General features: G+C 34.2%; 3 protein-coding genes across 4 annotated transcripts; all 3 read right to left on the bottom strand.

The window, feature by feature from the left end:
• Positions 1 to 44,724: 44,724 nt before the first annotated feature.
• Positions 44,725 to 64,661, bottom strand: LOC137388434 (uncharacterized). The gene is made up of 10 exons (XM_068074920.1): positions 64,554 to 64,661; positions 60,253 to 60,309; positions 59,736 to 59,792; positions 57,561 to 57,619; positions 52,158 to 52,352; positions 51,500 to 51,629; positions 49,596 to 49,652; positions 48,147 to 48,281; positions 47,085 to 47,346; positions 44,725 to 45,020 (listed from the first exon to the last, which is right to left on the bottom strand). The coding sequence occupies exons 1-10, from the start codon at positions 64,659 to 64,661 to the stop codon at positions 44,884 to 44,886; spliced, it is 1,197 nt and encodes a 398-aa protein (XP_067931021.1). The 3' UTR covers positions 44,725 to 44,883.
• A 10,926-nt stretch (positions 64,662 to 75,587) lies between these two features.
• Positions 75,588 to 91,470, bottom strand: LOC137387119 (membrane-spanning 4-domains subfamily A member 12-like). Of its 2 annotated transcripts, none has more exons than XM_068073426.1 (7): positions 91,451 to 91,470; positions 82,908 to 83,102; positions 82,240 to 82,369; positions 80,334 to 80,390; positions 79,725 to 79,859; positions 78,662 to 78,923; positions 75,588 to 75,990 (listed from the first exon to the last, which is right to left on the bottom strand). In XM_068073426.1, the coding sequence occupies exons 2-7, from the start codon at positions 83,072 to 83,074 to the stop codon at positions 75,854 to 75,856; spliced, it is 888 nt and encodes a 295-aa protein (XP_067929527.1). In that variant the 5' UTR covers positions 83,075 to 83,102; positions 91,451 to 91,470; the 3' UTR covers positions 75,588 to 75,853. The 2 variants fall into 2 exon arrangements, with proteins under 2 accessions (XP_067929527.1, XP_067929526.1); XM_068073425.1 differs by lacking the exon at positions 91,451 to 91,470 and adding an exon at positions 91,133 to 91,262.
• A 5,440-nt stretch (positions 91,471 to 96,910) lies between these two features.
• Positions 96,911 to 121,279, bottom strand: LOC137387120 (membrane-spanning 4-domains subfamily A member 8-like). The gene is made up of 7 exons (XM_068073427.1): positions 121,199 to 121,279; positions 102,878 to 103,072; positions 101,428 to 101,557; positions 99,724 to 99,780; positions 99,117 to 99,257; positions 98,033 to 98,294; positions 96,911 to 97,429 (listed from the first exon to the last, which is right to left on the bottom strand). The coding sequence occupies exons 2-7, from the start codon at positions 103,042 to 103,044 to the stop codon at positions 97,323 to 97,325; spliced, it is 864 nt and encodes a 287-aa protein (XP_067929528.1). The 5' UTR covers positions 103,045 to 103,072; positions 121,199 to 121,279; the 3' UTR covers positions 96,911 to 97,322.
• Between the last annotated feature and the right edge of the window lie 9,025 nt (positions 121,280 to 130,304).

The following is a 130,304-nucleotide window of genomic DNA, read 5'->3' as shown; positions in this document are numbered from 1 at the left end:
TTGAATAAAATGAATTACCATTGATCCTTGCCAAAGGCCAGTGTCTTAAGGCTTTTAATGAGCTGAATTATTTTAAACATAACAAAGAGCTTCATCATGATCAACCCTTGACCCCAACTCATTAACAGCTTGAATTACAAGCTGAGATGACGATTACTAAAGACTGGTTGACACTAAATTGCCATATGTAGGCATTGACATCTCTACAATTCTTTGTTGACAGGGCCTTATCCTCCTATACTGCAGCTACTGCCATGGCAGTACCATTTTTTGAGGCTCAAAATCCCGGAATTCACGTCATTTTGCTTGATTTTAACACTTTGGCTGGGGAAATGGCAAACTGTCGTGTATCGGTTATGTGGGGAAATTTACGTCATTTACGTCGCTTTTAGTATAAAGTTGCCGTCTCGTAACGTTAAACAAAGGATATGAATGCTAGTAAGTTTTAAATATCATCAATAAGATATTAGTCGATAAATCGAGATATGAAACGATTATCCGAAAAGCGTTGCTTTGTGCTAAGGAAATCGCGCCTCCTTGGAAAAGAATAAAAGTTGGAAATACCAGTCAACATCGGCGCGACTTTCAAAACGGTAAAATAAAAAAATATTATTTTTCTGATTCTCCGATTGTAAGTGATTTTTGCTGTGATAAGAATGACAATAATTCAGATGATGGAAGTGATGTAAACTTTTTAGACTTTTATAATACTTGGAATTTACAGAGAAAAGCAATCATTGTGGTAGCTCGCACGGCAATGTTATAGCGTTGGACTCTACCGAATGGAATGCTTCCAAGCATTTCATACAGAGACCATTGTACATGGTTGTATCTTTTGTAGTAGTAGATATGTAAATGAATGCTTATGTACAAAAGATTTTGTTCATAGAAATAAATTAAGTTTGAGCTATGCATGTAACATGCATAGCTCAAACTTAAATCTACTACTTCTCGCTCAGTATTATAGACTATAGTATAAGTACATTATTTTTAACATGGTGCTCTATTAGTTTTACTTTTTAACTCTACAATATTAATTAATTAAATTATTTCATAGGAGACCATTCATCTTCTACACCATTCAGCATTGTACCCGCTGATAATTCTACCTCATGCTAGCTGTGGCCAACCCCTTTAGCAGCTCCCATTCACATTATATTTTTTAATAAGCGTTGTTAAAAACAATCTCAATAAACAGTTTTATATTTAGAAAACTGAATTATAATGTCAAATTTTCTGTTTGAACATGTGCGGCATCAGGAGCCAAGTGTGCTAGATTTGCACCATTTTGACTAGTTATACTAAAAATTTTCCCGGGGGAGGACCCCCGGACCACCCTCCCCCCTAAAAGGGCGCTCGGTACCCCTCTTGGACTCTCCCTGCAGTACCATTTTCAAACAGGCGGATACTGCCCTGTTTGTTGACTATAGGTGCATCGTAAACTGATGGCGTCGTCAAAGCATTGTGTATACATTGGAGAAGATAACAGCTGCCAAGTTTTCTTGATAGTTCTCTGAGCGTCCATGACAGCCTACACAATGTGCACCACTTTGACGATAGTTGTTGATTGTAATGGATTGCTAGATCTATGTATTTTTCATGACCATTACTGTGGGTCTAGTATATCACTGCTTCTGTGACTACACCGTGTAATGATTACGCTAAACTTTAGACTAATCACTGACGTCAACAGAGATAGGTTTGTGATAGGGCTACCATTGTTATTGCAGACGATCAGCAACGTATTGAGTGATTAAAACAAACATACAGTTATAAAGTCTTAAACTAGCCTTAGGGCTGGTTCGGGACTACAAACATATTTTATTAAGCATGTTTGGAGTTGTGCAATCAACTCTTTGAAAGTAAAATATTACTTAGGCCTACTTTATTTATTATTAATGTTTGCATTAGAGTGCATGGTAATAAACAATTAATAACTTTGGATTATCAGGTAAAGTGGTTGTCTTGGATTGAACCTGTATGCTAAATATATTGTGTGTTACCAAAAATCATGGCATAAAACTTTAAATTATATTTAATAAATAATTATTATTGTCTTTTAAAGTGAACTAGTAGTGTGTTTTTTCATAAATGTGTTTATTAAAAAGAAGAGCACAGAACAAAGAACTGCAAACTACAAAGCAAAAAACAACAAGGGAAAGAATTACATTTGACATTACCGTAAAGATCAGCGTAGTAAGATTACTTTGTCTCTATGAAGTTTTGTGCATATATATATATATATATATATATATATATATATATATATATATGTATATATATATATATATATATATATGTATATATATATTTATATATATATGAAAAATGTATTATTTTAATATATTATAAAGTAAATATATTATGAAAGTGTAAACATCTGTGACTCATGAGCATTTTTAAATGTTTATCATGTAGAATTTTTTTATGAGTAAACAATAAAATGACTGTTTTAAGCGATTGAAAGTTAGCTAAAAATTACAAAATTTTGTTGAAAATATAAAAATATACGATACCAAACTACTTATTATTAAAATAAAAGTTCGAAAGACACTTTTTGATTTTAATTATTACATAATTGACATTAATGTATGAAGTTTGTTTATATGTGAGACAAACGTCTTTGTTTCATGCTCGCCTCTTTACATATTTCACATATTTCTTCAAGTTATATTGTGTGCACTCTTTTATTTTACTGTTGAAGGGCAGCAGGATTAAAGATTTAATTTATAGTGTCTGCAATTTGATCCCCTTCTTATGTAAAACTATATATAATACTTTGTAAATGTTTTGTTGAGCTTATATTATTTACCTCTAATTTATTGATTTGATAGTTTAAGTTAAAAGCTTTCAATTTCTAAAGCTGAAAAAAATAAATTAACAAATAAAGCCAAATTATTTATATTTGATAAGTGAAATTATTTTATTAAAATTGGCCCAATAGCTACTTTTAAAGAACAAATAATTTTTGTTATAATGGTGTTATATTTGAACTTTTTACTGATCATCTACCAAGTTATAACTTCGTAATAAATTAGGTAACCAAACCAGTTACCCACTTTTTGATCTAGGTCAGAGCTTTTGCCTTCAGCCTATGACCTTTTTTGGATGACTCAGCGTGACAATTGTAACACCAGGCTGTGCAGTATACTGTTGCTGTTGTGGTTGTTGTAGTGGTTGTTGCGGTAACTGTTGTGGTGGTTGTTGTATCGATTGCTGTGGTGGTTGCTGTATTCGTTGCTGTAGTGGTTGCTGTATAAGTTGTTGTAGTCATTGCTGTAGGGTTGTGGTGCTAGCTGTAGAGGTAATTGCTGTGGAAGTTGCTGTAGTAGTTGTTGTAGTGGTGCTGTAGTGGTTGCTGTGACAGCTGCATTTGTAGTTGCTGTTCCATTGTGGTTGTTACAGATTCAGAAGGTAAACTATATCCATAAAACCAATAAACTTTACACTGCATTGTGTTTTTCTTCCAAATATTATTCTTACAATTTTAATACTGTAACAGTATGCCATAAAACTTGAATTTTTGTTTTAGCATTGCAGTAGGATGAATTGCTAGTCAGTTGAATGCTATGCTAAAAAGAATAAATGTATTTGAATTAAATTTTCAGATAAGAAGAAATCCTATATGAGGTTCAGAAAAAACTGGCTAGTCATTTGGTAGTTAAAGTTCTGATCAAGCCATTGATAAAATTTTAGTAGAACAACTATTTATTTCCATGATTGTGATTGAATTTTTGATGCGATTTTTTGTGAACGCCAAATAGCTAAATTTTTATTACACAAATATATAAATACACATTATAAAATGGATGGTCACGTCTACTGAATCTCGAGTCTCCTATCTAAAACATAGAAGCTTGAGTATTTTCCTTATGATAGTACTGGTTTCAAATGGTGTGCTTTTTCACAACTCAATTATGTTTGCTTCAGTGTGTATTTTAGGCAATCCACATTGGATGTGTAGGTATTATTGCGCCAAATGCTCTGATGACTACCAAAATTGTTGTAATATGCCAGCATTTTTCCAATGTTTCTAGATTTGAGAGATATTGGTTTTGGGGCGAAGACTTCAGATTGAAAAGACAATGCCACTTGGCTTAAAAATGGAGATAAACAGCTTTATTATCTACTGTATATACTAAGAAATCAATAATAAATTTTGGTCCCCCTGACTGAGACATAGCAATTATATTTAACAAGAAGAGCTAGATTAGTCATTTTTACCAACACTCAGTTTAATCAGTGTAAGTAACTGATTCTGATTTTAGCTCATTTTGTACTTATATACCCTGTCTGAGTTTTTATCTCCTTTTGTATTTGGATGCACTATCTTGTCTTGTTACATTTACTTGTGGTGCAAAACGCTATGTTATCCTGTTTACTTGTCTAATATTAGAATACACTGTCTTAATTTTTTACCTTATCTTGTATTTAAATACACTATCTTGTCTGTTTCTGTTTTTTGCATTTGGATACACTATCTTGTCATATTACTTTAACTTGTAATTTTATACACTATCTTGTATTGCTGCATTTGTTTGCCATGTAAAACACTACCTTGTCTTGTTACCGCATCTTGAATTTGAATAAATTCTCTTTTCTTGCTCTTTTGTCTTGTATTAAGAAACTCAAACCATTTACAACCTAACTTTATGTGTATGTAACTTGATGTGCTCAAAATGGCACTGTTTTTTCCTTTTGTGCAAAGAAATGGCTATGCCTTTTCAATTAACCAATCAAAGCAGCTTAAATATTTAAATCTGCTGTTCTTAGCTTTATAATTTGGACCATTTAAACATCGGCAAGCTAGTAAGCATGAAACGGTTTTAAATAATTCAGAATTTTTTACCTTGCCTGAATATATGATTTTTTGACTATCTTTTAGATTTAGTGTGGTACCAAAACATAGGTGATAAATGAGAAACTTTCTTGCAAAAGTCGTTTATATGTCAAAAAAATTTACAGATTTTTTTTAAGTGCAGTAATTGCTAGCTAAATTATGACTCTAAAGGTATAGCTTAAAAATATTTACTGATCTATTGATTTATTAATAAAATGCAAAAACCTGCTGCATACATTATTAATGGTTGTGTCAGCTTATCAACTTTGATGAGCTTGTGTCAAAAACATTGTTAACAAAGATATACTAAGTTGCCAAATATGGGTTTAGTGTTCATACGTCCATGGACAACCGAAGTCATGTAGAAGTTGAACAGATGCACTAAACTATACTTTGGATGCATTAACAAAACATTAACAAAGGCAACTCACAGCCTTTTAAATCCAGATTGAGTCAAGTTTTACCAGTACAGTTCAGGTATTTCATCAAACTGCCTATACATAGTGCAAGTTTCCTTGAGAGCAAGACCCAAGTGAACCTGGTAACCAAAATAACCAGCACTTAAAATTACTGGGCCTACATGTACATGTAGTTAAGATAGCTTGAGAATCATTGATTATCTACTTTGAAAACTCGCGTAGTATTTCAAGTTTTAGCTTCCATCAATAGGCTTTCAATTTCTGTTACTCGTTAAAAATTGTACAACAATTTATGATAGCTCAAGCATCGTTGACTGAATACTTCTTTTAAAAATACCCATAGGGCTAGAATATTTTACAACAATTTTTGACCTTAAATCTAGGTCATAGAGCCACATAACTAAATCTAAATGAGTTAACACTAACTATTTTGTGCTACTAAAAACTAAAAAAAGATATCATTTTCATGCCCTTTCCTTGCTATTAATAACAGGTTTTTAGTAAACAGAAAAGAATGATAGTGTTTTCTATTGATAAATGTGGCACAATCTTAAAGCTGACAGTGTTTTTTCAGCACATGATATTTCAGTAATAGAGTTAATTATGTATGAGTAGAGGTTACCAGCAGAAAATAACTCTATGTTTATGGTATCTTATAGGCCTTATATGCTCTGTGTGCTCAATTCTTTTGAAAAATACGCTCAAGCCTACTATAAAAAGATGGAAGGAATTCAAAGCCCTGTGTGCTCACATAAGAAACCGCTCAAAAAACTACTTTATCGACTTGTCTATTGCGAATGTGCAGCGCTCCTTATGTGTACAGCATAATAAACCTTTTCAAAGTTGTTGACAATAGGTTGGTCAGCGATAAATTACATAAATTCAAACAATCTTCGGCAGTGAGTCACAAAACAGACACTCATGTTGGCTATTAAATATCGCATGCTAATAGAAATACATATTTACTCTGAGTTTGTAGTGTTGACTTTCAATCAGCTTTTACTCTGTAATAAAATAGACTAAAGTGTGGCTATCTAATTAGGTCTTTAGAGAACTACCAAAGACAAGCTATGCCGGTGTTATGCAAATAAACTTACTCTAAGCTTTGTAAGTATTGCTTGTCATGCCTGATAACGTTAATATTGTATGTTGTATTACCGCATTTGTACTACCATATGTTGTAATACCGAAGTTTTATGTGACATTGCTATTTAGAACTCCCAATGAAATTTTTTAAAAATCTATAAGTGTGCATCATGCCCAGGGTTATCAAAAAAATTACATCACAATTTTGTTTAAACTAGATTATGCCACTTATATATGTATTTATTACTTTATTGGTTGTAACTTCATTATAAATAAAAATGTTTTTCAAATTATGCCATGCAACAACAGTAAAGAGAAAAGGGCGACAGTTACCCACTAAAATCGAATAAGTAGTTTGACAAATATTGTTTAAAATGCTTTTTATATTAAAAGAATGATTGTTAGATAGAAAGTTGTTAACACAGCTGGCAAAGATATTTTCGAAATAATTACTTATATGCATTAGTATCTTCTCAAGGGTATATTTTTAAACTTTTTAGTTAGGTAAAGAATCTTTTTGCTATACTACAAAAAATGTACAGATACCAGCTACTATTCATGTGTAAATATCTGTTCCAAGGAAAAATCTCAAAACCTTTTGCTGGTTGAAATTGGCTCAAGCTATTTTATAAATAATATTCAAATACGAACTATTATTCATGTGTAAACTATTAATGCCTTTATCTAATGTAATAAGCTACATGTGGTAGGTTAATTTCTGCTCAATTTTATCAATCACACAAGACATTTGAGCTAACGCCTCTGAGCTATTTGACCGATTAGGAGGCTTTTTGAATGATACATGGTTTAGCCTGAGTGTAGACTCAGTTATAAAGTTGAGGAAAGTTTCATGTAGGTGATGGCATCTGAATAGAGCCCAATCTAAAGTATGGAACTTCTTCAAAGCATGTGTTGTATTTTAATAGACCAAGCAGCTGCACTGATAATTTAATATTGGCAATAGCTCAAACTAGTCATGGTTAACGGTGATTAAAGAAACTTAACATAAGGACAGGAAGTCAGTCTTTGTGACTAATACAGTAGCCAGATCAATTTACGTTTTTGATTTAGAAGAAGGAAACCTCTAGTAAAAAGCACACCACCATTTTCCTAAGTTACTTTCAACCGCCTAAAAGCTATGTTTAAAGCAGCTTTCACTTTGAAAATTTGTAAGAGACCTCCCACACCCTCTCCAGTTTTTTATTTCTTTAAAATTTAAATATCAATAGACTTATAACAAACTAACTAGTATATAGGCTACAGTTCTATTAGTTGATTGGAAGCAGATTGGCCAATCGCTCACCTCTCTTGGCTTTTTCTGTTTCCCACTATAACTTAGTAGAAACAGCATTATTAATCTAATCTAATATAATCAATAATCAACACTGGATATGAACAGAATGCATTCATTTTACTGTGAACTTGGTGCTCTACTTGCAAGCTGTAAAGCGTTATAAAAACACTCGTTTTAACTGGTTCTAGGTTCAGTTTGATGCTTTGAAAAGCGTTATTACTTGTGCTGATATGCATTAGTGGTGACTTTTGTAAAATAGAGACCCCCATTACTTGTGTGACAATGTTTTAGAGAACCCAAAAATGTTTTAGTAAAAACATCGACAAATCAAATAAACATACCAAGTTCTTTAGCTACTTATCACAGGAATTTACTGCAATGCTCAACATTTTCATCTGTAAGATGACGGTGTTGAACATTACGTAAATGATTTTTCAGTTATTAAACACAAGTTTTAGTCAAATTTACATTGATTAAGCTAAAATTTATTTATAATTACAACAAAAATAAAGTTTTTATCTGTTGTCATGACATTTTGTTGCAAAAGTAGATCTAGCTCAAAGCATTTGTTTCTTAATCAAGAAAATTATCAGTATACATACAGAAGGATAGTATTTTATGGTAATATATAATAATTATACAGTGATTGAAGGATAATAAAATTTAGTAAGTGTAAATATTTGCTGAGCTTAATGTTAGCTTTTACAAACATACAAAATTAAAAGAAACTGTTGTATTATGAGATTTGTTAGGCTCAGGCTATATTGGCGTCTGAGCTCAAAGCAGTATGGGTAGTCTTGGCAATTACGGTGAGTGAATAAAGCTGAATAAAGCTGAATAAAGCTGAATAAAGCTGAATAAAGCTGAATAAAGCTGAATAAAGCTGAATAAAGCTAGTGGACAAAGCTAGTAGATTAGGTAGTATAAGGCAGTATTGGGAGTATATAAGGAAATGCCAAAAAACCGGATTCGCTTTTTCTCCTTTTTTGCTTCAGTTCATGTAAGTTTATTTATTTAAAGAGAGACAGCCCAAGGTACCACAGAGGGGAAAGTGTCTATGGGACATAATAAGGACCACAGGCACACTGAGGTAAGTGTCGGTGCTAAGAAAGTACTTGAACAAGTATCTATAATTAAGAAGGTTTGCTCTTTATTCTGAGGTGTCCAGCAATGGAATAAGAGAAGCGTATCAGATAATCAGAGGGAGGAAATAGAGGTACAGAGGATGGCAAAGTACAAAATTGCTAGTCTAAGAGAAAAAGGTGAGGCAGCAGTCATAGAGTTAGAGTGTCAAATAATTTGAGGTAGCTGTGCATAAGTTAGCCGAAATTCAGAGGATTGCTGGTAGCAGACCTGCACTGGCGGAGGGTCAGGCCGAGCTGAATAAATCTGAGCCCATGTCAACTCCCAGCTCTGTGGTGCCATCCCATTGGCGGCCAGTTCGAGCCCAGGTAGAGACCTCCCACAAAATGCCTGTTGAGGCTGCCTCTTATTGGGGAGAGCGAGATAAAGAAAGAAAAGATAGATGAGGTGGAAGAGTCATTGCTGACCCAACCAAAAGTCTCCAGGGTAGTCGGGGTTGGTGGAAGTAGTTTTGCTAGTGACAGTAGCCATGGTAAAGGTATTGGTACTGAGGGAAGTCAGGGTGATAGAAAAGCGAGTACACACTGACAATGAAACTAGCAGTAATGAGGAGTGTGTTTTGACATTTGCACAGGGTCAGACAAACCCGAGGCATAGCCTATGGCGACTACCCTATTGAAGTCGGGTAACGAGCGACATAAGTAGTTGTTGGTAGTTATGGTGTGGCCCAACAAAAAAAGAAACAAAAGAATGTTGTATTATAGAATATGTTAGGCTCAGGCTATATTGGCGTCTAAACTCACAGCAGTACATTTAGTCTTGGCAATTACGGTTAGTGAATAAAGCTGAATAAATCTAGATAAAACTAGTAAATAAAGCAAGTAGACTAGGTAGTATGAGGCAGTATTGGAGTATATAAGGAAGTGAAACGAACGATAAATTTTCTTCTCCTTCTTTGCATGAGTTCATGTGATTCATTTATTTATATATTCATTTATACAACAGAAACAACCTATTCATATTTTATCATGCTTTATATAAATGCCTGTTATATTTAGGAATAAACTTTCATAAGAGCAAAATCTTTGATAAGTATTGACTTGCAACAAAATTTACTTGATGGTTATTGGGTATCAAAAGGTTTACCATGTTTTACTCTGCTGTGGTGTAGGTTTGAAATATGTGGAAATGTGATTAAAAGCGCCTAAAAGCTCAAAATGAACAGGTAATCGCAGCCATCACCAAAACGGCTGTAGGTTGGAATACCTATCAAAAAGGCGCAATTAGGATGTAATTGAACATGATGTGCTTTTGTTTGCAGTTTCAACCAACCTTATTTGTCGAAGTATTCTCACAAATTTACTTCACGTATTCAATACGACCTATTGTCCTTACGCGCCTATTTCATTATCATTGTAATGCCATCACTATGAGCACTAATATCTCAAAACCTCGCCTAAAAATAAGTTTAATTTTATAACCTCAGCTCGAGGGGGTGCATATCATCCTCTGATAAACATGAAGAGCTTGTTGGTCACTGTGATATTCAAAAAATGCTGCAGAAATTGTTTGCGCCATTTGGCGGGTAATATGGGTCACATGATGAAACTATGACGATATGATTAGACCAAGCTGAAACGAAACTGTAAATTAGCAAGCATTTATATTTGATAGGAGTTTTTTGATGGAACCCTTGGTGTTTGTCATAAACTAGTGCCACAAGATGTTTTATATTGAGTTTTTTGTTGGCCTTTCCTTTTATATGATAAAATCCCGTGTCAAAACAATAACCCTGTCCAGGTGATTACGCCATCAAAATAAGGGACTCCAACCTAAGACTGTTTTTCAAACTGTTTGTTTTTTAGCTTTTAAGAGCTTGTAATCACATTTCTACATATTCTGAACCCACAACACAACAGAGTAAAACATGGTGAACCTTTTCATACCAAGTACCTGCAATTTGAATTTTGTTGCAAGTCAACATTTGAGCTGCATGAAATAGAAAGAACATGTGACAGTTGAGATTAAAATTCTTGTGACTCAAAGACTCGACTGAAGTTTGATTAAAAAATTGCATTATCAAGTTGATATTCCTCCTAAAGGTAGTTTGTTGTCTACAAAATCATTGAGAAATTCACTGTTATTAATGGCGGTTATAAGTTCACCTCTTCAACTACCTTATGATTTTACATAGTTCTTGGTGTTACTCAGACTTATGTTCATTATTTCTAACTTCATAATGTTCAGTAATAAATATAATAATGAGCATAATTATAAAATATTTCGGATATCTTCAACTACCATAATTATTATTTTAGTTAGTTATTTTTTTTAAATTCATGCATAGGCTCCTTATTTCTATCATTCTAGTGTTCAGTAACATACTATTATTTCTAACAAAAAATCAATTTTGAAGAGAGCCACCTGCAGCACCTTAGGATTGTGAACGGTATTGGACAGTGGTGAAATAAAAATCGGTATATGAATTATTATCATGTCATGCATGAACTTTGACCTCTTTGCAGTTAAATTGCAAACTGAGGATATGTAAGCGTGGTGTTAATCATGTCTTGCATAAAAATAAATATACATATTTGCCAAACCCTTGCAACACAAGTTGAAAAGCTCAGAGCTGATGTTCTTTTACTATCATCTACATTGTTTAGCTATAAGCGTAATTCTCCAAAAATTTAGACCTTAATTTGGATTGGCTGCTGCCTCTAATTCATATTATGTGTGTACGAGTGTGCATTATACAGTTTAGTTGAAATCAATAATTCTTTCACATTATTTTTGTTGTCATAATTATATCATAAATTTTTGATAATTTTTTTTTACCCATGGTTGCACTAAAAGTACATTATGACCGATGGTTGACCACTGCTTTTTTGTGTTGTAGTTACCAGCACCGTTTGTTTTCTCCTATGATTCATCTACATATCATACCATCATATTTTCATCTGTATGTGGCAAAAATCATGGAACTCTTCATACCTTGATTTTGTTTTGAGCTGCTTTCTTTTGCCCTTCACAAAACCTTTTAAAATCTATTTTTATATTATATCAATGTTGGATAAGTACTTACTTAATAGCGCAATAAAGTATTAGTTTTAGATACGGCTTATTTAATCTTGAAGTAAGCGCGTATGTTAATTCACATGTATCTTGAAAAAAATTATTTTATTTCAAATAAACAAAAAAAGCGGTATTTTTCCATTCTCTGAAAAAACATACACTCAACAACAGGATATTAAAATAGAAATATTTCATTTCAATTGTTATAATTCACCAACTTTGTTTATACATTCATAGTTATAAAATCTGAAAGAAAATATTATTATACATACAATATACATGTATGTAAATTATTATGTGAAGTACTGGTGAAGTCCTTGCCTTCGTGACAATTGGTAATGGCTAACGGTGTTGTGAGTGAGTCTTGACAGCGCGTTTAGTGCACTACACTTGTGTGACAAAACGTGACTTTAAATTTTAAACTAAAATAATTTGGCATACTATACACATACTAGAAAACTTTTTTTAATCTTACGCTGCGCTAAACCTTTTCTAATTTCGTTTTCCATTTTTTCAGTTGTATTTTTTTGGCCTTGCTCCTTTTCTGTATTCAATAAACTAAAGTGTTACCTTGGTAACTTAGTTTGGAACAGCTTCAAAATGAGTTACAGCGCAGCACTATTCTCACATGCTACTTTTAATTTAACTCACTGTATCAGAGCTACTTCTGAACTACTTTGGTTTTTCAAAATGGCTAAAAGTTACCATCTCTTTTCTGGCTTTTCATTCATCAAAGCTTTAGGTACCTGTTGATTGATAACTAGCTAGTACATGTATATGCAGCCCTATTAGTCGACTGATATCAAAGTGACAGACCCCCACCCCTTTTGGCTATACTTGTATTCTGCTATGAAAGAGTAGCAAATGAAAGCAAAGATTTGCTGTGGAATAATTAATACTTTACACGTAACATAATCAAGAGCTAAAATGACTTTTTATGAAATGTATATCTTTCCTAGTTGTAGTTTATGAAAACGTTTTAGTGTGCCCTAAATTTGGTTTTAGTTAAAATATAAACAATATTGGTAAAATAACTTACCCAACTACTTGGCACAGCAATTTACTGCAATTCTCAGCATTTTCATCTGTAGCTTTACCTATGTGAATAATATTTCAGTTATAAAATTCATAAATGATAACTATTTTTGCAATGGTTAAATTAAATGATAATTTACGCAAAGCTATATTAGGTTTCATGTTTTAACACTTCAACAGAGTGTCCTTTGTCTTTTGTATTTGCTCTTCAAAAATGTCATCTTGTTTAACACTTCAACAAAGTGTTAAAACAAAAGGACATCTTCAATCAAAATGGCATTATACTCATATGGCTCATCCCAAAGACCTATTTATTTTTTCAAATTTTTGAGCTGTGCTGGATTATCTTGTAAAATGGTTAGCAAGTCTCATCTGACAGCAGGCGGCAGCTATTGCTTTCTTCAATTTGATCTCGTTGGCACTTTGGAAACTTTTCTTGGCGCCCATCCTTGCTCAATGAATTGGTCTGGTTGGCCTGTACACCTGCTACGAGAAAGTAGGGTCTTTGTGCAACCAGTTATCAGTACTAATGTTGCAGCCACTCATTGTTTCTTTCATTCAGACATTTCTTGTTGAGGCAGTCAAATCAGACTTGTTTCTGTTCCCCACAGTTTCAGCACCAAAAGAGTTTAATCGAGATTGCCCCTTTACGTTGTGTCGTTTGTTCTGCAGCTGTCGGACCTACTTTGTTAGTGACTGCACAACAAGTGCAAGATGGCTTGTAGATCAGCTGTAAATCGTCAACATCTGTCCGACGTTTCTTCCAGGTATCTGATGGGTAGTTTTTGACAATCTTCATTTTTAATGCTGAAAAACTTTGATAGCACGCATTGTGTCAGTCAACGTAGAAGTGGATGCAGTCAGTTGGCACCATTACAGACCGGGGTTGTTCACAGTGCTGCAAAATATCTTCTTGACCATTTTAATTGGGGAAGGGGGGTCCACCAGAGTGATGTAGGCATCTTAGAACAATTGTTTCATTCTGGCTGATCCTCTTAGTTCTGGCCATGCAGTTGCAAGCCAGCCATGCACATGGTTGGACTGGTCAATCTTTCAGCATTGTAGGATACTGTCGTCTCCTTTCTCGACCTGGCTTGTCGAGCAGTTTTCCTAATGGCCTAAAGGTACTGTAGCCAGCTGGTTGACTAAAGCTTTGACCAGGTTCAGTTTGAATGGCATCCTCTACATTTTTTCAAAATTGTACTATGTAAGATTCTTAGTATCATGATATCATATCTTAAATTCATAGTATCATTGTCAGCATATTTAGAAGTAGGAATAGCCCTATAAATAGCAATTACGCATCAAATCCAAACAACGTAAACACATGTTGAAACACAGCATTCAGCTAATTCATGATATCACCAGTTACCTTGTGTGTAAATCAACAATTAATTGCATATCACATCCGGATAGTCACAATCTGTCAGCAACATGTGACATTTTTCCTTTATATAGCAATTTCGTTGCCTTTATGAAACAATTATGATTCACGATGTTTTTCTGATATTTTCCTTTTGGATCCACAAAAGAGCACCCTCCTTCATTCTTACTCTGAGGCTCATCCAGAAAACAAGCAAATTCTGCGATGAGCATTGTAAACCTTTTACTTCAACACATATTATTTTAAAGAAGATACTTGGAAAATTATACGAACTTCATCTCTTTGCCTTTACTGTGTAGCCTGTCTGGAGCCAACAAGGTATTTTCTATCTTAATGCATAATTTTGAAACATTTCTTATAATTGGATTCATTGAATTGATGGCTGCTATGTTTAAATATGAAACAAAAATAATTCTTGTATTTTATCATGTAACATGCATTGTTTTATCTGAATTATATAATCAAAGACAATTTTATTTGAATATTTACTATGCTTATTTTATCCAAAGTTTTCACGGTGAAACTGTGGTGATAGAAATAAAACACTAGCATCACAACTCATCAGTTGAATTCCTTCTCACAAGACGCGATACGCAGTACATACTATATAAACTAATCATTCAAGTACTTCAAAGTCTGTTTAAAAACGATTTTGTGAAAAACAGAGAAATTATGTCTTTATTGATGTCAGGAATAGATTGAGCTGTAGCTAGGAGCAGACCCTGTGAGTATTTTATTGAAATAAACTGTATTGTAAAACTGTTACTTTATTAGATTTACAGAACATCACATAAGCATGAGCTAACATTGATTATAGCACAAATGAAAACAAGGATGTAAACAGGAATGTTTGTGTTTGCATGAACGACTGCAGGTCTAGTGCGAGAGTCATCTACTTTTTTTGTTTTATTGTATATATTTTGGTCTACAGCTTATTATTTGTTCTGAATAGAAAATATTTAGAACATTGAGACCACTTTGCTTCAATACCAAACAGAGCAAAATTTATTTTGGAAAAATGAATAATGTATTGGTTGGAAGTTGCCTAATCATGTGGAGTGAATAAGCAACTCCCATACTTTTTTAAACTTCTTGAGTTAGTATATATGTAATAACAGTAAGAATTTACATTTATCTGCTCATAGAAACTTAACAAAAGTATCAAGGTAACCTTTCATATATTATTGATTGTTTACCATTGTTAGTGAAGAGATGATAAAAACACATTGCACTTAGCAGAAAACAGTGAAATAAGGCGAAGGTAAAAAATATGTATAAAAGTATGAAATTCTTACCAGCCGACACATTGATGTACACATTGGTTAAGATTCAGTAACAATATTTTTTACTGTTGCTAATATTTGAATATAATATTTCTGATAGCCTTAAATATACATGTAGCTGTATCTTGCCAGACCAATTATTTAGGATTGTTTGGGTATTTGGAAGGTTAGAATTTCTGGTTAGGAGTAGTTGTCTGTCCAAGATCATAGTATGCAGAAGGCTGCTGTGGCTGGGCACTATAACTAACCGGTGGCTGCTGATGTACCAGTGTCGGAGCTAAAACAGAATAATGGTCTATTATACTGTCAAGTCAATGATGATATTGGTAGTTGTCTTTCCTTATCAAAGACGAGTTTCATGATGTGTCAATGTTTATAAAACAGCTACACGAAAATCGTTAAAACATTTTAAACGATTTATTGTACTTGTATTTATTGTAGATGTTTATGTTCTAATTAGCTATGTTAATTCTCGAACAGAATAAAAGTAGTGTCAAAATCAACCCCTCACTTTTTATGTTAAGTAATCATCTATTTAAAAGAACTACAATTTTTGAATGCGATTATCTTCTCTTAAATAATGTGCATAACATATAGATATAACTCCTTTCATAGTAAACTCATTACTTTTGTGATTTGAGCACTTTCGCATCATGCATTGACCTTTTATAGTCTTTGAGACCACACAATTGTGTCATGGCAAAAAGTCAACTCTCATTGGCAATGGGAATTCACTTTTTGAGCTCCCATCCAAGATCTGTGCCATAATGATGAGGATTAACTAGCCAAAACAGCTCTGTGAGTAGCATGAATATATACATACTAGTTGTGCTATCCGGTGTTGCTCGGGTATTAAGAATCAGCTTGTAAACAATGAGAAGTAATGAGAGTTGTCTGCCACTTGCTATTAGCCTGACACAATGCTAATGGAATATTTGAGTAAGCTTACTAATAATAGCTGCGGTTTTTACTGAGCTATGCCATGACTTTAGTTCATGACCAAAAATGATAGCCTATTAGCTTTTATATATCAAAATATATTGCCTCCCTAATTGAATTACCTCTGTGGCTTAGTTAATAAGGCGCCGGACTGGCAAATTGGAAGGTTCAAGATCAGTAGATTCAAATCTCCTGATTTACAGATTCTTCATTCCTTAAATATTAAATTAGCTATAGCTGGACAGACCAACTTAGATAAAACATTTAAATATATTGATTTATATCCTATATATACTAATAATGAGAGTTGTATATATACTACATATATCCTATATGTGTATACACTATTTATTTATACTATGTATATATAGGAATATTATATATCAGTATACATATACTGGTTTGAGACGTATGTATATTTCATTCTAATTACTCCTTATACTCCATACTACTCACATTTCATGCTGTTGGAACGTACCTGCTGGAACTTGACCAGCTGTTGAGACTTGGTAGCTACCCATGTTGACTTGATAAGCTGGAACTGTTCTAGGGTAAACCACATACTGCTGTTCAGTTTGGAAAGCAGGGGCAGTGTACTGCGCATGATGGTTTGAGCGAGTTGGGAGGCAGCAACTACAGACAGCTCCACAGCAGAGTACAGCACTCCATATCGTGATCACCAATTCCGCAAGAGAAATCGGAACCAAAAAGACGTTCAAGGCTAAAGCAGTGTTTGTTGCCTGCAAAAAAGTTGAGGGTGTTCTACTTTTAAAAAGGGATTGTTAAATAGATTTTTACCAACTTAGTTTAAAAGCCAGCCAATTTTTAATAATCTGTTCAAAGACCATTAACTGTTCTTATTAACTGTGAAAGTAAATTAAGTCACAGTTTATTTTAGAAGTGTTTTGACAGCAACAATTTGGAAAACTTTGCTTTTAAGCCTTCTATACAAATTATTGGTGCCTGTGAAATTAAAAAAATTAAAGTAAACATGCTAGCTTCAGCTATTCTGTGCAGCTTTTCAAATTTTATGGTTTAGTTGTAAAACTCTGTAAGTGACGAAATGTACCAGTAACACACACCACAGTTTATATATTTATGACTGTTGTCATGGTTACTGTGAAGAATATAAAAATTGGATCAGTCCTAAGCAGTCTTTGCCCACCTCAAGTATTTTATGTCTAAAACAATTGATGATTGCAACTTTGTTCTTCCTTGCTTAATAGTCATAGATTTGTGGCTACTGCATTTTATTGCACAGAAGAGTTTGTATATATATAGCTTTTATCTTTCACTTAATTGATTTTAAAAAAGCAATTAGATAATAAGTTTTCGTTGATTACTTAACCCTTCTGCTGCCATAAATGCACTTATGCGTTTTTAGGGACCACTGCCATAGACGCATTATTGTGATTTTTCCAGAATTTGTGTAGTTACCTAATTTTATTATTCATTGACAACATAACCCACGGTCTTTAATACTTTTATGAAATTGAATGTTGTTCAAATATTTGTCTTAAAATTTAGTCTAAAATAACGAAGCAATTTTAAACTTTGGTTTGAGAATTTTTAATCTAACAACGAAAATTTTTTGTGCGAGTTCAACGACTACCACGCGAGAGTCAAAAACAGGTAATTAGTTATATTGATGACATTATAGCCAATTCAGATTCTAATTTTTGTAATTGTACAGATAATTAAAGCAGCAGAACTTTCTCTGATAGTGGTGAAAGTAATAGTTTTGCAAGAGTACGGAACATTGTAGAGGATCGTTTTAGTTTCGCATTGATCGCAGCTTCACATAGCTTTATCATCGCACGAAGTATAGATCTATTGAATTTTTGCATAGCAATGTTGGTTATAATGTTGGCAAAATAAAGTATGTAACAAAAATGTTCTAGATAGAGATCGAAGTTAAAAAAATACTGCTTACGTATCATGAAACAATATCGGCAATTTTCAGTAAAATGGCTGGCACTAGACAGATACCTGAATTTGTACATGGTTAGCAGTGAAAGGGTTAATAAACTAAATACTTCTACAGACACCTAACAATGTTGGTTCCTGGTGTATAAAATTTACTAATACTGGTTAGCCTTAGCTCTATCACTAGCGAGAAACACATCTAATTATTACTTGCAACATTTACACTTACTGAGCAAGAACGGTGGTAGTAGTAACCTCCACAACGAGAAGAAGCACTAAGACCCACACCAGCGGAAGCCATCGAAATCAGTGTTAAAAAGAATAAAGCTGAGCTGATGATATTAAGAACCATAGTGGAAGTGATCTACAATAGAACAAAGTTATATGTGCAAATAAAATATTTTTTCTCTGTCCAATTACTACTATTGCAGCACATAAAACATGTCTAAAATAGTAAATATTTCGAACCAAGTAGACTAACTTGACAACTTATATCTGCTGTTGCTGTCTGACCTACTGGAGAAATAAAGAGGGAGCTAGTATATTTTGATGCAATAAACCTCATGTAGTTTGATTTAGTTTGCACTGAAATCATAACACACCTTCACTTTAATGTATGATATTGTTATGTTTCTTTGGTTAAACAAATGTTTGATTTTATATTAGGATAATGTATCTGTATCAACTACCACAGTCTGATTTTTTTACCTGACTGATATTTGATGAAAATTTGATGAAAAGAGGTTTATTTAGCTCAGTTCCATTGAAAGTAATGGTAGTTATAATATAGAACCATATCTATGTAGGCCTACATGACTATTGCTACACCACCACTTACCCAACCACCAGTATTATACTTGACAGAACCGAGTCCAATTCCTCCAACAATAACAAACTGTAAATAAAGTCAAAATTTAAAAGAAGTGTTTCTTGTTGTTTCTTTTTTAATTTACAGCTTCAAAGTTCTGCTAGAGCGAATACCATAGTCAAATGTAGGCCTATTTTTAAGCTTATTTGAGATTATTTATATTCAGGGCCTCAGATTTGGCATATAACATTACTCCATGTGTGGCCAAAGGTGCACACACTAGTTCACTGTCCTTAGTAATGAAACCTATAGTAATTGAAGCTTATATGGAATTGTTATTTAAGTAATTGAATTAATTTAAAAACAAAGCAATTATTTATAACTATTTCTGCTTTCTGTCACACCTTATAGCCAGAAATTAACACAGCAGTGGAATAATGAGATCAGAACAGATATTCGGATATATAAACAAATTCGTCATACTGTGTCAGTAGATTGTTTAAAAAGAAAATTTTTTTTAACACATTCAAGTTCATATAGCTAGAACAGTTACAGATATATTTTTGTTAAACCTGTCGTTAAAAAGCAAACTATATGTCTTGGTAGTCTATGTGATACAGTATCCTATGCAATATGGTAGACTATGTGATATGGTAGAGTTTATGACATGGTAAGCTATGTGACATGGTAGAGTATGTGACATACTTATATGTGACACCGCAGACCAAGTGACAAAGTAGACCAGGTCATGAACACCATGTGATATGGTAATTACTTCATATCGGAGGCTGGTACATAGTAGAATATGTGACATGGTATACTTTGTGACATGATAGACCTTGACCAATAGAGGACTATGTGATATGGTAAACCATGTCATATGGTAGACTATGCGATATGGTAGATCATATGATATGGTAGAAGATGTGACATGGTAAACTATGTGACGTGGTAGACTCTGTGAAGCGGTAAACGATGTGACATGGTAGACAATGTAATATGATAGACTATGTGATATGGTGGAGTATGTGATATGGTAAACCATGTGACATGGTAGACTATGTTGCATGGTAAACCATGTGACATGCTAGACTATGTGGCTTGGTGAAATGTGTTACATGATAGACTATGTGATATGGTAGACAATTGATATAGTATAATATGTGACAAGGTAGATGATTTGACATGGTAAACCATGCGACATGTTAGACAATGTAGCATGGTGGAATATGTGATATGGTATACTATGTGACATCGTAGACTATGTGATATGGTAGACTATGTGATATGGTAGACTATGTGATATGGTAGGCTATGTGATATAGTAGACCATGGGACATGGTATACTATGTGACATGGTAGACTATCTGATATAGTAGATAATGTAATATGGTAGAATATGTGACATGGTGGACTATTTGACGTGGTAAACCATGTTACATCGTAGAAAATGTGTCATGGTAGATTATGTGACACTAGCTGCATGTGACACTAGCTGCCTACAGAAGCAGATTCACATGCAGCATAAGATTTATTGAAAGTTGTCTTTCATACTGTTTAACAACTCCAAATATGCAGTCTACTGAAATTGTTGCCCTGATGTATTATTATGTAAATTGTGTACTGAAATTGTTGCCCTAAATATGCATACACATACACATGTCAATAATGTTGGGGAGAACAGTGGAAATCTGCTATGTGCTTTACAGCTAGATGCTTGTAAAATCTAGTAAATATTCTAAATTTGTGTGTCTAGATTCATGCATCCATTCATGCCTGTCTATATTTGCAGTTGATGATTGCGCACTTCTGCCGCCAAGCCCACCGCTTCGGCTGACCAGTCTTTACCCACTGAGAAGTGTACAATTGCACTCTTGCACTCACCTCGCAATCAATCGCTTTGCACTCGCAATCAATTGGCCCGCACTCACCTCACAATCAATCGCCTCACAATCAATCGCCTCGCAATAAATTGCCTCACAATCAATTGCCTCACACTTGCCTTGCAATCAATCGTCTCGCACTTGCAACCAGTCGCCTCGTAGCCATGTGAAATGTGACTATGTGATATGGTAAATCATATGATATGGTAGACAACGTGATATGGTAGACTATGTGACATGGTAGACCATGAGATATGGTAGACTATATGATATGGTAGACTATGTGATATGGTAGACTATGTGATATGGTAGACTTTGTTATATGGTAGACTATGTTACACAGTAGACTATGTGATATGGTAGAATATGTAATATGGGAGACTATGTAATATAGTAGACTATGTGACATGTTCCCTTTTATGTTATAAACTATCAATCTTTATTTGCGTTGCTCAGGCTGACTCAGATTTTTTCTGACTTTCTTTTACTAATAGATTTATAAATAGTATGCCAATATTAACTAATCGAATGGTAGACTAATAGATTTGTTTATTGAAAAGATTAAGCTTGCCTAATGTAATATCAAATAGCAAACTTAGGTTTTCTGGTAACAATAAAAACACTTAAAAATATGTTGCAATGCTGACTCCTACTAACTAACTCACTAACTAAAGTTATAATAAAATTGCCATTGTTTAAATATATGTGCATCCCATTTCTGTTTGTGTTTTTTTTTATTTTTGCAAAGTAATTTATTTTTCGTTCACATACTTGACATAATTATGTCGTTTTTATTGTTGGTGTCATGAGCAAACAAGTCTTGTACATGAAAATATTGTAAAAGTTATCATGTTTCATAATTACTCACGTAGACTCCACTCCAAATTCCATAACCAGTGACAGAGATCCAGCCATCATAGGTGCTAAGCTCAACAGGTATGAGAATGAGTCCAATTAAAATACATAGTGCTCCCATTACTACTTGAAAGATTGACAGCCTGTAAGAGAACCACATGCCCTTACATTGTCAAAATAGAAACATCTGCCATTCATGAGTGTTAAAATATGTCTGATATGTAAACAAAATTTTGCGGTTGAACAATGAATCAACTTTTTACAACTGTTGCAAACTATCAATAATTTGAGACAATTGCAGTTATTTTATTACAAGCTTATTACTCCTTTGAGTTTGGCATAAATTAATTTTCCAAAGTATTTTCTTTATTCTCTTTTATTGTATTTTTTTCAAACAAAAAATGAGAAAAGCTGTGAATCATACTGTCGCCTTTTGATGCTTTTCTTCTGTAAAGCCAGATATGACACTTTACAAATGTTTGGTTGAATTCGTATTATTTACCTTTAAATATTTTTTAGATAGTTTTAAATATTAAAATTGAATTTCTTAAACCACAGAATTGTTTTATAAAAACGCAATAATAGCTACTTAAAAAAAAACTCATTTTTGTTGTATCTTATATATGATGCATTTACTAGTCATCTGCCAATACATAAATTTGTATTAAGTTAGAAAACTAAACAGTTTGCTTACCCCTGCAATTGTTTTAGGGCTGATGCCTTCAGTTTATTCCTTTCTCCTGGAGAATTCTCCATTACAATTGTAACACCAGGTTGTGCAGCATACTGTGGCTGTAGGGGCTGTTGTGGTGGTTGCTGTAGTGTTTGTTGTGGCTGGTGCATTTGAGGTGGATGCTCCATTGCGATTGTTAGAGGCTCAGAAGTAACGCTGGTAAAGTAAAATCCCAGTAGACTTAGTGCTTTATTTGTGCTTTTGTCTATTTCTCTCTTTTCTGTTTATTTATTGTTTTTACCAAATTTTCAATTTTGATCATAATTATAATAGCACATCACGATATTTGAATTTTCATTAAGTATTGCAATGGGATGAAACTTCAGTTGGTTGCGTGCTTTGTTAAAGACCACAGAGGTAGTTGAGTCAAATTAGTAAAGAGGCAGGACTGCCTTCAATTTGTATTAGAGTTCAGAAAAACAGGTTGGCTATTTGGTAAGTAAAGTTCAGGTCAAACCTTTTAATTAAACGTAAAATATACTAATTCATCTCAGTATTTTTGATAAAACTTTGAGAATTCTACATAACGAAAGTTTTACACAACATCTATATATATATATATATACATATACATATATATATATATATATATATATATATATATATATATATATATATATATATATATATATATATATATATATATATATATATATAGATGTTGTGTAAGACTTTTGTTATGTAGAATTCTCAAAGTTTTATCTAAAATACTGAGATGAATTAGTATATTCATATACTAATTATGTATATATATACATGTATATATACATATATATATATTATGTATATATATGTGTATATGTATGTATATATACATGTATATATATGTATATATATACATGTATATATAGGGAAACAGTCGACTTCCTGCCATGAAAAGACTAAGTTGCCTCACAGGCTAAGAAAGTCAATGTGCTGGCACCAGAGTGCTCGAATCACAAAAGTGAGGAGCTTTGTTATATAGATATACATATAGCCTATATATATATATATATTTATATATATATATACAGTCAAACATGGATAACTTGAACTTCACGGACCGAGCGAAAGTGTTCGAACTATCAGAGCGTTCCAGTTATCAGAGCACTGTCAAAAGTCCATGTATTTACTTATGTATTATTAGATACATGTACATATACAAACTATAATCTAACTCAAAAGCACAAATGACTTGTTTCAAAATAAATGCTTCTAATGTAAAGTTTAAAACATTTTTATCAAAAAGTATGGAGATTTTTTTATCACTTGATATTGGTTTGTTGTTTGAGGTGATGTTATTGCCAGGACGTTCTTAGATTGACATTGGCAAAAGTTGATCGTTGTTGAAATGCTAAAAAAAAGACATCTTTTTCTTTTGAGCGTTTTACCCGCGATCAATTTTGCCGATTTTTCTTGAAGTTTATGCAAAGATTACCTCACTTTACCTGGGATTCGTTAGGAGCAACCCTCCGAAGCAGTTCAATTAGAAGTTTTACGAGGTTTTACGGTACATTGTATATCACTCACACTTTTTGAATGAATACTTATTGAATGTACACACGTATTCTGTGTTTAGGTCAATTGATGAATAGTTTTTTTAGCTAAGACAACGTATACGTTTAATTACAACAATTTTTAAGATGTTTTAAATGTTCAACATTCCGACGTTGATTTAACACGGAATCAACGTCGAAAAACTATTCATCGTTTGACCTAAACACAGAATACATGTACGTTCAATCAGTATCATTTCTAAAAGCGTGAGTGGCAGAGTGATATACAATGTACCGTAAAACTTCGTAAAACTTCTAATTGAACTGCCTCGGAGTGTTGCTTTTAACGAATACTACTTTCCTTGCTTCCGAAGGGCGATCGCTAAGCAGATGTTTGGTATAAATCAAATTTCACCAAACCTTTAGAAAGGTCGTTGATAAAAATATTTTGTCGATGGCGGTAATAGCGACGCTTAGCAATTACGAAAAGTTGAGGTTTACCTCTATGGCTTGGAATAAAGGGATTTTTTAAAACGATAAAGACTGTTTCGGTGGCCGTTGGGCAAAAAACAGTTCGAGTTAACAGTGTTGAGTTCGAGTTATCTATAGCAATTTATCATTACGTGGGAGCGGACCAAAGAAACCGTTCGAGTTAACCATGTGTTCGAGCTATCCGTGGGCGAGTTATCCATGTTTGACTGTATATATATATATATATATAATATATATATATATAATGTCTAATACAATTCAATGTAGGTAGTGTTGTACCCAAATTTTATTTGAACTGGCATCACCATTGTTGTTATGTGCAAGCGCACTTCAAATGTTTTTCCAATAGGGAGATATTGGTTTTTTGATATTGGCTCAAACATCTCAAAATTTTGTTTGCATATTTTCAAGTTGGGCTATTTAAGCATTGGAGAACTAATTAGTATAAAAAGGATTGTAAAGTGAAGAACTTTTTCACTTCTGTTACATTGATTGTTCATCGGCCATCTTGTATATTTGCTGTAATACCGACGTCTGGACAATAAATGAGCAGCTTTCTTGCATGCACCATATACTTTTCTGATGAATTTATAGATTGTCTTTAAAAGCTAACCATCGCTAGTTGAATATTTACAATACATGTAAGGGTTCAGTTGTTTTGTCTATTGCTGCACTAGCAAAATATTAATAATATATTATAACAGCGATTTAGTATAGCAAAGACTAACTATATTTAAGGTAAACATGACTAAAGTTTAGTTAGCTGTAAATCACTCTTTATTTTCAGGACGTAATCAAAGCAAATCGTATTGGCACCACAACAAACCATTAATGCAAAAGCACTGTTTGCTGCTAATTAATAACCAAAACTTCTTTACGAATGTTGCTCAATAGCTTACTGTTTATTTCTCCTTTATTCTAATATAATAACGCTGCTATCGCGCAATTTTTAATAGGCTTACATTCTTTAGAGCATACTGAGCTAGGAGTAGGTCTGTACTACAGGCTTTGCTGACTACAGACACTGTAGTCAGCAAACCTGCTAGTTTTTGTATTAGTGAATGGATTTCTTATCACTGCTTATACTTGTAACATATATATTGTAACCTTTGCACTTGCTAATTACCATATCAACTCACCATCTGAATGTTTCGCTTTACATACCATATGCTGTACTCTGGTAGCTATTTTTGTTGCTTTTAATCGCATTGTTGCTTTTAGTAGCATATCAAATTTAGTTTGTAGACCAGGATGAACAGGAAATTGAACATACTTAATGGTTAGACCTTCTCAACCTTCACCCTACACTTTCAACCAACACTACCTCGTCTTTAATTAACCATCATTCACTAGTATAAATTCTGCATATCTACCGCTATAATTAGTTTAGAAAGTTTGTATTTTTATCTCTGCTTGTTAGAAATTACGACAAATTATGTGTGACTGTTATATCATTCCTAATGATCTCATTATTCAAACCAGGGTTTATTTTCTTCTGCATGAATTTTTAACAGTTATGCCCATTTTTCTCTCCTGGTAAAGAAATTGATTACCTGTCAGTCTAGGCTTCGTGTTTGTAGGGAAATAGACAAGAAAATCATTCTAAAGTAGAGCAAATGCAAAAGGCACTCTATTTTGGCTGCCATAAAAAAATTTATCAACTAGAGCTCATGGTGAGTTATGAAGGCAACTTTGGATGAACCCAAAAATCGACTACCATCTTTGGGAGCTCAGGTGAGCTTATGGTTTTTAAAATGAACTTGTGAATTATACAGCAGGATAAACTCTAAGCTATCAGAGCTCAGTGAAACTGAATATTTCCTAACGGATAGAAATTTGTCAACTTAGAATGTTCTTTATTTCTATTAAAACTGTGAGATTGAGACTGATTTTATCAGTACAGTTCATGTATTTTATCAGACTACCTAAATGTAGTGTGAGTTTCTTTGATATCAGGACACAAGTGAGGCTTGTACCAACAATCACGAACACTAAAAGTTTCTTTTACTAGCTATAGTAGATTTAGAATGATTGATTGACTATTTCCTTTATAATTGTTTGTAGTAATTCAATAGAGTTAGCAACGCATAACTAAATGTTATTCACAGATTATAACTTCAAGCTTGTCTTAATGCAGGCCTTAATTGCTCTTTGCTTGCGTACTGCTAATAATAAATATTGTTCATGCCTTCTATAAAGAAGACATCAAAGGAATTCCAAATGTGAGGAACATGATTACCTGTAGGTAATCATGTTTCTTTAAAGTTATGTGTAAGTCTTTTAACATAGAGTTTGCATATATCTCATTGAAAATGCCATTCAGCATACAATGAATTATCAATGTTTACTCAGTGTTTGATTCACAAGCACTAAAATAAACCTACAATACACTTTCTAGTAGCTTTTAATCTTTGTAAACTTGATGCAAATGTAAGTAAATATCAACTAGCTAACTAGTACAGACAGCTGATTTTGTTGGCTAAAATAAAATAGGCATACACTCACCTCTCTTGGCTGTATTTGGATCTAGCTATGGCTGAGTAGCAAATGAATGAAGCGATTCGCTATGAAATAATCAATACTCGATACCTCTTCTTTTCATTATATGTAACCTTATTGCAGGAAGTTTCACGCTTGATTGCACGAGCTGTATTGATTTATGAATAGCCACTTGTTTTGATGAAGCTTGTCTCTATTCGCTCTCTGAAAAGTGCTATTACTGATGCTGAGATAAATTACAGTTGACTTTTTATTGAATGAAGAGCTCTGCTAGTTGTATGGGGATGTTTTAGCGTGGCCTTAAAGTATTATAGTTAAAAAACAACAACACTAAGAAACTGTTTCTCACCTGCTTATTAGCTAACTTAGTCCAATGTTCAACATTTTCATTTGTAGTACAACCTACAGGAAAGACTGCACTCACCAAATTAGGGGAACAACCTAAAATATGGTACCCTACTTTACACAAATGCCTGTCACATTTTAGAACTATTTATTATGAAAAGAAAATAACCACTCAGCAGCGTGAAGTGTAGCGAACTTGTAGCAGCTTATATTAAACTCCGATAGTTTAGAGATTTGGTTGAAATTTTTTGAATAAAGTGCATTACGTTTGATCTTTGCCAAAGGCGAGTGTCTCAAAGCTTTCTATGAGCTGAATTAGCTTGTACTGTGAGTATAACAAAGAGTTACAACATGACCAACTCCTCACACTAACCCATTAACGGCTTGGACAAATGACAATTACTAAAGGCTGGTTGACACTAAATTGCCATACTAAGGTGTTGTTGTCTTCGCGATTGTTTGTCGACTAGGTGCATCATAAACTGATGGCATCATCAGTTGAGGCAAAGATTAAAAAGATAACAGCTGCCAAGATTTCCCGATAGTTCTCTGAGCAACCATGACAGCCTACACAATGTGCACCACTTTGGCGATGGTGGTCGATTGTCACGGATTGCTCGATCTATATATTTTTCATGACAATTACTGCAGTGCTAGTATAGCACGGTTTCTGTGACTACACTGTGGAATGAGAACCCTATACCATAAACTATTTATATTGACGTCAACAGAGATAGGTTTGTGATAGAGCTAGCATTTTTATTGCAGATCATCACCTAAGTATTCAGTGATTAACACAAATATACAGCTATATAGTCCTAAACCAGCCTTAGCACTGGTTTAGGACTACAGACACATTTTATTAAGCATGTTTGTAGTTGTGCAATCAACTCTTTGACAGTAAAATATTACTTACTTTATTAATGATTAATGTTGGCATTAGAGTGCATGGTAATAAAAATTAATAAATTTGAATTAACAAATAAAATGGTTGTCTTAGGTTGAGCCTGTATGCTAAATATCTTGTGTGTTACCAAAACTCATGGCATAAAACTTTAAATTATGTTTAATAACTAATTATTATTGTCTTTTCAAGTGTATTAGCAGTGTGTTTACCATAAATATGTTTATCAGAAAGAAGAGCAAAGAATAAGGAACTGCAAACTACAAAGCAAAAAACAACAAGGAAAGAATTACATTTGATATCACTGTAAGAAACAGCTTGGTGAGATTAATTTATCTCTGTGCAGTTTTGTGCATATATGTATCTTGGACATTGTTGCTTTTATAAGTGTAGCTATTTGAGTACTTATTATTTATATATTCTTTTCAGCACTACGCTTGATTGCAGTAAATTGTGTTTAGCTGTTCTGTCTTTTCATATTTATAGAGATTGAGTAATAAAGAATCACAACTATTCACCAGTCACCTTGCTTTCAAAATTTACAGTTGCGCATGAAAGCTACATGTATTACTCATTCAGTGTGAGACAACCTGTATGCATAACCCATTTGTGAGCGCTAGTCAGCGCTGACATCCACAGCAGTATTTGAACTCGATAGACCTTATATATGTAGTTCAATTCAGCTTTTACTGAAATAAAAACACGCCTTTAGTGTAATATATGATATGCTATGTTGCTTCAGTTTAACGACTGTCAGATTTAATACTACATGTACATGTTAAACAGTGTATTTGTTTCAATTATCAGTCTGAATTCTCTATCTGAATGATTTTGGTTAAAAATATGTAGGTTCATTTAGCTCAGTCTTATTGAGCATAATGATTGTTATAATATGACATCCTAGCTATGTACATGACTATTGCTAGTCATCACTTACCCAACGACCAGTATTATGCTTGACAGCACCAAGTCCAATTCCTCCAACAATAACAAACTATAAATAAATTTTGTAGTTTATCACAAACTATAAATAACTTTTATAGCATGTGAATAAATAATTTTATAAATTTCACACATTTTTATTAATACAAAAATTAATGCAACCAATTTGTGAAGTCTTACTTTGTTGGCATTAACTGTTGACAAAGTAAGAACTCAGTTGCAAATGTTAAGTTTCAAAAAATCCTACACAGAAATATTTGTATGCCATATATATATTTATATATATTTCATATATAAAGCATATGAAAAGACAAAAAGAGCTTGAATAAACAATAATTATACAGTAAAATGTATTTTATCAACTAAAGTACCACAGTCAAAGTCTGGCTTTTCAATCTAAATGATATTGGACACAACAGTATAGGTTCATTTAGCTCAGTCTTATTGAATATAACGTTTGTTATAATATGACATCATATCTATGCACATAACCATTGCTGTACACTACTTACGCAAACAACAGCTTTATGCTTGACAGCACCAAGTCTAATTCCTCCAGCAAGAACAAACTGTCAACAAAAGTCAACATTGGAAAATTTGTTACTTACTGTTTCTTTATAACTTACAAATTTACAGCTCTGCAAGCAAGAATTAGGCAACCGAGTTTAGCTTATTTTTATGTTTATTTGAGGTAGTTTATGTTCCAAGATGCAGGTTATGAGCTCAAACTAACCCCATGTGTTCCTAAAATGGTATGCAGATGTTTAGTGTCTTTAGTAATAAAAAATAATTAAAACTTTTGTAGAATCATTACAAAGCTTTCTTTCTATAACGCTAGGCAGAAAATAACGCAGCAGTAGACTAATGAGACCAGCTCAAATACTTATTGCATCATCAACAGGCTAGTGTGTCATATCACGTCAGTACTTACTGTTTCTAAAGCAAAGTTGTGTATAATAATTATGTCCAGCTTTAACTTACTTTCCATTTGCATGTATATACCTGACATAATTTTATTAGGGTCATGAGTGGACAACTCTAGCGCATCGTAAGATTGCGAACATTATCATTGTTCATAATGACTCACATAGGGTCCACACCAATAACCAAAGCCACCGGAGGAGATTGTTGTATAATATGCCGTTGCTTCAACAGCTATGAGAATGATTTCCGACAGAATACAATTTCCTCTCATCATTACTCGAGTGATTGGCAACTTGTAACAGAACAAACTTTTTTTACATTATAAAAACGTAAACATTAGTGATTCGTGAGCATTTAAAGATGTTTATAATGTTGAATTGTTTACAGTTGAACATTAAATTAGTGTTTAAAACTATTGAAAGTTTACTAGTAATTAAAAAACGTTAATGGAAATTTATAAAAGTATATGATAGCAAACTATTTATTATTGTATTAAAAGTTTGATAAACACTTTCAATGCTAGATATTATATGATTGACTTCAATGTATAAATGGTTATGTGTGTGCAGCAAAAATCTTAATTTCATCCTCGCTTCTAATTTTTTTTGTTTGACGTATTCCTTTATGTTATTTTGTGTGCACTCTTTTATTTAACTGTTGAAGGGCAGCAGGATTAAAGATTTAATTTATAGTGTCTGTAATTTTATCCCCTTCTTATGTAAAACTATATATAATACTTTGTAAATGTTTCGTTGAAGTTATATTATTTACCTCTAATTTATTGATTTGATAGCTTAAGTTAAAAGCTTTCAGTTTATAAAACTGCAAAAGATAAATTAATAAATAATGCGAAAATATTTACATTTGATAGCTGAAATTATTTTATCAAAATTAGCACAATAGGTACAGTAATTTTAAAGTTAAGATACTTTGTTATAATTATGGGATATTTGAGCCATTTACTGACCATCTACCCAGATATAACTTTGTAATCAATTAGGTAACCAAACAAGTTACCCACTTCTTGATCTATGTCAGAGCTGTTGCCTTCAGCCTATAACCTTCTTTTGGATGAATCTGCATGACAATTGTAACACCAGGCAATGAAATGAATAACAATTTTTACTGAAGCTCGAGTCTCCTACTTGAAGCCTAGTAGTTTGAGTACTCTCCTCAAAATTTTAGCGGTTTCCAATGGTGTGCTTTTTTGTAACTCAAATATGCTTGCTTCAGTGTGGGCTTAGGCAAGCCACATCTGATGTGTATGTGCTATTAAGCCGAATTTTCCACTGATTACTGGAATTTTTGTTATATGCCAGCTCTTTTCAAAATTGAGAGGTATTGGTTTGGGGCAGAAACTTTAGCTTGACTAGACATTACTATTTGCTTAGCTTAAAAAATGAGAAAAACATTTTTTATGCTATGAAATCAAAAATAACCTTTGGTCTAACTGACTGAGACTCAGCATTTATATTATATTTAGTAGGAAGAGCTTGATTAGTCATCTTCACCAACACTCAGTTTATTTAGTGTCAGTGACTGATTCTGATGTTACCTCATTTTGTATTTGTATACACTATCTAAATTGTTATCTCGTCTTGTGTTTGGAAGCCCAATCTTGTCTTGTTACTTTTATTTGGAGTAAAAAACACTGTCTTATCCTGATACTTGTCTAGTATTAAAAACGCTATTGTAACTCATTACCTTATCTTGTATTTAAATATGTGATTGCGTCAAATATTAGTTGATTCTAAAAGAAAGTATTTTTTTTGTCCTTCAGTTGAGATGTTGTTTGCTGTGTTGGGGGATCTCACTGTCAAGATATTTGAAGATTAAAATCAACAAAAATTGATTGTGGTGAAAATGCTCAGGAAAAAATAAATGCCAAGACTTGCCTAAAGTGATGTACCTAGTGATACAACCGTTCTCTATCTCTCATATTCACATCGACTATTGTGACAAGTCTAGTCCTACGCAGCTCTATTGGCACTTACATGTATTTTATTTTGTATTTGCTCATGTTGGCTAAAATGAAATTTTAAATCCATCTACAGATAAATTATTATAAAAGTCTCAAACGCCTCAAATAAAGAAAATTAAAAACTCGTCATATCAGTTTCCTCTAAATACTGTGTAAAAATTTAATAACTGACAAAGATTCTGCCGGTCTACGGTAATTAGGTCGTTGAATCAACTTATTTCATAGGGGCCTTTGTATCAGCTAAGTTCTCAATTGCTACACCCACTGGAAGCTACGTGCACATGTAGCTACAAAATAAAATAAACATGCCGCCATGTTTAAAGAGAACATATTCGAATATATGCCGAAACCGACTGCACCCCAAAAAGTCATGTATGGTCAACGTTATCTAGTCATTAGTAGTATCAAGTTGTAGAAAAGATTTACTGGTCACATTCGATTAGTTAATTCAAGTACAAAACAAATTGTTTAATGAGTTGATCAAATTAGTGAAAAGGGTTAATAAAGCCATTCTTGCACCTGGTTGGCAGTTTGTAGACTCAAATGTTTTCACTTAGTAGGGTGGAGCATAACATTATTTTAGCTTATTATTTTGCCCGTTGGACTGGAGTCGAACTATGCAAAAGTACCTGTCAATACAGATCTGATTTCACTTCATAAATCTGTTTATCAAAGAAAACTTCAGCGCAGATTGCAACAGGGCTATGATGTATTCAATATGTTCTGCAAATCATGTTTTGCATTCTCTTCAACAATATCGTCTTATTATATGATGTTAACAAGCGAAAATTTTTTATCGCAGCATAGTCTTTATTAAAAACATCCATCCAAGTCGTAGCCATTCACGTAGTTTCAGTTCATATAATAGGACAAACTAATCTACTGCAGCAAACTCAAAACAAAACATATCATAGTTTGTGCAGCACACATTTATGTCTTTCTTTCCCATTTAGGTCAGTTTCTAGACCAGCATGACTGCTCCGCTAAAGAACCACATAAACATCATGTAACAACAAAACAAATGTAATAAATGTCATTTATATATATGTCGCTCTAATGCGTGTCTACTGAAAGCTTTCAATTTGAGAATTAGATAGATTGCGAGTTTAAATTTTAAAATGAATAAACATTTAACAAAAGCATAAATGTGCAAAGCCAACAATTCAAAGCTTTGTTTCTGAGAGTTAAAGAAGAGCATTGATCAATCGATTTTCCTCACTTTCTACGATTGATAAATGAACACAAATCCTAATCATGCATCTAATTTACTAGCAAAAATTGCCAAAGAAACCTTTAAGCTAATGTTATAATTAGATGAAACGACAAAAAGTTAGGAAACAAATAAAAATTTAAGAAATGATGACTCATGGTAGCAAAAATTTATAACTTTGCTTATTAGTAGATGTATTCATGAGTACTAAAATCATTACCGTTAGTTTAGAATATAAGTATAGGATTCTCAAAGTTGAAGATAAACTTACCTCTATTTTCCTATCTTCTTCTGCAGCATTACGCTGCTGACACCGGTAAGTGTCAGCAGCGTAACCAAGACCTAACCAAGACCTGTCTGTCTCAATCTTTAATCTCCTGATGCTCAGAAAACTTTGAGTCACCTTCGCTGACCTGAACATTAATAAAAAATCTTTATCGTCAATAAAATGTGTCGGTACGGTAATTCAGTAAATTAATGATGCCATTATTTCAGTAAATTAAATATTGATGCCGATGTATGTAGCTACTAGAATCTACTACTAGTCGATGCGTGTAACTAACTAGTAATAGAGTAAAATTTCTAAGAACAAGAATTTTCCAAATCACAGACAACGTGTTTTACGAGCTATAGCATTTAATATGACCTATTTAAAAATTTCGTGCTGATTATTGGCTAAAAAAGATATCTTATATTTATATCTCATGGAATTTTTTTACGTGTATCACTCGTTATGTCATGAGTAAAACACCCGCTTGAATCTGAGCATTTTAAAATATGGCCTCATTCAAACGCTTATATTTCTAGACAGGGTTAGTCTACAAAAACAAAAATGACATCAACTTCCAGCAGATGTTTTAGCCTTTTTTGGTTCTAATTTTATTTGATCGACTTTGTGTACGCAATCACATCTTAAATACACTATCTTGGCTGTTACTGTCATACTAGTAGTACTTGTCATACTACCATAACTTATTATTGTGTACACTATCTTTTATTGTTACATTTATTTGTAATGAAAACCACTATCTTCTCTTACTACTTCATCTTGTATTTGAATAAATTATCTTGTTTTGCTCACGGGTCTTGTATTAGGAAACTTATAGCTTCACAACCTAACCTGAGATGTATGCCACTTTACATTGTATATAATTGCGTGTTCGAGATGACACTACTTTTTTCATTTGGAGCATTGCGATAAAAATTGCAGTTCTTTTTCAAACAATCACTACATCAAAGCAGCTCAAATAACTAAACCTGTAGTTCTCAGCTCCATAGTTTGGGCTGTTTAAGCATTGGAGAACTGATAGGTATAAAACTAATAAGTATGAAAGGATTGTAAATAATAGAAAGTTTTTCACTTTCCCTAAATATATGGTTTTTGACAATCTTTTAAATTTAGTGCGATACCAAATAATGGACAATAAATGATAAAATTTTTTGCAGACTTCGTTTACATGTCAGACAAATTGACAAATCTTCTTTAAACACAGTGACTGCTAGCTAAATTATGACACTAAAGGTGTAGCCCGCAAAAATGTATCTACTGATATATTGACCTACATGTACTAGTAAAATACATATAACTGATGCGTACATTATTAATGGTTGTGTCAGCTTATCAACTCTTGCACACAGCAAAGAAAACTGTAAGTTGACCATGCGGGCTCAGAGTTTTTTTGATCGGCTTATTGACTTGTGATAGACTGACAAACTTAGAAATACAAAGTTACCAAAGTGGGCACAGTGTTCATATGACCATGGACAACCAAGATCAAATAGAAATTGAGCAGATGCAACAAAGAATATACTTTGGATGCCATAACAAAGATTTAAAAAACACAACTCACGGCTTTGGAACTAAATTTTGAGATTAAACAACAGGATATTCTCTGAGCATTTGCAAGAGTGAACATGAATGTTTTCTGGCAAACTAACATAAATATATCACACTTAGCCTTACAGAGGTTGAAGCCCATTAAAACTGTCCGATTGAGTTCATTTTTTCAGTATATTTAATGTATTTCATCAAATTGCCTAAATATAGAGGAAGTTTCCTTGAAAGCAGAACACAAGTTAAACTGGTAACCACACTCATCAGCTTTTAAAATTACTGTTACATTAACTGTTACCTTACCTGTTAACTGTTACTTTAGAATGAAAGTTTTACTAGTAGTTATGACAGCTTGAACATCATTGATTAGATACTTCTTTTAAAAAGGCCCATAGTATTTTAAGTTTCAGTTTCCATCAATAGACTTTTAATTGCTGTTACTTGCTAAAAAATTTATGACAATTTTCGGACCTTAAATCTAAATAATAGAGCTATATAACTAAATCTAAATAGTTTAACAGTAACTTCTTTTGTGCAACGAAAAACTAAAGAAGATAATATAATTTTCATGTTCTTTCTTCGCTATTACTAACAGCTTTTCATTATATAGAAAGACATGATGGTGTTTTCTGCTGCTAAATGTGGCACAATCTTAACATTGTCAATATTTTCTCTAGCACATGATGTTCCTGTAATAGAGTTAATCATGTATGAATAATGGTTGTCAGTAGAAGATAACTCCAAGTTTATAAATTTGTATAGGCCTTAATTGCTTATTGTGTGTCGACTGCTACTGATAAATATGGCTCATGCCTACCATAAAAAACATTAAAAAATTTCAAAGGCCTGTGGGCCCATATAATGTAGGACACCACTAAAAAACTATTCTCTTAAACCATAACTGCCACGAACAACTTTTATCGTGTTTACTAGGTAAATCAGACATGCTGATTCCGATTTTGTAATCAAAATAAAGATTAGGCCACTAACTTTCAGAGTAATAAAGGATTTTTTATAGCGTTTTAATATCGGTCTTGAAAACAACACGATCGGCTTAACAAGCTCCGCCCATAAATACTTGACGTAACCTAGCTTTTTAGGAACAGAAGTTACGTAGAGATGTTTAGACCGATTTAGAATAATAGAGATGGGTGTTTTAAAATCTATTAATATCTAAATCCAGCTTTAAAAATAATATCAGTCTTTTCTGAAAGGTAGATAAGCTATTTAGCATTGCATATTTAAAAAGCGTGATAACAACGCTAGCTCGTGATAAAACCGCGCTTTTTGAGCTCATTTTTCTTGGCGTCCAGCCCATTTAAACGTCATGTAACAAGCTGCGAGCAATTTTAAATAGTTTATATCCTTTTCATAAAAAGCTGAAATTATTTTACAGGCTGGATTTAGATAATAATGGGTTTTAAGACACCCATCTCTATTATTCTAAATCGGACTAAACTTTCCTAACTTCCGTTTCTGAAAAAGCTAGGTTTCGTCACATATTTATGGGCGGAGCTTGTAATGCCGATTGTGTTGTTTTCGAAACGGATATTGAAACGCTTTAAAAAAGCCTAAATTACTTTGAAGGTTAGTGGACTAATCTTTATTTTGAGTACAAAATCGGAATCAGCGTGTCTGATTTACCTAGTAAATACAATAAAAGTTGTTCGTGACAGTTATGGTTTAAATAGTCTAATGCAAATGTGCCAGCAATACTTGTGTGTACAACATGATAAACCTTTTCCAAGTTGCTGTCAATAGGTTGGTCAGTGATAAATTATGTAAATATACAAACAGCCCTTCCGCAGTGGGTCACAAGACAAATACTAATATTGACTATCAAATATCCCATATTAATAGAAATACATATTTACTCTGAGTTTGTAGTGTTTACTATCGATCAGCTTCTACGCTGTAGTAAATTATGCCAAAGTCCTGCTATTTAATCAGGTATTTAGAGAACTACCAAAGGTAAGCAATGCTGTCGTTATTCAAATAAACTTGCAGGAAGCATTGTAAGCATTGTTTTTCACGCCTGATAATGTTGGTACTGTACATTATGTTTTATTACCATATTGTACAACTATGTGTTGCAATACCGAAGTTGTATGTGACATTGCTTTTTTTAGAGCTGCCAAGGAAACTTTTAAAACTCTGTCATGCCCAGGCTTATTAAGAAAAAAATGAAATGACAATTGTGCTTAAATTTGCTTAGATCTTTTTTGGATATTACTATTTGGTCAAGAAAAAATCTTTAATTTGATGTTAATTAAACATTTCTTTGTTTCCTAGCAAAGAATATACAAATACAACCCATTAATCATGCTTAAGCTGTTATTACCTTAATCTAATATCATAAGCTACTTGTGGTAGGTTTATTTCTATTTAGTTTCATCAGTCACACAAAGTGTTTGAGCTAACGTCTGTGAGCTATTTGAGCGATTAGGATGCTTTTGGAATGCTACTGGGTTTATCCTCAGCGTAGTCAGTTGCCTCTTATGTTATCAAGTTAAGTATAAGTTTATGCAAGAGATGCCATTTGTGTAGAGCCCAATCTAAAATATGGGACATCTTCAAACCAAATACTTGTATTGTATTTTAATGCATTAAGCAGCTGCAGTGATAACTTAATATTAAAACTAGCTCAGATTAGTTAGAGTTGCCCGTGAAGAAAGAAACTTGATATTAAGACATAAAGACATCGCTTGTGACTCATACAGTAGCTGGATCATTTTATATTTCAAAATTTAAAAGAAGGAAACTTGTTGTGATAAACCCATGAATATTTTTACCAGCTATGTTTAACTGTTTAATAGCTAATTTTAAAGCAGTTTCAAGTTTGCAAAATTGTTAAGCGATCTCCCACATCCTCTCCAGATTCCTATTTACCTAAAATTTATATATCAGTCGACTTATAACTACTTATATAGCTAGTATATACAGTTCTATAATTAGTTGATAGGAAGCCGATTGGCAGATCACTCACCTCTCTTGGCTTTTTCTGTATCTCACTATGACTGAGAAACAGCTTTAATGATTGGGTATAATATAATCAATACTCGACATCAACACGGGAGATAAACAGTATGCATTCATTTTACTGTTTACATTGAGCTCTACTTGCAAGCTGTAAAGCGTTATAAAAATCCCTTGTTTCAACTGGTTCTAGTTTTATTTTGGCGCTTTGACGAGCGTTATTACTGGTGCTGATAGATGTAAATTAGATGTGACCTACTATAAAATAAAGAACCCCATTGTTTGTATGAAGACGTTTTAGAGCACTCTAAAAAAATGTTAGCATAAGCATCAACAAATTAAATAAACAGTTCTTCAGTTACTTAACACAGTTACTTACTGCAATGTTCAACATTGTCATATGCAGCACTTACTTAGGTGAATGACTTCTCAGTTATACAACACAACTTTTTGTCAACTTTTACATTAAGTTATAATTTATTTATAATCATATTAAAAAGAAATTCTCTATCTGGTGTCACGGCACTTTGTGGCAAAAGCAGTTGTAGCTCAAAGCATATGTTCTTAATCAAAGAAATTATCAGTAAGCATACAGAAGAATCATCTTTTATTATCACATACAAGATTTATTCAGTAATTGAAGGAGAATAGACATTAGTAAGTGTAAATATATGTTGAGCCTAATTTCAGCACCTACAAACTTACAAAATTAAAGGAAACAACCTAAAAATATTTTATCATGCTTTATATAACTACTTGTTATATTTTTGAATAAGTTTTCATTATGACAAAACATTCATTAAAGGTTGACTCGCAACAAAATTTACATTATGGTTATTTGGTATCAAAAGGTCCACCATGTCTTACTCTGCTGTGTTGTAGGTTCGAAATATGTGGAACTGTGATTGCATGCTCTTATAAGCTCAAAAATGAACAGGTAATCACAGCCATCATGAAAACGACTGTAGATTGGAATCCCTCTCAAAAATGGCACAAATGTGACATAGTTGAACACAATTTGCTTCTGTTCACACATTCATGCAACCTCATTCATCAAAATATTCTCACATATATATCTAACGCATTCAATAAAACCATGTCATTGTTCGTACGCGCCTATTTCCTTATCATTGTAATACAATCACTTTGAGCACTATATCTCAAAACCTAGCCTAAAAATCAGTTTAATTCTACAACTTTAGCTCGAGAGGGTGCATATCATCCTCTGATAAACATGAGGAGCTTGTTGTTCACTTGTGATGGTTGAAAAGTGCTGCAGAAATTGTTTGCCTCATTTGGCAAGAAATGTGGGTCATTTGATCAGAATATGACTAGATGATTTGACCAAACTGAAACGAAACTGTGAATTAGCGAGCATCTATATTTGATGACAGGATGTCAGGGTGGCCTAGTGGTAGTGCCTTTGCCTGGCAACTATGGGGTTGGTGGTTTGAGTCCTGCTTAATGCCGATCTGACAAAAAGCTCTCAGCAAGTTTTCAACCTTAAATTGCTGGTCTTTCGAAACTATGTAGACCCAAACTTGGAGGCTCCCTGTACCGCACTGACAGCGTGGGCTCGTTGAAGTGAAGTACTGAACCACTGGCAAGTGAAATGGCTACCTGGTTCTGTCAGACTGGACGTGTTGCAAAATGCACCCTTTCGGGTTAATGTGACAGTTTCAGAAGAAGCCCTTGATAAGTATTAGGACCACCTAAGGTAGCTTATATAAAAACTAGTTCTGACGGTGTGTTTATCTACTAGAGAACAAATATACATTACCAAACTTTGTTGTGTTTTGACAGAAGCACGCCATTACTACATATATGATAAGGGTTTTCCGATAGCACCTGATCTGTTTGTCATAAACTTAAGCTACAGGAAATTTTATATTGAGCCTTTTATTGACCTTTCATTTCACATGATATCATCACGTGTCAAAAAATAACCAAGCCAAGTTGAATACATCGTCAAAATTAAGGGATTCTAACCAATAAGGCTAATTTTCCTAAACTGTTCGTTTTCGAGCTTTTAAGAGCATTTAATCACATTTCCACATATTTGGAACTGACAACACAACAGAGTAAGACATGGTAAACTTTTTGATATCAAATAACAGTAAAGTAAATTTTATTGCAAGGCAATCTTTAAGCCACATGTAATAGAGAGAACATGTGACAATTGAGATTTAACTTCTCATGACTCAGAGACTCGACTAAAGTTTTATTAAATGGATCGCATTATCAAGTTGATATTCTTAATAAAAGTAGTTTGTTTTCAACAAAATCATTGAAATTTTCAGCATTTATTAGTTGTTATAGCTTCATCTTCATTGACCTCATGATTTAAAATATTTATTGGTGCTACTCAGACTTTTGTACATTGCTTCTATCTTAATAATGTTCAGTAATAAATATATAATAAATTATATGTATGTATATACATGTAATATAAGTAATAAATAAATATTAATAATAAATCTAGTAATAAGCATAACTATAAGTGATTGTTGATACATTTTCAACTACCATATCATCTTAGTTAGCTATTTGGTTAATTGATGTTTAGGTTCATTACTTCTATCTTCCTAGCATTCAGTAACATTCTATTATTTCAAACAGAGGACTGGTTTTGAAAAGAGCCACCTGCAGTACACCAGAATTGTGAACAGTCTTTAGCAATGGTACAATAAAAAGCGGTATATAAAGTCTTATCGTTTCATCTGGGTCACCGTTTTCAACAGTTTTGTGATTATTTAGAGAGGACAGACAAAATCCTGGTTCTAACTCGGCAACTTCAGGATACCAAATTATTAGTTAAACAATTTACTTAAACAAAACACTTTACTAAAACAATAAAGTTCTAATTAAACCAATAATCATTCAATTTTATGATTGATCTATCAAGTTTTAATCAATTGAAAATTTCATCAAATCAGATGTGACTGTCTGCACATAATTAAGCTTCGAGTCTGTTCCTAGCCATAATGTCACTTGACGGTTGTACTTGGGCATAAACTGTTCTTATGGCAAGCTAGCATATACTGAATTGTAATAGTTTTTTAATGTCCTCTTACCTATACTTGGGCTTGATAATTTGTACATTTTCACTTTGTTTCCGAAAATATAACAGAATAGAAACCAAGTGCTATGCGTGAGCTTTAAACTCTTGGAAGCTAAATTGTTAACTGAGGGTGTGTAAGCATAGTGTTAATCATGTCTTGTATAAAAAGAAATATACCTATTTTCCTAACCCTTGTAACACAAGTTGGAAAGCTCAGAATTGATGTTGTTTTATTATCATCTAGTTTGTTTAGCTATAACAGGCTTACTTCTTCAAAAGTTTAGACCTTAATTTAGATTGGCTGCTGCCTCCAATTCATATTATGCGTGTACGAATGTGCATTATACAAATGAGTAAGACTCATTAGTTCTCTCACATTATTCATTTTGTCATAATAATATCATTGAAATTTGAAGGTTTTCCTTTTACTGTAGTTATACTTAAAGTGTATTATGACTGATGGCTGACCACTGCTATTCTGTATTTTAGTTACCAATACTCTGTTTCTCTCTTATGACTCGTCTATGTGGAAAAATCATGAAACTGTCCATATATTGATTTTCTTTGAGCCGCTTTGTGTTGCCCTCAACCAAACCTTTCAAAACCTCCCATTTCAATTTGATGTGAATGTTGTATTACTTACTTGATAACACAATACAGTATTATCTTGAGATATGGCTTAATGAAATCCGGGAGTGAGCACATATGCTAATTCATGTGTATCTCGAAGCAAATTATTTTACATAAAATGAATAAAACCAAATCAGTCTGTTCCCATTCTCTGAAGAAAACGCTCAAAAACTGGATACTAAAATGGGAAACTTGATTGCAATTGTAATAATTTAACAGCTATGCTGACTGAGTAACAGATACATTTATAGTGGTTAATCTGAAATAAAATATTATTGTGCATACAATATAATATATATGTATGTAAAAAATTATGAAAAATACTGATGAAGTCCTTACCTTTGAGACAATTGGTAATGGCTAACAGTGTTGTGAGAGAGACTTAACAGCACCTTTAGTACACTACACTTTTGTGACACTAAGTAACACCAGATTTAAATTTAAATTAGCTTGGCATTCTATACACATAATTAAAAAAGTTTTAATCTTACGTAACACTAAACCTTTCCTAATTTCGCTTTCCATTTTTTCAATTGTCGTTTTTTGGCTAGGCTCCTTTTACGTCTTCAATAGACTAAAATGTTACCTTGTTAACTTACATGTAATTGAGAACTAGCTCAGACTAGTTACAGAGCAGCACTATGTTCACATAATATTTTAAAATCACTGTTTAAGAGGTACTTCTGAACTACTTTTGTTTTGCAAAATGGCTTAAAAATACCTCCTCCTTTCTGGCTTTCCATTCATTAAAAATTTATGTGTCAGTTGATCTATAACTAGCTAGTATATACATATCTATTAGTGGACTGATATCAAAGTGACAGATCCCCTACTCCTTTTAGCTATACTTGTATTCTGCTATGAAGGAGCAGCAAATGAATGCAAAGATTTGCTGTGAAATAATCAATACTTTACCCGTAACCTAATCAAGAGCTAAGATGACCTTTTATAAAATAGATAATTTTCCTAGTTGTATTTTATGAGAATGTTTTACTGCACCCTAAAGTTGGTTTTAGTTAAAATATAAACCTTCTAGTTATAAGCAGTTACTCAACTACTTGGCAGGGTAACTTACTGCAATGCTAAGCATTGTCGTCTTTAGCTTTACTTATGTGAATAGCTACAAATTATTAAAACTCATAAATGATAATTATTTTTACATTGGTTAAATTACATGGTTATTTACTAATAATTATATTGCAATTCATGTTTTAACACTTCAACGATGTGTTAAAACAAGATGACCGCTTAAATCAAGATGGCTTCCTCGCTCATCTGGCTCGTCACAAATACCTCTTTGGTCTTTACATTTCTGAGCTGTGCTGGCAGTTGGTTTACCTTGTAAAATGCTAGTAAGTCTCAACTGCCAGCTGACTGTGGCTATTGCTTTCTTCTATTTAATCTCGTGAAACTTTGGAGACTTTTTTCGGAGTCCATCCTTGCTCAGTGGATTTGTCTGGCTGGCTGGTACACCTATTAAAAGTGGTGATGGCCGTTGGGCAACCAGTTGCAACACAACAATGTTTCTTTCATTCAGGAACTTCTGGCTTAGGCAGTCAAGTCAGACTTGTCTCTGTCCTCCGTAGTTCCACCACTAAAAGAAGTTAACCGATATTGTCTCTTTGGCGCTGTGCCATTTGTTTTGCAGCTGTCAGACCTGCTTTGTTAGCTACTGCACCCAGAGTGCAAAATGGCTAATAAATCGGCTGAGAATTGGCAACATCTGGCTAGCTGGCTTTTCTTCCAGGTATCTGACGGGTAGTTATTGCTACTCTTCAATTTTAATGTTGATAAACTTGTGACAGTTCGCATTGTGTCAGTCAACATGGGAGTGGAAACAGTCAATCGGTACCATTACAGACCGGGGTCGATCTCATGGCTGCAAAATATTTCCTTTAAAGTGTTGGCCAGGAGGGGGGCTCCAGCAGATTGCTGTAGGCATCTCAGACCAATTGTTCCACTCTGGCTGATTCTCTTAGTCCTGGCCAGTTGCCAGTTAGCCGTGCTCTCGGCCCGACTCGTCAATCTTTTTCTCCGCCCAGTAGGATACTGTCGTCTCTTTTTTTACCTATCTTGTCTGCTCAGTCTTTTTGCTGGCCTAAAGGTCCTGTAGCCGGCCGGTTAGCTGAATCTTTGGCCAGGTTAGAGTTGGCTAGCATCCTCTACATTGTTTCAAGATTACACTAATTAATTTAATCATTAAATCCTTCAAAGTCTTTTTTACAATTGACTTTTTAATGTCGGGAGTACATGGAGCTGTAGCTAGGAACAGGCAAAGTGAGTATTTTATTAATATTGCCTGTATGTTAGAACTGTCACTTTATTAGATTTACAGAATATCATATGAGCTTGAGGTAACATTAGTTACAGCTCAAATGAAAAAAAGGATGTAAACGGGAATGTTTGTGTTTGCACGAAAGGCTGCCGGTCTAATGCGAGCGTCTTCTGCTTTCTAGATTTTATTGTATATGTTGATCTATATGTTGCTCATTAATTATTCTGAATAAAAAATATTTGAAACATTTAGACCAAGTTGCTTCAAAATGAAACAAAGCAACTAAATATTTTGGATAAGTGAATAATGTATTAGTTGGACGTTGCCTGATCATGTGAAAGGAACAAGCAACTTCCGTACCTTTTTTAAAAACTTCTTGTGTTATTAATGCAGTAAGAAGTTATCTGCTCATAAATAGCGTTAACAAACATATCAAGGTAACGTTTCATATATTTGTGATTGTTCCCATTGTTAGTGAAGAGAGAAAAACACAGTGAACTTAGCGGAAAAGAAGTGAATTTAGCGAAAAAAACAGTGAAATAGTTGAAAATTATGTATAAAAATATGAATTTCTTACCAGACACATTGATGTACACACTGATTAATATTCAGTGACAATGTTTTTACTGTTGCTAATATATGCATATAACATTTCTGATAGCCTTTAAAATAGCTATATCTTACTAAACCAATTATTTAGGATTGTTAGGGTAGTTGGCAGGTTGGAAATTCTGGTGAGGATTGGTCTGTCCAATATCATAGTATGCAGGAGGCTGCTGTGGCTGAGCACTATAACCAACCGGTGGCTGCTGATGTACCAGTGTTGGAGCTAAAACGCAATAATGGTTTATTATACTGGGAAGGCAAGGAAGAAATTAGTAGTTGTCTCTCCTTATCAAAGACGAGTTTCATGATGTGTCAATGATAATAAAACAGTTACACCTTAATAACTACAACTTTTAAACAGTTCACTGTACACCTAAAAGGTTATGTTCTAATTTAGCTATGGTAATTCTCAAACAGGATAGAAGCAGTGTCAAAATCAACCCCTCATTTTCTATGTTTAGAAATCATGTACCAGAAATTAAATTAATTTTTGAATGCAATAATCTTCTCTTAAATAATGTACATAACCTATATATATATATATATATATATATATATATATATATATATATATATATATATATATATATATATATATATATAACTGGTGTCATAGCAACTTCATCATTTTTGTTATATGAGCCCTCTTTTGTAAAGCATTGATCTTTTTATAATCTGGGAGATCGCACAATTGTTTCATGGCAAAAAGTCAACTCTCATTGGCAATGGAAATTTTTTTGACCTCCTTTCCCAAATCTGAGCTGTGTTGATGGGGGTAAATTAGTCAAAATAACGCTGCAAGTAGCATGAATATATACATACAAAACGTGCTATCTGGCTTGATTGGGTATTAAAGCACATAAATTACATAATTTTTTTATTATATATTTCAATACATCAGAGTCTGGGCTTTCGAATGAGCCTATATTCATTACACAAAGAATAATAGAGCTATGAAAAACGGGGTGTCAAAAGTACGTCCTGCAAAAAAACACTTGGTTTAGGTACTCAAAATGTGACGTCATAGTTTTCATTTAGCCTTAGGTCATCAATCCCTTTTGCTGCCATTGAGGCTGCGTTTTTCTGTGACAATCGGTGCTGTTAAACCTGGAGAGCGCTAATAATAACTAAGATTCTAAATAATCAACAATGCCCGCGATCGTGCTAACGCCCCGACCAATACAAACACATGTTCTGGGTTAATTAATTATGCTTCAATAAATGTACTGTCGTTGATAAAGGTATAAAAGGTTTGATCACATCAATTAAACTATGACCTGTGGTTGTGTGGCCCTAGGACTAAATTTCAATCGCATTTTCAAGATCACGCAATGCTTGAAATTAATTAGTCTCAGTTGTCACCCTCAACATCACATTAAAAATAAAGAGCTAGTGCATAATATCATCGGGAAAATATAGCATGGTTCTTGGAGTCTGAGGTACTTATCATAGAAATAATATGTATATGGAGAACTAATGACACTGATTCCTTTGTCATCTTCATTAACTCTCTGAAGTTGTCCTACCTTCGCCTGCCACTAGCGTCATTATCGTCATTATTGTAGTTGATAAATAATCGGTAAGAGCACACAACAACGAATATGATAATTGTGACGTCACAATTTTCGAGACTATGCCAGTAAACTTTTTTGCAGTAGAGCTCTGGGGAAATCCTATAAACACCAACCAATGACTGTCTCACCATGGCAAACAATAGCTATTTGGAAAGCCAAGACTTTGATGTATTGAAATATACAATAAAAAATTATGTAATTTATGTGCTTTAAAAATCTGTTTGAGAGTAGAGGTAATGAAAGTTTCCTGCTACTCTCTATTAGCCTGGCACATTGCTAATGGGATACTTGAGTAAGCTTACTAATAAGAGCTGCGGCCTCTATAGAGCTATACCAATTCTTAAGGTCATGACCAAAAACGCTAGCCTATCTGCTTCCATATACTGACATATATCGTTTGGCCAATTGATCAAGCTCTGTGGCTTAGTTAGTAAGGCATTGGACTGGTGAATGGGAGGGTCCAAGGTCAAATCTCTTGTTTTGCAAGTTTTTTTATTCTACGATAATAAAATAGTTATAGTTGAGCAGACCAACTTTGAGATATATATATACATATATATAGATATAACCTATATATATATAGGTACTATATATCTGTATGTATATATATATATATATATATTTCATGCTAATTACATCTTATATAATTATACTCCATGCTACTTACACTTCATGCTACATAACTATAATGATTTTAGACTCAAAACCGGTACCTGTTGGAACTTGACCAGCTGTTGTGACTTGATAGCCACCCATGTTGACTTGATAAGCTGGAACTGTTCCAGGGTAAACCACATACTGCTGTTGAGTTTGGAGAGCAGGGGCAGCGTACTGCACATGATGGTTTGAGCGAGTTGGAAGGCAGCAACTACAGACAGCTCCACCACAGAGTACGGCACTCCATATCGTGATCACCAACTCCGCAAGAGAGATCAGAACCAAAAGGATGTTCAAGGCCAAAGCAGCCTTTGCTGCCTGCAAACAAGTTTAGCATGTTCTACTTTGAAAATGGGATTGTCAAATATATTTTTAACAACTTAGTGTAAAAGCCAGCCATTTGTTAATGATTCATACAAAGAGCATTAGATCTTCTTATCAACTGTGCAAAGTAAATTTAGTAATGGTTTATTTTGGAAGTGTTTTAACTGCAAAAATTTTGTGAACTTCACTTTCAAGCCTTCCATACCAATTATTGGTGCCTGCGAAAATCCAAAAAGTAGAGTGAACATGCTTGCTGCAGCTAAATTGTGCAGCTTTTGAAGTTTTATGCTTTGGTTGAAAAACTTCGCAAGTCACAAAATATACCGGTAATACACACTAAAGTTGATATATTTATGCCTATTGTTAGGGTTACTGTGAGAAATTAAAATAAAGTAGGTCTTAAGTAATCTTTGACAACCTCGTGTATTCATGTCTGATACAATTGATGATTCCAACTTTGTCCCACTTTGCTTGGTAGTGGTGGATTTGCGGCTACCGCATTAGCCATATTTTGTTTGTCTATTCTCCACGCTAGGTCATCAGCGATAGTACCATCATAAAATACTTCTATGTCAGCTTTTATTGCACAAAAGAATTTGGATAGCTTTTAACTATAACTTGGCTGATTATGAATAATAGATAAAAAGTTTATTAGGTACTTGATAAACTGGCAACTTCCTTGAACACCTAACAATATCGGTTCCTGAGGGGTAGTATTTACTAATACTGGTTAACTTTAGCTCTATCCCTAGTGAGAAACACATTTAATTGTTACTTGAAAGATTGACACTTACTGAGCAAGATATGTAGTAGTAGTAACCTCCACAACCATAAGAAGCATTAAGACCCAAACCAGCGGAAGCCATCGAAATCAGCGGTAAAAAGAATAAAGCGGAGCTGACGATGTTAAGAACCATAGTGGAAGTGATCTAAAATCAAACAAAGTTATATGTGCAAATACAAATATTTTTACTATATCTAATTTCCACCATTGCAACACATAAAACAATTCTAAAATAACAAAATACTTTGAACTAAATAGACTAAATTGACAACTTATATCTGCTGTTTCTGTCTGACCTACTGGAGAGAAAAATAAAAGGGAGCTAGTGTATTTAGACGCAGTAAACCTCATGTATTTTGATTTAGTTTGCACTAAAACCATAACATGTCTTCATTTTAATACATTATAAAGTTTTGCTGTTAATGTCAGAATTCATATTAAGATAATGTATCTGTATCAAATACCGCAGTCTGATTTAGCTCCCTGATTGATATTGTATAAAACCATACAGGTTCATTTAGCTCAGTCATATTGAATATGATCGTTATAATATTGTAAAGGTCTGGCCCCGGTAGCTGAGCCAGCTTTACTTTTCCTAGCAAGGCAGTGCAGTCTGAACACTGGGCCTTCCCCTCATCGGCCTGCCTGACACACCTAGTGGTCGGGTCAGGCCGCGGCTGGGTATCCGCAGTTCAGGCTCACTTGGAAGGCTAGCACGGCCTGCTCTCTGAGACCCTATCTTGGCTAGTTCAGGTCCCGACTACTCACTGGAGGGCCTGATCCCCAATGCTATCGCATTTCTGATCCGGTCCGATCGTAACGTAGCCCACCCCTAGCCTTCCTTAGGTGTCTCCCCCAAGCAGTTCGTGTTTCGAAGCCAGATCAGTTCTGGCGGAAGGATCCTCCTTATGCCAACCAGGCAGGCATCAAACGTAGGCAGTTTATAAGAATAAGTATAGTGTATTTAGCGTATATCAGTACATGTATAACTTCGTCTTGACAGTATAAAATCCGTTAGCAGAATCCCAAAGAGTTGGCTTATGCCTTCTCCTTTTATACTATTTGCTCCGCCCACAATTATATAACATTCATTGTTTCACATCAGGCCTGTGAGGCAGGCCCAGACAATAGGCATAATGGGGTGCTAGCAGGCCTGTGAAGCAGGCCCAAAAATGTAGTATTATATAACAGTTTTACCAGGGTATTATCATACCCGGTAAAGAAATAGGTTAAGAAATATACAACAGGTTACGGTTAACAGTTAACAGGTTAAGAAATATACAACATGTTGCGGTTAACAGTTAACAGGTTAAGAAATATACATAAGTGACTAGGCATAATGTGGTCTCAAGCACAAACATATGGTTTAGTATAGTCCCGTCCTCCACAATATGACATATCTATAGTCTAACCTCACATCACATCCAGGCACAATACCCCTTGTTGGAACATTACTTACCCAGCCTCCAGTGTTATGCTTGACAGCACCGAGCCCGATTCCTCCAACAAGAACAAACTGTAAATAAAGTCAATGTTAGAAAATGTGTTACTAAATGTTCCTTTTTAATTTACAGCTTCACAGTTTTGCAAGCTGGAATAACATCAACCAATGTTAGCATATTTTCATATTTATTTGAAATTGTTTATATTTAGGGCATCAGATCTGTCATGTAACCTAGCTCCATGTGTGGCTGAAGGTGCACACACTAACTCATTATCTTTAGTATTAAACCAACAGTAGTTAAAACTTCCGTGAAATTGTTCTTCAGGTAGTTGAATTCATATAAAAACAAATCTGTTACTTAGAACTATTTTTGCTTTCTGTCACTACCGCTAGTCAGAGATTAACACACCATTGCACTAATGAGACCAGAACTGATACTTATTGCATCACCAACATACCGGTGTGTCATAACATGTCAGTATATTGTTTAAAAAAGAAAACAATGTTTAACACCTGTTCATATTGCTACAAAAGTTACAGCTGTATTTTGTTAAACCTGTTGTGACAAAACAGGCTTTATAACCTGGTAGTCTATGTGATATGATAGACTATGTGATATGGTAGACTATGTGATATGGTAGACTATGTGATTTGATATACTATGATATATGGTAGACTATGTGATATAGTACACTATGTGATATGGTAGACTATGTGACATGGTAGACTATGTGATATGGTAGACTTTGTGACATGGTAGACTATGTGATATGGTAGACTATATGATATGGTAGACTGTGTGACATGGTAAACTATGTGACATGGTAGACTATGTGACATGGTATACTATGTGATATGATAGACTATGTGGTACGGTAGACTATGTGGTATGGTAGACTATGTTATATGGTAGACTATATGATATGGTAGACTGTGTGATATGGGAGACTATGTGACATAGTAGACTATGTGACATGGTATACTATGTGATATGATAGACTATGTGGTATGGTAGACTATGTTATATGGTATACTATGTGATATGGTAGATTGTGTGACACAGTAAGCTGTGTGACACAGTAAGCTATGTGACACAGTAAGCTATTTGACACAGTACGCTATGTTACACAGTACGCTATGTGACACAGCAAGCTATGTGACACAGCAAGCTATGTGACACAGTAGGCTATGCGACACAGTTCTTTCTCATGTATTTAGCTACCAATCTTTATTTCAGCTGCTCAGGCTGACGTTGATTGTTTCTGACTTTTTGACAAATAGACTAGTAAATAATATGCTAATACTAACTAATAACTTGTAGACTCATAGATTGGTTCATTGAATAGATTGAGCTTGCCTAATGTAACCTCAAACCAAAAACCTAGATTTTCTGCTAACAACAGAATCACTTAAAAATCTGTTCCATTACTGACTGCTACGAACTAGCTTACTAACTAAAGCTATAATAAAATTACCATTGTCTACATATGTATACATATATGTGTATTTGTTGTGTTCTCACTGTAATGTTCTTTATTCCAGTCCTGAGTTTACAATGAATTGGTAAAACACATCCCAAGTAAATATGAATAGAGAGCTGTTATAGCAAAAGTATTATCCTTGAATTATACCTTAAGCAAGCAAATTTATTATGTAATTATTCTATAAACAACCAGCTATGTATAATATTATAATGACATAGTAAATTCCATTCACAATGTAATGCATTGATTGTCCATTGTAGTCTCCTAACAGTATCCCAAGTTTGTTTTAATTTTTTGTGTTTGGCAAAATAACTGCTTTTTCATTTTTATACCCGACATGATTGTGTTGTTTTTATGGTTAGCATCATGAAAAAACCATTCTTGTAGATATGAATATTGTAAAAATCATCTTGGTTCATAAATAGGCCTACTCACGTAGACTCCACTCCAAATGCCATAACCAATGACAGAAATCCAGGCATTATTTGTGCTGAGTTCAACAGGTATGAGAATGATTCCGAATAAAATACAAAGTGCTCCCATTACTACTTGAGTGACTGACAACCTGTAAAGAAACATTTGTTCTTAGATCGTCAAAACAGAAACCTCTGCAATCTATGAACATTGAATTATCCTGTAACATATTTTTGCATGTGAACAATAAATTATTTTTTAAACTGTAGCAAACTACCAACTATTTGAGACAATTGTAATCAATTTAATTCAAGCTTTACACTTTTTTGCCTTCGGCAGATTTCTTCAAATTATTTTCTTTATTCTCTTTTATTTTGTGTTGTTCAAGCAGAAATTGAAAAGAGCCGAGACTCATACTGTCTGAATTTTTTTCTGTAAAGCCAGATATAACACTTTATAGATGCTCAGTCAAATTCATATTATTTATTTTTTGTAATTTGTTGGCTAGCATTAGCTATTAACTTTAGGTATCCTAAACCACAAAATTATTTTATCTAAATGGACAGAAATATATTTAAAAAATTACTTATTTTTGTTATATCTTATATCTGATGCTTTTACTAATCACCTACCAAGATACAACTTCGTATTAAATTAAACTACCAAACAGTTTGCTCACCCCTTCAACTGTTTTAGGGCTGCTGCCTTCAGTTTATAACCTTCTCCTGGAGGATTCTGTGTGACAATTGTAACACCAGGTTGTGCAGCATACTGTGGCTGTAGGGACTGTTGTGGTGGTTGCTGTAGTGGTTGTTGTGGCTGCTGCATTTGCGGTGAATGCTCCATTGTGATCGTTAAAGGTCCAGAAGTAACACTGGTAAAGTAAAATAGCATTAAACTCAGTGCTTTATTTGTGTTTTTGTCTATTTCTTTTTTGCTATTACTTGCTGTTTTTATTCTTTTTCCTATTTTGATAACATACATGTAGTAGCACACCATAAAACTCGAATTTTCATTTAAACATTGCACTGAAATACAATTACAGTTAGTGTCATGCTATTTTCAAAAACACAGAGGCATTTTAGTTAAATTAGTAAAGAGACAGAACTACCTTCAACTTGCAAAAAGTTTATAAAGCTGGCTACTTGGTTAGTAAAGTTCAGATCAATTCTTTTTAAAGTAAAATATGCTAATTTATTATAGTATTTTATATAAAGTTTTTGAGAATGTCAAGTAGCAAAAGTCTTACACAACATCTATATATATGTATAGATGTGTAACACAATACAATGTATGTTTTATTGCACCCAGATCATCCTTGGCTGCGGGAATCACAATTGTTGTTATATGCAAGCACATTTCAAATGTTTTTTTCCACAATGGAGATATATGTTTCTAAATGGAGATCCAAACATTAATAAACAGTACTATCCACTTGTGCTTACAGGTGTGAGGAAACGATTATTTACCAATATGTATACACAAAAAATCAATATTAACTTTTGGTCACCCTGACTGAGATTTAACAAATATATTTAGGAAGAAGAGGTTGATTAGTCATTTTCACTAACAATCAGTTTGTTCAGTGTCTGTCACTGATTCTGATGTTATCTAATTTTATATATGGGTAAACTATCATATTATGTTTACTTATCTTGTATTGGGATACACTATCTTCAAAGAATTAACAACTTTTTAATGCATGAAACTGGGTTGTATCTCAATGCATCATCTCAATATGACCCGATTTTCTTTTCATTTGGTGCACGGCGAGTCAACGGCTTTTTTGTCATGAAACAACCAATGAACCAAAACAGCTTAAGTATCTATACTTGATGTTTGCAGTTTTGTAAGATGAGCTATTTAAATATTGAAGAGCTGATTAGTAATACCGAAGCTTAGGCAACAAATGAAAAGCTTTCTAGCATGCGCCGTTTACTTATCTGATGAACATATAGATTTTTTTTAAACCAACCATTGCTAGTTGAATAATCACAATAAGGGTTCAGTTGTGTTGTCTGTTGTGGTACAAGCCAAATATTAATAATATATTATAATAATGATATAGTATAACAAACACTAAATAGATCAAAGGTAAACATGATCAAAGTTTAGTTAGCTGTAAATCACTCTTTACTATCAGAACTTAATCACGGCAAATCGTATTTTCAGTACAACGAAGCAACAATGCAAAAGCACCATTTGCTGTTAATCAATAACCAAAATATCTTTGCCAACGTTCCTCAATAGCTACTGTGAGCATACTGTGCTAAGAGTATGTCTGTAGTCAGCAGGCCTGCTAGTTTTTAGTGAACGGATTTCTTATCACTGCTTACGCTTGTAACATAAATATTGTAACTTCCACACTTGTATTATTTTGTATTATCAACTTGCCATCCCAATATTTAGCTTTACATACCATATACATGTACGTTGTATTCTGGTAGCTAAATTTGTTGCTTTATATCTTTTGCTAGGTGGCATAGTAGCGTATAAAATATAATTTTAAGACCAACAAGTGTCAGAAAATTGAAAATATTTAATAGTATAAGACATTTTCAACCCTCACCTATCACTTTCAACCTAGACAACCTCGTCCTTAAACAACCATTACTTTCAACAATGACAATTTTAATCATCCATCATTTGCTTATATAAATTCTGCATATTTACTTAATTTATTATTTATTTTATATTTATTTAGTTTAAAAAGTTTGTATTGTTGTATCTGCTCATTAGAAATTAAGTCAAAATATGTTTGACTGTTATACTATCACTAAATATCTCATTCAAATTGGGGTTTATTTTTTTCCGCATAAATTTTTAGCCGTTTTGCCCATTTTTCCCTCTTCGCAAATAAATTTCTAACCTGTCAATTTAGGCTCAGTGTTTGTTGGAACATAGACCAAAAAAATCACTATCATTCAAAAGTTAAGCAAATGCAACAGGCACTATATTTTGGCTGCCATAAAAAAACTTGATCAAATAAAGCTCATGACTTATGAAGCCAACTTTAGATGAACCTAAAAATCAACTCTCTTCTTTAAAAGCTAGTATGAACTTTTGGTTTTTAAAATGAACTTTTGAATTATACAACAGGATAAACTCTAAGCTTTGAGAGCTCGGTAAAACTGAATATTTCCTAACTGATAGAAATTTGTCACACTTAGCATCTTCTTTATTTCTATTAAAACTGTGATATTGAGACCAGTTTTATCAGTACAGTTCATGTATTTTATCTGACCACCTGAATGTAGTGTGAGTTTCCTTGAGAGCAAGACACAAGTGAGGCTTGTATCAACAATCACCAACACCGAAGGTTTTTCTTACTAGCAATAGTAGCTTTAAAATCATTGATTGACTATTTCCTTTATAAATATCCGTAGTACTTCAATAGAGTTAATCAAACTTGACTAAATGTTATTTGCAGAAGGTAACTTCAATCTTGTTTTAACGTAGGCCTTAATTGCTCTTTGCTGCTTACTGCTAATATTAAATACTGCTCATGCCTACTATAAAGAAGCCATAAAAAGGAATTCAAAGGCACGAGGGCACACATAGAAAATAGCTCAAAATTCTTTCGCCAACTATTCTATTGTGAATGTGACAACATTACATGCATATGTGACATAATAAGTCTTTTCAAAGTCACTGTCACTGGGTTAGTTAGTAGGAAGTTGTATGAATACAAAAAGGCTTTCCGCAGCAAGTCACAAGACAAACACTCAGGTTGGCTATCAAATATCCCATGTTATGAGAAATACATTAAAATTGAGAGTTTGCAGAGTTTACTCTTATAGCATTTTTAATTGGTCATTTGTAAAGAACTACCAGAGTTTATTTAAATAAATTCATTGTAAATGTTGCAAATATCTTTTTCCATGCCTAATATTGTTAGCACTATTTCAAAATGAGTGCAGCTTTCTCTGCGTTAAAGCAGTCGCTTGTGATGTTGCCTTTCATATTTGGCTACAAACGTATTTAAAAGGTGTTCAGTAAAACCTGCAAAAAGCTTTACCTTAGTAAAAAAGATTTAAAATAATAAACTCACTTAAACTTAATTACATGTACATCATTTTTGTCGGTAGTATCTGCTCGAGGGTTATTCCTAAAACATTTTCGTAGTTTGAAAAACATTGGATTTATTTTAAAGAAAATGTACAAATAAACACTGATGTTCACATGCAAACGAGCATTGCATTTATCTAATACTAGCAGAATGTTCGGAGTTGCGCGGGTGTTAAAAATAATCCTTTAAACAGTGACAGGTAATGTAGTTGCTTGCCACTTGTCATTAGCCTGGCAGATTACCAATGGCTAATTTTAGTAAGCTAATAACCTACTGCCAAAGTTACTAATAAGAGCAAGCATGAAATGACGTTGCACCACACATATAGCGGTATGCGTATTTTCACCCGCATAGCGCCATATATTGTCTAATGAATCCATAAATCTCATGTAATGCAATTAGTAAGATATGTGCCTGGTGAATGGGAGGCTCCAAGATCAAATCCAGCATGAAACGGATATTTCCTTCCTAAACTTTAACAGCACGCAGAAACAAACTTTGAGATTGATATGTATATACCGCTGACTTTTATAGTTTCATTTCTGACCAAATTAATCCGTATGCAAAACATTTAAGCTACTTTCTGTCAGCTAGTTGACCAATTAAAAGGCTTTCACATAGCTAACTGGTTTAGCCTGAACTTAAACAGTTGAGCCTCCCATTATCCAGTTAAAGGAAGTTGCATACAGGTGACAGCATTTAAACTGAAAGCTACTCTATGCAGAGCCTCCAATACCTTAGAACAAGCTCTAAATACAGCCAAAAATAAAATATTAGACTCTCCATAAAAATTGATTGCTGTCTGACGCTCCGAGCTGCTGCCCTGATAACTTAATATTAGGACTAGCTCAAACTAGTTAGAATGTTCTGTGAAGAAAGACACTCCACATTTGGACTAAAAGTTAACCATTTGAAATAATACAACAGGTAAACCACTTCATATTTTTGACTTACATAAAGTATATTTGGAGTAAGTAACTTTTAATGACAAGTCCCTTGCTACTTTAAACTCACAGTTTAAGAACGCTATTTTTAAGTCACTCTGGTGTTTTGCAAAATTGCTAGGAAAACCACCACTCTCTATCTGGCATTCAATCATTTTAACTTTATATAGGTGTCCCTTTAACTGGCTAGCTAATACATAGAGCTTGTTTACTTGTCTGCAATCAAAGTGGCAGATCCTGAATATCTGTTATCTCTGCTTGGACACTTGACTGAGTAGGGAATGAATATAGGCTAACTATTGGCTTTGAAATGAGCAACACTTAATCTGAGATCTAATTATTACTTGTTGATCACATGTTGTTTACGAAAATGTTTTAGTAAAAAGAGTAAGGAAGCATGAGTCATCTGTAGCACTGTCTGTGTAAAAGAATTTTCAGTTTGAACAACCACAATTTGTAATTATCTTTTGCAACAATTGAACTATAATATACATGTAAATATAATCTAAGATGTATCGAAGCCTGAAGGGTGGTACTATCACTTTGGTTTTCATCATCCAAACTAGATTGGAGGATGGAAAAGAAATGAGAGATTGATATTGAACGGTAGTAAGTCTCAAAAGAGCTTGGAACTTACTAACCTCCAATAGCAATCTTTTAGTACCGCCTGACACCTAGTTTGTGTGTATTGTGCTATAATTCCATTTTTGTTGCAAACTGGAAACAGTGTTATCGATACAGAGTCAATGAATCCCATGTCACAGCTTTTGCTGGTGCTGGCCACAGTACGGATGCAGATAAATATGCAAATAAATAGGTTTTTCTGAAGTTGTGTGTAAGTCTTTCAACATTGAGTCCGCATATATCTCATTGAAAATGCCATTCAGCACACACTGAGTTACTAATGTTTATTCAGTAACAAATTTACAAGCACTAAAAGAAACCTACAATACACTTACTAGTAGCTTGTAATCTTTGTAAACTTGATGCAAATGTAAGTAAACATTAACTAGCTAACTAGTACACACGGCTGCTTTAGTTGGCTGAAATAAACTTGGCATACACTAACCTCTCTTGGCTGTATTTGGATCTCGCTATGGCTGAATAGCAAATGATTGTAGCGATTCGCTATGAAATAATCAATACTCAATACATCTTCTTTTCATTATATGTAAACTGATTGCAGGAAGTTTCACGCTTGATTGCGCGAGCTGCATTGAATTATGAATAGCCAATTGTTTTGATGGAGCTTGTCTCTATTCGCTCTCTGAAAAGTGCCCTTACTGATGCTGAGATAAATTACAGTTAACCTTTTATTGAATTAAGAGCTCTGCTAGTTGTATGGGGATGTTTTAGCGTAGCCTAAAAGTATTATAGTTAAAAAACAACAACACTAAGAACCTGTTTCTCACCTGCTTATTAGCTAACTTAGTCCAATGTTCAACATTTTTATTTGTAGCACAACCTACAGGAAAGACTGCACTCACCAAATTAGGGAGACAACCTAAAATATGGTACCCCGCTTTACACAAATGCCTGTCACATTTTAGAACTATTTATTATAAAAAGAAAATAAGCACTCAGCAGCGTGAAGTGTAGCAAACTTGTAGCAGCTTATAGTAAACTCTGAAAGTTTAGAGATTTGGTTGGAATTTTTTGAATAAAGTGCATTACGTTTGATCTTTGCCAAAGGCGAGTGTCTCAAAGCTTTCCATGAGCTGAATTAGCTTGTATTGTAAGTATAACAAAGAGTTACAACATGACCAACTCCTCACACTAACCCATGAACAGCTTGGACAAATGACAATTACTAAAGGCTGGTTGGCACTAAATTTCCATATTAAGGTGTTGTTGTCTCCGCGATTGCTTGTTGACTAGATGCATCGTAAACTGATGGCATCATCAGTTGAGGCAAAGATTAAAAAGATAACAGCTGCCAAGTTTTCCCGATAGTTCTCTGAGCAACCATGACAGCCTACGCAATGCGCACCACTTTGGCGATGGTGGTCGATCGTCACGGATTGCTCGATCTATATTTTTTTCATGACAATTACTGCAGGATTAGTATAGCATGGTTTCTGTGACTACACTGTAGAATGAGAACCCTATACCATAAACTATTCATATTGATGGCAACATGGATAGGTTTGTGATTGAGCTAGCATTTTTATTGCAGATCATCACCTAAGTATTTAGTGATTAACACAAATGTACAGCTATATAGTCCTAAACCAGCCTTAGTGCTGGTTTAGGACTACAGAGACATTTTATTAAGCATGTTTGTTACAGTAGTTGTGCAATCAACTCTTTGACAGTAAAATATTACTTACTTTATTAATGATTAATGTTGGCATTAGAGTGCATGGTAATAAAAATTAATAAATTTAAATTATCAAGTAAAATGGTTGTGTTAGATTGAGCTTGTATGCTAAATATCTTGTGTGTTACCAAAACTCATGGCATAACACTTAAAATTATGTTTAATAAATAATTATTATTGTCTTTTCAAGTGAATTAGCAGTGTTTTTACCATAAATATCTTTATCAGAAAGAAGAGCAAAGCATAAGGAACTGCAAACTACAAAGCAAAAAACAACAAGGAAAGAATTACATTTAATATCACTGAAAGAAACAGGGTGGTGAGATTAATTTATCTCTGTGCAGTTTTGTGCATATATATATCTTGGACATTGTTGCTTTTATAAGTGTAGCTATTCGAGTACTTATTATTTATATATTCTTTTCAGCACTACGCTTGATTGCATTAAATTGTGTTTAGCTGTTCTGTCTTTTCATATTTATAGAGATTGAGTAATAAAGAATCACACCTATTCACCAGTCACCTTGCTTTCAAAATTTACAGTTGCGCATGGAAGCTACATGTATTACTCATTCAGTGTGAGACAACCTGTATGCATAACCCATTTATGCATCTATGCTGACATCTACAGCAGTATTTGAACTCGATAGACCTTATATATGTAGTTCAATTCAGCTTTTACTGAAATAAAAACACGCCTTTAGTGTAATACATGATATGAGTATGTTGCTTCAGTTTAACGACTGTCAGATTTAATACTACATGTTAAACAGTGTATTTGTGTCAATTATCAGTCTGAATTCTCTATCTGAAGGATTTTGGTTAAAAATATGTAGGTTCATTTAGCTCAGTCTTATTGAGTATAATGATTGTTATAATATGACATCCTAGCTATGTACATGACTATTGCTAGTCACCACTTACCCAACGACCAGTAATATGCTTGACAGCACCAAGTCCAATTCCTCCAACAATAACAGACTATAAATAAATTTTATAGTTTATCACAAACTATAAATAAATTTTATAGCATGTGAATAAATAATTTTATAAATTTCACACATTTATATTAATACAAAAATTAATGCAACCAATTTGTGAATTATTACTTTGTCGGCAATTACTGTTGACAAAGTAAGAACTCAGTTGCAAATTTAAGTTTCAAAAAATCCTACACAGAAATATTTGTATGCCATATACATGTATATATTTATATATATTTCATATATAAAGCATATGAAAAGACAAAACGAGCTTGAATAAAGAATAATTATACAGTAAAATGTATTTTATCAACTACCACAGTCAAAGTCTGGCTTTTCAATCTAAATGATATTGGACACAACAGTATAGATTCATTTAGCTCAGTCTTATTGAATACAACGTTTGTTATAATATGACATCATATCTATGCACATAACCATTGCTGTACACTACTTACCCAAACAACAGCTTTATGCTTGACAGCACCAAGTCTAATTCCTCCAGCAAGAACAAACTGTCAACAAAAGTCAACATTGGAAAATTTGTTACTTACTGTTTCTTTATAACTTACAATTTTACAGCCCTGCAAGCAAGAATTAGGCAACCGAGTTTAGCTTATTTTTATGTTTATTGGAGGTAGTTTATGTTCCAAGATGCAGATTATGAGCTCAAACTAACCCCATGTGTTCCTAAAATGGTACGCAGATGTTCAGTGTCTTTAGTAATAAAAACAATTAAAACTTTAGTAGAATCATTACAAAGCTTTCTTTCTATAACGCTAGGCAGAAATTAACACAACAGTAGACTAATGAGACCAGCTCAAATAATTATTGCATCATCAACAGGCTAGTGTGTCATATCACGTCAGTACTTACTGCTTCTAAAGCAAAGTTGTGTATAATAATTATGTCCAGCTTTAACTTACTTTCCATTTGCATGTATATACCTGACATAATTTTATTAGGGTCATGAGCGGACAACTCTAGCGCATAGTAAGATTGCGAACATTCTCATTGTTCATAATGACTCACATAGACTCCGCACCAAATACCATAGCCATAGAATGAAACATTTCAGGCAGAGCCCACACTTCCTTCTACAGCTATGAGAATGATTTCTGACAGAATACAATTTCCTCTCATCATTACTCGAGTGATTGACAACTTGTAACAGAACAAACCTTTTTTACATTATAAAAACGTAAACATTAGTGATTCGTGAGCATTTAAAGATGTTTATCATGTTGAATTGTTTACAGTTGAACATTAAATTAGTGTTTAAAACTATTGAAAGTTTACTAGTAATTAAAAAACGTTAATGGAAATATAAAAGTATATGATAGCAAACTATTTATTATTGTATTAAAAGTTTGATAAACACTTTCAATGCTAGATATTATATGATTGACTTCAATGTATAAATGGTTATGTGTGAAGCAAAAATCTTCATTTCATCCTCGCTTCTAACTTTTTTTTTTGACGTATTCCTTTATGTTATTTTGTGTGCACTCTTTTATTTAACTGTTGAAGGGCAGCAGGATTAAAGATTTAATTTATAGTGTCTGTAATTTTATCCCCTTCTTATGTAAAACTATATATAATACTTTGTAAATGTTTTGTTGAGGTTATATTATTTACCTCTAATTTTTTGATTTGATAGCTTAAGTTAAAGCTTTTAGTTTCTAAAACTGCAAAAGATAAATTAATAAATAATGCGAAAATATTTACATTTGATAGCTGAAATTATTTTATCAAAATTAGCACAATAGGTAATTTTAAAGTTAAGATACTTTGTTATAATTATGTGATATTTGAACCATTTACTGACGATCTACCCAGATATAACTTTGTAATCAATTAGGTAACCAAACAAGTTACCCACTTCTTGATCTATGTCAGAGCTGTTGCCTCCAGCCTATAACCTTCTTTTGGATGAATCTGCATGACAATTGTAACATCAGGCAGTGCAGTATTCTGTTGCTGTTGTGGTTGTTGTAGTGGTTGTTGTAGCTGCTGCTGTGGTTGTTGCTGTTAAATTGTAGTTGTTAGAGACTCAGACGTGGAACTAATATCCAAAAAACCAAAAAACTTAATACTTCATTTTATTTTTCTTCCAAATATCATTCTTTCAATTTAAACATAACAGTATGTCATAAAATTTAAACTTTTCTTTTAGTGGTGCAGTGGGATGAAATGTTAGTTATTTGAACGCTATGCTAAAGAGTATAAATTTTTTCAAAATTTTAGATAAAAATAAATTTTACCTGAAGTTCAAAAGAAACTGGCTAGTCATTTGGTAGTTAAAGTTCAGATAATCCATTAGAAAAGCTTTAGTAGAATGACTTCTCATTTCAAGTTTTTGATTGAATTTTTGATGCGTTTTTTGTGATTTGTTTAAATATATACACACTTTATAAAATGAATAGTAATGTTTACTGAAGCTCGAGTCTCCTACTTGAAACCTAGTAGTTCGAGTACTCTCCTCAAAATTTTTCCAATGGTGTGCTTTTTTGTAACTCAATTATGCTTGCTTCAGTGTGAGCTTAGGCAAGCCACATCTGATGTGTATTTTCCATTGATTACTGGAATTTTTGTTATATGCCAGCACTTTTCATTCACTTCTAGAATTGAGAGGTATTGGTTTCGGGGCAGAAACCTTAGCTTGACTAGACATTACCATTTGCTTGGCTTAAAAAATAAGATTAACCTTTTGTATGCTAAGAAATCAAAAATAAACTTTGGTCTAGCTGACTGAGACTCAGCAATTATATTATATTTAGTAGGAAGAGCTTGATTAGTCATCTTCACCAACACTCAGTTTATTTAGTGTCAGTGACTGATTCTGATGTTACCTCATTTTGTATTTGTATACACTATCTAAATTGTTATCTCGTCTTGTGTTTGGAAGCCCAATCTTGTCTTGTTACTTTTATTTGGAGTAAAAAACACTGTCTTATCTTGATTACTTGTCTAGTATTAAAAACGCTATTGTAACTCATTACCTTATCTTGTATTTAAATATGTGATTGCGTCAAATATTAGTTGATTCTAAGAGAAAGTATTTTTTTTGTCCTTCAGTTGAGATGTTGTTTGCTGTGTTGGGGATCTCACTGTCAAGATATTCAAAGATTAAATCGACAAAAACTGATCGAGGTGAAAACGCTCAGGAAAAAATAAATGCCAAGACTTGCCTAAAGCGATGTACCTAGTGATACAACTGTTCTCTATCTCTCATATTCACATCGACTATTGTGACAAGTCTAGTCCTACGCAGCTCTATTGGCACTTACATGTATTTTATTTTGTATTTGCTCATGTTGGCTAAAATGAAATTTTAAATCCATCTACAGATAAATTATTATAAAAGTCTCAAACGCCTCAAATAAAGAAAATTAAAAACTCGTCATATCAGTTTCCTCTAAGTACTGTGTAAAAATTTAATAACTGACTAAGATTCTGCCGGTCTACGGTAATTAGGTCGTTGAGTCAACTTATTTCATCGGGGCCTTTGTATCAGCCAAGTTCTCAATTGCTACACCCACTGGAAGCTACGCGCACATGTAGCTACAAAATAAAATAAAAATGCCGCCATGTTTAAAGAGAACATGTTCGAATATATGCCGAAACCGACTGCACCCCAAAAAGTCATGTATAGTCAACGTTATCTAGTCATTAGTAGTATCAAGTTGTAGAAAAATCTTACTGGTCACATTTGATTAGTTAATTCAAGTACAAAACAAATTGTTTAATGAGTTGATCAAATTAGTGAAAAGGGTTAATAAAGCCATTCTTGCACCTGGTTGGCAGTTTGTAGACTCAAATGTTTTTACTTAGTAGGATGGAGCATAACATTATTTTAGCTTATTATTTTGCCTGTTGGACTGGAGTCGAACTATGCAAAAGTACCTGTCAATACAGATCTGATTCCACTTCATAAATCTGTTTATCAAAGAAAACTTCAGCACAGATTGCAACAGGGCTATGATGTATTCAATATGTTCTGCAAATCATGTTTTGCATTCTCTTCAACAATATCGTCTTATTATATGATGTTAACAAGCGAAAAACTTTTTATCGCAGCATAGTCTTTATTAAAAACATCCATCCAAGTCGTAGCCATTCACATAGTTTCAGTTCATATAATAGGACAAACTAATCTACTGCAGCAAACTCAAAACAAAACATATCATGGTTTGTGCAGCACACACTTATGTCTTTCTTTCCCATTTAGGTCAGTTTCTAGACCAGCATGACTGCTCCGCTAAAGAACCACATAAACATCATGTAACAACAAAACAAATGTAATAAATGTCATTTATATATATGTCGCTCTAATGCGTGTCTACTGAAAGCTTTCAATTTGAGAATTAGATAGATTGCGAGTTTAAATTTTAAAATGAATAAACATTTAACAAAAGCATAAATGTGCAAAGCCAACAATTCAAAGCTTTGTTTCTGAGAGTTAAAGAAGAGCATTGATCAATCGATTTTCCTCACTTTCTACGATTGATAAATGAACACAAATCCTAATCATGCATCTAATTTACTAGCAAAAATTGCCAAAGAAACCTTTAAGCTAATGTTATAATTAGATGAAACGACAAAAAGTTAGGAAACAAATAAAAATTTAAGAAATGATGACTCATGGTAGCAAAAATTTATAACTTTGCTTATTAGTAGATGTATTCATGAGTACTAAAATCATTACCGTTAGTTTAGAATATAAGTATAGGATTCTCAAAGTTGAAGATAAACTTACCTCTATTTTCCTATCTTCTTCTGCAGCATTACGCTGCTGACACCGGTAAGTGTCAGCAGCGTAACCAAGACCTAACCAAGACCTGTCTGTCTCAATCTTTAACCTCATGATGCTCAGAAAACTTTCAGTCACCTTCGCTGACCTGAACATTAATAAAAAATCTTTATCGTCAATAAAATGTGTCGGTGCGGTAATTCAGTAAATTAATGATGCCATTATTTCAGTAAATTAAATATTGATGCCGATGTATGTAGCTACGAGAATCTACTACTAGTCGATGCGTGTAACTAACTAACAATAGAGTAAAATTTCTAAGAACAAGAATTTTCCAAATCACAGACAACGTGTTTTACGAGCTATAGCATTTAATATGACCTATTTAAAAATTTCGTGCTGATTATTGGCTAAAAAAGATATCTTATATTTATATCTCATGGAATTTTTTCATGTGTATCACTCGTTATGTCATGAGTAAAACACCCGCTTGAATCTGAGCATTTTAAAATATGGCCTCATTCAAACGCTTATATTTCTAGACAGGGTTAGTCTACAAAAACAAAAATGACATCAACTTCCAGCAGATGTTTTAGCCTTTTTTGGTTCTAATTTTATTTGATTGACTTTGTTTACGCAATCACATCTTAAATACACTATCTTGTCTGTTACTGCCATACTAGTAGTACTTGTCATACTACCATAACTTATTATTGTGTACACTATCTTTTATTGTTGCATTTATTTGTAATGAAAACCACTATCTTCTTTTACTACCTCATCTTGTATTTGAATAAATTCTCTTGTTTTGCTCACAGGTCTTGTATTAGGAAACTTATAGCTTCACAACCTAACCTGAGATGTATGTCATTTTACATTGTATATAATTGCGTGCTCGAGATGACACTACTTTTTTCATTTGGAGCATTGCGATAAAAATTGCAGTTCTTTTTCAAACAACCACTACATCAAAGCAGCTCAAATAACTAAACCTCTAGTTCTCAGCTCCATAGTTTGGGCTGTTTAAGCATTGGAGAACTGATAGGTATAAAACTAATAAGTATGAAAGGATTGTAAAGAATAGAAAGTATTTCACTTTCCCTAAATATATGGTTTTTGACAATCTTTTAAATTTAGTGCGATACCAAATAATGGACAATAAATGATAAAATTTTTTGCAGAATTCGTTTACATGTCAGACAAATTGACAAATCTTCTTTAAACACAGTGACTGCTAGCTAAATTATGACACTAAAGGTGTAGCCCGCAAAAATGTATCTACTGATATATTGACCTACATGTACTAGTAAAATACATATAGCTGATGCGTACATTATTAATGGTTGTGTCAGCTTATCAACTCTTGCACACAGCAAAGAAAACTGTAAGTTGACCATGCGGGCTCAGAGTTTTTTTGATTGGCTTATTGACTTGTGATAGACTGACAAACTTAGAAATACAAAGTTACCAAAGTGGGCACAGTGTTCATATGACCATGGACAACCAAGATCAAATAGAAATTGAGCAGATGCAACAAAGAATATACTTTGGATGCCATAACAAAGATTTAAAAAACACAACTCACGGCTTTGGAACTGAACTTTGAGATTAAACAACAGGGTATTCTCTGAGCATTTGCAAGAGTGAACATGAATGCTTTCTGGCAAACTAACATAAATATATCACACTTAGCCTTACATAGGTTGAAGCCCATTAAAACTGTCCGATTGAGTCCATTTTTTCAGTATATTTAATGTATTTCATCAAATTGCCTAAATATAGAGGAACTTTCCTTGAAAGCAGAACACAAGTTAAACTGGTAACCACACTCATCAGCTTTTAAAATTACTGTTACCTTAACTGTTACCTTACCTGTTAACTGTTACTTTAGAATGACAGTTTTACTAGTAGTTATGACAGCTTGAACATCATTGATTATATGCTTCTTTTAAAAAGACCCATAGTATTTTAAGTTTCAGTTTCCATCAATAGACTTTTAATTGCTTTTACTTGCTAAAAAATTTACGACAATTTTCGGACCTTAAATCCAGATAATAGAGCTATATAACTAAATCTAAATAGTTTAACAGTAACTTCTTTTGGGCAACAAAAAACTAAAGAAGATAATATAATTTTCATGTTCTTTCTTCGCTATTACTAACAGCTTTTCATTATATAGAAAGACATGATGGTGTTTTCTGCTGCTAAATGTGGCACAATCTTAACATTGCCAAAATTTTTTCTAGCACATGATGTTCCAGTAATAGAGTTAATCATGTATGAATAATTGTTGTCAGTAGAAGATAACTCCAAGTTTATAAATTTGTATAGGCTTTAATTGCTTATTGTGTGTCGACTGCTACTGATAAATATGGCTCATGCCTACCATAAAAAAAACATTAAAAAAATTCACAGGCCTGTGGGCCCATATAATGTAGGACACCACTAAAAAACTATCCTTTTTAATAGTCTAATGCAAATGTGCCAGCATTACTTGTGTGTACAACATGATAAACCTTTTCCAAGTTGCTGTCAATAGGTTGGTCAGTGATAAATTATGTAAATATACAAACAGCCCTTCCGCAGTGGGTCACAAGACAAATACTAATATTGACTATCAAATATCCCATATTAATAGAAATACATATTTACTCTGAGTTTGTAGTGTTTACTATCGATCAGCTTCTACGCTGTAGTAAAATATGCCAAAGACCTGCTATTTAATCAGGTATTTAAAGAACTACCAAAGGTAAGCAATGCTGGTGTTATTCAAATAAACTTGCAGTAAGCATTGTAAGCATTGTTTGTCACACCTGATAATGTTAATACTGTACATTATGTTTTATTACCATATTGTACAACTATGTTGCAATACCGAAGTTGTATGTGACATTGCTTTTTAGAGCTGCCAATGAAATTTTTAAAACTTTGTCATGCCCAGGCTTATTAAGAAAAAAATGAAATGACAACTGTGCTTAAATTCGCTTAGATCTTTTTTGGATATTACTATCTGGTCAAGGGAAAATCTTTAATTTAATGTTAATTAAACATTTTTTTGTTTCCTAGCAAAGAATATACAAGTACAACCCATTAATCATGCTTAAACTGTTATTACCTTAATCTAATATCATAAGCTACTTGTGGTAGGTTTATTTCTATTTAGTTTCATCAGTCACACAAAGTGTTTGAGCTAACGTCTGTGAGCTATTTGACCGATTAGGATGCTTTTGGAATGCTACTGGGTTTAGCCTTAGCGTAGTCAGTTGCCTCTTATGTTATCAAGTTAACCCTTTTACAGGTGGTGCGACATTAATGTCGTTTTGCGATATCGATCCTAGTGGGTGGTGCTACATTAATGTCGATATCGTACGCACTACGTATTAAGACTTAATACTGGTCTGTCTTCATTTTTCTAATCATTTAAATACATTATAAAGTAAAAGAACACATGTGGCGACTTGAATAACTACATTTTAGCCATGTATCTTTTCATTTCAATTTGTTTTGGGGCGATCGTTATCAAACGTCGTTCAATGTTTTTTTATTCAGTAAGATACTAAGCCTTTTCCACCGAATCGAATTTTATGCTTTTAAATGAACAAAAGAACTTGCGTGTCTTGGTCTGTGTTTGTTATTCTATCAAATTAAATACTTTCAAAGTAAAAAACACATGTGAGGACTTGAATAACTGCATTTTAGACATTTATCTTTTCATTTCAACTTGTTTTGGGCGATCGTTATCAATATTGATGTGTTTTTTTATTCGGTAAGATACTAAGCCTTTGAAAGTGTGGTTCTTCTTGTAAGATGCTTTATTTGTAATATAAATACAGAATATGTTTTATTCAACAATATAACATTATCACAAAAACAATCAAATTTTTCAATTTTCCTAAAAATTTACATGTGTAAGGGTAGTTTAGATAGCTCATATAGGCACAAAGGGCATAAAACTGTTTGTACAGTGCCTTGTTATATGATACAAACCTATCATACAACCATAGTGTAGCAAAAAATATCATTTCAATAAAGTTTCAGAATTTTCATTTTTTTGAAAAATTAATTCACCCATGGCGAGCTGATATAGGTTCAAAAACTCACCTGCGAAAGGGTTAAGTATAATTTCATGCAAGAGATGCCATTTGTGTAGAGCCCAATCTAAAATATGGGACATCTTCAAACCAAATACTTGTATTGTATTTTAATGCATTAAGCAGCTGCAGTGATAACTTAATATTAAAACTACATGTAGCTCAGATTAGTTAGAGTTACCCATGAAGAAAGAAACTTGACATGAAGACATAAAGACAACGCTTGTGACTCATACAGTAGCTGGATCATTTTATATTTTAAAATTTAAAAGAAGGAAACTTGAAAAACCCATGAATATTTTTACCGGCTATGTTTAACTGTTTAATAGCTAATTTTAAAGCAGTTTCAAGTTTGCAAAATTGTTAAGCGATCTCCCACATCCTCTCCAGATTCCCATTTACCTAAAATTTATATATCAGTAGACTTATAACTACCTAGCTAGTATATACAGTTCTATAATTAGTTGATAGGAAGCCGATTGGCAGATCACTCACCTCTCTTGGCTTTTTCTGTACCTTACTATGACTGAGTAGAAACAGCTTTAATGATTGGGTATAAAATAATCAATACTCGACATCAACACGGGAGATAAACAGTATGCATTCATTTTACTGTGTACATTGAGCTCTACTTGCAAGCTGTAAAGCGTTATAAAAAACACTTGTTTTAACTGGTTCTAGTTTTATTTTGGCGCTTTGACGAGCTTTATTACTTGTGCTGATAGATGTAAATTGGATGTGACCTACTATGAAATAAAGAACCCCATTGTTTGTATGAAGAAGTTTTAGAGCACTCTAAAAAATGTTAGCATAAGCATCAACAAATTAAATAAACAGTTCTTCAGTTACTCAACACAGTTACTTACTGCAATGTTCAACATTGTCATATGCAGCACTTACTTAGGTGAATGACTTCTCAGTTATACAACACAACTTTTTGTCAACTTTTACATTGATTAAGTTATAATTTATTTATAATCATATTAAAAAGAAATTTTATACCTGGTGTCACGGCACTTTGTGTCAAAAGCAGTTGTAGCTCAAAGCATATGTTCTTAATCAAAGAAATTATCAGTAAGCATACAGAAGAATCATCTTTTATTATCACATATAAGATTTATTCAGTAATTGAAGGAGAATAGACTTTAGTACATGTAAGTGTAAATATATGTTGAGCCTAATTTCAGTACTTGCAAACTTACAAAATTAAAGGAAACAACCTATAAATATTTTATCATGCTTTATATAAATACTTGTTATATTTTTGAATAAGTTTTCATTATGACAAAACATTCATTAAAGGTTGACTCGCAACAAAATTTACATTATGGTTATTTGGTATCAAAAGGTCCACCATGTCTTACTCTGCTGTGTTGTAGGTTCGAAATATGTGGAAATGTGATTGCATGCTCTTAAAAGCTCAAAAATGAACGGGTAATCACAGCCATCATGAAAACGACTGTAGATTGGAATCCCTCTCAAAAATGGCTCAAATATGACATAGTTGAACACAATTTGCTTCTGTTCACACATTCATGCAACCTCATTCATCAAAATATTCTCACATATATATCTAAGGCATTCAATAAAACCATGTCATTGTTCGTACGCGCCTATTTAATTATCATTGTAATACAATCACTTTGAGCACTATATCTCAAAACCTAGCCTAAAAATCAGTTTAATTCTACAACTTTAGCTCGAGAGGGTGCATATCATCCTCTGATAAACATGAGGAGCTTGTTGTTCACTTGTGATGGTTGAAAAGTGCTGCAGAAATTGTTTGCCTCATTTGGCGAGAAATGTGGGTCATTTGATCAGAATATGACTAGATGATTAGACCAAACTGAAACGAAACTGTGAGTTAGCGAGCATCTATATTTGATGACAGGATGTCAGGGTGGCCTAGTGGTAGCGCCTTTGCCTGGAAACTATGGGTTTGGTGGTTTTATTCCTGCTTAATGCCGATCTGACAAAACGCTCTCAGCAAGCTTTCAACCCTAAATTGCTGGTCTTTTGAAACTATGTAGACCCAAACTTGGAGGCCCCCTGTACCGCACTGACAGTGTGGGCTCGTTGAAGTGAAGTACTGAACCACTGGCAAGTGAAATGGCTACCTGGTTCTGTCAGACTGGACGTGTTGCAAAATGCACCCTTTCGGGTTAATGTGACAGTTTCAGAAGAAGCCCTTGATAAGTATTAGGACCACCTAAGGTAGCTTATAAAAACTAGTTCTGACGGTGTGTTTATCTACTAGAAAACAAATATACATTACCAAACTTTGTCGTGTTTTGACAGAAGCACGCCATTACTACATATATGATAAGGGTTTTCCGATAGCACCTGATCTGTTTGTCATAAACTTATGCTACAGGAAATTTTATATTGAGCCTTATATTGACCTTTCATTTCACATGATAACATCCCGTGTCAAAAAATAACCACGCCAAATTGATTACGTTGTCAAAATTAAGGGATTTCAACCAATAAGGCTATTTTTCCTAAACTGTTCGTTTTTGAGCTTTTAAGAGCATTTAATCACATTTCCACATATTTGGAACCAACAACACAGCAGAGTAAGACATGGTAAACTTTTTGATATCAAATAGCAGTAAAGTAAATTTTATTGCAAGGCAGTCTTTAAGCCACATGTAATAGAGAGAAAATGTGACAGTTGAGATTTTATTCTCATGACTCAGAGACTCGACTAAAGTTTTATTGAACGGATCGCATTATCAAGTTGATATTCTTAATAAAAGTAGTTTGTTTTCAACAAAATCATTGAAATCTTTAGCATTTATTAGTTGTTATAGCTTCATCTTCATTGACCTCATGATTTAAAATATTTCTTGGTGTTACTCAGACTTTTGTACAATGCTTCTATCTTAATAATGTTCAGTAATAAATATATAATAAATTATATGTATGTATATACATGTAATATAAGTAATAAATAAATAGTAATAATAAATCTAGTAATAAGCATAATTATAAGTGATTGTTGATACATTTTCAACTACCATATCATCTTAGTTAGCTATTTGGATTATTGATGTTTAGGTTCATTACTTCTATCTTCCTAGCATTCAGTAACATTCTATTATTTCAAACAGAGGACTGGTTTTGAAAAGAGCCACCTGCAGTACACCAGAATTGTGAACGGTCTTTAGCAGTGGTACAATAAAAAGCAGTATATAAAGTCTTATCGTTTATCTGGGTCACCGTTTTCAACAGTTTTGTGATTATTTGGAGAGGACAGACAAAATCCTGGTTCTAACTCGGCAACTTCAGGATACCAAATCATTAGTTAAACAATTTACTTAAACAAAACACTTTACTAAAACAATTAAGTTCTAATTAAACCAATAATCATTCAATTTTATGATTGATCTATCAAGTTTTAATCAATTGAAAATTTCATCAAATCAGATGTGACTGTCTGCACATAATTAAGCTTCGAGTCTGTTCCTAGCCATAATGTCACTTGACGGTTGTACTTGGGCATAAACTGTTCTTATGGCAAGCTAGCATATACTGAATTGTAATAGCTTTTTAATGTCCTCTTACCTATACTTGGGCTTGATAATTTGTACATTTTCACTTTGTTTCCGAAAATATAACAGAATAGAAACCAAGTGCCATGCGTGAGCTTTAAACTCTTGGAAGCTAAATTGTTAACCGAGGGTGTGTAAGCATAGTGTTAATCCTGTCTTGTATAAAAAGAAATATACCTATTTTCCTAACCCTTGTAACACAAGTTGGAAAGCTCAGAATTGATGTTGTTTTATTATCATCTAGTTTGTTTAGCTATAACAGGCTTACTTCTTCAAAAGTTTAGACCTTAATTTGGATTGGCTGCTGCTTCCAATTCATATTATGCGTGTACGAATGTGCATTATACAAATGAGTAAGACTCAATAATTCTCTCACATTATTCATTTTGTCATAATAATATCATTAAAATTTGAAGGTTTTCCTTTTACTGTAGTTATACTTAAAGTGTATTATGACTGATGGCTGACCACTGCTATTCTGTATTTTAGTTACCAAAACTCTGTTTCTCTCTTATGACTTGTCTATGTGGAAAAATCATGAAACTTTCCATATATTGATTTTCTTTGAGCTCCTTTGTGTTGCCCTCAACCAAACCTTTTAGAGCCTCCCATTTTAATTTGATGTCGATGTTGTATTAGTTCTTACTTGATAACACAATACAGTATTATCTTGAGATATGGCTTAATGTAATCCGGGAGTAAGCACGCATGCTAATTCATGTGTATCTTGAAGCAAATTATTTTACATAAAATGAATAAAACCAAATCAGTATGTTCCCATTCTCTGAAAAAAACGCTCAAAAACTGGATAATAAAATGGGAAACTTGATTCTAATTGTAATAATTTAACAGCTATGCTGACTGAGTAACAGATACATTTATAGTGGTTAATCTGAAATAAAATATTATTGTGCATACAATATAATAGGTATATGTATATAAAATATATATATGTATGTAAAATATTATGAAAAATACTGATGAAGTTCTTACCTTTGAGACAATTGGTAATGGCTAACAGTGTTGTGAGAGAGACTTGACAGCACCTTTAGTACACTACACTTTTGTGACACTAAGTAACACCAGATTTAAAATTAAATTAGCTTAGCATTCTATACACATAATTAAAAAAGTTTTAATCTTACATAACACTAAACCTTTCCTAATTTCGCTTTCCATTTTTCCAATTGTCGTTTTTTGGCTAGGCTCCTTTTACGTCTTCAATAGACTAAAATGTTACCTTGTTACCTTACATGTAATTGAGAACTAGCTCAAACTAGTTACAGAGCAGCACTATGTTCACATAATATTTTAAAATCACTGTTCAAGAGGTGCTTCTGAACTACTTTTGTTTTGCAAAATAGCTAAAAAATACCTCCTCCTTTCTGGCTTTCCATTCATTAAAACTTTATGTATCAGTTGATCTATAACTAGCTAGTATATACATATCTATTAGTGGACTGATATCAAAGTGACAGATCTCCCACTCCTTTTAGCTATACTTGTATTCTGCTATGAAAGGGGCAGTAAATGAATGCAAAGATTTGCTGTGAAATAATCAATACTTTACCCATAACCTAATCAAGAGCTAAGATCCTTATAGAGCTAAGAGCTAAAAGCTAAGATGACCTTTCATAAAATAGATAATTTTCCTAGTTGTAGTTTATGAGAATGTTTTACTGCACCCTAAAAGTGGTTTTAGTTAAAATATAAATCATCTAGTTATAAGCAATTACTCAACTACTTGGCAGGGTAACTTACTGCAATGCTAAGCATTGTCGTCTCTAGCTTTACTTATGTGAATAGCTACAAATTATTAAAACTCATAAATGATAATTATTTTTACATTGGTTAAATTGTATGGTTATTTACTAATAATTATATTGCAATTCATGTTTTAACACTTCAATGATGTGCTAAAACAAGATGACCGCTTAAATCAAGATGGCTTCCTCGCTCATCTGGCTCGTCACAAATACCTCTTTGGTTTTTACATTTCTGAGCTGTGCTGGCAGTTGGTTTACCTTGTAAAATGCTTAGTAAGTCACAACTGCCAGCAGACTGTGGCTATTGCTTTCCTCTATTTAATCTCGTGAAACTTTGGAGACTTTTTTCGGAGTCCATCCTTGCTCAGTGGATTTGTCCGGCTGGCCGGTACACCTGTTAAAAGTGATGAGGGCCTTTAGGCAACCAGTTGCAACACTACAATGTTTCTTTCATTCAGAAATTTCTGGTTTAGGCAGTCAAGTCAGACTTGTCTCTGTCCTCCGTAGTTCTAGCACTAAAAGAAGTTAACCGATATTGTCTCATTGGCGCTGCGCCAATTGTTTTGCAGCTGTCGGACCCTCTTTGTTAGCTACTGCACCCAGAGTGCAAAATGGCTAATAAATCGGCTAAGAATTGGCAACATCTGGCTAGCTGGCTTTCCTTCCAGGTACCTGACGGGTAGTTATTGCTACTTTTCAATTTTAATGTGGATAAACTTTGTGACAGTTCACATTGTGTTAGTCAACATGGAAGTGGATGCAGTCAATCGGTACCATTACACACCGGGGTTGATCTCATGGCTGCAAAATATTTCATTTAAATTGTTGGCCGGGAGGGGGCTCCAGCAGACTGCTGTAGGCATCTCAGACCGATTGTTCCACTCTGGCTGATTCTCTTAGTGCTGGCCAGTTGCTAGTTAGCCGTGCTCTCGGCCCGACTCGTCAATCTTTTTCTCCGCCCAGTAGGATACTGTCGTCTCTTTTTTTACCTAGCTTGTCTGCTCAGTCTTTTTGCTGGCATGAAGGTACTGTAGCCGGCCGGTTAGCTGAGTCTTTGGCCAGGTTAGAGTTGGCTAGCATCATCTACATTGTTTCAAGATTATACTAATTAATTTAATCATCAAATCCTTCAAAGTCTTTTTTACAATTGACTTTTTAATGTCAGGAGTACATGGAGCTGTAGCTAGAAACAGGCAAAGTGAGTATTTTATTAATATTGCCTGTATGTTAGAACTGTCACTTTATTAGATTTACAGAATATCCTATAAGCTTGAGGTAACATTGGTTACAGCTCAAATGAAAAAAGAATGTAAACGGGAATGTTTGTGCTTGCACGAAAGGCTGCCGGTCTAGTGCGAGCGTCTTCTGCTTTCTAGATTTTATTGTATATATGTTGATCTATATGTTGCTCATTAATTATTCTGAATAGAAAATATTTTGAACATTTAGACCAAATTGCTTCAAAATGAAACAAAGCAACTAAATATTTTGGATAATTAAATAATGTATTGGTTGGAAGTTGCCTGATCATGTGGAGTGAACAAACAACTCTCGTACCATTTTTAAAAACTTCTTGTGTTATTAATGCAGTAAGAAGTTGTCTGCTCATAAACAGTGTTAACAAACATATCAAGGTAATGTGTCATATATTTGTGATTGTTCCCATTGTTAGTGAATAGAGAAAAACACAGTGAAATTAGCGGAAAAACAGTGAATTTAGGGGAAAAACAGTGAAATAGTTGAAAAAACATGTATGTATAAAAATATGGATTTCTTACCAGCAGACACAATGATGTACACACTGGTTAATATTCAGTGACAATGTTTTACTGTTGCTAATATTTGAATATAACATTTCTGATAGCCTTTAAAATAGCTATATCTTACTAAACCAATTATTTAGGATTGTTGGGGTAGTTGGCAGGTTGGAAATTCTGGTGAGGAGTTGTCTGTCCAATATCATAGTATGCAGGAGGTTGCTGTGGCTGAGAACTATAACCAACCGGTGGCTGCTGATGTACCAGTGTTGGAGCTAAAACGGAATAGTGGTTTATTATACTGGGAAGGCAAGGATGAAATTAGTAGTTCTCTCTCCTTATCAAAGACGAGTTTCATGATGTGTCAATGATAATAAAACAGTTACACCTTAATAACTACAACTTTTAAACAGTTCACTGTACACCTAAAGGGTTATGTTCTAATTTAGCTATGGTAATTCTCGAACAGGATAAAAGTAGTGTCAAAATCAACTCCTCATTTTCTATGTTTACTAATCATGTACCAGAAAATAAATTAATTTTTGAATGCAATAATCTACTCTTAAATAATGTACATAACCAGTATATATAACTGGTGTCATAGCAACTTCATCACTTTTGTTATATGAGCCCTATTTTGTAAAGCATTGATCTTTTTTATAATCTGGAATATTGCACAATTGTTTCATGGCAAAAAGTCAACTCTCGTAGGCAATGGAAATTTTTTTTGGACCTCCCTTCCCAAATCTGAGCTGTGTTGATGGGGGTAAATTAGTCAAATTAACGCTGCAAGTAGCATGAATATATACATACAAAAGGTGCTATCTGGCTTGATCGGGTATTAAAGCACATAAATTACATAATTTTTTTTATTATATATTTCAATACATCAGAGTCTGCGCTTTCGAATGAGCCTATATTCAATACACAAAGAATAATAGAGCTATGAAAAACGGGGTGTCAAAAGTACGGCCTGCAAAAAAACACTTGGTTTAGGTACTCAAAATGTGACGTCATATTTCTCATTTAGCCTTAGGTCTTCGATCCCTTTCGCTGCCATTGAGGCTGCGTTTTTCTGTGATAATCGGTGCTGTTAAACCCGGAGAGCGCTAATAATGACTAAGACTTTAGATAATCAACAATGCCCGCGATCGTGCTAACGCCCGACCAATACAAACACATGTTCTGGGTTGATTAATTATGCTTCAATAAATGTACTGTCGTTGATAAAAGTATAAAAGGTTTAATCACTTCGATTAAATTATGACCTGCGGTTGCGTGGCCCTAGGACTAAATTTCAATCGCATTTTCGAGATCACGCAATGCTTGAAATTAATTAGTCTCAGTCGTCACCCTCAACATCACATTAAAGTTAAAGAGCTAGTGCATAATTGAAATAGTATTGAAATATGCAATAAAAAATTATGTAATTTATGTGCTTTAAAAATCTGTTTGAGAGTAGAGATAATGAAAGTTGCCTGCTACTCTCTATTAGCCTAGCACATTGCTAATGGAATACTTGAGTAAGCTTACTAATAAGAGCTGCGGCCTTTATGGAGCTATACCAATACTTAAGGTCATGACTGAAAACGCTAGCCTATTTGCTTCCATATACCGACATATATCGTTTGGCTAATTGATCAAGCTCTGTGGCTTAGTTAGTAAGGCATTGGACAGGTGAATGGGAGAGTCCAATATCAAATCTCTTGTTTTGCAAGTGTTTTATTCTATGATAATAAAATAGCTATAGTTGAGCAGACCAACTTTGAGATATATATATATATATATATATAGATATATATGTATATGTACTATATATATATATATATATATACACGTATATATATACACGTATATATATACACGTGTATATATACACGTGTATATATACACGTGTATAAATACACGTGTATATATACACGTGTATATATACACGTGTATATATACACGTGTATATATACACGTGTATAAATACACGTGTATATATACACGTGTATATATACACGTGTATTTATACACGTGTATATATACACGTGTATATATACACGTGTATATATACACGTGTATTTATACACGTGTATATATACACATGTATATATACACATGTATATATACACATGCATATATACACATATATATGTATATATATGGGAATATATACGCATGTATATATATGTGTATATATACGTGTGTATATATACGTGTGTATAAATACGTGTGTATATATACACATGCATATATACACGTGTATATATACACGTGTATATATACACGTGTATATATACACGTGTATATATACACGTGTATATATACACGTGTATATATACACGTGTATATATACACGTGTATAAATACACGTGTATATATACATGTGTATATATACACGTGTAAATATACACGTGTATATATACACGTGTATATATACATGTGTATATATACATGTGTATATATACATGTGTATATATACACACATATTTATACACACGTATATATACACACGTATATATACACACGTATATATACACATATATATACATGCGTATATATTCCCATATATATACATATATATGTGTATATATGCATGTGTATATATACATGTGTATATATACATGTGTATATATATATATACACACGTATATATACACACGTATATATACACATGTATATATACACACGTATATATACACACGTATATATACACATGTATATATACACACGTATATATACATGCATATTTATTCCCATATATATATATATATCTATATATATATATATATATATACATATGGGAATATTATATATCACTGTATATATATTTATACTGATTTGAGACATATATATATATATATATATATTTCATGCTAATTACATCTTATATAATTATACTCCATGCTACTTACACTTCATGCTACATAAGTATAATGATTTTAGACTCCAAACCGTTACCTGTTGGAACTTGACCAGCTGTTGTGACTTGATAGCCACCCATGTTGACTTGATAAGCTGGAACTGTTCCGGGGTAAACCACATACTGCTGTTGAGTTTGGAGAGCAGGGGCAGCGTACTGCACATAATGGTTTGAGCGAGTTGGAAGGCAGCAACTACAGACAGCTCCACAACAGAGTACGGCACTCCATATCGTGATCACCAACTCCGCAAGAGAGATCAGAACCAAAAGGATGTTCAAGGCCAAAGCAGCCTTTGTTGCCTGCAAACAAGTTTAGCATGTTCTACTTTGAAAACGGGATTGTCAAATATATTTTTAACAAATTAGTGTAAAAGCCAGCCATTTTTTAATGATTCATACAAAGAGCATTAACTGTTCTTGTTAACTGTGCAAAGTAAATTTAGTAATGGATTGTTTTAAAAGTGTTTTAACTGCAAAAAATTTGTGAACTTCACTTTCAAGCCTTCCATACCAATTATTGGCGCCTGCGAAAATCCAAAAAGTAGAGTAAAAATGCCTGCTGCAGCTACATTGTGCAGCTTTTGAAGTTTTATGCTTTGGTTGAAAAACTTCGCAAGTCACAAAATATACCGGTAATACACACTAAAGTTGATATATTTATGCCTATTGTTAAGGTTACTGTGAGAAATTAAAATAAAGTAGGTCTTAAGTAATCTTTGACAACCTCAAGTATTCATGTCTGATACAATTGATGATTCCAACTTTGTCCCACTTTGCTTGGTAGTGGTGGATTTGCGGCTACCGCATTAGCCATATTTTGTTTGTCTATTTCTCTACGCTAGGTCATCAGTGATAGTACCATCATAACATACTTCTATGTCAGCTTTTATTGCACAAAAGAATTTGGATAGCTTTTAACTATAACTTGGCTGATTATGAATAATAGATAAAAAGTTTATTAGGTACTTGATAAACTGGCAACTTCCTTGAACACCTCACAATATCGGTTACTGAGGGGTAGTATTTACTAATACTGGTTAACTTTAGCTCTATCCCTAGTGAGAAACACATTTAATTGTTACTTGAAAGATTGACACTTACTGAGCAAGATATGTAGTAGTAGTAACCTCCACAGCGAGCAGAAGCATTAAGACCAACACCAGTGGAAGCCATCGAAATCAGTGGTAAAAAGAATAAAGCGGAGCTGATGATGTTAAGAACCATAGTGGAAGTGATCTAAAATCAAACAAAGTTATATATGCAAATAAAAATATCTTTACTATATCTAATTTCCACCATTGCAACACATAAAACAATTCTAAAATAACAAAATACTTTGAACTGAATAGACTAAATTGACAACTTATATCTGCTGTTTCTGTCTGACCTACTGGAGAGAAAAAGAAAAGGGAGCTAGTGTATTTAGACGCAGTAAACCTCATGTATTTTGATTTAGTTTGCACTAAAACCATAACATGTCTTCATTTTAATACATTATAAAGTTTTGCTGTTAATGTCAGAATTCATATTAAGATAATGTATCTGTATTAACTACCGCAGTCTGATTTAGCTTTCTAATTGATATTGTATAAAACCATACAGGTTCATTTAGCTCAGTCATATTGAATATGATTGTTATAATATGACATATCTATAGTCTAACCTCACATCACATCCAGGCACACTACCCCTTGTTGGAACATTACTTACCCAGCCTCCAGTGTTGTGCTTGACAGCACCGAGCCCAATTCCTCCAACCAGAACAAACTGTAAATAAAGTCAATGTTAGAAAATGTGTTACTAAATGTTCCTTTTTAATTTACAGCTTCACAGTTTTGCAAGCTGGAATAACATCAACCAATGTTAGCATATTTTCATATTTATTTGAAATTGTTTATATTTAGGGCATCAGATCTGTCATGTAACCTAGCTCCATGTGTGGCTGAAGGTGCACACACTAACTCATTATCTTTAGTATTAAACCAACAGTAGTTAAAACTTCCGTGAAATTGTTCTTCAGGTAGTTGATTTCATATAAAAACAAATCTGTTACTTAAAACTATTCTTGCTTTCTGTCACTACCGCTAGTCAGAGATTAACACACCATTGCACTAATGAGACCAGAACTGCTACTTATTGCATCACCAACATACCGGTGTGTCATAACATGTCAGTATAGACTGTTTTAACAAGAAAACAATGTTTAACACCTGTTCATATTGCTACAAAAGTTACAGCTGTATTTTGTTAAACCTGTTGTGACAAAACAGGCTTTATGACCTGGTAGTCTATGTGATATGGTAGTCTATGTGATATGATAGACTATGTGATATGATATACTATGATATATGGTAGACTATGCGATATAGTACACTATGCGATATGGTAAAGTATGTGACACGGTAGACTATGTGATATGGTAGACTTTGTGATATGGTAGACTATGTGATATGGTAGACTATATGATATGGTAGACTGTGTGATATGGGAGACTATGTGACATGATAGACTATGTGACATGGTATACTATGTGAAATGATAGACTATGTGGTATGGTAGACTATGTGGTATGGTAGACTATGCTATATGGTAGACTATATGATATGGTAGACTGTGTGATATGGGAGACTATGTGACATGATAGACTATGTGATATGGTATACTATGTGAAATGGTATACTATGTGATATGATAGACTATGTGGTATGGTAGACTATGTTATATGGTATACTATGTGATATGGTAGATTGTGTGACACAGTAAGCTGTGTGACACAGTAAGCTATGTGACACAGTAAGCTATTTGACACAGTACGCTATGTTACACAGTACGCTATGTGACACAGCAAGCTATGTGACACAACAAGCTATGTGACACAGTAGGCTATGCGACACAGTTCTTTCTCATGTATTTAGCTATCAATCTTTATTTCAGCTGCTCAGGCTGACGCTGATTGTTTCTGACTTTTTGACAAATAGACTAGTAAATAATATGCTAATACTAACTAATAACTTGTAGACTCATAGATTGGTTCATTGAATAGATTGAGCTTGCCTAATGTAACCTCAAACCAGAAACCTAGATTTTCTGCTAACAACAGAATCACTTAAAAATCTGTTCCATTACTGACTGCTACGAACTAGCTTACTAACTAAAGCTATAATAAAATTACCATTGTCTACATATGTATACATGTATGTGTATTTGTTGTGTTTTCACTGTAATGTTCTTTATTCCAGTACTGAGTTTACAATGAATTGGTAAAACACATCCCAAGTAAATATGAATAGAGAGCTGTTATAGCAAAAGTATTATCCTTGAATTATACCTTAATCAAGTAAATTTATTATGTAATTATTCTATAAACAACCAGCTATGTATAATATTATAATGACATAGTAAATTACATTCACAATGTAATGCATTGATTGTCCATTGTAGTCTCCTAACAGTATCCCAAGTTTGTTTTAATTTTTTGTGTTTGGCAAAATAACTGCTTTTTCATTTTTATACTCAACATGATTGTGTTGTTTTTATGGTTAGCATCATGAAAAAACCATTCTTGTAGATATGAATATTGTAAAAATCATCATGGTTCATAAATAGGCCTACTCACGTAGACTCCACTCCAAATGCCATAACCAATGACAGAAATCCAGGCATTATATGTGCTGAGTTCAACAGGTATGAGAATGATTCCGAATAAAATACAAAATGCTCCCATTACTACTTGAGTGACTGACAACCTGTAAAGAAACATTTGTTCTTAGATCGTCAAAACAGAAACCTCTGCAATCCATGAGCATTGAATTATGCGTATCCTGTAACATATTTTTGCAAGTGAACAATAAATTATTTTTTAAACTGTAGCAATTAAACTACCAACTATTTGAGATAATTGTAATCATTTTATTTCAAGCTTTACACTTTTTTGCCTTCGGCAGATTTCTTCAAATTATTTTCTTTATTCTCTTTTATTTTATGTTGTTCAAGCAGAAATTGAAAAAAGGTGAGAATCATACTGTCTGCATTTTTTTCTGCAAAACCAGATATGACACTTTATAGATGCTCAGTAAAATTCATATTATTTATTTCTTGTTATTTGTTGGCTAGCATTAGCTATTAACTTTAGATATCCTAAACCACAAAATTATTTTATCAAAATGGACAGAAAGATATTTAAAAAATCACTTATTTTTGTTATATCTTATATCTGATGCTTTTACTAATCACCCACCGGGATATAACTTTGTATTAAATTAAACTACCAAACAATCTGCTCACCCCTTCAACTGTTTTAGGGCTGCTGCCTTCAGTTTATAACCTTCTCCTGGAGGATTCTGTGTTACAACTGTAACACCAGGTTGTGCAGCATACTGTGGCTGTAGGGACTGTTGTGGTGGTTGCTGTAGTGGTTGTTGTGGCTGCTGCATTTGCGGTGGATGCTCCATTGTGATCGTTAAAGGTCCAGAAGTAACACTGGTAAAGTAAAATAGCATTAAACTCAGTGCTTTATTTGTGTTTTTGTCTATTTCCTTTTTGCTATTACTTGCTGTTTTTATTCTTTTTCCTATTTTGATAACATACATGTAGTAGCACACCATAAAACTCGAATTTTCATTTAAGCATTGCACTGAGATAAAACTACAGTTAGTGTTGTGCTATTTTAAAAAACACAGAGGCATTTTAGTTAAATTAGTAAAGAGACAGAACTACCTTCAACTTGCAAAAAGTTTAAAAAGCTGGCTAGCTACTTGGTTAGTAAAGTTCAGATCAATTCTTTTTAAAGTAAAATATGCTAATTTATTATAGTATTTTATATAAAGTTTTTGAGAATGTCAAGTAGAAAAAGTCTTACACAACATCTATATATATGTATAGATGTGTAACACAATACAATGTATGTTTTATTGTACCCAAATCATCCTTGGCTGCGGGAATCACAATTGTTGTTATATGCAAGCACATTTCAAATGTTTTTTTCCACAATGGAGATATATGTTTCTAAATGGAGATCCAAACATTAATAAACAGTACCATCCACTTGTGCTTACAGGTGTGAGGAAACAATTTTTTACCAATATGTATACACAAAAAATCAATATTAACTTTTGGTCACCCTGACTGAGATTTAACAAATATATTTAGGAAAAAGAGGTTGATTAGTCATTTTCACTAACAATCAGTTTGTTCAGTGTCAGTCACTGATTCTGATGTTATCTAATTTTATATATGGGTAAACTATCATATTATGTTTACTTATCTTGTATTGGGATACACTATCTTCAAAGAATTAACAACTTTTTAATGCATGAAACTGGGTTGTATCTCAATGCATCATCTCAATATGACCCGATTTTCTTTTCATTTGGTGCACGGCGAGTCAACGGCTTTTTTGTCATGAAACAACCAATGAACCAAAACAGCTTAAGTATCTATACGTGTTGTTTGCAGTTCTATAAGTTGAGCTATTTAAATATTGAAAAACTGATTAGTAATACTGAAGCTTAGGCAACAAATGAAAAGCTTTCTAGCATGCGCCGTTTACTTATCTGATGAACATATAGAATTTTTTTTAAACCAACCATCGCTAGTTGAATAATCACAATAAGGGTTCAGTTGTGTTGTCTGTTGTGGTACTAGCCAAATATTAATAATATATTATAATAATGATATAGTATAACAAACACTAAATAGATCAAAGGTAAACATGATCAAAGTTTAGTTAGCTGTAAATCACTCTTTACTATCAGAACTTAATCACGGCAAATCGTATTTTCAGTACAACGAAGCAACAATGCAAAAGCACCATTTGCTGTTAATCAATAACCAAAATTTCTTTGCCAACGTTCCTTAATAGCTACTGTGAGCCATAGACCTATTAACTATACTAGACTGGGCAATCCAATGCATCACGGCTCAGCATTGTGTCCTACTTAAATAGCCACCATAGATATAGTAAATGGGTTTACTATATCTATGATAGCCACATTCTTCACGACGTAACGTCAACGCTTTGTTCACTTGCAGCTGGTCAGGCAAGTGAGTCATCATTGTTTACATTGAAAAAATGACAGAGACAGCTTTGTTGCTACATGTAATTTGACATAACTACTAAAGTACACAAGATATTGGTTTAAAATTTTAGATGCAAAGCTTATACACTATGCATTTCCTACCCTGCAAATTTGTAAACATAAAGTAGAATATTTCATATGTAAAGTGCCAGTAAAAATGTATATTGATCTATTCAAAAAATATTGCAAAATTATCAATGTTGCCCAATGCTATGGGCTAACATGTCAGATAGCTAGGTGTACAAATTGATTTCAAAGGCATACGCACTGGCACATCGTACACTGATTGCAGTCTGCCATGAATATAAATGTTGGGTCTTAGGTGTTATGCAAACAGCATCAGAAAATAGGTTTATGTTCACTTTGTTGCTTTGTTCACTTTGCCTAGTCCAGGCCATAGTTTTAAGTAGGAAGCCATGGAGAGTGGAGCAACTACCAGCACTAGAAATGATTCGAAGATAAATTTTGCTCCAATTGTTATCAAGTGTGGTTGTGAGAGGTACCTAGACATGAAGAGCAAGAAATCTTGCGGATTTTTCCGAGATATGCATACAAATAATAGCTTTTTCCAAAATTTTTTCTTATATTTCATTGCTGGCACTAATATTGGAAAAGTTGCTTCGCACAAAGAGGTGCCAACCGCGAAGTAGGCGGAATGTTGCCCATTTCATGAAGTTTTTCATCACCATGGCAGGTGGACATAGGCTAGTAAATGAGTATGGTGATGGCTGTGCTATATTTAGAAGTGTAGTTAAACCCAACGAAAAGATTTTTACTTTATGATGGTCTCATAATAGGATTATGAATATATGAGTTATGAGTTATGATACACAGAATATGATTATGAGTATAAGAATGCAATTATTTACTGATTATTTTGCAGGACAAGAGTAAAAATTTTTGCTGTGCATTTGGTTGTTCTAATACTCCAGCAAAAGACAGTTAACTCAGTTTCCACACCTTTCCATCGGAAGAAAAACACCGAGACATATGTAACAAGTAGATAGACGTCGTGAAACGTAAGGACTGGATGCCTTCCAAATACTCTGCGCGGCAGTGATCTCCTGCATACCTCCTGGTCTGACGATGGCTGCCATACTAAAACCAACTGCTGTACCAAGGGTATTTGACTCTCTGCCAAAATATTTACAACTGACTCAATTAAAGCAAAGCTGACTGTTATGCCGACCAACACTATCTAAATCATCTCCACCAGACCGAGATGAGCCAGTCCTGGAACCTTCACTTTGCTATGAAGAGCCAACAGCCGCCAAGCAATCTGAAAAGATCATTCCCGACCCTCTACATAACCGTACCTCGTGCCTTGGAATAGGGAATTAAATTTTTCAAACATTTAGCGAGGCCAAGTATCTATTTCTGTACAAGCTTGGACAGGAGCATATAGAAACACTGCCCTCAAAGATTCGGGCCAAGGGAGGTTTCAACAATAATCCAGATGTCTGTAGCTTCAAATCTGCACTGAAAGCTTGACTAGTGAAAACAGACATCACACCTAGCACGAGTGCTAACTGTCTTGATTGTGATAACTCAGATGGCTCCTGCTCCCTACTTCTCTCATCTAAACGAAGAAAAATTCATGTAGAAAGTGACGATAACTTCCATGATTATTTGGAATCAAGCAAACGGCTGGAAATCGATCTGTCAAAATCTGTCTCGGACATAGTGGAGTACATCGGTAGATAAATACAACCAATTCCTCCAAATTTTCTACAAAACAAGAGATCTGGCACACATTGCAGCCTTGCTGCATGTGCTAAACTGCATGACTGCCCATATTGTGGTACATGATTTAGGTATGTACATGTATTTTGGCATTAGCTACTTTCACTTATTGTTAGTGTATAGAACAGATATACAGGCAGCAGAGTGGCTTGAAATAATACTGCAGCAAATCAGTGAGATGTAGGTAAATTTATTTTACGGTTGATACATATACTTTTTATAATAATATTAACATATGATTTTTATTTAGCAGGTTATGTGGTACGGAGCTTAAAACTCAATTGCAATGATTGCACCAGCTTTATAGCCTTCTGTCCAGATTTATGTACCAGAGATGATGCGATACTAATCAGTGTAAAATATGGAGGTGGTCTGTTTACACCTCATCCTGTCATCACAAAGATATGTCTAGGCTCAGAACAGATCATATGGCATTGTGTCAACTTACAAGGAATCACTGCAGACATACACAAGCTGGTAGTCACGAAGACTCTTTCATTGGTTTTACAAAGCAATTTGCATCAGGAATTTCCATGCTCAAGTCACAGCGCAGCGTTAATTAAAACTATCACATCCAGATATGTCAGAATTAGAATTCAACATGAGGCTACAAAGGTAGCAGCTAACAAGAGTAATCTTAGATCAAAGCTCAGCCGACTGGTCATCTTTAGTCATGTGTAGCCTGTCACAATATGTATAGAAAAGTGTACCATTTGTCGTTTGTTTTCTACGATTTTTCTGATGCTGTTTGCATAACACCTAAGACCCAACATTTATGTTCATGGCAACTGCGATCAGTGTACCATTTACCAGTGTGTATGCATTTGAAATCAGTTTGTACACCTAGCTATCGGACATGTTAGCCCATAGCATAGGGCAACATTGTTAATTTTGCAATATTTTTTGAATAGATCAATATACATTTTTACTGGCACTTTACATATGAAATATTCTACTTTATGTTTACAAATTTGCAGGGTAGGAAATGCATAGTGTATAAGCTTTGCATCTAAAATTTTAAACCAATATCTTGTGTATTTTAGTAGTTATGTCAAATTACATGTAGCAACAAAGCTGTCTCTGCCATTCTATCAATGTAAACAATGATGACTCACTTGCCTGACCAGCTGCAAGTGAACAAAGCGTTGACGTTACGTCGCGAAGAATGTGGCTATTTATGTAGGACACCGTGGCTTTGCATTGCCCAGTCTAGTATAGTTAATAGGTCTATGCTGTGAGCATACTGCGCTAAGAGTATGTCTGTAGTCAGCAGGCCTGCTAGTTTTTAGTGAACAGATTTCTTATCACTGCTTACGCTTGTAACATAAATATTGTAACTTCCACACTTGTATTATTTTGTATTATCAATTTGCCATCCCAATATTTAGCTTTACATACCATATACGTTGTATTCTGGTAGCTAAATTCGTTGCTTTATATCTTTTGCTAGGTGGCATAGTAGCGTATAAAATTTAATTTTAAGACCAACAAGTGACAAAAAATTGAAAATATTTAATAGTATAAGACATTTTCAACCCTCACCTATCACTTTCAACCTAGACAACCTCGTCCTTAAACAACCATTACTTTCAACAATGACAATTTTAATCATCCATCATTTGCTTATATAAATTCTGCATATTTACTTAATTTATTATTTATTTTATATTTATTTAATTTAAAAAGTTTGTATTGTTGTATCTGCTCATTAGAAATTAAGTCAAAATATGTTTGACTGTTATAATATCACTAAATATCTCATTCAAATTGGGTTTATTTTTTTCCGCATAAATTTTTAGCCGTTTTGCCCATTTTTCCCTCTTTGCAAATAAATTTCTAACCTGTCAATTTAGGCTCAGTGTTTGTTGGAACATAGACAAAAAAATCACTATCATTCAAAAGTTAAGCAAATGCAACAGGCACTATATTTTGGCTGCCATAAAAAAACTTGATCAAATAAAGCTCATGACTTATGAAGCCAACTTTAGATGAACCTAAAAATCAACTCTCTTCTTTAAAAGCTAGTATGAACTTTTGGTTTTTAAAATGAACTTTTAAATTATACAACAGGATAAACTCTAAGCTTTAGGAGCTCAGTAAAAATGAATATTTCCTAACTGATAGAAATTTGTCACACTTAGCATTTTCTTTATTTCTATTAAAACTGTGAGATTGAGACCAGTTTTATCAGTACAGTCCATGTATTTTATCAGACTACCTGAATGTAGTGTGAGTTTCCTTAAGAGCAAGACACAAGTGAGGCTTGTACCAAAAATCACCAACACTGAGGATTTTTCTTACTAGCTATAGGGGCTTTAGAATCATTGATGAACTATTTTCATTATAAATGTCCGGAGAATTTCCAAAGAGTTAATCACGCTTGACTAAATGTTATTTGCAGAGGGTAATTTCACGCTTGTCTTAACGTAGGCCTTAATAGCTTTTTGCTTTGTTTAATGCTTTTAATGCTTTTAAGTGTTTAATGCTAATAATTAATATTGCTCATGCCTACCATAAAGAAAGACATAAAATGAATTCAAAGGCGTGAGGGCACCCATAGAAAAAAGCTCAAAATTCTTTTACCAACTTTTCTATTGTGAATGTGCCAACATTACATGCATATGTGACATAATAAGTCTTTTCAAAGTCACTGTCACTGGGTCAGTTAGTAAGAAATTGTATGAATACAAAAAGGCTTTCCGCAGCAAGGCACAAGACAAACACTCATGTTGGCTATCAAATATCCCATGTTAATAGAAATATATCCTAATTGAGAGTTTGCAGAGTTTACTCTTATAGCATTTTTAATTGGTAATAACAAAGGCTAAAGTTCAGCTATTTAGTCACATTTGTAAAGAACTACCAGAGTTTACTTAAATAAACTCATTGTAAATGTTGCAAATATCTTTTTCCATGCCTAGTATTGTTAGCACAATTTCAAAATAAGTGCAGCTTTCTCTGCGTTTAAGCAGTCACTTGTGATGTTGCCTTTCATATTTGGCTACGAACGTATTTAAAATGTGTTCAGTAAAATCTGCAACAAGCTTTATCTTAGTAAAAAAAATTTAAAATAATAAACTTACTTAAACTTAATTGCATGTACATATTTTTTGTCGGTAGTATCTGCAAAAGGGTTATTCATAAAACATTTTCGTAATTTGAAAAACATTTGATTTATTTTAAGGAAAATGTACAAATAAACACGGATGTACACAAGCAAACTAGCCTTGCATTTATCTAATACTACCAAATGTTCGGAGTTGCGCGGGTATTAAAAATAATCCTTTAAACAGTGACAGGTAATGTAGTTGTATGCTACTTGTCAGTAGCCTGGCAGATTACCATTGGCTAATTTTAGTACCCTAATAACCTACTGCCAAAGTTACTAATAAGAGCAAGCATGAAATGACGTTGCACCACACATATAGCGGTATGCGTATTTTCACCCGCATAGCGCCATAGGCCTATATTGCCTAATGAATCCATAAATCTCACGTAATGCAATTAGTAAGATATTTGCCTGGTGAATGGGAGGCTCCAAGATCAAATCCAGCATGAAACGGATATTTCCTTCCTAAACTTTAACAGCACGCACAAACCAACTTTGAGATTGATATGTATATACTGCTGATTTTTATAGTTTCATTTCTGACCAAATTAATCTGCATGCAAAACATTTAAGCTACTTTTTGTCAGCTAGTTGACCAATTAAAAGGCTTTTACATAGCTAACTGGTTTAGCCTGAACTTAAACAGTTGAGCCTCCCATTATCCAGTTAAAGGAAGTTGCATACAGGTGATGGCATTTAAACTGAAAGCTACTCTGAAAGCCTCCAATACCTTAGAACAAGCTCTAAATACAGCCAGGAATAAAATATTAGACTCTCCATAAAAATTGATTGCTGTTTGACGCACCGAGCTGCTGCCCTGATAACTTAATATTAGGACTAGCTCAAACTAGTTAAAGTTGTCTGTGATGAGAGGCACTTAACATTTGAACTAATAGTTAGCCATTTGGAATAATACAACAGGTAAATCACTTCATATTTTTGACTTACATAAAGTATATTTGGAGTAAGTAACTTTTAATGACAGGTCTCTTGCTACTTTAAACTCACAGTTTAAGAACGCTATTTTTAAGTCACTCTGGTGTTTTGCAAAATTGCTAGGAAAACCACCACTCTCTATCTGGTATTCAATCTATTTTAACTTTATATAGGTGTCCCTTTAACTTGCTAGCTAATGCATAGAGCTTGTTTACTTGTCTGCAATCAAAGTGGCAGATCCTGAATATCTGTTATCTCTGCTTGGACACTTGACTGAGTAGTGAATGAATATAGGCTAACTATTGACTTTGAAATGAGCAACACTTGATCTGAGATCTAATTATTGCTTGTTGATCACATGTTGTTTACGGAAATGTTTTGGTAAAAAAAGTAAGGAAGCATGAGTCATCTGTAGCACTGTCTGTGTAAAACAATTTTTAGTTTGAACAACCGCAATTTGTAATCATCTTTTGCAACAATTAAACTATAATACACATGAAAATATAACCTAAGATGTATCGAAACCTGAAGGGTGGTATTATCACTTTGGTTTTCATCATCCAAACTAGATTGGAGGATGGAAAAGAAATGAGAGATTGCTATCGAACGGTAGTAAGTCTCAAAAGAGCTTGGAACTTACTAACCTCCAATAGCAATCTTTTAGTACCGCCTGACACCTAGTTTGTGTGTATTGTGCTATAATTCCAACTTTGTTGCCAACCGGAAACAGTGTTATCGATACAGAGACAATGAATCCCATGTCACAGCTTTTGCTGGTGCTGGCCACAGTATGGACGCAGGTAAATATGCAAACAGATAGGTTTTTCTGAAGCTGTGTGTAAGTCTTTCAACATAGAATATGCATAAATCTAATTGAAAATGCCATTCAGCACACACTGAGTTATCAAAGCTCACTCAGTGTTTGATTTACAAGCACTAAAAGAAACCTACAATACACTAACCAGTAGCTTTAAGTCTTTATAAACTTGATGCAAATGTAAGTAAACATTAACTAGCTAACTAGTACACACAGCTGCTTTAGTTGGCTGAAATAAAATTGGCATACACTCACCTCTCTTGGTTGTATTTAGATCTCTCGCTATGGCTGAGTAGCAATGAATGGAACGATTTGCTATGAAATAATCAATACTCCAGACGTCATCTTTTCATTATAAGCTCATTGCACGTAGTTTCATGCTTGACTGCCCTAGCTGTATTGAATTGTGAATAACCACTTGTTTTGTTGGAGCTTGTTTGTATTCCCTCTCTGAAAAGCGCTATTACTGATGCTGAGATAAATTCCAGTTAACCTTTTACTGGATGAAAAGCCCTGCTAGTTGTATGGGGATGTTTTAATGTGCCTTAAAAGTGTTATAGTGAAAAAAAAACTCTAAGAAACAGTTTCTTATCTGCTTATTGAGCAACTTAGTCTGATGTTCAACACTGTCATTTGTAGCACAACCTACAGAAAAGACTACACTCACCAAATTAGGAGACAACCTATAAATATTGTACCCTGCTTCATATAAATACCTGTCACCTGCTAAGAAATATTTTTCTTAAGGATCAATTATAATATCTGGGGTCAAGGCCAATTCTTCTTGGGCGGAAAATTATATCATCTCCATGGGAAACCTCGACATTCACTCTCCTTTCAGTCAGACAAAGTATGGTATCTCATTTTTACACTTTTACCAGTATCAAGAGGTAATAGTATCGTCATATTCAAAGTTTTGAGGTATATCTTTTGGTGGAACAGTAACCTTTTTTAACCCTTTCACTACCGTAGATGCATTTATGCGTTTTTTTTATGATCGACTGCCGTAGACGCATTTTTGCGACTTTCCCAGCAGTTGCGCAGTAACTTAATTTTATTATTTGTTGACAATATAACCAACGATCTTTAGGATTTTTATAGCAGGCCTATGGACAGAGTTTTACAAAAATTTCTCTAAAAAATTAGCGTAAAATAATGAAGCAGTTTTAAATGTTTGTTTGGGAATTTCCAACTTAAAAACGAACAGTTTTTGTGTAAATTTTGTAAGTACCTCCCGAATTAAAAAACATATAATTGCTTGCGTTAATGACATTATAGCTAATTCAGATTCAGATTTTTGTGATTACACAGATAATTAAAGTAGCAGCACTGACTCTGATGGTGATGAAAGTAATAGTTTTGTAAGAGTAAGGAACATTGTAGAGGATCGTTCTAGCTTCGCAGCGATCGTAGCTTCACATACATGTAGCTTTAGCAATGCACAAAGTATAGATACATTGAATTTTTGGCATAGCACTATTTTTCAACAAGTTAGCAAAATAAAATAAATAACAAAAGTGTTCTAGATAGAGTTTGAAGTTAAAAAGATTGTATACGTATCATGAAGCACAATCGTCAATTTTCAGTAAAATGGCTGGCAGTAGCTAAATTTGTACATGGATGGTAGAGAAAGGGTTAAACACATAGTTTTATGCAAGAATTGTTATGATTAATTTGACATATTCAAGATTTTTATTTTGTGTTCTCAGTTCGTATTAATTGCATTGTTACCAAATCATCCTTTATTGTAATCGTAGAAAAACCGACTTAATGTATGTAGCTATTACTTGCTAACTATTTCACATTTATATCTGAACCCTTTTATAGTTGTTTTACATTTTGTAATTTATTTGACCTGCACAAAACATTTTCCTCATGATATGAGGTTTGAAAGTTACACTTGTTTGGGAAAGTTTGAAAACCTTTACTGTAGTTTTTATTTTCTCTGTTAATTTATTTTAATTACACCAAACACTTTTCTCATGATATTTAGTTTGAAAGTTAGAATGGCAAATGTTGTTATATGTTAAATACAATTAAATTTTCTGTCTAAGGGCTTTTTTATTACTCGGGCAACGCCGAGTAGTACAGCTAGTCCTACCATAAAAAAGACATAGAAGGAATTCAAAGGCCTTTGGGCCCACATAGGAAACCGCTCAAAAACTATTCTATCGACTTGTCTATTGCGAATGTGCAGCGTTAGTTGTGTGTACAGCATAATAAACCCTTTCAAAGTTGTTGACAATAGGTTGGTCAGCGATAAATTACATAAATTCAAACAACCTTCAGCAGTGAGTCACAAAACAGACACTCATGTTGGCTATTAAATATCGCATGCCAATAGAAATACATATTTACTCTGAGTTTGTAGTGTTTACTTTCAATCAGCGTTTACTCTGTAATAAAATATACTAAAGTCGTGCTATTTAATTTATTTTTTGCTATTTAATTTCAATTTAGTTTTAATTAATAGTTTGTAGAAAACTAGCAATAATAAGCTATGCTGATGTTATTCAAACAAACCTACTCTATGCATTGTGAGCACTGTATGTCACACCTAATAATGTTAATACCAAATGTTGTATTACGGTGTTGTACTATCGTATGTTGTATTACCACAGTAAATGTTTTATGCGACACTGCTTTTCAGAAACGCCAATGAAATTTCTTAAAACTCTCTAAATGTGTATTATGCCCAGACTTGATAAGAAAAAATTTAAATGACAATTATGCCTAAATTTGATAAGATACTTTTTGGACGTTACTATCTGTTCAAAGGGAAATCTTTCAATTCGTTGTTAGTTAAAGAATTTTTTTGTCTTTCGGTAATCAATATATAAACACAAACCATTACTCATGTGTAAACTGTGTTATTTTTATCTAATGTAATAAGCTACATGTGATCGGTTTTTTTCTGCTCAATTTTATCCATCACACAAAAAGTTTGAGCTAACGTCTGCCAACTATTTGACCGATTAGGACGCTTTTGGAATGCTACTAAAATTATTAAAGGGCAGACTCTAGTTACGTTACAAATGTGTGTTGCATAATACATTACATAATACAATTTAAACCACAAAACTCTTGATTTATAAATCACAATGAACAAAATCAGAAAATATAGATCATCATACTACTAAAACAGTTCTAGTGTCCGTAAAAGCCTCCATATCTTTTTGAGGCCGCTTGTCTCTAATAGGCCCGGTATTGCCAACTACAGTATTTTCTTTGCCATGATCTTTGTCAATTTAAGCATCTGTATCTACAGAATTATTGTAGTTTTTACAGATGTTGAAATTGTCAAAATCAAATTCTACTTCTACAGCATTGTCACTTGTCACTCTACTACTGCTGGTATTCTTGCTATTTACAATCAGCTAACCTTATGTCTGCAATGTGCCTGTTTGTGCCATCGACCTCTAAGACTAGATTAGATACCAACCTAGTTACTGCTTTTTTTTCTATAAATTAGTACATTTAGCATGCACTGGCTAACCATACAATGTGTCACCCACTTTGTATGGGTTTCTTAACACTCCCTGTGCAACTTTTGTGGCTTTGCAACAGTGCCAAGATTTCTTGCTGTTAAGGAGTATACCATGTGTGAAGATACAACACCTTGCCTGTTTAGCGTATTACTGTACCAAAACACTATTCCCTTAACATCGTTGCCTAGACTAGCAGCTATCCTTTTAATTGTCTTATAGTTACATTTGACAATGCCATTACCAGATGGCTTGTAAAAGCAACATAGCGAATGTTTTACGTTCCACGTCTTTAGCATGCTAGACATCTGCACGCTTTTAAAACATGGATTATTGTCAAAAATCAACTCTAGTAGAGGACTCTGCTTCTCAAATATGCATACTAAATTTGCTATTACAGAATTAGCTGTCTCATCTGTAAGTTTTAGCTATATTGCAAATTTTTTAAGGCCACAACACAACAGTTAAATAGGGTATTCAGCCCACAGATGTGATGTCAACAGCAAGACAATGGCACACATTTTATACTTCCAACTTTGTTACAGCTGTAGCATCTGACCTCCTGCCGCTGTCAATGCTGCCTCCAATTCCCAGCAGCACATGTTGAAGTTTCACCATTTCCTGAAGTTATCATCATGCTGGCCATGTTCACTAACTCCGAGAGAGCCATATCTTCTACAGAAGCAATAGATTTTAGTTGTGTAGCCAATTCTGGAGGTAATACCGCCATGCATTTGAATTTAAGCAGTGAGTCACATTTTGATTGTCTTATCTAAGTCGCTAAACATTGTAGATCTGCCAGACAAACATCTACAGTTTCACCATCTCCTAAAGTTCTGTTTTGCAGCAGCTTATAAGCGCTGAACTTGTCTACACTAAACGGTTTCAAACAAGCTGCCTTTAGCTTAAGATAATCTTCTTTGACACATCTTATAATTGTTTATAAACAGCAAATGCTGCTCCTGACCAAAAAAATTGTAAAAATTTTGAGAGATTGTCCACTTTCTGGCCACATTCTGGCTTTGTCTATCAGTCTGGCTAGCCATTATACCCGTCGCTGAAGTTAAGAGTAATGAGGGCTTTAGTGCAACAAGTAGTCAGCATTATTGTTGAAGCTCCTCATTGTTGCCCTCATTTTTCCCTTATGGCAGTCCAGTCGCACTTGTCTCTGTCCTCCGTAGTTCCAGTACCGAAGGGGCTTAACTGAAACTGCCTCTCTGGCATTGTGCTGTTTGCTTCACAGCTGCCAGACCTGCTTTGTTAGCTCCTGCACCAGAAGTGTGAGATGGCTGATGAATCGACTGTGGAACATCACCATCTGTCTGGCTAGCTTTCCTTCTAGGTACCTGATGGGTGGTCTTTGTCATTCTTCAATTTTAATGTTGGGAAACTTTGTGTCAGCTCGCATTGCGTCAGACAACGTGGGAGTAGATACAGTCAGTTGGTGCCATTACAGACAGGGGTTGTTCACAGTGCTGTAGGAGATCTCCTTTACCATGTTGGTTTGGTGGAGTTCCGGCAGAGTGTTGTAGGCATCTTGGACCAATTGTTCATTCTGGCTGATGTTCTTAGTGCTGGCCAATTGCCAGCCAGCTGTGCAGTTGGCCGAGCTGGTCAACCTTTCTCTCAGCCAGGTAGGATGCAGTCGTTTCCTTTTCAACCTGGCTTGTCTAAGCAGTCATCTTGTTGGCCTGAGGGTACTGTAGCCAGTCGGTTGGTTGCATCTTTAGTCAGGTTAGGGTTGGCTAGCATCCTCTACACTGTTTCAAAACTATACTATCTAACTTAATCTTTTAAGTTACTTAAGGTAAAGGTAATTAAGGTATTTGATTAATACTGACTGTATCATAGAACTGTTACTTTATTAAATTTACAGTGTATTATATAAGTATGAGCTAACACTGATTACAGAACCAATGAAAGAAATGATTTAAACAGGAATGTTTGTGTTTGCGTGAAAGGCCTCAGGTTTAGTGCAAGAGTCATCTCCTCTCTAAGTTTTAATGTGTATATATATATATTGGTTTACAGCTCATTACCTACTCTGAAAGGAAAATATTTGGAACATTCAGACAAATGTGCTTCAAAACGATACAGAGCAAAATAATATTTTGGACAAATGAATCATGCATTGGTTAGAAGTGGCCTGGTCATGTAAAGTGAGCAAGCAACTCCCATGCCTTTATTAAACATTTTGTGTTACTACTACAGTAAGTAGTTATCTGCTCATAAAAACTTAACAAATACATTAAGGGAACAAGTCATATATTTGTGATTGTTCCCCATTGTTAGTGAAGAAATGAAAAACAGTGTATTTGGCGAACAAACAGGGAAATAAGGAGAAGTTGACAAAATAATATGTTTAAAAATATGAATTTCTTACCAGCAGACACACAGATGTACAAACTGGTTAAGATTCAGGCACAATGTTTCTTGTTGTTGCTAATACTTGAATATAATATTTCTGATAGCCTTTGAAATATCTATATCTTGCTAGACCAGTTATTTAGGATTGTTGGGGAAGTTGATAGGTTAGAAATTCTGGGGAGGAGTTGTCTGTCCAAGATCATAGTATGCGGGAGGTTGCTGTGGCTGGGCATTATAACCAATCGGTGGCTGTTGATTTACCAGTGTCGGAGCTAAAGCAGGATAATAGGTTTTTGCACTGAGAAGGCAAAGATGAAATTAGTAGTTGTCTCTCCTTATTAAAGACAAGTTTCATAACGTGTCAATGATTATAAAACAGTTACACCCTAATCACTACAACTTTTTAAACAATTCACTGTACACCTAGAAGTTTATGTTCTAATTTACCTATGTTAATTCTCAAACAGCATGAAAGTAGTATCAAAGTCAACTCCTGACATTTTATGTTTATTAATCATTTAACAAAACAAATATATCTTTTAAACGTAATTATCTTCCCTTAAATAATGTGCATTACATATAGATATAACTCACGTTATAGCAAGCTAATCACTTTTGTCACTTGAGCACTCTTATGTTACACATTGACCTTTTTAAAGTCTGGGAGACCTTTGCATTTGTTTCAAGGCAAAAAGTCAACTTTCATGCTTGCAATGGCAATGGGAGTTACCTCCCTTCCTAGATCTTAGCTGCATTGATGATGGTTAAATAGCCATTATATATTCATGTAACTAACATCTTATACTTCATGCTACTAACACTTCATTCATGCTACATGTACATATGCATACTGATTTGAAATTTAAATCAGTTACCTTTTAGAACTTGACCAGCTGTTGTGACTTGGTAACCACCCATGTTGACTTGATAAGCTGGAACTGTTCCAGGGTAAACCACATACTGCTGTTGAGTTTGGAGAGCAGGAGCAGTGTACTGCACATGATGGTTTGAGCGAGTTGGGAGGCAGCAACTACAGACAGCTCCACAGCAGAGTACAGCACTCCATATTGTGATCACCAACTCAGCAAGAGAGATCAGAAGCAAAAAGACATTCAAGGCCAAAGCAGCGTTTTTTGCCTGCAAGCAAGTTGAGAGTGTTCTACTTTTTAAAGCGGATTGTCAAATAATTTTTTAACAAACTAGTGTAAAAGCCAGCCAACCTTTAATGGTCCATTTAAAGAGCACTAACTGTTTTTATTAACTGTGCAAAGTAAGATAAGTAACAGTTTATTTTGGAAGTGTTTTAACGCCAAAACTTTTGAGAACTTCAATTTTGAGCCTAATATACCAATTATTGATGCCTGTGAAATTCTAAAAGTTAAGTAAACATGCCCGCTTCAGCTAAATTGTGAAGCTTTTTAAATTTTATGCTTTGGTTGTAAAACTTTGTAAGTCATTCAGTACACCGGTAATACACACCACAGTTTATTGTTATATATTTATGACTATTGTTATGGTTACTGTGAACAATTTAAGATGAAGTTAGTCATAAGTAATTCATGACAACTGCACGTAGCCCCTACTCTATGTCTGATACAATTGATGATCCCAACTTTTTCCCCACTTTGGTTGGTAGTCCTGGATTTGTGGCTACCGCATGAGGCATAATTTGTTCAAAATGTTTTAGTATATCTTCCCAGGCTAGTTAATCAGTGATAGTGCCATCATAAAATACTTCTGTTCCAGCTTTTATTGCACACAAGAGTTTGTATAGCTTTTAACTATCACTTGACTGATTATGAATGATAAATAAACGTGTTCATTAAATATTTAATAAACTAAGGACTTCTATGAACACCTAACAATTTTGGTTACCGATATATCGTATTTACTAATACTGGTTAGCCTTAGCTCTATCACTAGTTTGAAACACATATAAATCTCACTTGCAACACTTACAATCACTGAGCAAGAACTGTAGTAGTAGTAACCTTCACAACTATAAGAAGCGTGAATACCCAAACCAGTGGAAGCCATGAAAACCAGCGGTGGAAAGAATAGAGCTGAGCTGATGATGTTAAGAACCATCGTGGCAGTGATCTACAATAGAACAAAGTTATTTGTGCAAATTCAAAAATATTATTACAATGTCCAATTACCACTATTGCAGTAAACAAAACAATTCTAAAATAGTAAAAACTTTGAACCAAATAGACCAACTTTACAATTTATATCTGCTGTTGCTGTGTGAACTGCTGGAGAGAGAAAAGGGAGCTAAGGCATTTTGATACCATAAACTTCATGTAGTTTGATTTGGTTTGCACTTAACTCATAACACAACTTCGGTTTAATATATGATGTTGTTATGTTGTCAAATGTCAAAAAATGTCAGACTTCATATTAAGATAATGTATTTGTATCAACCATTACAGTCTGTCTTTACTACTTGGTTCATATTGTATAAAACCATACAGGTTTTTTAGCAGAGTCCTATTGAATATAATGATTGTTATAATATGACATCATATCGAATGTATATTCTTGACTATTGCTACACACCACTTACCCAACCACCAGTATTATGCTTGACAGCACCGAGTCCAATTCCTCCAACAATAACAAACTGTAAATAAAATAAAAAGTATAAAATTTGCTACTTACTGTTCCTTTTTAGTTTACAGTTTCAAGGTTCTGCAAGAGCGAATACCATAATCAAGTGTTTGCTTACTTTTATACTTATTTGAGTTTGTTTATATTCAGGGCCCCAGATCTAGCATATAACCTAACTTCATGTGTAGCTAAAGGTGCACACACTAGTTCATTATCCTTAATATTGAAACATACAGTAATTAGAGCTTCTGTGGAATTGTTCTTTAGGTAGTTGATTTCATTTCATTTACCAAAAACTATTTCCGCTTTGTGTCACTACTGCTAGTCAGAAATTAATACAGTTGTAGACTATTGAAATCAAAACTGATAATTTTTGCATCACCAACAGACTAGTGTGTCAGTACAGATTGTTTCAAAAAGATAACAAAGCTTAACACATGTTCCTATTGCTACCAAAGGTTGCAGCTATATTTTTTAAACCTGTTGTGACAAAGCAGACTATATGACCTGGTAGACTATGTGATATGATAGACTATGTGTTATAATAGGCTATGCAAAATGGTAGACTATGTGACATAGAGAACTACGTGACATGGTAAACCATGTGACATGGTAGACTATGTGCCATGCTAAACTATGTGACATGGTGGAATATTGGACATAGCATATTATGTGAAATAGAGGACTGTGCAACATGGTAGACCATGTGACATGATAGACTATGTCATATGGAAACCATGTGATATGGTAAACTAATTCATATCGGAAACTGGAATGTAGGAGAATATTTGACATAGTATACTATGTGACATGGTGGAGTATGTGACGTAGTGGACTATGTGGCATGGTAAACCATGTGACATTGTACACTATGTGACATGCTAAATGATGAGACATGGTGGAATATGTAACATGGTAGACTATGTGATATGGTAGACTATGTGACATGGTAGGCTATATGACATGGTAAACTATGTGACACGGTACGATATGTGGCATGGTAGAATATGTGATATGGTAGACTATGTAATATGGCAGACTATGCAACATGGTAGGCTAGTGACACAGTAGACTATGTGACACGGTGGAATATATGACATTGTAGAGTATGTGACGTGGTAGACTATGTGACACGGTGGAAGATGTGACAAGGGAGACTATGTGACACAGTACGCATGTTGTTGACACAGTACGCTATGTGACACGTTCCCTTTTATGTTATAAACTATCAATCTTCATTTTTGCTGCTCAGGCTGACTCTGGGTTTTGTCTGACTTATTTGGCCTAATAGACTGATAAATAATGTGCTCATATTAACTAATAGACTTGTAGACTAATATATTTTTTCATTGCAAATATTAAGCTTGTTTAATATAATATCGAACCGCAAACCTAAGTTTTCTACTGACGATAGAATCATTTGAAAATATGTTCCATTACTGACTGCTACTAACTAACTTACTATCTAAAGTTATAATAAGATCACGATTATCTAAACCTATAATGATGTATTCCAATTTTCTTTTTCTTTTTTGCAAAGTAACTTATTTTTCCTTCACATACCAGACATAATTGTGTTGCTTTTATGCTTAGTGTCATGAGAAAACAACTCTTGTACATATAGAGACTGTAAAAATCATCATGGTTCATAATTACTCACATAGACTCCACTCCAGATGCCATAACCACTGACAGAGATCCAGGTATAATACGTGCTAAGTTCAACAGGTATGAGAATGATTCCGAACAGAATACAAAGTACTCCCATCACTACTTGAGTGATTGACAACCTATAACAGAACCACTTGACCTTTCACTGTTAAAATAGAAACATTAGACATTCATGAGTGTTGAAATATGTGTATCATGTAAAATATTCTTGCATGTGAACAATAGATCAATTTTTTATAATTGTTGCAAAATATCAATCATTTGAGACAATTGCAGTTATTTTATTACAAGCTTTTTACTCTCTTGCATTTGGCTTATTTTTCCAAATTATTTTCTTTATTCTCCTTTATTTTATTTTGCTCAAGAAAAAAGTTATTAAAGATGTAAATCATACTATCTGCATTTTGATGCTCTTCTTCTATAAAGCCAGATATTACACTTTACAGATGTTCGGTTGAATTCATATTATTTGCTTTTAAGTATTTTTAGATAGCTTTAAATATTAAGATTAAATTTCTTAAACCACAAAATTATTTTATCAAAATGGACATAGAGCTACTTCAAAAAACAACTCATTTTTGTTATATCTTATCATCTGCTAAGACATAACTTGGTGTTAAACCATAACTGCCACGAACAACTTTTATCGTATTTACTAGGTAAATCAGACATGCTGATTCCGATTTTGTAATCAAAATAAAGATTAGGCCACTAACTTTCAGAGTAATAAAGGATTTTTTATAGCGTTTTAATATCGGTCTCGAAAACAACACGATCGGCATAACAAGCTCCGCCCATAAATACTTGACGTAACCTAGCTTTTTAGGAACAGAAGTTACGTAGAGATGTTTAGACCGATTTAGGATAATAGAGATGGGTGTTTTAAAATCTATTAATATCTAAATCCAGCTTTAAAAATAATATCAGTCTTTTCTGAAAGGTAGATAAGCTATTTAGCATTGCATATTTAAAAAGCGCGATAACAACGCTAGCTCGTGATAAAACCGCGCTTTTTGAGCTCATTTTTCTCGGCGTCCAGCTCATTTAAACGTCATGTAACAAGCTGCGAGCAATTTTAAATAGTTTATATCCTTTTCATAAAAAGCTGAAATTATTTTACAGGCTGGATTTAGATAATAATGGGTTTTAAGACACCCATCTCTATTATTCTAAATCGGACTAAACTTTCCTAACTTCCGTTTCTGAAAAAGCTAGGTTTCGTCACATATTTATGGGCGGAGCTTGTAATGCCGATTGTGTTGTTTTCGAAACGGATATTGAAACGCTTTAAAAAAGCCTAAATGACTTTGAAGGTTAGTGGACTAATCTTTATTTTGAGTACAAAATCGGAATCAGCGTGTCTGATTTACTTAGTAAATACAATAAAAGTTGTTCGTGACAGTTATGGTTTAAATTAGTAAACCAAACAATCTACTTACCCTTTCAACTGTTTTAGGGCTGTTACCTTCAGTTTATAACCTTCTCCTGGAGGATTCTGTGTGACAATTGTAACGCCAGGCTGTGCAGCATACTGTGGCTGTAGGGGCTGCTGTGGTGGTTGCTGTAGTGGTTGTTGTGGCTGCTGCATTTGAGGTGGATGCTCCATTGTGATGGTTGGAGGCTCAGAAGTAACACTGGTAAAGTAAAATAGCATTAAACTCAGTGCTTTATTAGTGTTTTTGTCTATTTATCTCTTTTTTGGTAATTTGTTGTTTTTATCATGTTTTCTATTTTGATAATACATTATGAGACCAAAATATTTAAATTTTCATTTACGTATTGCAATAGGATGAAATTACAGTTAGTGTCAGGCTTTTTTTAAAGACAACAGAAATATTTGAGTTAAAATTTTAAAGAGGCAGAACTACCTTCAACTTGTATGAAGTTCAGAAAAACAGGCTGGTTATTTAGTGAGTAAAGTTCAGATCAAACCTTTTTGAGGTAAATTATACTAACTCATTTTGTTATTTGCAATAAGATTTTGGAAAACGCTAATAACAAAAGTCTTACAAAACATCTATATATACGTGTATCTACTATATAAACGGCAACCGTTGTCTGTCTGTCGGTGTATGTGTCCGCCTTATAGAGTACCATACTTTTCGAACTATTAGCCGCTAATAGGTATCTAGGGTGCATTAACGGGAATCTCCAGTTACTGCACCTCTATACATAGCCTATTCATCATTTTACACAAAAATCATGTGATCTCTGGTTGCCGTGCCTCTTTAAGGTGCCCAAAGACACTGTTCAGTTTTAAACAGCAAAGTTGCTGCCGTGTTAAAAAGCACCGTCCTGAGTTGTGCGACCTATACAAATGTGCTTATACAGCTATAAAAATGTACTACTTATTAAATAAAATAAATTAATGAGTAGTAATTTACATGCAATTAATATTTACTGCCAACGTGTACCAAGAAGGTCACGTAAATGTTTGTTTCTTGCGGTCACAGAAAAAAACGCAGATCTCACGTACTAAATTTCTACATCAAAAAGATAAGTACTTCTTATTCAATGTTGCATTGTCTATGAATTGCCACACTCCCAATACATTACCCTTTCACTTGCGTTCATGTAAAGATTTAGCTATCAACCTACTGCCAGCCATTTTGCCAATATTGCTTCATATGTATACAATATTTTTTCAATTTTAAACTCCATCTAGAACGTTTGTTGTAGTTATATATTGCATTTTGCCAACATGTTAACAGGCACAGCTATGCACAAAATTCGTTGTATCTACATGTATACTTTTGTGCATTGATAAAGCGATGTGAAGCTACAAAGCTAAAACGATCCTCTACATTGTTCCTTATTCTTACAAAACCATTACTTTCACCACTACCAGAGTCAGTGCTTCTATTGCTATTTTAATTATCTGCGTAATCACAAAAATCTGAATCGATTATAATGTCATCAACATAAGTAGTTATTTGTTTTCTAACTTGGATGCATTTAATGAACTTGCACAAAAAATCTTCGTTTTTATGTTGGAAATTCTCAAACAAAGATTTAAAATAAAACTTTAGGCTAATTTTATAGATAATTTTTAGGACAACACCGTCACTATCATAAAAGTCTTAAAGATTGTTGGTTATGTTATTAACAAATAATAAAATTCAGTTACTAGCATTTACTGGGAAAGTTGCAAAAATGTGTCTACGGCAGTCGACCATAGAAAGCACATAAATGAGTCTACTTCAGTGAAAGGGTTGGAAACGTTGGATTTGCCACTGTTTGTGATAGTAAATGTGTTTATGTCCTTCCGCTGCTGAGTTACTTTTTTTTTAGCTACTAGTACTACAGAACTACAGCTACTACCGAACTTGCATGGGTACTGCTACTGCGTTTTACTAATCAAATTTCTACATCGAAAAGGTTAGTACTTCTTATTCAATGTTGCATTGCCTATGAACTGCCACACCTCCACTGCATAACCCTTTCACTTCCGTTCATGTACAAATTTAGCTATCGGCCTACTGCCAGCCATTTTGCTGATATAACTTTATTTTTTTATTTGAAACTCCATCTAGAATGTTTGTTTTGGTTATATCATAGACTTTGCCAACATGTTAACAAACATTGCTATACAATAAATTAATTGTATCTATACTTTGTGCATAGCCTCACATACTAAAGCGATGTGAGGTTAAGAATCTAAAACGATCCTTTACAATGTTCTTTATTCTTACAAAACCAATACTTTCACCACCATCAGAGTCAGTGTTGCTATTGCTATTTTAATTATCTGTGTAAACACAAAAATCTAAATCTGAATCGGCTATAATATCATCAACATAGGTAATTGTTTTCTAACTCGGTGGCGTTTTCAAAACTTGCACAACAAATGGTTGTTTTCAAGTTAGAAATTCTCAAACAAAGATTTAAAATTAAACTTTAGGCTAATTGTATAGAGAGATCTCTGGAAAACACTGTCACTATCATAAAAGTCTTAAAGATCATTGGCTATGTTATCAACGAATAATAAATTTCAGTTACTAGCAGTTGCTGGGAAAGTCGCAAAAATGTGTCTACGGCAGTCGACCATAGAAAACGCATGAATAAGTCTACTTCAGTGAAAGGGTTGAAATTGTTGGATTTGCCACAGTTTGTGATAGTAAACATGTTCATTTTTTTCCGCAGCTGACTTACTTTTACTTTTTTTTTAGCTACGAGTACCACACAACTACAGCTACTACAGAACTTGCACGGGCCCTCCGAGGGTTGCGATAGGCGATGGTGAGAAGAAAGTGAGCAGCATATATTACAAGAAAGCACACCATCTCATTCACTTTTAGAAATGCTTGAAGCTGTACAATGCCACCCAAAAAGCCTACTGCCCAAACCCAAGAACAGATTGATTCCCTTAGAGAAACAAACCAAATTCGCAAAGCAGCAGCTAGATGAGCAGAAACTGCAGAGCAAACACAGCCACGCCTACAACAATACAAAATAGCAACTGCTAGAAGAGCAGAAACCGCTGAACAAACACAGTTACACCGAGAGCAGGCCAGAATAGACGCTGCAGCTGTTAAAAGTGTAGACACTGCTGAGCTGACCCAGCAGCAACTCAAATGGCTCAGAGCAGCCGCTACAGCGGCCAGGCGTGCAGAAACCTCCGAGCAGATGCAGCGGCAACAAGAACATGATGCACTAGCTACAACAGCTGCTCGACGAGCTGAATTTTCAGAACAGATGAAACGGCGACAACAGCAAGATGCACTACAGCAGCTGCTACCAGGAGCCGTGTATGGGCAGAAAACTTCGCACTTGACTACAGTCCTGCAACACAGTATAGGGCCAAAACTTTTCTATGAAACGAATGTCCAAACATGCTCCAGATGTAATGCCTTTCATTTGGAAAGGCGAGAAGCCATATATGTATTTTATATAATAGATTTAGTGATAATAAATTTTATCAACACAACCACATTACCGCTGCGCAGTTTGTATACACCATGCCAAAACACAGGCTATAGACGAAGAACTGGGGAGTCATGATTAGTGTTTTAAGCATGTCGAAGTCTGAATCCAATAAATGCTGGCAATAGCTTAGCAGTCCAAAAGCAAAATATTTTCTAGGATTTCCTAAAATATGTTAAACTTTTTAAAACTGCCAGTTTGAAGAACTTCAGTTTGCCTAGCAATGTCAATTTCATTATCAGTTTTGTATACAAAATTAGGACAGCTCCGATTTGAGTGGTTCGAGACTGATCCATTGTAGACTAAATGTAGAGCGCAGTGCATATTTCCATTGTTCTCTCCAACATTATTGACATGTATGAATGCATATGTGTATGTAGTCTGATCACCACAAAAATTTTAGTAAATTGCATATTTGGAGTTGTTTTACAGTATGAAAGAACCCTATCAATAAAACTATTGCTTTATGTAAATCTGTTCCCGAACATGGGTAATGCAGCTAGTATATATATATATATATATATATATATATATATATATATCAATGAAACTATTGCTTTACGAGAGAGAGAGAGAGAGAAAGAGAGAGAGAGAGAAAGAGAGAGAGAGAGAGATACTAGCTGTGCTACCTGGCATTGACCTGGTATTAAAAATCAGCTTATAAACAATGAAAGGTAATAAAATTTGCCTGCCATTTGCTATTAGCCTTGGGAATTGCCAATGGATAATTTGAGTAAGCTTATTAATAAGAGATACCCCTCTCTGTGGCGTTACGCTATGACTTTGCGTCAGGACCAAAAGCGTAGCACATTTGCTCCCATATGCCGACATATATCGCCTAATGAATCTATCAAGCTCGTTCGGCTAAATTGGTAGGACGTTGGACTGATGAACGGTAAGTTCTGAGATCAAGTCTTCTGTGATAAGGATTCTTTATTGCAAGATTTTAATAGATATAGCGGGACATATACAACGACGGGTGACCAACTTTGAGAAATATATATATATATATATATAAAATTACATATCGAATGATATATGCAAATCTGTGTATTGAAAATCTGTATATGTTTATAGAGCATATATATAAATATATAGAATATCTATATGCTATATATAAATATATATATGCTATATATAGAATATATATATTTATGCTTTATATAGAATATATATATATATATATATATATATATATATATATATATATATATATATATATATATATATTCCAAAGTAGTGTGTTAAAGCTGCCAAATAGTGCTCAATGAGTGATCAGAGCTTAAATATAAAATTTATTCATGTAAAACCTTAGATAAAAAACAACTTCATTACTATTAGTTTCATGTCTGTTACGCAGACAATCATCAGATAAAATTGTTTTGGTCCAACTGAGTTATATATGTAAGAGAGGTGTAATTACTATAACGACTGATTGCTATGTAATTGCATTTCGTAGTGTGTATTTAGCAGAATGTCGGCATGTGGAAGCTAGCTCGTTACGCTTGTTGAGTGAGCTCATTTCTGGCTTTGTGAGGATGATGTACTTTTCTGATATGCACAGGTTACAACGCTTGGTGGCTGGGTCGTATGGCTTTGCGTGTTGAACGATTTTCCATTTAATTATATACGGTGTGTTCAGGCCTTTTAGCTGCCAGATGTAGTTACTAAACTCTGTGGCAGATTGCTTGTCCTGGTGCCCGAAAGATGATATGTGGCCGCTGAATCGTGTCTTAAAGGTATTTTCTGTGAGGCCAATATAACTTTCTGTAGGTTTGCTACCGTCGTCTGCGGTGACTACAGCTTGGTAAATGCGCGACTTGCTAAGACAGTTTCCTTCGAGAGGGCATTCATTTGGTGCGCGACAGTTGCATGTTTTGTTGTTTGCTGGGTGCGTTGAGGCGTTGTTCAAAAGCTTCTTATTGTGATTGTTGATGGTTTGTTTGATGTTAGGCATGCAGCTGTAGCCAATCTTTGTGTTGTTTCTATTAAACAGCTTTCTTAGAGGGTGATTGCTCGGAAAAGATTTATTTAATATTTTGATGAATGTCTGACCAATGTTATTTGCCACGTTTCTGCTATATGGTGGGTTGAACCATGTGATTTTTCTTCGTCGCCTGTGTTGTTTAGTTGGTGTAGTGGTCTCATGGGGTGTGAAATTCAGCTGGTGTGCATATCCGCTTGTTGTCAATGCCTGCTGGTACGGTGGTGCTGCTCGGTTGAACTCATTAGCATCGGATGAGATTGCTGATAGTCGGTGGTTGATTGCTTGAGGTAGCTGCTTTATAATGCAGGGTGGGTGGTTGGATTGAGTGTGGATGTATGACGGGATGTTATTGGGTTTGTTGTACGGTGAGCATTTCCCAGTTGTTAGGTTGAAGGTGACGTCTAGGAAGTGTGTCACTTTTTTGTTGGTTTCGGCAGTGATGTTTAGTCCGTGCTTTTTGAATATAAGGCAGAGGTCTTTTTTTAGTTTTTTGGCTTGGCGGGGTGTAGATCCTGTTACTGCTAAACCGTCATCTCTATACAGTCCTAGGTTGATGCTGTGCTTTTTACTGATCTCGTGTAGTAAGAATGAGCCAATTAATTCGCACGTTTCTGCTCCGTCGTAACTCCCCATTGTCACGTCAAAATGGGAGTTTTCTCTCTTTTTGCCCCACAGTGTAATTCCGTTGAATAACACTGATTGTTTGGTGTGCATGATGATGTCTGTGTCCTCAGGTGTAATGTTATCGTAGTTCGATGCAAATTTCAATGCTGATTGGAGGAGTTCAGCTGAGATAGAGGGGTAGAAATTGACTACGTCAAACTCTATAAAGATAGCTCTATCTCTGTTCTGGATATTCTTGAACCAGGTAATGACTTCTGCGGTGTTTTTCCACTGGTTGATGTTTAGACTCTTGCTGATGTTACAGTTTATGCGGTCGAGAATTGCTTTGCTTATGCATCCAATGTTTGATTTAGCAGGGTTTATTAATCTACATGCAGGGTTCTCTTTGAAGTTGGTTTTGTGGTCTTTCAATGTGATAAATGCATCTCGTTGGGTCATGCCATTAATTCTGTCATCTAGGTGGAGAGTTGTAGCGATCTTTTTGGCTTCTCTGTTAATACTGTCTGTTACGTCAGCATCGATCTTTTTGTATGAGTTGGTTATGCTGTTTTTGAGTAGTCGGTTGTAATCGGCAGTGCCTATTTTGTGGAAGTTTGACGTCTTGTCAGCTGGGACTACCATTGATTGTGGATTGTTAGTGATGTTCGCCATGTCTTTGGATAGTTTCTGCTGGAAAGTGCAGGACTGCTGTTGCCTGAATCTTACGTTGCGTATCATATTGGCCATTTCTCGTTCGAATTTCTTTAGTTCGTGTATTTGCGGTGGTGATTTGCGTGAGTTAAATCCGAATGTTTCTTTGCTTTCAGATGTGATGTGCGGGTAGGTGGCCAACATGGATTGTATAAACCTTGGATACTCAGCCAAGAACATCCGCATACCATCACAACAAGAGTATACCAAACGACTTGTAGAAAAAGTAGAACACCTTATAAAGAGAATGCGATGGAAAGCATTTTTCCACCTGAACCCGCACATCACATCTGAAAGCAAAGAAACATTCTGATTTAACTCACGCAAATCACCACCGCAAATACACGAACTAAAGAAATTCGAACGAGAAATGGCCAATATGATACGCAACGTAAGATTCAGGCAACAGCAGTCCTGCACTTTCCAGCAGAAACTATCCAAAGACATGGCGAACATCACTAACAACCCACAATCAATGGTAGTCCCAGCTGACAAGATGTCAAACTTCTACAAAATAGGCACTGCCGATTACAACCGACTACTCAAAAACAGCATAACCAACTCATACAAAAAGATCGATGCTGACGTAACAGACAGTATTAACAGAGAAGCCAAAAAGATCGCTACAACTCTCCACCTAGATGACAGAATTAATGGCATGACCCAACGAGATGCATTTATCACATTGAAAGACCACAAAACCAACTTCAAAGAGAACCCTGCATGTAGATTAATAAACCCTGTTAAATCAAACATCGGATGCATAAGCAAAGCAATTCTCGACCGCATAAACTGTAACATCAGCAAGAGTCTAAACATCAACCAGTGGAAAAACACCGCAGAAGTCATTACCTGGTTCAAGAATATCCAGAACAGAGATAGAGCTATCTTTATAGAGTTTGACGTAGTCAATTTCTACCCCTCTATCTCAGCCGAACTCCTCCAATCAGCATTGAAATTTGCATCGAACTACGATAAAATTACACCTGAAGACACAGACATCATCATGCACACCAAACAATCAGTGTTATTCAACGGAAATACACTGTGGGACAAAAAGGGAGAAAACTCCCATTTTGACGTGACAATTGGGAGTTACGACGGAGCAGAAACGTGCGAATTAATTGGCTCATTCTTACTACACGAGATCAGTAAAAAGCACAGCATCAACCTAGGACTGTATAGAGATGACGGTTTAGCAGTAACAGGATCTACACCCCGCCAAGCCGAAAAACTAAAAAAAGACCTCTGCCTTATATTCAAGAAGCACGGACTAAACATCACAGCCGAAACCAACAAAAAAGTGACACACTTCCTAGACCTCACCTTCGACCTAACAACTGGGAAATACTCACCGTACAACAAACCCAATAACATCCCGTCATACATCCACACTCAATCCAACCACCCACCCTGCATTATAAAGCAGCTACCTCAAGCAATTAACCACCGACTATCAGCAATCTCATCCGATGCTAATGAGTTCAACCGAGCAGCACCACCGTACCAGCAGGCATTGACAACAAGCGGATATACACACCAGCTGAAATTCACACCCCATGAGACCACTACACCAACTAAACAACACAGGCGACGAAGAAAAATCACATGGTTCAACCCACCATATAGCAGAAACGTGGCAAATAACATTGGTCAGACATTCATCAAAATATTAAATAAATCTTTTCCGAGCAATCACCCTCTAAGAAAGCTGTTTAATAGAAACAACACAAAGATTGGCTACAGCTGCATGCCTAACATCAAACAAATCATCAACAATCACAATAAGAAGCTTTTGAACAACGCCTCAACGCACCCAGCAAACAACAAAACATGCAACTGTCGCGCACCAAATGAATGCCCTCTCGAAGGAAACTGTCTTAGCAAGTCGCGCATTTACCAAGCTGTAGTCACCGCAGACGACGGTAGCAAACCTACAGAAAGTTATATTGGCCTCACAGAAAATACCTTTAAGACACGATTCAGCGGCCACATATCATCTTTCGGGCACCAGGACAAGCAATCTGCCACAGAGTTTAGTAACTACATCTGGCAGCTAAAAGGCCTGAACACACCGTATACAATTAAATGGAAAATCGTTCAACACGCAAGGCCATACGACCCAGCCACCAAGCGTTGTAACCTGTGCATATCAGAAAAGTACATCATCCTCACAAAGCCAGAAATGAGCTCACTCAACAAGCGTAACGAGCTAGCTTCCACATGCCGACATTCTGCTAAATACACACTACGAAATGCAATTACATAGCTATCAGTCGTTATAGTAATTACACCTCTCTTACATATATAACTCAGTTGGACCAAAACAATTTTATCTGATGATTGTCTGCGTAACAGACATGAAACTAATAGTAATGAAGTTGTTTTTTATCTAAGGTTTTACATGAATAAATTATATATATATATATATATATACTCATGCTACAGACAGTACTGTTTCGGCTATTAAAGCCTCATCAGTGCAGCTCAGAGCTTAGGCAAGGGACACAAATCCCATTACCAATGAGAGTTGACTTCCTGCCACGAAACAATTAAGTCGCCTCGCAGACTTTAAGAAAGTCAATGTGCGGGCACTAGAGTGCTCAAATCACAAAAGGGATGAGCTTTGCACAAAGGCTAATAGTGCCGCACCTCTCACATATATATATATATATATAACTAACTAGAGTGTGGAATAGGTTAATTTTACTTATCTTTATTCCAGATTGATGTTTTATTCTGGGGTCACAACAGGTCTGTTTTGTGCTGGTGCACTCTTCAGGTGACTTGTGTTGAATGGCGAGTGGAATTGCCTCTCCTGATTTTGTTGGTGGTGTCTGTAGCTCCGCCTCTTCCTGGATCGTATTGGCTGAGTAGGTATTTCTTGGAGTGTCTGCATGTATTGTTTATTTCGTTTCTTTTGTTTAAGGTGGCAGTTTCTGGCCTGCAAATGATGTAATACTTTTCACTAAGACACAGATGGCATTTCTTTGTTTGGTTTGAATAAAGTCTAGCTTTCTGCATAATTTTCCATTTAATCCTGTCAAAGAAACAAAGAAATGCCATCTGTGCCTTAGTGAAAAGTATTACATCATTTGCAGGCCAGAAACAGCCACCTTAAACAAAAGAAACGAAATAAACAATACATGCAGACACTCCAAGAAATACCTACTCAGCCAATACGATCCAGGCAGAGGCGGAGCTACAGACACCACCAACAACATCAGGAGAGGCAATTCCACCCGCCATTCAACACAAGTCACCTGAAGAGTGCACCAGCACGAAACAGACCTGTCGTGACCCCAGAATAAAACATCAATCTGGAATAAAGATAAGGAAAATTAACCTATTCCACACTCTAGTTAGTTATAACACTCCGCACTTTTTAGAGCGTAGAGTGCTGTTAGCAGTAGGCCTGACCACTTATCTATTATATATAAATATATATATATATATATATATTTATATATATATATATATATGTGTGTATATAAGGACTCAAAAGTGTACAGCAGACAGTAAAAGAGGAGGAGCAAAGCATCAAAGCATATGCAGCCTCCATGGCCAATTCAGATAAGTTGCTAGCTGAATTTCAATCGGCTGCTTTTTCAACGGACCTACGCCCTGATGATGAGGAAATTGACTGGCACACAAAACCTCTTCATGGTGCTTACCACCAACAAATATCTAAGGTTGGGGATCTTCACCAGACATATATGTGGCTGAACAAAGGAAACCTAACGACCAATACAGAGTCGCTAATCATGGCAGCCCAGGAGCAAGTGCTCCCAACAAGGCAACTCCAAACGAAAATCTATCACACTAGAGACGATCCTAGATGCAGACTGTGCAAAGATGCACCTGAGACCATCGAACACATCATCAGTGGATGCAAGCAGCTAGCAGAAAACGCATACACTGAGCAGCATAATCATGTCGCAGGTGTTGTGTATAGAAGTCTATGTGATGAGTATGGCCTTAATAAACCACAACACTGGTAAGGTCCACACAGCTCCACCACACAGCTCCTGGTAAGGTCAATGAAAATGACCGCGCTAAGATCCTCTGAGACTTCTACATCCGAACTGACAAGGATGTCCTAGCAAACCACCCAGATATAGTGGTGGTAGACAAGGAGAACAAGAGGGCTACTATAATAGATATAGCAGTACCCAATGACTACAATATAGCCAGCAAAGAAAAAGAAAAGGTAGAGAAATATCTCCCTCTTGGAGAAGAGATTGAAAAATGTTGGAATGTAAGAACAACTGTAATCCCAGTAGTCATTGAGGCACTGGGCGCAATAACACCGGTGCATAAAATGTGGCTTGCCCAAATACCAACAACAATCAACTCAGGTGAGTTGCAGAAAAGTGCGCTATTGGGAACAGCTAAGATCTTGAGGCGAGTGCTCAAACTCCCAGGTCTCTGGTAGGAGACCCGAGTTAGAACAGAATTTACCACCCATACGGGGTATCCGGGGTGAGGAAACCATTTTATATATATATATATACATATATATATATATATATACATATATATATATATATACATATATATATATATATATATGTATATAGCCGCCTGAAGATTGACAGAAGAAGTCATAAAAATGACAGTAGCTGCAAAGATGAGTGCAACTATTTTCCATAACTAGTATATATATTTAAATACACATATGTATATACAAATGTATGTATATATTTATATATATACATTTAAATGTATATAAATAATACATGTTGATATAAATATACATATTTTTTATATAATATATAAACATATATGTATATATACATACATGTATGTATATATATATATATATATATACATGAGTACATATATATAGATATATATATATATATATATATATACTAGCAGAATGCTTGGCATTTCACGGGTGTTAAAAATGAGCCTATAGACAGTGACAGCAATGCCACTCTTAAAACTCAGCTTAGAAACAATGTTACTTGACCTTAGTCTGGCACATTACCAACGGCTAATTTAAGTAAGCTAGTTATCTAAGGCTCTTGCTAATACATAAAACGATGTTGCGCCGTAACAGAGAGTGATAGCGTATTTTCACTTGCATAGCAACATATATTACCCGATAAGTCCATCAATCTTGGTAAGGCATTTGCTTGGCGAATGGGCGGTTCCGAGATCGAATCTCCCGCAAGACAGATTATTCATTCCAAAATTTAAATGGCTTTAACTGGAAATACCGAACAACACAAGTACACACAGAAAAACTTTGAGAATATAGATATATGAGTCGCAGCTGTGTGTTTTTCACTAGTTCAATTGTTTTTTACTGTTGCTGGTACTTTATGTTGGTATTATTGTATGAAATGCTCATTTGATTACCTGACTTACATGTACAATTGCTGTTACATGCCAGCACGTTTCAAATGCTTCTACAGTAGAACGATATTGGTTTCTAGAAGGAGATATCAGCTTGAATAGATATTACCCCTCACTTGGGTTAACAGGTGTGAGAAAACAATTTTTTTATTCATGTCTATACTGAAAAAAAATAGTAACTTTTGGTCACCCTGACTGAGACTCAGCTAATATATTTAATTAAAAAAAATTGATTAGTCCTCTTCACTAATAGTCTAACACTCAGTTTATTAGTTTCATTCTGTGATTCTCTTGTTTCCTCATCTTGTATTGGGATACAGTATTCTCAAAATATTAACGACTTTTTAATGCATAAAGCTAAGTTGTATCTCAATATGCGCCTCAAGATGGCGCATATTGTTTTCTCATAATTATGGTGCAATAATGCACGTGAGCGGCCATTTCATCATAAAACAACCAATGAATCAAAACAGCTCAAATATCTAAACTTGTTGTTTGCAACTGGGCAAGGTGGGCTGTTTAAGCATTGGAGAGCTAGTTAGTATAGAAGGATTGCAAAGTGAAGACCTTTTTCACCTCGTCTAGATTCATTGTTTGACAGCCATCTTGTATATTTGGTGTAATACTGAAACCTGGGCAACAAATGAAAAGCTTTCTAGCATGCGCCGTTTACTTATCTGAGGAAATTATAGATTTTTTCTAAAAACCAACCATCGCTAGTTGAATAATCACAATAAGGGTTCAGTTGTTTTGTCTATTGCTAAACTAGCCAAATATTAATAATATATTATAACAATGATATAATATAGCAAAGACTTACTAGATAAAAGGTAAACATGATCAAAGTTTAGTCAGTTGTAAATCACTCCTTACTATCAGAACTTAATCACTTCAAATTGTATTGGCAGTACAACAAACCAGTTATGCAAAATCACTGTTTGCTGTTAATCAATTTACCAAAACCTATTTTCGAACGTTGCTCAATAGCTTACTGCGTATCTCTCATTTATTGTAATACTAGCTGTGCCACCCGGCGTTGCCCGAGTAATAGAAGAGTCTTTGGACAGAAAATTGATTTGTAATTAGCATATAACAACATTTGCCATTCTAACCTTCAAACTAGATATCTTGAAAAAAGTATTTTGTCTCATAAACAATGAGAAGTAATGAGACTTGCTCGCTATTAGCCAGTTTAATAATCACTATGTTTCCATGATGCACAGTACTTCAATGCAACTCCCTCCGAAGTCGAGGGGATTGCACGTTTACATGCTGCTCAGTGGTTTTCAGCAAATTAGCCAGAGAAGAGAAATTGTATAAATCGAATCGCCGGATGGAGACATAGAATCGATCATGGATACCGAACCTCAGAAACGGTCTTTTTATGCTTCTGTCATCATTATACTTTTATTTACAATACACATTCACAATTTTTTTACAAACCTTAACACAATTTTCACAAAGTAATATATTTTTAATAAGTATTTTTGCATAATATATTATTTAAATGTTACTTTAGGATTTGCCAGCTATGTTTCGAAAAGTGTTGGCATCGATAACAAAGTCCAGGAAAGTAATCACCTCATCTTTGTTGTGGGTGCAGACCATAATTAAATTTAAGTGAAAGAAAATCAGAAGAATAGAAAAAACAAGATAAGCGGGATAACTTTTGTACTAGTTTACGGCCCTCGATGAATCTGCCTCCACAGCAAGAGAGCTATGCGCAACCACTGCGCAATTGTCATTTCCTTACTGTGAATTTGCTCTGGTTTCGCACTGATCAGTGCGCAGTGATTTCAGTGCGAAGACGACGTTTCCATGATGCGAAAAGAGTACAACTCGGAAGTACTGCGCATCATGGAAACAGTGAATGTGAGCAAACAGCTTTTCGTGACGTTATGCTATGACCCGTGTCTTATGCAAAGCAGTTAGGTATTTGCTCTGATATAATGACTTATCTTGGCAAGCTAGCGAATCGATTTCTGTAGTCTAGTAGGTAAGGAGTCAGACTAGTGAATGGCAGGGTTCGAGATCGAATTTTCTTCGGTACGGATATTTATTACAAGATTTTAAGATCTATAGCCGGACAATTAATCTTACAAATGACAAACTTTGAGAAATATATATATATAGATAATAATATATATAAAAATATATATATATATATATAGATAATAACCTTGCTTTTGTGCTATATTCAATAGGCTTATATTCTTTTGAGCATACTGCGCTAGGAGTATATCTGTAGTCAGCAAGACTGCTAGTTTTTAGTGAGCTGACTTCCTATCATTTATTATATTTGTAATAGATAAATTGTAACATCCGCACTTGTATTATCTTATCAACTTGCTATCTCAATGTTTACCCTTCCATACCGCATGCTGTACTCTGGCAGCTAAACTGGTTGTTTTTATCTTTTGCTAGGTAATGTAATAGCATGTAAAATTCAGTTTTTAGACTTGGAAGAAACAGAAAATGAAAAAAACTTAATGGTTAAACGTTTTCAATCCTCACCTATTCCTTTCAACCAACACTACCTTTTCTTTAAACAACCATCATTTGTTAATATCAACTCTGCATATCTACCGCTATGATTAGTTTAGAAAGTTTGTATTTTTGTCTCTACTTGTTAGAAATTATTTTAAAATATGTTTGACTGTTATACTATCGCTAATGATCTCATTATTCAAACTAGTGTTTATTTTCTTCTGCATAAATCCTTAATAGTTAAGCCCATTTTTCCCTCATGTCATAGAAACCGCTAACCTGACAATTTAGGCTGAGTGTTTGTTGGAACATAGAAAATAAAATCATTCGAATGTTGAGCAAATTCAACAGACACTCTTCTTTTGCTGCCATTACAAAACTTTATTGAATAGAGCTCATGACTTATGAAGCCAGCTTCAGATGAGCCCAAAAATCAACTCTGTTCTTCAAGAGCTAGTGTGAACTTATGGTTTTTAAAATGAACTTTTAAATTATACAACATAATAAACTCTAAGCTTTAGGAGCTCAGTAAAAATGAATATTTCCTAACTGATAGAAATTTGTCACATTTAGCATTTTAATTATTTATATTAAAACTGAGGTTGAGAACAGTTTTATCAGTACAGTTGATGTATTTTATTAAACTTCCTAAATGTTGTATGAGTTTCTATGAGAGCAAGACACAAGTGAGGGTTGTACCAACTATCACCAACACTGAATGTTTCTCTTACTAGCTATATTAGCGTGAGAATCATTGATTGAATAATTCCTTATAAACACTCACAGTATTTTGATAGAGTTAATCAAGCTTGACTAAATGTTATTAAACCATAACTGTCACGAACAACTTTTATCGTATTTTCTAGGTAAATCAGACACGCTGATTCCAATTTTGTACTCAAAATAAAGATTAGTCCACTAACTTTCAGAGTAATGAAGGCTTTTTTACGGCGTTTTAATATCGGTCTCGAAAACAACACGATCGACATAACAAGCTCCGCCCATAAATACGTGACGTAACCTAGCTTTTTAGGAACAGAAGTTACGTAGGGATGTTTAGACCGATTTAGAATCATAGAGATGGGTGTTTTAAAATCCATTAATATCTAAATTCAGCATTAAAAATAATATCAGTCTTTTCTAAAAGGTAGATGAGCTTTTTAACGTTGCATATTTAAAAAAGCGTGATAACAACGCTAGCTTGTGATAAAACCGCGCTTTTTGAGCTCACTTTTCTCGGAGTCCAGCCCATTTAAACGTCATGTAAAAAGCTACGAGCAATTTTAAATAGTTTATATACCTTTCATAAAAAACTGAAATTATTTTACAGGCTGGATTTAGGTAATAATTTGTTTTAAGACACCCATCTCTATTATTCTAAATTGGACTAAACATTCCTTACTTCCGTTCCGGAAAAAGCTAGGTTTCGTCACATATTTATGGGCTGAGCTTGTAATGCCGATTGTGTTGTTTTCGAAAGGAATATTGAAACACTTTAAAAAAGCCTAAATGACTTTGAAGGTTAATGGACTAATCTTTATTTTGAGTACAAAATCAGAATTATCGTGTCTGATTTACCTAGTAAATACGATAAAAGTTGTTCGTGGCAGTTATGGTTTAACAGAGGATAACTTCAAGCCTTGTTTTGGTGTGCCGTACTGCTAGTAATAAATATTGCTAATGCCTACCATAAAGAAAGACATAGAGGGGATGCATGCAAAGGCCTGTGTTACGCATTGAAAAGCAATCAAAACTCTTTTATCAACTATGTAGTCTATTGAGAATATGCCAACATTACATGCGTGTATGGCATAAGGTGGGGGTACTCAGGTTGGCTATCAAATATCACATGCCAATAAAAATACATACTAATTGAGAGTTTGTAGTGATTACTCTCATACAGGTTTTACTTAGTAATACAAAAGGCTGAAGACCAGCTATTTAGCCAGATTTGTAACAAACTACTAAAGTTTATTAAATAGATTTATTGTAAAGATCACATATATATCTTTTTCCATGCCTAGTCACGTTAGCACCCTTTCAAAATAGTTGGAGCTTTCACTGCTTTCAAGCAGTCACTTGTGAGGTTGCCTTTCATATTTTGCTGCAAACGTATTTCAAACACTAAAAGTCAGCAACGCGCTTTACCTTAGTATAAATAATTTGAATTAATAAACTTGTTTAAACTCAATTACATCATTTTTGACAGTACAATTTGCTCAAGGGTAATTCTTAAACCATTTTTGTAGTTTGAAAAACATTTGAGTTATTTCAGAGGAAATGTACATATAAAAACTGTTGTACACATGCAAACTATTATTGCATTTATGTAATACTAGTGGAATGTTCGGCGTTGCACGGGTACTAAAAATGATCCTCTAAAGAGTGATAGGCTATGTAGTTGCTTGCCACTTGGCATTAGCCTGACACATTTTCAATGCCTAGTTTGAGCAAGCAAATAACCTATAGCTAAAGTTGCTAATAAAAGCAAGCACCAAATGAAATTGCACCGTACGCAGAGTGGTATGCATATTTTCACCCACGTAGCGACATATATCGCCTAATGCATCCATCAATCTCCTGTAGCTTAATTGGTGAGATATTTGCCTGGTGAAAGGGAACAGCCGAGATCAAATCCAGCATGAAACGAATATTTCATTTTTAATTTTTAACAGCCCACACAAACAAACTTTGAGATTTATATATATAGATACACATCTACTTGGGCTAGTTTTTAATTCCGATCAATTTAATTTGCACGCAAAACATTGACGCTACTTTCTGTCAGCTAGTTGACCAGTTAAAAAGCTTTTATGTAGCTAACTGACAGTTTAAAAATGCTATTTTAAGTCACTTTGTTGTTTGGGGAAATGGCTAAGAAAACCAACCCTCCTTATCTGGCTTTTGATCTGTTTTAACTTCATGTAGGTAGACCTAGTATAGGTGTAATAGGTAATAGGCCTTTATACAGGTGTACATTTAATTGGCTTGGTAATACATAGAGCTTATTTACTTGTCTGCAATCAAAGTTGTAGATTTTGGATCTCTGTTGGCTTGGACACTTTTACTGAGTAGCTAATGAATGTAGGCTAACTACTGCCTTTGCAGTGATCAACACTTGACCTGAGGTCTAATTATTACTTGTTGATCACGTGCTGTTTACTTGGAACTTACTACCATTCAATAACAATTTTTTAGTACCACCTGGCACCTAGTTTGCGTGTATTGTACTATAATTCCAACTTAGTTGCTGACCGGAAACCATGTAGTCAATACTGAGACAATGTTTTCTAAGTATTACTGGTGCTGGTGCGAGAGACTGTATGGACGCAGGTAAGTACGCAGGTAAATATACAGGTAAGTACGCAGGTAAATATGCAAGTAAATACGCAGGTGAATATGCAGGTAAATAGGTTTCTTTGAAGTTGTGTCTAAGTCTTTCAAAATAGAGTCTACACATATCTAGTCTACATATATCTCATAGAAAAGTCTATTCAGCATACACTGCTACCAAGGTTTACTCAGTGTTTGATTTACAACCACTGAATGAAACCTACAATACACTTACCATTAGCTTTTAATCTTTGTAAACTTGATGCAAATGTACAATGTAAGTAAACATTAACTAGCTAACTAGTACACACATCTGCTTTAGTTGGCTGAGATAGAATTGGCATACACTCACCTCTCTTGGCTCTATTTGGATCTCACTATGGCTGCCTAGCGAATGAGTGTAACGATTCGATGTGATTTGCTTAGAAATAATAAATACTCCACAAGGCATCTTTTCATTATAATCTCATCACACAGAATTTCATGCTAGATTGCGCAAGCTGTTTTGAATTGTGAATAACCACTTGTCTTGCTGGAGCTTGTTTATATTAGCACTCTGAGCGCTATTACTGATGCCGAGATAAATTACAGGCAATCTTTTATTGAATGGAGAACCTTGCTAGTTATATGGGGATGCTTTAGTGGTTTCTGAAAGTGTTATAGTGAAAAAACAACAACTCTAAGGAACAGTTTCTCACCTGCCTATTAGGTATATTAATCTAATGTTCAAAATTGTTATTTGCAATACAACTTACAGAAAAGACTACACTCACCAAGTTTGTGAGAAAACTTATAAATATTGTACCCTGCTTTACATAAATGCCAGTCACATTTTGGAACTAGTTATTATGTAGAGAAAATAATCACTCAGCAGCATGAAGCAGAGTGACCGAGTAGCAGCTGATATTAAACTCTGGTGGTTTAGAGATTTGACGAGAATTCTTTGAATAATGTGCACAACGCTTGATCCTTGCCAAAGGGGAGTATCTTGAGGCTATTCATGAGTTGAATTAGCTTTTAATTATAACAAAGAACTTTAACATGACCAACTCCTGACACCAGCTCACACAACTCAACATTAATAGCTTGAACAGATGACAATTATTAAAGGCTGGTTGGCACTAAATTGTAGTCGTTGTCGTCTCCGCGATTATTTGTCGAGTAGGTGGGTCGTAATCCGATGGTAATGTCGAAGTATCATGGATACATTAGAAAAGATTACAGCTGCTAAGTTTTCCCGACAACTCTCTGAGCATCCACGACAGCCTACGCCATGTGCACCACTTTGGCAATGGTGGTTGATCGTAACGGATTGCTCGATCTAGATATTTTCCATGACCCTTACTGCGGATCTAGTATATCACCGTTTCTGTGACTATACTGTGTAATGGGAACCCTATATCATAGACTATTTCCTGATGTAAACCCGGATGGGTTTGTGATAGTGCTAGCATGGTTATGGCACACAATTACCTAAGTATTGAGTGATTAACACAAACATACAGCTATATAGTCCTAAACTAGCTTTTAGGCCCTTTCACACTATCGCTCAAATCGATGATTAGCGATGGGTGATGGACTGCGATGACGTAATTTTGTGATGAGTGATCAACGAAATCGCTGCTAGCGACGATGCGATGAACTTTCAACAAGTTGAACGTTAACACCAATGATTGCAATTATCTGCATATTGATTGGCTGTTTGTGGACGACGTCGAATCCAATTTCAACAATTGCGAACATCAATGTCAATGTCATTTGACAGAGAAAGGCCCATAAGTGAAGATGAAGCATCTTCCTAAAGCATGAAGATGAATGATTTTAATCAGATAGCTGCACAGATGAGCTAGCAGCTCGGCAAACCTGAAGATGGTTAGTATACAAGTCTTGTCTGCGAGTATTGGTTTCACCAGATAATATATAAAATCATTAAATATTTTATTTTGAGTTTGGGCTGTTGCACCAAGCATATAAAGCAGCTTTGTAGGATTTCTTCTGATACTTCGCTACTTACTATTATTCATGCTGTAAATAATTTGGAGGTATCCAAAACTGTTGGAAAAAAATAATAATATTTTGGAGGTAATGGCATCCAAAATCATTGGAATGATACAAGAGATACGTTTTCCTTGTATGTGCGCAAAGAAGAAAACGCCAAAAATAGTGGTAGCGGGCAAACACCAATAATAATATGGCTACTATGGGAGCATCTTCAACGGTTATGGGATTACAAAAAAGATGGTAAGTTAATATATTGTTAATTTTTTTATAAGTTTCGGTTTATAAAATTGCGATCATTGTTTGTATTTCAATTGTTTTTAGAATTGATTATCAGGCACACAGTAACTACCAAGCAATAATGTCGCATGCAATAGAAGACCCTTGCTCTGAATCAGCTATAATGGAGAGCGTTGAGTGCTCTTCCACCTCAGCCTCCTTAAGCAGCCCTCTTGCTGCTTCACCTGAACCTTCATCTTCAACTGCACAAACACCAAGTTACTATGCATGATATGCCACCGACTAAAAGAAGGAGAACTACAGAAAATACAGAAGATCCATTCCAGTAAGCATACGTAAAGCACTAAAAGTGGTGAAGTATGAACAATTGATGGGATCCTTGTATCCAAACTCAAACTCACATTAAAATCACCGTCCGATTTCACAGAATGCAATTCCAAACAATTTCTGAGAGAGTTCAAGAAAGGATTGCATGAAAAGAACAAGAAAAGTACATCAATTATCATTTCAGAATGGAGGTCGCAGGATACTTCAGAAAATGACACCATCAAAAGCTCTCAGGACAAAAATAAAATCATGGAGGTTATAGCAAATGAAGGAGTTGACGAAGGAGATGATGAAGCACCTCCAGTTTCATATTTAGATATGCTGAACTCTAACTAGATTTTTTATATCTTATATTTTATATACATTTGTATTTGGGCGTGTTCATAATTAATGAAGGGACACTTAGAGTTATTTGATGCCAACTACACATGCACATTTGCTCCCATTAAAAATCCTTTTAATTAAGTGATGCAGTATTTTCTTGGCTTTGAGATAATATAAAATTTACTCTTTGCAAAATAATAGTTTCGGAGCTATGAAATGCAACATGCGTAAATGATGGGACATTTGTGATGGGACAATTTTATATTATCTCAAAGCCAAGAAAATACTGCATCACTTAATTAAAAGGATTTTTTAATGGGAGCAAATGTGCGTGCCTAGTTGGCATCAAATAACTCTGAATGTCCCATCATTATTTATGAACACACCCATTTATTCAAGGAGTCTACTATATAATAAAAATTCTTTTACAGAAGCTACGCAGATATAAAGTATTCACTGACTAATCTGTACGGTTTAAAACATGATGCTCTTGATAATCAAGCCTGCCGCTGTTGCAATTGAAGTAATGCATAAAATGGTTCCTCATGTCGATTGCATAAGTTACTGAATTTCTAGATGCAGGTTGTCTAACTTTATCTAGATGTCGTCCAGAAATATTTTTTACAGGCCTAGCTCATCGTCTGTGTTAGTGTATCCTGCTGGCATATAATGTGCTGGTTCACAACACCGCAGCAGATTGCGCAGCACGCACAGAGCACACATGATGGTAGATACTCTCTCTGGGTGTCCTATTATTGTTGGCTGAAAAACATGCCATCTAAATTTCAGTACACCTGAAACATTGCAGCATACTTTGTGAAATCATTTTATTTTAAGTTAATAACTTTAATTTTTCCAAAAAACCAACACCAATTTTAGGTGATAAAAACTAGTTAAACGAAAGCATTTTCAATTGTTCGCCGAGCTCGAGAGAGTCTGTAGTTGTAAAAACATTGTTGATTAGTTATTGCACGTCCAGGAAATGGTCTCATAAGCCATGTTCTCAATAGGAAAGCTTTGTCACCAACAAAGCAATATGACAGTGCATTTGGATATCCTTTGATGTGTTCACCTCCAGGTATTGCCATAGTACCTGCTCTTTGACACAAATACTGAACAATTAGGATATATTAGTTATATTAGCAAACATGTATTCAAAGTTGCCAATTAAACATTACTGCACATTGCCATCTATGTAGCATATTACATCATTTTCACATTTCCTATCATACCGTGTTTTATATACTCGCCGTTCATAAGAGCAGTCCCAAAGGAACACGCTTCAAACACACCATCATCGCTGCACCGTCCAGCCTGTCCTACAACAACGAGCGTGAACTTCAAATTAGCATCACACGCTGCCATTAAGTTGAGATAGTGAAACCTTTATAATTGTAATATTCTGAGCTAGCTGGTGGTATACATTGCATTCTAATGCGTTTGCCTTCAATGGCTCCCAGGCAGTGGGAGAAAGTTCCAATTTTCCTCAAACCTGAAATAGAAACAGATCAACCCTCTCAGTTATTCTTTTTTAATATTAACTTTAGTTATACTTTTCTAATAATAATTTTAAGTTTAACATTAATTATTGTCACCTACTCACCCTTTGGCTATTCCTTTCCAATTATCAAATGTTTGAGGAGGTTTCAGGTATGGCGGCGTTAGGACATCCCACACATTGCAAGTTTCATGGATAATCATGCTTACGGTTGATTTGCCGATTCTCTAATGATACTTGATCGAGTTAAATGAACAGCCTTCTGCCAAATAGTGCAAAATCACTGCCAGTCTCATATAAGCAGCAATAGGTTCTCTCAGATGAGTATCCTGCTTTTCTATTTTATAACAAAATTTTACACATAAATTTTACATAATACTCACTTCTAAAAACGATATTGCGTACTTGGGTGATTTGTAGCCAAGAACGTTATAAACTCACCTATGCTTGATTTTGCTAAGAATATAATCCAACGAGTTTTTCGTCATGCAAAAATACTGATGATGGCAGTTGGCTAGATTGGCACCTCTTCTCAATTCAGGCGATAAATTGTAGTACACCCCTTTCTTTTTTGCTTTTTTACGATTTATCCACATAATTTCCCAAAACATTATTTCGCTAGTTCGTTTATTAAGCTGATGCTGATCATAGCACAACATCATTGCTGTGAGCTCAAGTTGATTAGTTCGAGTTAATTCCCAAAACATGCTGCTTTCGTGATGCCGTGAAGATCTGCATGAAGATAAAAAAAGGACTTGCGATATCAAGAATGCTTGTTCGTAATTTATATTGGTTGTTGGTGGCGATCACCCACAGTTGATCGCTCGTAGTGTGAACACCTTATCGTTGATGATGAAATAATCACAGCCCATCGTTAATCGCTAATCATCGATTTGAGTGATTGGGTGAACGAGCCTTTATGGCTGGTTTAGGACAACAAACACATTTTATTAAACAGGTTTCAAGTTGTGCAATCAACTCTATGAGAGTAACAAATCGCTTACTTTGTTAATTGACAATGTTGGCATTGGAGCGCATGGTAATAAACAATTCATAAATTTAAATTATCAGGTAAAATGGTTGTTCTGGATTCAGCCTGTATGCTTAATATTTTGTGTGTTACCAAAAATCATGGCATAACACTTTGAATTACATTCAATGAATAATTATTATTGTCTTTTCAAGTGAATTAGTGGTATGTTTATCATAAATTTATTGAGCTTTTTTGCAGTATCTCTCATTAGTATTCTTGTAAAAGAGTCCCAAAATTACAGCTATCTATTGCTTCCCATTTACTATCCATCTTGTTATTTCTTTCCCTTTTTAATTTTCTTTTCTCTTTTCCTTCCTTTTTTTGTCTTGCTTAATTAATAACAAGAGATTTGTTCAAACCAACCTTTTTGAGCTCAGCAGCTATTAAAGTTTTTAGAAACATTTTACGGTTACCCTTGGTTACAATCAAATCAATATTTTATTTAAAAGTAGTTTGTTGTCTACAAAATTCTTGAGAAGTTCAGTAAAACTAATAGTGGTTATAAATACGTCTGCAACTACTGCATGACTTTAAGTAGTTTTCAATGTGACTTAGGCTTGTGCTCATTATTCCTGTTTTTTAGCTATCAGTTATACCGTTATACAGAAATAGCAATAATATGCTGATATTTCAAGTGAATGATCTGTTTTGAAAATTTGTGTTTGTCATAATTCTATTTATCAGAAAGAAGAGAGCAGAATAAGGAACTGCAAACTACAAAGCAAAGACAACAAGGTAAAAAATTACATTTGATATCACCATAAAGAACAGCGCAGTAAGATTAATTTGTCTCAGTGCAGTTTTGTGCATATACGTCTCTTTGACATTATTGCATTTACAAGTGTAACTGTTTTAGTATTTATTATTTCTGTACTATTTTCAGCATTACTTTTGATTGCATTGAATCGTATCTAACTGCTATTTTCTTATGCTTATAGAGCTTGAGTAATACAGAGCCATACTTATTCACCAGTCACCTTGCTTGCGACAATTACAGTTGTGTATGAGAGCTATTTCTCGTTCAGTATAAAGCTTGTACGAAAAACCCACTTGCAAGTGGCTAGACAACGCTTGCATCCGCAACAGTATTTGAAATCAATATACCTTGTATATGTAGTTCAATTGGGTTTTTACTTGAATGAAAACATACCTTCAGTGTAATATATGATATGCTATGTTACTTCAGTTTAACAACTGTCAGATTTAATACTACATGTAAACAGTGTATTCATGTCAATTATCAGTCTGAATTCTTTATCTGAATGATATTGGATGAAAACATGTATGTTCATTTAACTCAGTCATATTGAATATAATGATTGTTATAATATGGTGTCATATCTATGTACATGACTATTGCTAGACACCACTTGCCCAACAAACAGTGTTATGCTTGACAGCACCGAGTCCAATCCCTCCAACAATAAAAAACTAAACCCAACTAATAATTTTATGCTTGACCGAACTAAGTCCAATTCCTTCAGCAACAACAAACTGTAAATAAAATCAAAATTATAAAATGTGCTACTTACTGCTCCTTTATAATTTACAGCATTAAAGCTCTGCAAGCAGAAATACCAAAACTAAATGTAAGCTTATTCTTATATTTATTTGAAGTTCAAAGACTCAGGCCATGAGCTTAAACTAACCCCATGTGTACCTAAAGTGGCATGCAGATGTTCATTGTCTTTAGTATTGAAACACAATCAAAACTTCTATAGAATTTTTTTGGTGTCTATTCTGTTTTCAAGATACAAAGCCATTAATAAGGACGACTTTCCTTCCCTACTGCTGGTCACAAATTAACACAACAGTATACTAATGAGACCAGCTCAAATACTTATTGCATTACCAACAGGTTAGTGTGTCATACCATGTCAGTACACACTGTTTCAAAAGGAAAGTCATGTTTAATAGTTATGACCAGCTTCTACTTGCTTTCCCTTTACATGTATATACAGGACATAATTTTGTTAGGGTCATGAGTGGACAACTCTAGTGCATAGTAAGACTGTAAACGGTATCATTGTTCATATTAGACTCCACACCAGATACCATAGCCATAAGATGAGACATTCCAAGAAGATCCTACACTTCCTTCTACAGGTATGAGAATGATTCCAAACAGAATACAAAGTCCTCCCATCACTACTTGAGTGATTGATAATCTATAACAGGACAAACTCTTTCTCGTTATGAAATCATAGACATATAGGATTAGTAAGCATTTGAAGATGTTTATCATGTAGAATTTTGTGCGAGTGAACATTAAAATTACTTGTTAAAACTATTGAAAGTTTGGTAATAGTTAAAAAGTGTTGTTGAAAGTATAAAAATATATGATAGCAAACTACTTATTATTGTAATCAAAGTTTGATAAACGCTTTTCAATTCTAGTTATTATATGATTGAATTCATTGTATGAAGTTTGCTTATGCGTGAGAAAAATATATTTATTTCTTCTCTGCCTTTTTGCCTTTTTGCGTTTCACATACTTCCTCAGGCTGTTTGGTGTGCACACTTTTATTTTACTGTTGAAGTGCAGCATAATTAGATCTTTAATTTACCTTTGAATTTTGACTCCCTTCTTATGTAACACTATATATGATAGTTTGTAGATGTTTTGTTGAGTTTGTATTATTTACTTCCAATTAATTGACTTCATAGCTTAAGTTAATAACTTTCAATTTCTGAAGCTGCCAAGATAAATTTATAGTAAAGCCAAATTATTTATATTTGATAACTGAAATTATTTTATCAAAATCGACCCGATAGTTACTTAAAAGAACATAAAATTTCTATTATAGTTATTTTATATTTGAACTATTTACTGACAACCAACACAAATATAACTTCATAATAAATTAAGTATCCAAAAAATTTACCCACCTCTTCTTCTGGACTAATGCGCTTGTTGTTAGTCTATAACCTTTTACTGGAGGACTCTGTGTGACAATTCTAACACCAGGCTGTGATGTATACTGTTACTGTGGTGGTTGCTGTTGAGGTTGCGACTGCGGTAGTGGTTGTGGTGAAAATTGTTGAAGTATTTGCTTTGGTTGTTGCTCTATTGGTTGCTGTGGTAGTTGCTGTAGTAGCTGTTGTGGTGGTTGCTGTAGTTGTTCTGGTAGTTGTTGTAGTGGTTGTTGAGGCTGCTGCATTTGTGGTTGATGTTCCATTGTGGTTTTTAGAAACTCAGAAATTGAACAGGATCAAAAAACCAATAAAATTAATATTTCATTGTGTTTTCTTTCCAAATATCATTCTTTCACTTTCAATATTATAACAGTATGCTATACAAATTAAATTTCCTTTTAGTGTTACAGCGGGATGAAATGTTAGTTAGTTAAGTGTAATGCTAAATAGTGCAGATGTATTTGAATTAAATTTTCAAATAAGAAGAGTTACCTTTATTTAAAACGAAGTTAAAAAAAACTGACTAGTCATTTAGTATTTAAAGTTCAGATCAAATCATTTGTAAAGTTTTAGTAAAAATACTTGTTATTCCAGAATTTTTGATTTGATTTCTGATGCAATTTTTGTGAACGCCAAATAGTTAAATTCTTACTATGCGTGTATATACATTCACGTTATAACATTGATGGTTGCGTCTACCGATGCTCAAGTTTCTTACCTTATACCCAGAAGCTTGAACACTCTCCTCAAAATATTAACGGTTTCCAATAGCGTATTTTCCTGCAACTCAACTAGGCAAGCCACATCTGATGTCTAGGTGTTATTGAAGTGAATGCTTCATTGACTACTGGAATTGTTGTTATATTCCAACACCTTTCATTTGCTTCTAGAATTGAAATATATTGGTTTCGGGGCAGAGACCCAAGCTTGAATAGACATTACCACTCACTTAGGTTAACAGGTGTAAGAAATAGTTTTTCTATCCATATTTCTATACAAAAAATCAATAGTTACATGTACTTTTGGTCATTCTGACAAAGACTTAGCAATTATATTTAAAAAAAAGAGCTTGATTAGTCATATTCACTAGCACTCAGTTTACTCAGTGTTAGTGACTGATGC

This window comes from Watersipora subatra, chromosome 2 (genome assembly GCF_963576615.1).
Source record: "Watersipora subatra chromosome 2, tzWatSuba1.1, whole genome shotgun sequence".
NCBI lineage: Eukaryota > Metazoa > Bryozoa > Gymnolaemata > Cheilostomatida > Watersiporidae > Watersipora > Watersipora subatra.
This window is presented reverse-complemented; position numbering and strand designations above follow the sequence as displayed.

What these genes read in the sequence shown, in the direction of transcription:
- LOC137388434 (XM_068074920.1), bottom strand. Translation starts at nt 64,661, where the DNA reads ATGAGGTTAAAGATTGAGACAGACAGGTCTTGGTTAGGTCTTGGTTAC. An exon ending in GCATTTGGAGTGGAGTCTAC is followed by an intron (nt 49,653 to 51,499) that starts GTGAGTAGGCCT and finishes CTTTATTTACAG; the next exon opens with TTTGTTCTTGTTGGAGGAAT. An exon ending in ACTACTACATATCTTGCTCA is followed by an intron (nt 47,347 to 48,146) that starts GTAAGTGTCAAT and finishes ACTTGTTTGCAG; the next exon opens with GCAGCAAAGGCTGCTTTGGC.
- LOC137387119 (XM_068073425.1), bottom strand. Translation starts at nt 91,248, where the DNA reads ATGGGATTCATTGTCTCTGTATCGATAACACTGTTTCCGGTTGGCAAC. An exon ending in GCCCTAAAACAGTTGAAGGG is followed by an intron (nt 82,370 to 82,907) that starts GTGAGCAGATTG and finishes GTTTCTTTACAG; the next exon opens with GTTGTCAGTCACTCAAGTAG. An exon ending in AGCACAACACTGGAGGCTGG is followed by an intron (nt 79,860 to 80,333) that starts GTAAGTAATGTT and finishes GTTTGATTTTAG; the next exon opens with ATCACTTCCACTATGGTTCT.
- LOC137387120 (XM_068073427.1), bottom strand. Translation starts at nt 103,044, where the DNA reads ATGGAGCATCCACCTCAAATGCAGCAGCCACAACAACCACTACAGCAA. An exon ending in GCCCTAAAACAGTTGAAAGG is followed by an intron (nt 101,558 to 102,877) that starts GTAAGTAGATTG and finishes GTTCTGTTATAG; the next exon opens with GTTGTCAATCACTCAAGTAG. An exon ending in GCATCTGGAGTGGAGTCTAT is followed by an intron (nt 99,781 to 101,427) that starts GTGAGTAATTAT and finishes TTTTATTTACAG; the next exon opens with TTTGTTATTGTTGGAGGAAT.